At 35.7% G+C, this 119502-nt stretch overlaps 1 protein-coding gene across 2 annotated transcripts; it reads right to left on the bottom strand.

The window, feature by feature from the left end:
• Positions 1-28368: 28368 nt before the first annotated feature.
• LOC149779472 (transcriptional repressor NF-X1-like) lies at positions 28369-118824 on the bottom strand. Of its 2 annotated transcripts, none has more exons than XM_089940161.1 (22): positions 118704-118824; positions 108808-110041; positions 107523-107684; positions 106244-106321; positions 101283-101385; positions 95724-95795; positions 95091-95230; positions 90230-90320; positions 86684-86892; positions 85872-86003; positions 84961-85043; positions 80062-80170; positions 78831-79030; positions 74189-74293; positions 71274-71402; positions 69800-69888; positions 63626-63727; positions 60673-60807; positions 51193-51259; positions 45806-45951; positions 39428-39535; positions 28369-34402 (listed from the first exon to the last, which is right to left on the bottom strand). In XM_089940161.1, the coding sequence occupies exons 2-22, from the start codon at positions 110024-110026 to the stop codon at positions 34141-34143; spliced, it is 3741 nt and encodes a 1246-aa protein (XP_089796287.1). In that variant the 5' UTR covers positions 110027-110041; positions 118704-118824; the 3' UTR covers positions 28369-34140. The 2 variants fall into 2 exon arrangements, with proteins under 2 accessions (XP_089796287.1, XP_089796286.1); XM_089940160.1 differs by lacking the exon at positions 118704-118824 and adding an exon at positions 118414-118550.
• Positions 118825-119502: the final 678 nt, after the last annotated feature.

The raw sequence follows: 119502 nt of genomic DNA, 5'->3' as shown, positions 1-119502 counted from the left end.
TTTTGGGAGTTTGTAATACCCAGTGTTTTGGGATTGTAAAGATATTTGGTATATATGTCCCTTTGTTTATATCATTTGACTATTTGAGTAAAATACCTCGTTTTTTCACTAGTTGAGTGAATACATTTTACTATATGAGTAAAGTACACATCTTTTACTATTTCAGTAAAACACATCATTCTTTTCATCGTGTGAAATCACTGTGAATCGTTCACCTTTGTCTTTGTACTGTGTAAGGCTGTTTATTTGTACTTTCATTTGTTGCATTATTAAGTTCGTGCGGATTATGCTAATTTGTCCAATATTTGGATCTTATACACGCACATATTAATCATAATTCTTTCCCCATTCAAGTCTCATTCATCCTTAAACATTGTTTTTGTATCACCATCACAAGTGTTCTGTTGTAAATCCGAAATCCAACCCGGTTATCTTGTTACAATATCTCAATCGAGGAAATTATACAATGAGAAAACAATCAGCCAAGAAGTACTTGCGAGGATGCAAAAAAATAAATAAAACGAAATTGAGATGATATTCCATCTTACGTACGTAGAGACTGTGACGTGATAGAGATTTCCCTCAAAAAGGGTTTAAAATATGGGTGTAAATATTGAACCGTGGCCATCAAGGATTGACACATTTGTGCAAAACAGAAAGGTACACATAGGGATGCAAGTGAATGTGTTTGTTGTGAGCGCTTTGGCTGAGCAAAAGCCTGACCCGTGACTCAGAAGAGCGTTAGTAAGGCATGCAAGGCTGTCAACATCAGATTACGGAACAGTTATTGTTGAGCATTGTACAATTACGTAGCAGCTGACTTCGTCAATTGATGTTAACCATGTTCTAAAAAGTATTTTAGCATTTAGTAATTTTAACTATGAACCAAAATTACAATCAACTTAATCATACAATTAATGATCCTTCCCATGATCTAAGGCAGAAAAAAGATCTTCGTGTGCAAATATAAACTTTGGGAATCTGGTACAATGATGGACAAATTGGAGGCAAATCTAAAGCAGTGGTTCTCTTTTTTGTGTACCACTTGAACATTGCTGAAGGTCTCAACGGACCACTTAATGATCTTTCCTATCGTTGATTTTACCGTTAGCAAACTTTCGTAAACCTTTCGCGGATCACCTGAATAGATCTCGCGGACCAGCAGTCTGAGAATCTCTAGTCTAAAAAAGGAAATAATAATTGGTATGGGTTTTATCTGGTACTGCTAAACATAATGGATATACGTGAGTAGAAAGTCCGAACTTTCCTATAGGACATCCATCATCGATACGACGTGCGAAATATCTCGATCGACATGGCACATATGCTGACGTCCCAATCCAAGGCACTCCAAACACGTGGTATTCATTGATCATTGCCTAGTTCGCATTGTATAAGGACAGAGACTGTAACGGCACAAAATCCTTTCATTAAACAGAGCCGATACCGTGTGGTACAGGATTAATTACATTCAGCCTTCAAGAGACGTTTTCTCTACGATTTTATGACGAAAGAAAAGAAAGGGAGTGAATTGGAGACAATCAGACACAGTAAAATGACTCCTGGTGGGCATGTTTACATCTATGACTGGGAGATAGAGGAGCCAGCTGGATTGTCGAGAATAACGGAGCAGAAAAAGGTACAATGGAACACTGGGCAATCGTTTGATCAACACGCCAGTTTGTAGTTTTATGGGTTTGGCAGCATTTTATTATTCAGTGCATGATACATGGCGGTCAGTATATTTGGTGAAGGAAGAACCCGGGAAAATCCCAAGGAAGAACCGTCAACCCACGAGTAGCTGCTGACAAGCTTTATCCAATACCACTAGGCCGAGCCCGGGCTCGAGCCCATGCGGACTTGTCAGGGATCTGTAAAGGCAACATCTTAGGTTACCAGACAACCCTGGACCCCCAATACGCCGCAGGGGATATGGATCAAGCTAATTTAACCAGTTACATACCGGATTGGAAAGAGGGTTAATGGCACTATAATGTAACTAATTGTTTGCTTAACAATTTGATTGTTTTTCTTTTGTTATGTTGGAAGATCGAAGGACTTAAAATATATATGTGAAGTTTTCTGTTATATATGCGTTTCGACGCGAAACATAATGCAAGTCGGAAGATTATTTCAGAATTACTTTGAGGAATATAGTACTATTTTCGATTTGTGCATGAAAAGAAAATTATTGGTAGAAACTTAGGATGTGTAACAGTATTTGTCAAGACATATAGTAAAGAAGGTATGGTATCAAGAATATGCAGTGATATGCAAACGTATACATTTCTTCCTGAACAAGTGCTGAGGTTTGTTGATTTTAATTTTTTCTGTTTTTAAGTTCAGTACTAGTGCAGCAACTTCAGAAGAAACAAGGGTAAGGCATAGCCATGCAACCTTCGTACATTCTGTGTTGATAACCTTTCTTCGTGCTACAACAGGTGCTTGTTGTTCCTTTAGCATCTTATTTCTGATCAGATTTCCATCAAATGTGGACACGTGCTTCTATCAAAATCTCAAGCAAATCTGATTGTTGGTAATTTCTCCACATATAAGTGAGGTCATGTACCATCTGATTGGATGTTACATCTTAGAAATTGAACTTCCGAACTGATTTCGATAAAACGTTGGCACACCAGATTACTTAAACTGTCAATGACAGTGGGTAAACCAACAACATAAGAACCCGTCAGTATAATCTAGGGTAAATCTGCAACAACAGCCCGGTACAGAAATGACCACGTATTTAAGAGAATATCCAGAATTAACATTGGTTGCTACAGATGCGACATTGTGAGGTAAAATCAGAATCATTTCATTCTGGTCAAACTAAATATTTAAAAAAATGTTTCTATGGAAACCAAAAGTAAATAAAACACAACCATCCATGCAGGAGGAGTAGCCATAACAAGATGTCCAAGGTGGCCAATGAGGTGGCTTTTTTCTTTGCAAGGTCTGGTCGGCAACATTTTCATTTTGGACCATTTAAAGACTCCAGGCTGATGTGGCCATCACGACACTCATTTCCTAATAGTATGTAAGAACATCTCTTTTTTATATTAAAAAAACAATTTTGTTGGTAACTGCTTTGACATTATTACACAAAATCAACAATACAGTGCAGACCAGAAATACTACAGTACATGCACAAAAAGATGAGAAAAATGAAATAAAATGCATACATTCAAGTGAGGAAGAAGTTGATACTATCTTATCTTTTTTCCAATTCTGTTGTTCTTTTTGTGGGGAATAAAAGATACATGAAAAATATATGCCAATATTTTTATGGTAACAGATGCGTTGGAATAATAACTTTTTTCTTCCTACGTGACTTGATCCTGATCAACGGCATCGATAAAAGACCCTCCAATGATATTAGCATATAGAGAGATAGTGAATATACCTATTATATTTCCAAATTTCTATTAATCTTTGATAATCAATAAAATATAAAGATACCATAAAGTGAACGACCTGCTCTATAATTGAAACCTATACAGGGTACTGCAAAAAAAGATAGTGCAAATGTGTATTGCTGAATGGTGAGCTAAATATGCCCTAGCCTCCAGAGTACCACTCCTACCCCATAATGGAGAGGAGTCATGAGTTATGAAATACACAAAACTCTTCTGATAACATTGCAATATAATGTTTTATGAAAATGCATGGCAATGGCTATATTATGTGCAAAGTAATCATGGTAATCCTCTAAAAATTGCACGAGTGGTCACATTCACAAAATTTTGTCATACACTGTATCCAGCTGCAAGTGAAAACGGGCAATAATTCTTAGAAAAATGAAGGAAGCACAAATTTTTTTCTTCTCAATGTGAACATCACCATGTGGTGACCATAACGTTTTAAAATTTTCACTGAAGTCTATCAACAAGATTACAATGAATGGAACATTATGTGCCGACAAGGTGTGTTATAATTCCCCATGAAGGCACTTAAAACACGAAATGTTATGTACACAAACGACAACTTTAACATAACCATGACATCTGACCTTTAGACCACACAATCAATAGATTTTTTTAGTAATCTTTATATCAGACATCCACAATGCTTAGTCACGAGACTTTCTATAGAACAAAAGTTATTTTGTATAAACTAATTTTTTCTTGGGTTCAATAACTATGACTTGTGACCCCAAATTCAATAGGCGTCTTTTGTACCTTAAGTGCAAGCCCTCCACACGCGAACATCAGTTGGGTTATGTGGTCTAGAATTAATTTATCCTGCAATAGCCATTTTTCTTCTTTCAGTCACAGTGACTTTGTCATTTGACCTTTTGACATCCATATTAATATGATTCTTCTCTACTCCAAGTGCAAGACATCCACACATGTTGGTCCTGTGTGAAGGGGCAAATTTCTGGCGATCTATGAAGAACACATTAGTTTGAGACCAGAGAACAATTAATTATATTCACGAGGACAGACGCGTATCAAATCGCCATACTGCCATGACCGGTAATGTCTGTTCGAGGGGAGAATTTCATTCTTAATTAAACATTCCTTTATTTAGTCAACAGAAGTCTGGTGGAGACAAAAGCTAACTTCGATTCCATAGTGTAAATGTCAAAATTGAAAGATCGCAGAAACACTGTTACTCAAACTACAAGGTCAAGTTGACCACGACTTTAGCGCCTCTGGAAAAAGGTGGCAGATATATTTGATTCTGATTGGTTACGCTAAATAAGGAGCCTGTTTCCCACACTAAATTTCCTAGTTTTAATATCGCCACATCGAAAATTTAATCAGTCTAAGCTTTTCTGCAAGAGAAAACAAGCGTACGGGAGTAATTAGGGAGAAATTCTCTCGTAAAACTGTGGTCCACGAGGACTGTTGTCTAGGAAAACGGACGAACAAATTTGACGATAGAAGCGAGGAACTTTTTAAAAGCTCAAAGGTATTTGTGACAATTCCATGTAATTTGTTGATGCCATATATAATGCTTTGATGAATTTATTAACTTATATTTGCATGAATTTATTTGCTACATTCGTATATCAATTTGCTTTATGAAGTATAACTAACCCTAACCCTAACCCAGACAACCATCAAAATAGCTATAAACAAGTGTAAAGGTGTCTTCAAACCCAAAATCATACCCACCACACCAAGGGGCAAAGTAATCCTTGAACTAAGAGAAAAGATACCTCTACTAAAAAAACAGGTAACAAACAATACAGACCAGAACAAATCACCATGGTTACAAAAACCACCAAGGATTAACATTGAAGCTACCAAATTAGGCAATAAAGAAGGACAAGAAAACTTACTAAAACCTGTACTGGTAAACGAAATCAACCAAAAATACCCGGACTATGTTAAAATATATACCGATGGATCAAAAACAAACAACCCACAAGAACAGCAGCAGCAATAGTCATCCCTGAAATCAATATACAACAGGGATCCAGATTACCTGACTATATCACTACAATGGATCAAAGACAACCAAATACCTAAAGTAGTCATTATAAGCGATTCCCTAAGCGTTATCAAATCGATCCAAAATCGCAATACACACTCTAGGGAACAATTCCTCGACAGAGCATGCCAATAAATCGACGATATCACCACAGCACATCAATTAGTCGAGCTCATGTGGATACCGTCGCAAATTGGAATCTCTGGCAACGAAACAGCTGACAAAGTTGCACAAACCAAACTAGGAGATCAAAACTCTATCTAGCTTTACTATAACTCTACAGAAGCACTAAGCTTCGCACAAACATATATAGACCAAAAATGGCAAGATTTTTGGAACTCCTCCACGAAAAGTAAAAAGCACCATGAAACCCCAAAAACCGTAGATAGGAACATACAGCTACCTAAGGGTACCTATTTAGAACAGAAAACCATAAACAGGATAATAACTGGAAAAACTAAACTAGCAAGCAGTTTTGGAAGGTTTATAGGACCCAAACCAGCAACTATTAACTGCTTTAACTGCCACACCACCGAAGATCTACACCACGTATTCAATATACATGTATGCCCAAAATATCAACCCGCTAGGAAAATATTTATCAAAAACCAAAAAGAGATTGGATCACCACACACATACCCAGCGTTATGGACTCTAATAAAAATAAATAATCAGCATATAAAAATATAAATAAATTCATAGACTCATCAGGACTTAGGAACAAAATATAATTACTATCCGCACAAAACCAAAAGACTCAGTAACTAGCTAAATAAATTTAGAAGCCACCACATAAAAACCCATAACATGTCATTCAATTTTATAAAAATATTAATAAATAATTAACTTACGAGGCACCTATCAAAAACTAAGGAAACCGCAAAATCGGATGTCCTAGATGTCCTTAACGAACCGAATAATCAGCTAGGACTCCGGTCCTAGATGTCCTTAACGACCCGTCTAATCGGCTAGGACTCCGGTCTCTTGCTAAATAAAGCATAAATAACATTCAATCTCTAAATATTAATAAATAAATAACTTAAAGAGGCAATATCTAAAAACTTATAAATAACATAACGTAGGAAGCACACCCTAAACACCTCGACTAGTAATACCATAATAACCTTGAAAATCTCTCTTCATACATGATTTCTACTAACAACCTCTATAAACAGCCTAAAACACCCCCCTTAGAACATTTTGACAGCAACAAATAAACAACAACAAAAAAAAAACAAAAAAAAAAAAAAACAAGAAACACCAGGCAAATGCAACAAGAAACCAGCGATGTGAAACAACCAGGACCATTCCCGAGCTCTCCTTCCCACTAGCGACAGCCAACTATTCAACTGTAAGGGCCCTTTATGGACCCACAGATTGAGGCCAAACTATCAGGGTTCCTTGAACCCATAAAAGCCTGGGGGAGGTGGCACCATTCCCTTCCCCAGGAACAACTAGCAGGCTGCGGTGCAGTCAGAAAAAAGTGGCACATGCACAATTGTGAGCACGCCACTATAATTAAACTCAACAACAACAACAAAGTTTAACTTTGTTGAGTTTATGCATAGCAAGTCGGGAGCCCCGAGTGGTCTAAAGCGCTCACCGTTACGGATCACTGCCATCTCACCTCTGTCTGCGTGAGTTCGAGTCTCAGGCTCAGCTAACGTTGGTACGTGAGAAAGCCTGCCAGTAACTTCTCGTGGGTCGGTGGTTCTTCCCGGGGTTTTCCAAGGGTTCTTCCTCCACTAATTATACTGGCCGCCATGTATAGCCTATCTTGTGCTGAAAAATGGCGTTAAACCCTACAACAACAACAACAACATAGGAAGTCGTACATTAATCTTTAGATAAGTTTGACGAATTGTTTGAATTTGTCGTCTTGTTTGCATAAGAATTAGGTTCTAAGAATTTCATGCATTACATTAGTTAATATGAGTTACGAGAATCCGTGTGAATCCACCGAATTTTGAAGATTTCACGTATGATTAAGGTTGAGTGTATATTGACTGAAATGACGTAGTAAGGCATGTAATGTATTTCATTTATTCACTTGTGTAAATTGAGGCTGGCTCGGTGTTAATGTGTGGTGTTAATGCGTAATGAATTAGCCATTCGACTAACTAGGGTCATTATAGGACATGTGGAGCCGACTGATGGCCTTATGATCTGTTTAGCACTGATAGTAAGATCTGATAACGAGAGGGGGATAATGCAAGCCCCTGTTATCCTAAACAACATAAAATTTAGGTTGTCTCTATTTATATTTTCTTAAAGGGAGAAAATAGCTCCTGCGACGTATTATCTCTGAGACGTATTTGGAGACGTATCCTGTGACGTATTAATTTTGAGACGTATCCTGTGACGTATCTGCGAATCTACTTGATACACATAGAGTTGAGGAGCGAAAGGGGCAAAACAGAGGGAAGTCGAAGGAACAGCTACAGTGGAATTGGAGTGAACAGAGAAGCAGATTATGCAATTGTACAGGGCATTGACTTCGATTGTTCACTTGATCCAATGATGAACTAAATCTATCAGGAAAACAGATCGGCTACTTTATATAAATATATTTGTGTTCTTTGTAATTCGGTGAAAGTTTTATTTCTAAAAGCAGAATACATTCCTGATGTAATAAATTCTCACAATTGTTTTATGTAATTGATTAAATTGTTGTTTACATATACGGGGGGTGGGGTGGGTCGTGTTGGTCTGTTCTTTATCTCTGCTCAGATCTCTATCTATTCCACCTGTAAGTTTCACCACTTATATTTGTATTCACTCGAACCGGGCAATAACATCGAGGGTGGTCAACCTATAGATAACAAGAACCAAATTAAGTGGACACCTTGAAAGAAGGTACAATCCACCAACCCACAAACCTCTTGCAAGAAGAGGGTACTTTGTGTAAGGTTTCTACAAAGTGGACCGGTGTGTACGCTTACATCCTGGTTTGTAACGTGGAACCAGTGTTATTGTGTGGAAACCATTTGTTTCTTCTTTCAGTCAGTGTCCTTGACATCAAACAATTTGACTGCAAGTTCAAAAGGCTTCTTCCTTATCTCAAGTACAAGCCAGCCACAAAGTTTGGTCAAGGTATTTAATATAGAACTAAGTTTATTGGGCGGAAATGATTCCTCTTCTGTCAGTTACACTGACCTTGACATTCAACTTGTTCATTCCATAAAATATTAGGTTCTTCCTAATCCTAACCGTAGGCCATTCACAGTATTCATAGTGAAGATGGTAGCAAAACCAAGTTTAGTTTAAACCATATTTATTTGAGAAACTTTGTCAAATACAAACATATGATTTGGGGAATTCAGTAGAAAGCATAAGCTTATTAACACTGTCTCCCCAACTGTAACAAGAAAATATAACATCAAGGATCACGATGCCTGAACCAATGGGTTTACATAAAATATGCATACACTTACATACAGTGAAAAAGACCTAATTAATTGTGATTCAGGTTACTGGGAATACAACCATATTTCTTTCAGTCTTGTGCCTTTTTGAGATTTGGACATCAAAAGAAACTGGGTTCTTCCTTATTCAAGTGCAAGCCATCCACATAACTTGGTCTGGGTCTGTGGTGTAGAACTAATGTTACTGTGCTGAAACCATTTGTCTCCTTTGAGTCATAGGGACCAGATGGACGGATGGATGAACATTGTAACATGGCATGCTCTGTCTTATGGGAGGCTTACAAAAAGTGTGGACTCAAACAAGTTGCACTAATGAGACTGTGGCACACACAGCATTATGATATAAAAAAACTGGCAATAACTGAAACAAAAATTGTGAGATCACAGCAATTTATCAATATGCAAATGTTCAAAAAATGCAGATTGTTGTATCAATGAGACTGTGTCCAGTTATAACACCATATAAAGTTTGAAAGAAAATTATATTTTGTTACCATAAATAAATTGTTTGAAACCATCTTGAAACTCCAATTATGATAAAGATTCTCCCAAATCTGCAAATGAGCCAAGTCACACAGACTGGCTTAGGATTTTATTGAATTTGTAATACTACTCTGGGTCTGGAGACTGAACCATATGCAAAATAAGGTTATCAAGTGGAAATCTACTATGTAATAAATCTGATAGCAAGCACTTGTGAAACACGTGTTGTTACTAACCGCTTTGTTTGGGGTACTACATGATCCAGAGTTGTGGAGCATAGAAGTTGTTTTTATTGTTACACAGTGACAATACCTTGAGTCAATCCACATGATATTTAGGGTAATTAAAGCAGTTTGAGTTGGATGTTTGTCTATTCAATCAACTATTTTTGAGTAAAGATGAAATAGTCCTTAGATTATATTCCATCCATTCCTTATTTTTGTCAGCTTTAAATCTGGAAATTTAAAATAGTATTTTATGTATACTTGAGAATTATCACAATGTCTGAAACAATAGTCTCCAGAAAAATCATGGGTCTGAATATTTATTCGTTAGACTGTCTTATTGGCATGTATAAAATAAATTCAGACAAAAATGATCTTGACAGGCATATTGGTGCCTACCAAGAACTCGCGAACTAAATGCAAAACCTTACCTAAGCCAGCAAAAGAATAGGGTCATAGTGGGCATCTTTTGTTGTAAAGAGTGATACTAGAACAGTGCACATTCCTGCTAAATGCAATGAATCTATCCATAACTAGATATATGATTATAAAACACATATGCACTCACTGCAGACAAAAAAGTCCAAGTCCAAAACAAGAGTCCCTAGAAGGGACTGTTGATATACTATTTTAACTGAATGTCCAGGAATTCATGAAAAGAATATGTGAATACTGGATGTCTATTGGGCATCATTTTAGGACCAACTTGACACCATAAAAAGTCTATTAGCAAAAACCCTATGTTGATCAATTCTTCTAGAGTAGCAATAACACAACTTTCCTGATGCCCATCATGATGGTCATGGTGTAGATCAATTTAGGACCAAACAGACTTTATATGAAGCCTTCTGGTGAAAACCATTGTCTACATGATTTTCCACTAAGTGGTATTAAAAAGATTTTTAAGATGGCTGGCTTGGTGTCCATATTTGCGGTAAGATTTACACAAATTTTATTTAGGACCATTGAGATATCTTCTGGTGAAAATTCCATGTGAACATTTATGGGGGGGGGGTTGTAATAGTAATACAATTTTCAAGATGGCTGCCATAATGGCCATACTGGACTTCAGATTAGTACCATTTTCATGTAGGACCAAGCAGACATCATAAGAAATCTTCTGGTGAAAACCCAATGTCAACATGACTTTTCATCTAGGTGGGATAGCAAACAACAAGATTTTCAAGATGACCAGAGTGTTGGCTATACTGGACGTTAGAATGGCATAATTGTCCTGACCAACTAAAAACCATAATAAGTCTTCTGGTGAAAACCTAATGTTGATCTTTCTATTCTAGTTGTGTAATAAAAAATTTTTTTTTAAGATGGCTTTCATTCAGGGCAGCACCATTTTCATGAAGGACCATCCAGACATCATAAGAAATCTTCTGGTGAAAATCCCATGCTGATACAACCTTCCACTGAATGAGAATAACATGATTTTTAAGATGGCTGCCATATTTGACATCAGATCAGCACCATTTTCATTTATGGCCCAATAGTTATCATAAAAAGTATTTCGGTGAAAACCCCATTTCAGTGACTTTCCATTCAGAGCTAGCAGCAATAATAATATTATTAAACTGTTTGCCATGGTGGATATATTGGAATCATGGTGGCACCATTTTCATTTAGGGTCAACTACAAGAAGTGTTTCAGTGAAAACCCATATTGATAAGACCATTCATTCAGGAAGAGTAGTGACAACAAGATTTTCAATATGGGCACTGTGGAGGCCATACTGAATGTCTAAATGTTTATGTAGCTTGAGAAGGGGTAGCAATAATAAAGAGTGTGCAAATAGATGGATGGATGATGGACAAAATGCAATCCTATAAGCTCTTCTGGTTCATGGCCTGCATGGCTAAAGTTGAAAAACTAGAAAAATGTGAAAAACTGATTTAATGGCCTGAAATTCTAATTAGGTCATCATTTATCAACCTCACAAGTTCTGATAAATTGTGCTTACCAAATGTTTTCTTAAAAAGGGAAAATGGTCAAAAGTGTTTATAAAAAAAATGACTGTTGTTGCCTGAAAATCTAAGTACATATATACCAAGAGGTCAAAACATGAATATAAATATGCCTCACAAATTTCACATGTACCGCAAGTCACTTTTGCTTCACCTTATAAATGTACCTCACATAAGCACTTTTGGACACCTCTACGGCATTCCAGTATTTGTTTTCAAAGAAAACTGAGACAAATTTACTGTAATAACCCGATGATCTAATCATCTCATCTTCATGTGAATATAACTAAGGCTGCCAAATTTAATTTGTCCATATCAAGTTGTTTCCACTTAATTTTGATAAGGTTATGTGAAAATAGTCTAAATACAGGTGGGAAAAAAATATATACCAAAATACAAAAAGTACTGTAATAGCATGAAAATCTAATCAGGTCTTCTGCTCATGACCATAGTAAATAATACATAAAGTAAAAACCTTGATGGCTCTAAATCCAGTAGCTGTTTGTGATTTTATGCTAAAATGAAATTCAGAATGAATGCATTAAGGGACAACAGCAAGCGATACACCACTCTGTTATCACATAGGGAGCATAAAAAACAGGAAAAGGATGTACAAGCAATTTACTGAGGATAATAATGTCCTGTAGTCTACATATCAGCTGAATAAAACCTGTAACCTACATACATATCAGATGAATAAAACCTGTAACGTACATACATATCAGCTGAATAAAACCTGTAACCTAAATACATATCAGCTGAATAAAACCTGTAACCTACATACATATCAGATGAATAAAACCTGTAACGTACATACATATCAGCTGAATAAAACCTGTAACCTAAATACATATCAGCTGAATAAAACCTGTAACGTACATACATATCAGCTGAATAAAACCTGTAACCTAAATACATATCAGCTGAATAAAACCTGTAACCTACATACATATCAGATGAATAAAACCTTTAACCTAAATACACCTTAGCTGAATAAAACATGTAACCTACATATCAGCTCAAGATAACCTGTAACCAGCACATCAGCTCAATAAAACATGTCACCTACATATCAGCTCAATAAAACCTGTAACCTACATATCAGCTCAATAAAACCTGTAACCTACATATCAGCTCAATGAAACCTGTAACCTACATATCAGCTCAAGCAGCAGAGAGGGTGGGTAGTCTCTAAATGATTCACTCTCCGTTTCGCAAAATAAGCCTTCCTGGAAAATCGCAAAAAAAAAAAAAAAATTGTCCCAGTACCCGGTATGAGACAATGTCAACGAATTGACTTACCCAGCATATCACTGATAAGTTTTTCTGCGAGTGAAAAATCGCAAGGAAAATATGCGATCACGTCGGTGCCAAGTTTGAGACTGTCCACCCTCTCTACTGCTATTAATTAAATCATTATTATATCAATAATGGCTAACCTCGGTGAAGCATATTCTACTAGATTAGTACGAGAGCGACTAGAAGCAATCAAAAAATTTATTCCTGTTCGTGATTCTGTAAGACAAAAACTTCAAGAACGTCAAGAAGCACAAGTTGAATTTGCTACGGGTACAGAACAATTATTTAAACCCATTACAGCGGTTACTGAAAAAGCTATATGGGGATATATTAAGGATGAGGAGGAGAGGAAGAAGGGTATTTTTCCAGTATTAAAACAAACCGCTCCGCAGACTGAAAAAATAGCAGAAAGAACTTAAAAAAAATGATTTTACGGGATCTTCCAACTGAAATAGCTGCAGCTGAGCCTCCTCCCGTCGGTGAAGCAATACTTGAAGGTATCAGCAAAATTCGTACTGAAGTCGCCGACGTGTAAAAGGAACTTGCGCCTAAACCCAAACCAGTACAAGAAAATATTGAACTAATTGCAAAATTTAAGGAAGGTGTTATTAAGCAACTTAAAGAAATAAAAGAAGAGGATTTACCCACTGCAATATTAGCAAGTATAAAGACACAACCAGAATATGCTGCCGTGAATAATGATAATTTCATCAGGTGGATATATCGTGTATACTACAACAAAAAACAAGCCAGAAATAGTGATCCAATATTTGCGAGTTTTGTAAGGGAAATACAAAGACTTGATAAAGAATACAGATCACAACCTCAACAGCCACCACCTCCCTATTCGCCACCTGAGCAAGAGTCTTATCAACTTCCTCCTCCTCTGCAACAAACAGAACGATCACAATCTGCGATTCGAACTTCAGTAATGTTTACCGACGAAGCTCCTAATACTTTTACTGACCGAGATGAATTAATATTGCTGTGCATCGTTATGATTCTAGAGAAAAATATCTGAAACCTGAATATGTTAAAAAAGTAAAACCTAAAAATTGGCTTCCTGTATTAGATTTTGCTTCTAAAAATTTAAGTGTTGATATGAAAAATCCAGGGTATCACAAATTTAGACAAGATGTAATCAAAGCGATGCAACAACAAACTATTCGACTACAATCTCCAGAAAAAGAATTTTACGATGCTCATGGCGCTACTGGCAGTGGTTTGGGAAGTGGTCTTATTGCCTGTCCTAACAATATCCTCGATGACGTGCAACGACTAGAAATTTTGATTGGGGGTAAACGAGCTGGAAATAATTCTTCGGAAATAACCAATGAAGCAGCTATTTGTCAACGATTATTTCAAGGCGGTATCATGGACGTTAATGTTTATCGGAAATTCATTGATGAAATCGTTGATGACTATCATAGTGACTAATTGTTTTACGATTAGAAACAACAATAACAAATAAGATGATTATACATAATGCTCATCGTGGACCCGTAGCGGTTAGGGTGATAAACTCGCGATTACCAACCTATAAAGCAACTTACGGAGATGCACTCGGTGATGTTGTTCAGGGTTTATTCAGAAGGCTAGCCCCCAAAGCAATACCGATCGCAAAACAATTATCAATGAAAGTTATTGACGCTGTTCGTGATAAAGCTCCTGGTGCTATTGGTAATGTTGCCAGTAAAGCGTTCTTGGCAATCAAGGGCAGACTAGCACGATTAATACGCAGACCGAAAGCGGTCCAACCACAACCAGTGAAATTACCAAGCACTGAAGTGATGCCTGCAAATGTCAGTAAAGTAATAAATCTAGCCGCAAATCAAAAACTAGCAGCCTTGATAAATCACGGGGCTGAACAAATAAATACAAGTCTGATATCAGAAAGTGGTTTTCGTGTTAGACGATAACAAAATATAATAAAATGTTTAAGCGTATATCCGACCCAGGGTTTGACATGGATGCACCAGTACTCAAGGATGAGTCTGTGCGTGATTATCAATATTATTCTTATGAAGCACGACAGCCAAATCAGCGTGGACGAATTGAATTACAAGTTCAGGATACAAGTATATATTTCTTGCCCGCTAAAGCATTTATTGAAGTCACAGGTGAACTTGTAACAGACGTTGTCGCTAATACAGAATACGGAGCTGATGTCAGAGTTGGCTTTGTTAATAATGGCATCATGGCGTTATTCAAAAGTGCTACATATATCATCGATGGAAAAGAAATTGAGACAATCCAAGATAATGTTGACGTTGCTACAACGATTATGGGTCTAGCAAGATATTCAGATGATTATACATGATCAGCTGGTCCGACTATGATGTTCGCCAAGGATAATGCTGACTATCCCGATGGGAGACCGTATGATATAAAACGACCAAGAAACTTTGCCGGTAACGCTGACGCCGATGTGAAGCCGGTGGTTCATGGTGCTAATCCAAATTACAATTCAGGTTTTGGAATACATCAGTCAATGCTGAAAACTAATCGTAAAAGATTTTCATGTGCAATTCCATTGTCCCACATCTTTGGATTTTGCAGAAATGTCAGAAAGGTTATTTTTGGAGCTAAACATACAATTGTTCTTCATCGAAAAGAAGATAATGATGCTATCTGGCGAGAAGGTGGTGCTGCTGGTAAAGTAATATTATTTAAACTTTCGTTGTGGATGCCGGTAATGACTCCATCACTTGCTGAAGAACAGCGGCTACTTTCTTTTATGGATCAAGGCGGTAAATCGATATTATCATGGTTAACAACAACTACCGATAGTGCTCAAAGTTCCATCACGGGTTTATTTACATGGCATATAGCATCACAGCACGGTGTTTCTGCACCAAGGCATATCTTTGTTGCTCTTCAAGATGTTGCACGATTAAACAATCAAGAAAGAAATGCAATGGTATTTGACAAACTTGATGTCACTTAAGTATCTTTAAGAATAAACGGACATCAAGAACCATCTGAAGATATATTATTGAATTTCGATAATAATGTAGCACGTGTATATCATCGTTTGATGACATTTATGGGACGTGAGCAAAATAGTGATACTTGTTTGCAAATATTGCAGTTAGATTTTACATCGTTGTATCCGATTTATTACTTTTCGCTGGAACATGTTGATTTAGTTAAGCAATCTGTCGTTGATATACATTTTCGAGCTCGCGTATGTGTATTACCTAAAACTGCAGATGATCCACCAATTGAATATGGTGATTACAGAGCAATTGCTGTTATACTCAGCGACAAATCAATGTTACTTGAAGGTGTTGGTGGACGAATGAGAGTTATTGATGCCCCAGTGGAAAATATGTAGACAATTAGACCAACCGTGTTATTATAAAAAATGTCATATAGTCACGTTATTGTCACGTTGCCTCCCGGTCAGGGAAAAAAAATACAATCAAAAAACGCGAGCGCATGCGGAGTTAAAATAACATTAAAGCTAGATCAAACTGCTAATGGTGGTCCAAATAAGTTACCGTTGACTAAAACTCAACTAAAACATTTCAATAAAGCGCAGCAAGCAACAACCGGAGTTCAACTTGATTTCGCTCCAATTGCCATCAAAGACATGATTAAAACCGGTGGTATATTTCCACTTCACGCTGCAATACCAGCATTAATTGCTGCTGCTGCACCAGCTGTCGCAAAAGCAGCAGCGTTAGGGGCTGTTGGAACCGCTGCTGGAATGGCATTAAAGAAAGCAACTAGGAAGGGACTTTTACACAAGGAAAGCTTAAAAAAAAGATCATCACGGATACACACAAAACCAAGTCAAATATGCCTCAGCCGGGTCGTCTAAGATTACCAGTGGAACAATACGGAGCGGGTCTAAGACTTCCAGGAACTCCACCATCATGGTACCCAAAACGGTTTTAACGACAGACGCAACGCGTCTCGCACCGATGTCAAATTTTGATTTACTCGATGTAGCTAAACAATTAAATATAAAAAATTTCAGATGTGTTTTTATGCGAGATCAGTTACCGAGCCAACCTAGCACCAACGAAACTGGAATTAATAATCTTGATAACAGCGATGGTCCAGGAACTCATTGGGTTGCTTACGCGATTGATCCAAGTGGAATTGTTTATTTCGATTCGTATGGGTTAGCACCGCCAGTTGAATTTCTAAAATGCGTACAAAGTACTCCATTTCAAATTCCAGTTTGGTACTCAACGCTACCAACACAAACATTAACCGATCCACCAATATGTGGCCGTGAAGTAATTAATGTACTTGACGCGTCATCAAAATCAACCAAACCACCTCACAAGTCGTGCACGAGTATACCGCAGCAAGATTTAACATTTTAAACAATCCCTAGGATAATGGTTGATATTTACAGAAGATCTCTCAGCACAAGTAAAAGTGAAAAACGCGACGACGTAAATTTATCAAAATATGCGACCAAAGATGAAATTGATCATCTTTTAACCCTCTCCGGAATAGACCCAGATGAGGTTGTTGTTTTTCAGGACCGATATGGCAAACTAAAAACCAGCAATATCAAATGGAATGACATAGTTCGCAGGGTTCTTGGCGCTACCCCGGATAACATCCTTGTGTTTATTGACAGCGGAAAAATCAGAGACTAAAGTATATCGTTTACAACCATCAGAGATGAAATCACAAAAAGTGTTGCTAATCGCTTAAAAAATACCGGTGACACAATGACAGGTGAACTCAACATGAACGGAATAAGATAGTGGTGTTAAGAGATCCAACACCCAACATCCGACGAAGATGTCGCAACAAAAAAATATGTTAACGTTAACTACAGCACCATTGATGGTAAATTATCCACGTTGCGGGCCGAGTATGATGTTCACGTGAACGCGTTTACGAATCTCCGTAGAAACTTTAGAAAAATTAATGAAACCGCAGAGGAATTCTTTGTACTCCGCCCACCGCTGACGCAAAACTCTGTTAAAAAAAACATTGGATACGATTAAAAAAACACTCGAAGATGTCGTAAATGGGATTCCTGAGATTGTTAACAAAATTAGCCTGATTAAACCCCCCGGCGGGGTTACTCCCGGGCATATTACTAACATAGTATACACAGTATCATCTAGATTCGCAACATAGTCAGCGCAGAATAAACTCAAATATACCGCAACAGTCACTGGTGTGTACAGGTTGTCTGTGTTCAGTGCTGCAAAATTTGAGATATTTACAAAGTATCCCTGGCGGCATTCAACCGAGAAGTTTTCTGGGGTTTTGTTTATCATATTAAATAGCGGAACCGTAGAAACATTTATACTGGAAGCAGCTGATAAAAAAATAACCGCAACATCTTACTGTGTCTGGAATTTGTTGCTGAACACCTCAATTGGTTACTGCGTAAAATAATAATGTCAGCGTCAATGACAGCGTCAACAACATTAGATGCACAACAATATAGATACGATCAAATACGTGAATGGCAGTCAGAGTTAAAAACCATCATTGACCAGTATACGCTGAAAGTAAACAAAATACAAGCGACGAGTAATCGCGTTGGATGCTATAGTTTATTCGGTATCTGCGGTAGTCGCGTCCACCGGGGTAGTATTATCAGCGTCAGCCAGGAACACTGACTGGTACTGACAGACCATATTACTCGAGAGCGTATCCTGTGACCGCGACTGTTTATGGAATTTATCAGCTAAATGACAAACCTGACATTAATGATCTTGCACCAATGAGATTTTCAAAGTTGAATTGTGTAGCCGAGCGAGGAATGGAACATTTTACAAATGCGAAACGTGGAAATGGTCTGACTGATCAGCGACGTGAAAAAATAGCGAAGTGGGCTGAATCGGTTAAAGATACGGTGGCGTCAATAAATTTATGTTGCCGACTTATCAGGTAAATTAAAATTTCCAATGATACTAAAAACGTTAACCGGAGAGATTTTATATGAATCAGCAAATAAATCGAGAGGAGCTCCTATTGAAATTATTGATCATAACGCGCACGCGTGGACTAACGCAGTAACAGTATTTCCACGGGACCGAACTGTAAGATTTTACCAGTCGGAAAATATGTTTGATTCTATCCACGCGTTAAGTAAAAACGATCCTGTGTCAGTGTGGTTATTTTCAAGTTCTGATGAAGGATATGATCAATTTATACGACCTAACGGCGATTTATATCGTCGAGAATCTCTTCATGGCGCGATGAGAAAACTCGCAGAAAGATTCTCAATGGAAAACATTAACCCGTTACTGAGTAATTATTTTACAGTTCCGTCAGTCGCGGCTCATTTTGCCAGAGAGAAAAATTCGTGGGAACCAACACGAACTCAATTTCTCGAGGATGTTCAAGCTAGTTGTGTCGAATACGGGCATGGCGGTTTGTGGAATACCAAGTATAACCGCAACGACATGATATCCGTGGATATGATTGCGTGTTATCCCGGGAGTTTTCTAGGGATGGGAGAGTGTTCTGGATATTTTAAAAGATTTGGACATCCTACGCACGAGATGACAAGAGTGGCAATTAATGGACCACTACCCGATTTTGATCTGACAGGATTCGCTCGTGTGTTGTCTTTCGAATTCGCTAATGATCTTCATCCGGTTTGTTATGTTTGGCTTGGTAGACACTTCTCGGAAAAATGCTGGGCGCCAATAGTGTTATTACGATATATGCTTCACAGTAAAATATTAATATCGCTGACGGTCAGCGAGGCAATTATATCGTATCGGACGCAGACTGAAGTTTGGTTACCAACGCCGGAGCGTATCAGTGTACATGCGGTCATCGAAGAATACAAGCGTGAATGTCCAAATATTCCTACTGATATCATCGTTGATGATGCTCCTAATATTCTCAAGATTAAACTCAGCAACAGTGAAAAAACAGCAAAGGATCTCGGCAGAAAAATAATCGGTAAATTTACTCAGGGTGGTGCATATGATCATAAACGGCATTGTGCAAGACTGAATATGGATCCCGCCGAATATGAATTCGTGGTCGCTGATGCAGCAGCGAAAAATATATTTTGTAATCGGGAAGACGCTTACTTGTCTGACGGAACACGGTTGGGTACAATTGTTAGTTACATTGATGGAGAATCTCCTCAGTATACTCACTTAAGATCTTCAATGCTCGCTTATGTGTCTATAAATTTATTATCGATGATAAATAGATTTCCTTGCACCACAGTCAGAGTTGCCACGGACTCATTTTACATCGATAAAAAATATTCAGAATTACTGGCTCGGTTTATTGATCATAATGAATTATGGGGTTCGTGGAGAATAAAAAAGAAACGTTACGTGATTATTGCAAATCCGCGGATGTTATGATTAAAGATAATTATTATCGCGATCAGATATCAGAATTATCGTTGAAACCATCCGTGTATGATCCAGCATCCAGATATAAGACGGTTTATCTAAACGGATCGGGAGGTTGTGGTAAGACAACTCGGGTGATCGAGTTATTTAAATGGAACCGCGATGACATGATTGTACTAACACCAACACATAGACTTGGACGAGAAATGAAACAACGAGGAGTCAATTCTTGTACTTATCATAGCTTTTTCGGATATAAATGTGACGCATGGATTCCTGATCGAATGGGAGAGAAATATATTCCTGGTATCATTATTTGGGATGAGATATGCACAGTGTCGTTGGATACATTAAAAACATTTCTCTGTTGGCTGTTATTGAAAAATGTAGCTGTGATAATGTGCAGCGATCACGGTCAACCACCACCGTTTGTTGGACCATATCCACATCATTGGCTAAAGGATTTTGTAGATTACTATGAAGAAATAACCGATGATCATAGATCACTTGATGCAAAATTAAGAGAATTTAAAAAATCAGATTACAACCGGATAAAATTCAGTGTGAAATAGCGTGTAAAATAATCTCAGAAACTTCTATGAACGACTTTTGGGAAACGTGGAGACTAAACGATTTGATAGTGGCAAGTAGAAAAATAGTCAGGGACACACTTCAACGGAAGTTATTTCAGTTACATAAGAAAAGTATTCAGCGTTACCAACACCGTTGTGCTATCGACCATCTAATACACGACTGCAAAATATCGACGTTGACATACCAAGAGAAACTGAGAAACAAAATCTCGTATTAAATGATGTTGTCGCAGTTGATGTCAGTGTTGTCAAGAATGCATTATTGTTGGATAAATCTCCGTGGACGCTAGGATACGCAATGACGATACATTCATCTCAAGGATTAACCATTTCTGATACTCGAGTTTGGATTGTTGATGATCGTATCGAATAGTCAAATTTAATTTATTTGGCAGTGTCTCGAGTCAGAAGATTTTCTCAGCTGCGAAGGATTGTCATGGACGCGCCAGTGATCAATGATGTTATTGACAGCCATATAATAGAAAAAAAATTAGCCGGTTAAAAACAAAGTGACAAAAAAAATTAACGCGATTTTGACCTTGATGTTGAATTTATCATCGCGCTAAAACAACAGCAGAATAATCAATGTGAGAGTTGTAATTGTTTAATGTTATGGCGGTATCTGAAAAATGATCCAAGACAATTTACCGTAGACAGAAAAGATAACAGTCGCTGTCATACACGAGAAAATGTGATGCTGACCTGTCTTGAATGTAATCGTAGTAGGGGTGCTGGCACCCTTGGTGCTAGTTAAGTGATCGCGGTGGTAATTGAGTGTCTTCGGGAATTACTTGTAATTGTTCGCGTGTAAATCCACGTTGAGGAGCAGTTGAATCCAGTCTGTAGATTGCGGGTCTACCAGTGGATCTTGTTATGTTAGATATATTGTGTGTTGTAATACTCCAAATAGATCAGTTGCTCTTTTTTTTTTTACCACCTTCAAGTTCCCGTGTTCATATAAATATCTTACAGTCACATTGCCCAGCACCGGTTGTTGAAAATCACGTCCTTCTATTGTTATACGCGCGCTTTTGATTGCATTAATTGGTTTCAACGCAGTTGTTCAAGTTACTTCATTATTTAGCGCGGCTATCACACTTGGTAATCTTGCAACCCATTCGCGTGATCTCTTGTCTTGAATGAATTCCTTCGCGTACTGATATCCAAATAACCGCTCAGCGAGTCTTCGATTAAATCGTTCAACAATTGCTTGATCACGATGAATTGCAGTATGTCCTCGTCTGATGGTGACGTTATGTTGCTTCATTAGCGATGATACTGCACCCTGAAATTCTTTGCCAGGATCAACTTTAACAGCTGTGGCCATTGCAAGAGTCGACGTTGATAAATTCGTTTAAACGCAGAAGCAACTTCAGTTGCTGTCTTTGTTGATAGCGGCTCTGCATCTTTATATCTACTTGCAACATCAACGACAGTTAACACGTATTTGTTATTTGACGTCTTCGAATTTTAATGGCATCGTTTGGTAGAAATAAAATATCCGCCCGATGAACTTCATTAGGAACACTAACATCAAAATGTGCAAAGTGAATTTGTTTACGCGGCGGTGATAAATTTGCCATATTGCCTGTTTGGATAACCATTTTTTGGCAGTGGCACGTGTAACCTTTGCTGCTTCAGCGAGTTTACTAATCGCTGCGTTACCCTTCCAGTATCCTCTTGGGGAATAATAAATCGATTCCATTTATAATTAATTACCAGCACCTAGCGCTAAGCTAATTTACCTTTCATCGCGGATCTTACTAACCAATTAGCCAATGATTCCTTGAAAGATTTATTCGTAATGGAATTTAGCGCATGAATTAATTTTACATCTGCTATATGTCTATGCTGTAGATCTTTATTTTTATAAGCGACATCATGAGCATGACATGCTTTATCAATAGCGTTTATTGGATACTCACCTGGTTTTGGTTGGTCTTGGTTGTCAAGTCTAATATCAAGTCGTGTTCCAGGGCCACAGTAATTATATCCTGGGAGATGTTTTTCTCCCGGATATTTAGCCCACGGAGTTCCTGGTAACTTTGTTAATTTTGCTGCAATATCACCTCCTCCTTTTTTATAAATATTATTTGGCTTTGGTGCTGGTTTTGACTTCGGCGCTGGCTTTGGCTTTGTTTTATCACCTGACTGTGAGGGAATAAATTTAATTTTTTTTTGGTACCACATCGTTCATACTTGCCTGTAACTGCTGATCTATTTTTGTTGTAATAGATGTTAGATCACCTGTTGGGGTACGCGTCCTGCATTTCACACAATATAGATCCATAATTTATTTATATAACATGAATGTAATTGATTTTTCTGCAACAAGAAAACAAGAACCGGTCAAGCATCATGCAGCGCTACCAAATTCTATCCGTATGGTTATCGTAGGTCCATCTGGAAGTGGTAAGACGCAACTGTTACTTAATTTGGTAATGAGATGGTTAAAATGGGATAAGTTGTATTTGGTAGCACTATCAGTTGATGATCAACGATGTTATGATGTACTCAAGGATTGTAATGAAAATGCAAAATCGTTAAATGAAAATGGAGACGATGTTATTGAATTTATAACCGATATTGATGAAGCACCAAGAGTTGATGATTTAGACAGATTTATTAATAATTTGGTCGTTTACGATGATGTAATGCTTGATAAACAATCAAATCGAGCTAGGATATTTTCTCGAGGTTGACATAGAAACACTGATGTGATTTATGTAACCCAGTGGTACACACAAATTCCTAAAGTAATCAGGAATAATTGTAATATTCTTGCTGTGTTTAACGGAGTTGATACTCACACGTTACGAAATATTCATCAGACCTGGTTTGCAGTGATATGGACATAAATAAATTTAGAAATTTATTTAGTCAGGCTCAGTTATCCCCGCATGGATTTAGAACAATACATTTACATGATCCTCGAGCACGATACCGAGTCGGTCTTGATATAATTTTTGGATAATAGCAGCAACTACAGCTCTGTCTCCAACTTGACACCGACGCGATCGCGTATTTTCCTGAGATTTTTCGCGATCAGCGATATGCTGGGTAAGTCAATTCGTTGACAGGGTTGTCTCATACCGGGTACTGAGCCATTTTTTTTAAATTTATTTTTTTGCGATTTTCCAGGAAGGCTTATTTTGTGAAACGAAGAGTGAACCATTTAGGGACTGCCCACCCTCTCTGCTGCTGCTCAATAAAACCTGTCACCTACATATAAGTTCAATAAAACCTGTAACCAATATATCAGCTCAATAAAGCCTGTAATCTATATATCAGCTCAATGATTATCATTTAGGCATTTGATTTCTAGTTAGCCTCCAAAATAAATGCCTACTAAGTGATATTTTTCTCTAAGCAACAATACACTGTAACTGATTATCTGGTTATTAACAACATTTAATGAACAACAATTTGTGAGGTTGAACAATGGCATAAATCTAGTTGTTAATAGTTGGGCAAAATAACTCTGCTATGATACACTACTGTGCAAATCATATGTACCAGTGTCATAAAACACAATTGCTGCTGTTGTGCAGATAATCATGAAAAACAACTTTTTTCAAACACAGAGATACTGTACTCATATATAAATGGCTCTCCTTAAAAACTAGAAATCTCCACCTCATGAAAAGGCGAGAGGGGGAATTTCACCTGTGTCCAAGCCTTAGAGAAATCATGAACACGTATGCATACCATCATCAATTTCAAGATTCAAGGACAAACATGGTCTACGAAATGAAAAGCTAACAAAAACTGCAACCCAAGTCAGTAAAGCATCAAATTTGGGCCATACTGACCTCCTTGTAATGCGGATAATCATCAAGATCACTATGTCACCAAGTTTCATGATGTCTGACGTATGGTCATGAAGCTAAACACAAAACTTAACCTAAGCCAGTAAAATAATAAATTTAAGCATAGTGACCTTCTTTTGTATTGGTATAGTATTAAATGTGATGCAAACAATTATCAAGTTTGATAATTCTGACATAAACAGTGCTCAAGAATTAAATTCAAAACATAAAATTTAATCAGCACAATTGAGACAAAATATGGATCACACTGACTTACTTTTGCAATGAGCTGATAGTTCTCATTAGTATTCATCACCATTCCAGGTTTTATGATTCTTGTTACATATATAATAGTAAACAATATGTATACAAGTTACAAAGAAACCCAAGTGGTCCTGAAATGAACACTTACATTTAACCAACTTGAGCCATCAAGAGATATCCTCACCCCTTCAAAACAACTCACTTAAAGACTCATTTCTGAAAGTAACAGGTAACCCAAGTTGAGCACTGTTTTTGTACCACTTATTATACTCTAGTATAGTATTCTCAATTGATATTCTACTTATTATAGCACCCTATGGTACAGTACTCTCAATTGACATGCTACTTATTATAGCACCCTATGGTACAGTACCCTCAATTGACATGCTACTTATTATAGCACCCTATGGTACAGTACTCTCAACTCATATACTACTTATTATAGCATCCTGTGGTACAGTACTCTCAAATGATATACTACTTATTATAGCACCCTATGGTACAATACTCTCAACTGATATACTACTTATTATAGCACCCTATGGTACAATACTCTCAACTGACATACTACTTATCGTAGCAGGGGCCCCTAGTGGCCGAGTGGTCTAAAGCACTCTCTGTTACGGATCACTGCCATCTCACCTCTGTCTGCGTGGGTTCGAGTCTCGGATTTGGACAATGTGGGTATGTGAGAAAGCTTGCCAGTAGCTTCTCATGGGTTGGTGGTTCTTTCCGGGGATTTCCTGGGTTCTTCCTCCACCATTAATACTGGCCGCCATGTATAGCCTATCATGTGCTGAAAAATGGCATTAAACTCTACAACAACTTATTAAAGCACCCTATGGTACAGTACTCTCAATTTATATGTTACTTATTATAGAACCCTATGGTGCAGTGCTCTTAATTGATATAATACTTAATATAGCATCCTATGGTACAGTAATCTCAATTTATGTTACTTATTATAGAACCATATGGTACAGTACTTTAAATTGATATATTACTTATTAAAGCACCCTATGGTGCAGTACTCTCAACTGATATACTACTTATCATAGCACCTTATAGTGCAGTACTCTCAATTGATATATTACTAATTATAGTATCCTATGGTTCAGTACTCTCAATCAATATACAACTTATAGTACTCTATGGTGCAGTACTCTCAACTGACATACTATTTATTAAAGCACCATATGGTGCAGTACTCTCAATCGATATACATGTACTACTTATTACAGAACCCTATGGTGCAGTACTCTCAATTGATATACTTATTATAGTATCCTTTGGTGCAGTACTCTCAACTGATTTGTTACTTGTTAGAGCACCCAATGGTTAAGTACTCTTAATTGATATACTACTTAATATAGCACCCTATGGTGCAGTACTCTCAATTGATATACTACCTATTATAGAACCCTATGGCACAGTACTTTAAATTGATATATTACTTATTACAGCACCCAATGGCTAAGTACTCTCAATTGATATACTACTTAATATAGCACCCTATAGTGCAGTACTCTCTATTAATATACTACTTATTATAGAACCCTTTGGTGCAGTACTCTCAATTGATATACTACTGAATATAGCACCCTATGATGCAGTAGTCTCAATTGATATACAACTTATTATAGCACCCTATGGCGCAGTACTCTATTGATCTACTTATTACAGAATCCTATGGTACAGTGCTCTCTATTGATCTACTGCTTATTACAGAACCCTATGGTGCAGTAATCTCAATTGATATACTACTTATTATAGAACCCTTTGGTGCAATACTCTCAATTGATATACTACTGAATATAGCACCCTATGGTGCAGTACTCTCAATTGATATACTACTTATTATAGCACCCTATGGTGCAGTACTCTCAATTGATACACTACTTATTATAGCACCCTATGGTGCAGTACTCTCTATTGATCTACTACTTATTATAGAACCCTATGGTACAGTACTCTCTATTGATCTACTACTTATTACAGAACCCTATGGTGCAGTACTCTATTGATATACTACATATTATAGAACTCTTTGGTGCAGTACTCTCAATTGATATACTACTTATTATAGCACCCTATAGTGCAGTGCTCTCAACTGATATACTACTTATTATAGAACCCTTTGGTGCAGTACTCTCAATTGATATACTACTTAATATAGCTGTGTGGGTTCGAGTCTCAGATTCGGCTAATGTGGGTATGTGAGAAAGCTTGCCAATAGCTTCTTGTGGGTTGGTGGTTCTTTCCGGGGTTTTCCCGGGTTCTTCCTCCACCATTAATACTGGTCGTCATGTATAGCCTGAAAAATAGCGTTAAACTCTACAACAACAACAATTTAATATAGCACTCTATGGTGCAGTACTCTCTATTGATATACTACTTATTACAGAACCCTATGGTGTTTTGTTGTTGTTGTAGGGTTTAAGGCCATTTTTCAGCACACAATAGGCTATACATGGCGGCCAGTATTAAAGGTGAAGGAAGAACCCGGGAAATCCCCGGAAAGATCCACCGACCCACAAGAAGCAAATGGCAAGCTTTCTCACATACCCACATTGGCCGAATCCGAGACTCGAACCCATGCAGACAGAGGTGAGACAACACTGATCCGAAACGGAGAGCACTTTAGACCACTTGGTCACTCGGCGCCCCCCATATGGTGCAGTACTCTCTATTGATATACTACTCATTATAGAACTCTTTGGTGCAGTACTCTCTATTGATATACTACTTATTACAGAACCCTATGGTGCAGTACTCTCTATTGATCTAATACTTATTATAGAACCCTATATTGCAGCTCATGGGCATTTTGTTCATTGTTTAATAAAAAATGAAACATTGTTCTTTTGCTTATTTTATTTACTTTCAATTGCTTTTTCATCTGTTTCTTTGACCAGCAGACATGCTAAACCCCTAGTGAAATACGAGCATGATTATTACTAGGTGGCTGAAAAGAAAAATACAAGTATGAGAATAAAAAGTGTAATCTATAAATTATATGCCATAGTTACAAAACACTGAAAAATGTATTTATTAACCCATGTGGATTAGTACCAGAATACAAACATCAAACATATTGACAAATTATTATATACAACACTCACTTTAACTAGTCTACATCTAACTTCCGCTGAATGATTATAAAATCCACAAAGTTCTGCAATGAGCATGATGATGTGGTAAATCTGAATGCTGTATTACATTACTCTCATATTCTTTTATCTTAAAATTTGTAAAGCGTTACTCATTTGTCATTTTTTTATCACATATCTTTGAAGTTTAAAAAGATCTCTCTCCTCAAACATTTCTCAGTCATATAAAATCCACGAGTCCAATCAATAAAGCCTGTTCACATGCATCAGGCACCATTTTTTTAATGCACAGACTGGCTGCTATCAAAATATATTTAAGAAAAAAATATAAATATATGAGAAAAGCTATTCTTATGCAGCAGTCTTCTCATTTAGATTATTTTCAAATTTATATGATGTGTGGCATTAAGGGGATGATAAAAAAAATGACAAATACAACTTTTTATTGGTTTATTCATTATAATGTACCAGAAAAAAACATAATCCATATTCAAACAAGCACAATATGTAATTAGGGGAAAAAAAGCATAAGGATTATGCCAAAGGTGTGATGGTTGATATATATTGACTAGGCAGGCAGTCCAGATATTTTTCTTTTCAATTTTGCGTTTCCTTGCCTAGTAATTTTACCCAACCACTCTTATTTTCTATTTTGAGTGTTGTGTGAGTGGAGTTTTGTATTTGTTAACTGCTAAATGCATCCAACAAAATCACTGTTGCAAACATGCCAAAACCTAGGGAGGTGTAAGTGTAATCATTACTACTCTATGTGGCAAAAAAGTGTAATCAGAGCATAAAACGTGTAAACTGTATATTATATATTCTCCGATGTTTATAGTGAGGGATTAAAGAGATGATAATTAAAACGACAATCACATTGGATTGTTTTATTTTTATGTTTTTAATTAAAAAAACATAATCAATACACAGGCAAGCAAATAAAGTACTAAGGGAAGAACATTGTGATGATTAATTCAAAATCATAATGGTTGGTATGTATCATTTTGCATCAACTCTTAATACAGTGTATATCTTAATAATTTACAGAAAGTTACGTCATAAATATTTGGAAAAGGCTCTTAATCCTAAGAGTCTGAATGACAATTGAATAGGTACAAAAAAAATTAAAACAGTTCATGTGCAGTTCATGTACCAAGTCCTGATCACACCATAATGGTTTTGTTTCTAGATTCTAGTTAGGGGCCACTGGCCCTAACGTTGAATTTGACTATTTTTGTGGAATATTTTCCCTCTGGATATTTATCTGCCTTTTGCCAATTTCATTTAATTTATTTATCCAATTTTTTCAATTATTTGTGTTGACAAATTTTGTATAACAGCTTGTGTGCATTTTTATTGGTGTTATTGTTGTTATAGGTTCAATGCCATTTTTCAGCACAAGATAGGCTATACATGGTGGCCAGTATTAATAGAGGAAGAACCCGGGAAAACCCAGAAAGAACCACCAACCCACGAGAAACTACCGGCAAGCTTTCTCACATACCCACATTGACTGAGCCTGAGACCTGAACCCATGCAGACAGCAGTGAGATGGCAGTGATCCATAACAGTGAGTGCTTGAGACTGGTGGCAAACTCCATACTCAGGTGGACAGAACATGGGATACACAAAGGCTGGGCATTTCTCAGTTTACCAGAAAATGGAGATGACCCAAAATGAGGATGGAGACTGTTTCTACCTTCATGACAATAGAACTTACCATATGTTTCTGGAGGTTTTCATCCAAATAAAGTCAGCTCAAGACTGATGTCAATTTCATTCCTTCCTATGGCAAGTCAATCAATTGTGCTGTCTCAAATTCAGTGGAACCATGCATTGACTGAGTCCATAATTAGCCTGAGCTTGCACTTCTGCACAACAGATAGACCTTGGAGATTACAGTTTCAAATAATCTCCACTGTCTGCTTGTTGATTAATGACCGATGATTTCATCCTTCTCAGGGTCTGATGGTACTTTCATCATGAGCAGAGAAGACAAAAGAGGAAGTGGTTGGATAAATGTAACCCAAAGCCTCTCACAAACAATGCTGACCACTCATTTTGTGGAAACAAAGCAATTCAAAGATGGCTGAAATGCGTAATATGGCAACCACAACTAAGATGTTTGCGGGCAGTTGAGGTGGCAAGTCAAAGACAGGAGTTGGGAGTCTTGAGGAAAGAGAAATCCCATTTCTTGCCCTCTCTATTAGCCTGCCTTCTAAGCTGAGTGGGTTGTTTTCTCCTTACATCTTAACAGGTTTGAGACTGATTGAGTGATTGGCATTAAATGACCTTATCTCTTTGTCCATGATTGTCGCTTCAATGAGATCACAACTGACTGCACTCAAATGACTGCTGACAAACTCAGTCTTAAAAGTGTCCAAATGAGTCTTTTACTGGTAAGACGAAAAAGTTGCTGGTAATTGGCTTGCTGAAAAGGAAGTCTTACATATCCTAATGTCTAGGCAGCTGGTCTGCAATTTCTTTAGTTTTCATACATGCCAACCCTGAGAGAGGGGTAAGAGTAATTTTAGCTGAAATGTGTCAAAATAGCATAATCTGAGCATAAAAAAGTGTAATCTATATAATATAGCTTAAATACAGTATGAAAAATGTAAATTATTTTTACTACTAACCAGGATATGCTTTCAAAATTCTTGGCAAAAATTGGCAAAATCCATGTGGATTAGAACCAGAAAACAAACACACACAAAACATACTAACAAATTACTTATATTCAACATTCACCTACTCTACAGTCTAACAATTAACTGAATCATCATGAAAATTGGGTAATGATTATGCCAAAAATGCAAGGGTTGGCATGTATGAATTTTTGGAAGACTGGAAGATGTAAGGAATGACTCTCCACCTCCTTGTCTAAGTCTACTGAAGCTTTGACTTTATAGGATTATGAGGCAGTAGGCATTCCAAAACCAGCAACACCAGTAAATTTCTTGTACCACAACCTTAAAGCTGTACTTAGTCCTCGCTACATAATTAGTTAAATATTCAGGATTGTCCTCAATGTGTGGCTTATCCTGAACCAGCTCTATTTCCATGTCCAAGTAAACCTGGATGGTGACAGAAGCAGAATATCTGTCATAACTGTATGTGTCACAGTACTGCCACAATGGTCAAGCTATTAACATATGGCTAACTGAATCCATAGGACAAATTAGCTATACAGGTATGGATGGCTGATATAATGGTCAGTATGGGGATGGTTCAGACAGCTCCAATACCAGCTGTGTTGCTGTCAAGTGAAACACATGGATCTATCAGTAAGATTCCCATAATTTTACGCATTCAATGGCCCCACTGGGCATGAGCTTTGGATGAATGAATAGCTGGATGGGCAGCTGGAATGGCAATGTACAGTATTCTTCATTATGATTAATGGATAACTAAGATCCAGTAAAAACTTCAGATACCCAGACTTACATGTCTAAAGGCCATTCTTGGATATGCAGGGGTACTTATGCCCACTGTTAGCCTAAAAATGGGGTTCAAAATTATCTAATGACCTGCCAATCCTAACAGGACCTCAGTAAGGCAGCTGATCTTTTGCCTTATGTTTTAACTGTTTTCAGTAGAGTGTAACAAAATAGCATGCACTGCTACTGTAAAATTGGAAAACATGTATTTAAAAGGTTCGGTATTCAAAACTGATGCAGCGATGGTAAAACATTGTTCAACAAAAAATCTATACACGTAGACTTTATTTACCTCTAGTACAGTTGCACAAACTCAGTTCCAAACTCTATGTAGCTCAATGGCTTGTAGCTATGTCTTAACTTGATGTAATTCCTTGAATTCACTTTTCATTTCAAATGACAGCAGCAATCATATCTCCCTCCATGAGACATACTCAAATCAACATGTCTGGTAAATGTAACTGTTGCCCTTCCTGCTTTTATTCACAAGTATCTGAATATTCCTTTTTATTCTTCAGTACAGACTATTAACACTTTACAAGAGGCTTATTTTCCCTTTCATCTTAAACATTTATCATTTATTGTGGATGCCATTTTTAAAAAATCTATGATCAACAGTTTGATCATGCAAATGTTTTTCATGAAAAAATATGTGCATTGTCTGAGGTAATACTGTAAAGTTAGTCTGGTTTTCTGACAAACTACGCTATATCAATATGAAACCTGGATCCAAATCACATATGGATGAGCCAGTTATCCAGATTTTAAAGCAACATATTTCTGTAGCTTTTGCTATTATTTCTTAAGTCCATACTTTAAGGTGTCATTTTCATAAGACTTGTGGCAAAATCATTATGGCTGACAGGTCTGTAATGAAGTGTGAGATGGATGTATGGGCAGAACATAAATTTAAAAATTGTGTTGTTACCTCCTGCACCAGGCAATACATCTGTAGTTCCAACAATGCCACATAAGACTGCAATGATGGCAAAAATGTAGCACCTTGCTACTCCAATTCTGCTGATGCAATGGTGGCAGATGGTGTCATACTGAGGGGGGTGGCTGGGGCCCATGGGGCAAAAAGAACTCCCTCTCTCACTAAATTCACAAATGATTATGTCTTAGAGTGGATACTCAAAATGTCTCGATTGTTCAGTGTGACATTTTACTTGAATTGTTTTTAATGTCATCCTGCAGGACATCTTACCAAATATTCTCTGACCAGACTGTGTAATCTGTGCTGATGAGGGATGTCATGAGTGTCCTCATTATCCTTAATCTTTTCACATTTGGGACATATCATCACTCTTATACTGAAATAACAAACACAATGAAAAGTGTATAAATTAACAACTTCAACATGCTGACGAGTTGCAAAACCAATACTTATTAAGAACCATGAGAGGAAATGTTGGAGCAGAGATGGATAGAATAAATGAAGTCAATGAATCTAACAAATTCGCAGAAAAATTTGTTAGAATCAAATAAAGTACACCACCTGTAGTCGATTCCTTACTACACACTAAAAACCCAAATTCTAGGATGGCTGACTGAAAACAAGAGATAACACAGGATTTTTTAGAGGTCTACAGTACGATGTCGCTAGTACTGTAGAGAAAGCTTCAAACTAGTGACTCCTGGCAGCCTCTATGGGAGATAATGTGAAGGAGTTACTGCCCTTGATCTATATAAATACAGACTAAAATGAAGATTTGTCTTTTGTGATGAATGGATTCATTTGGTAGCAAGCTTATTTTCTTAATGTTGATGTAATCAGGGAATTATCTGAAGAAGGCTTTCAAGGGTCCAACTATTTTGGTAAATTATGTGTGTGTATGACCTTATTCCACATTTTGTGGGGCAGGTAAAATTGTAAAAATAATATACATTCATGTACTAAGTAAGTTAGCACCCTCCACAAATGGTTATCCAGGAGTAAAGAAGAATGAATGGTTGAGATACAAGAATACTGTACATACATATATGACAGGCATGTGTAGCTTCCTCCTCGGCACTGTCAGGATAGCACTATCTTTAAATGTACCCGTAAGTTAAAACATTAGGTTGCTGGTTGGATAAAACCTGCAGGATGTACATTACACATGCCTGGGATAATATTTTGTAAGTGATGTTATTAATTCCCATGGTAATACAAAAGCTCTCTACTTCACTAAGGCAAAACTCTAAAGATATCATTTTTATGAGAATCAAGAGGGTAAACATTCTCATTCTAAACAGCAAACATGAAGCACTGACACCAAATTATATTAGAACACCAATATCTGTAACCAGTGTATGATAACATAAATGAACTTGATAACCCCTAAAGTGCTGGTTTAGCATCTGAAAAGATTTCTAGATATGTAACATGTGCATGGACAGTTTACAGCCTTTTTCAAGCCTTTGTTTTGCAAGGATAATGTCTATCCCATCCATAAACAATGTCAAAAATTTCCAGCCTTCTCTCAAGGACTGAATGGAAAATATCCTGCCTTCTTCCATGAACAGGATGGAAAGTGTCCTGCCTTCTTCCATGGACAGGATGGAAGATGTTATACCTATGATGACACAAGCATTATCCAGCCCATCATTTCCTGGAAGTTTCTGTGGAAAAAAGCAAAGAAATTGTCCAAATACTCCAGAAATTTATCCATGGGCAGCATTTACATGAGAAAATTCCTGGAATCTATATGGATATTGTAGAGCCAGTTCACTAGAAAAAAATGAGACATGCACACAGGTAACGTGAAGTAGGCACAAATTGAGAAGTTTCAGTTTGAGGTGAAATCAAAATAATCCACAACTTTCTCAGATTTTGAAGCATTTCTGCTGTCCAGACTTAGATTGGAGTAGCTGGTCTCAGCATCAGGTTTTGTGGAGGGAGAGCTCTTGTTGGAGAAGTCAAAGTAATCAATAGCACTGGAAGCCGAGTGAGCCCTTTCTGAGGGTTTCCGTGACTTCTTGCCTACCATCTTCCAGCCCTCTCCCTCTCCCAACACCTTGGTAGACAATTTAGCAGCCTGGGCAGTTTGCCTGGGAATAGAAACAAAAACAGTAAGTGCTGTATGTAATAATTCTACAGTACAACCTCTTGATTAAGACCATTAAATGAATTGAGTAAAGGTGATCTGAACTGGGAAATAGTTTGATTTCTGAGGATAAATTTAGTCCATTTACAAAACCAGTGAGAATAGCCTAACATCATTGTAACTGAAGAGTGGTCTTGCACCAGGGGTGATTGCATGCAGATCATTAATCAAATTTTTCAGACAATTCTTGCTACTAAGATTTGTGTGCAAAAAAACAGATTATTTTTCCTGCGCATTTTGTCTAGAAGATTACATCTTGCTTGTGTCTGGTGGAGGCATCCAACTTATTTAATTCTGGTTGGAAGTAGGTCAGGTAAACTAAGTTATATTATATCCTTGCCCGATATTGTTTTGCTGTCTACTTTACAAATAAAGAATACTGACTGAAATTGTGTTCATGGATATAATGCTGTTGGAGATAAGTGTGAAGAAAGGTCTAGCTGTGTTGAATACACGTTTCCAACAGTGTTATTTTTTCACTAAAAGCAACATCCCTCATTTTACGTATGCACCCACTGCAATGGCAATGGTGAAAACAAAATGATGGACCTCAAGGAAGCAAAATTTGATTCTTAATGCAGTATGTTTGTATGGAAAGCACAATTATTTTGACCTAATCAATGCTAGTTCATAACTAGAAACTTTACACAAGGCAAGAGAGTAGCAAGAATACAGATCTCTGGGAGAAATAAATATTAGCAGATTCTGGTTATCTGCTGGTCTCTGGCCCAACCAGAAGAAATACAAAACAGGGAAGCCAGAACCTGCAAGTCAAGCCCACAATCAAGCACTGCCTGAAAAACTTCAGCCCAAACTTACCATATATACTCATTTATAAATCAATGATGTTTTACTGACAGAGTAGGGGTCTTACAAGCACAACACCAAAATTTTTATCAATCTAGGGGTAATATTGGAATCTTGAGATGTTTGTCGTATTTACAAATACAGTCAATTCAAATATTTTTCATGCCATGCATTGTGTTTATCAGTTTCATGACAGTATTCATTACACAATACTTGTATCTGCAGTTATTGGATTGTAATAATTTGAAAATATTACTGGTAAATTAAATATTATGCACTGCTAAGTGAAGTGTCCATCGATATTGTTTAACATGGGTGTTTACTAGCAAGTATATTGCTTCCATTTTTGTACAACCTGTATATATTTTGTGTTTTGCTGTATAAACACACTGTGTTTGATGCAATCAAAGTTTTGATTTAATTCATGTTTTCATGTTCCATAGCTGAATCTAAAACCCAAGCGATATTTCCCAAGTTATCTGCCACTGCAAGTGGGCTGATAAGCCCTAGGTTTATAAAGGCAGCAATGACGTTTTCAAGATGACATTCCTTTTGATCTAGCTGCAAATTGGATACTTAGTCAGTGCCAACAAGTGTCCAGCAATTCCCTGTGCACATTTGACACTAATCTCTTTGCACCCTCCAGGTTTTCCATGTGACAACCATTTGATTGAGATGCCACGCATTTGATACTTGTTCACTGCCAAGTAACGGAATGTGATTATTTGAATTAGATGTGACCTTGCTGCACAAATAACATGTGTTCAGTTGCATCCTTTAATACATTTCACAGACTATATTACTGATAAGTCACTGAGAGAACCCAAGCTTAGTCCCCACATATGACAATAAAGACAAGGAATCAGAGTTGGATGATTTTTTTTAACCACAAGATGCTGATGGAGCATTTAAAAATTTCATTTAATACCGGTATGCGACTATAATAGAATTCATGGACTTATCATATAAACTGATTTAAAATGTCATACATTAATGATTTCTATTTATTTTATTAAACAAAAGATAGACAAAATTTAAATTGTCAATTTAATTGTGATATATTCTACTCAATAATATAATTGTATTTTACACTGGCTTTGTCTTTATTTTTCCTATCTATCCATCCACTCTGGCTTGTTTATTTTTCCAAAGTGCAACTCTGACTCACTGAGGACAAGTTACCAATTTAAACATATCTGACTTGCAAAATACACTCGGAGTTATAGGAGGATCAAAGAGATAGGAGCTTTTTGCAGCCTAAAAGGGTGGTGCTTACTTATGATCGAGTATATATGGTAACAATTTTGAAGATGATGCCATCTAAAAAGTCACTGATGTATCTCACTTTAAAACTAACACAAGCCTGACAAAAAAAGCAGGAAGGGCATACAGACATCTGATCAGCACCATTTTAAGACTGGACCAATATGACATTAAGAAGTTTTCTGCTGAAAGCCAATGCTGATATCCATTCTGAGTAACAATAATAAAATCTCCACAATGGCTATAATTGTGGCTATGTAAGATATCAGATAGCACCATTTCCGTTTAGGACCAACTAAACTGCATAAGAAGTCTTTTAAAACACAGTCTTGATATGACCGTGTATCTTAAGTACTCATAACAAGATTGTCAGAATGGCCATTGTGGTGTCCATATTCGAGATCAGATCGGCACCATTTTCATTTACTACCAACATCATAATGTGTCTTTCAGCAAAAACCCAATTATATACACCATGTGACTACCCATTGAGAAGTATCAATAATTCTCAAGATGGTCACTGTGGAGGTCATATTCTATGCAAAAAGTGGCACAGATTTCATTTAGGACCAGCTAGAAGTCGTAAGAAATCTATGGTGAAAACCCTATGTCAATATGACTTTTCATCCAAGAAGAATAGCAAGAGCAAGATTTTAAAGATGGCTGCTGTGGTAGCCAGACATTTCATTTAGGACTAAACAACAGAAGCCTATAAAAAAAAACCTATGTTGATATAAAGGTACATTCAGGAGGAGTAGCTATAACAAGTATTTCAAGATGGCTGCTGTGGTTGCCAGACAGGATGTGCAAGTGGCATTTTATTTGGGACTAACTAGACATCATAAAAAGTCTTTTGTTGAAAACCTGATGATATGACCATCCATTCAGGAGGAGGCAAGATTTTAAAGATGGTCACTGTGGTGACTATTTTGAATGTCCAGGCAGCACAACGTTCATTTAGGACCAACCAGACCATGGGATGAATGCATGCGTAAAGTTTCGTGGCAATCTTCTCAGCAATTTAGGAGACATAGACCGATATAGTGATAGCTATATCCCCTCATATTATAAACATTAAAAATATATAAACTGAAGAATCATGAATAGCGTGTGGCACATCTGGGCTATGATGTGTGCTACGTTTCAAACAAACATCTAAAACGAATTTTGAGTTCTGTCCTGGAAAGAAAACTGTGGATCATGAATAGATATATGGCAAGAAAAAATGAAAGAAAAAACAGACCACAAAAAAACAGATTTGTGTTTGTACAAAATGTATGGCTCACTGAAGACCAAAATATTGTAGCCCTGAAAGTTCAAAAAAAATTGAACTTGTTAGAAAAATTGCTATTATGACATTAAAATCTAATACGATTGTGTACTTATGCAAAAAAAAATTGTCAAACTTACTTCTTCATACACATCTCCCTTGTTAAGTTGCTCCCTGATAACTCGCAAACCCATTTATAACATGGGGTCAGGGATGGCTCCCATTTTTTAAACCAGAAAATACCCTAAAAACTGAGGCCTATTTGTTGAACTCGATCAAACTGGGTAACGGAAACTGATGTATTGCTCGTTTTATTGTCAAAAACGGTAGATAGGACCTGGAAATTTTAATCAACACTTTGAAATATCAAATTTAAAAATAAGTCATACAATTTGTTTATATTTTCTTTCCAAATGACATTCCTAGTACACCGCAATTAATGATATGTTAGGAAATTTCAATCAATGAAAATGTCACTTACACTGAGTGGAGGCAGCACTTTAATAAATAAATACAAATTAAATAATTTTTTTATCAATTGAAATTTGTGTTCTAGTTCTATATTTTAGTTCCTTTTAAGTGTAATTGTCATAAATGCAATGTGTCCTCTTGTAATTAAACGGAAAATGCATCAATCTATTGTAATAGATATGTCCATGAACATTTCTCTGAGAACCTAATTAAGTGCCGACCGTGTTTTGATAACTGACTTCCGAAGTATTTGTTGTATTGTTGCACTGAATTAAAATGTGGCCTCCTTTTGTATTACCATGTTAGTTATGTCTTTTGAATCAAATAAAGGAGGTGGAATAAAAGAAAAGTTAAAATGCACGAAAATCCTACAAACTTCAACTCTAGCAGCCCTTGCATGTCGCGTGAACTCACTTCATATTTGATCAGTTGAACACTTATAAATGTTATTGTTTATGTAACATAAACTACCTTAAATTAACAGACTCTTTCATAACTGTGATTAAAGATAACAAGGCAGCCAAGCAAAATAATGAGCTTGATTTCACAATACAGATCATTGTGGGCTGGCGAGTTTCAGAGAATTCTTGAACTGGCACTTAGAGATATTCTCAAGGATGATAAGAAGTTTCATTATTACTTCCAATGAAATCATGACATCAATATTGTACTAACTGAACAATACAAAGATTGAGTTTCGATGTAGATGATTGTCTCATGAAATAAATGTCGCTTGTTTTTGAAAAAAGGAATCTTGTTTGGTGGTGTATCAACAGTTAGTCTAGTTCCCTGCTGTGCAGTCTCCGTTTGTGGAACCCGTTGTGCGAAAGTTATCGAGGGAGGTGTACTTGATATCCTTTAGCCATTAACTTACTTCTTAAGACTTGATATCCTTAAGTATAAATATCCATTATTTCTTTTGACTCATTCATGTGCAAATAAAGTGTGATTACCTTTCTGTATAGCTTAAGGGATAGAATAATATCTTTTGTTTGGTATTTGATCGCTTGGGCTTGGACCTTTTTTTCTTCAGACACTTAAACAAATATTTTTGAACATTTTTCAACATCCAGAAAGTGCAGAAAATATGGTAACCTTATAATACACCCCTCAGCACTCACAGAAAACCTGAAGAAGTCAAACTGTGAAAATATTTACCTTAGCACATCTTCCTTGTGTACATGGGGTATGGGAACAGGTGCCCGGCCATGGATCTCCCGCTGAATGTATGCTGTCAGTGTGATTGATGGTAACCAACATCTCTCTCTGGAAGTGGAATTCATTCCTCATTATTGAATATCAGAACAAAGTCATGGCTGGACAAATTTAATTACTTCCGCTGGACAAGTAAAACGAAATTTTATTTGCCCAGCAAAAATATGAAAACTTTTCCAGAAAATAAATCTTTTTGTTCAGCATAACTAGTGTATCATGCAAAAAAAACCCCATAATTATCTTTATACTGCAGATTTTCAAAGCCTATTTCAAATTTGAGAATGACTATATTATGTATATCAATATTCTGTGCAACCTTTGGTGCATGAATTTATCTATATTGTGTGTATTTTTGTTCATAACTGTAACTTGTAGTGATCATCTATAAGTAAGATATTACCTAGTAATTTTTTTGTCCATGGGTGTAGATTCTAATTTAAGCTACAATGAGCTACAAATATGTGTCTACAAGTTAAATTCAACTTATCTACCGAACCTGTTGACAAGTTTGGAGTCATTTCTCTAGTGAGGTTAGGTAGGTTCTTTATGACATGGGGAATTGTGAAATGTCAGCGAATAGGAATAAATTGCATTTTAGGGCTATTTGGGTCTATACAAGCAGGTAGAGCTAGAAAATTATTTCATTTTCATTTCCCATGCTCTTGTTTTAATATCAGTCTGCAGATGTGATTAATATTGCGCTTAGACATAGTTTAAGAGGAAATATTTGCTTGGTTCATTCATTGGAATTACAATGTGCTCACAGGACTAAAATATTATTCTGGGAAAATTGTGAAATTATTCAAAGGGGTTTTGAAAAATATTAGGATAGATTAGGAATGTTGGCAGACCAGTACATTCAATGTTTGTAAAGACTATATATCCGCATTTATTCTGTTTGGACCTTCACTCATAAGTCTGAACTGCACTGGTAGGTCTGTGTTGGTAAGCACGGTCAAATGGAAATGTCAGTTGGGCAAGTGCATTTGACTTTTCATGCCAAGTAAGAATATTCAAAATTATATGGGGTCTCAATAGTTTTCAAGCTGAGACCCAAGGGTTAATTCCCTTGGGGGAGTTAAGATGCTTCTAGTGCCAATGTCATTTGCATTTATACATTTTATCTCTATGCCCAGTATGTGTATATATGGTTATACAGTGGGGATCTCAATAATTACAGCTAAGAGCAAAGAGCTAAGAACCTGAGGGTAGGAACTGATGCTGGGTTCAATGATTATTGCATAAATAAATGTGTCTATTCATGCTTAATAAGTGTACATATCAGGTGGGTCAACAGTTTCAATGGTTATGACCGGAAGACTAAGTCCCTAGGGATAAGGATGGATACTGGGAACTATGACTCTTACATAAATAACTTTTGTTTTTTTCAAGCCCAGTTAGTGTTTACTGTAGTATCATTTATTTTCACTGGGCTCAATTTTCATGGTTTTGTAAAAAAAAAGGGCATTTTTGTGGGTATATAAATTCGTGGTTTTGCCTCTCAAAGTTTGCATATTAGTAGGTATTTAATTTCATGGTTTAACCTCTACAAATACCCAAAATAAAGAATACAAAAGAATAAAACTATGCCGACACAAATGTCAGTCACTTTAATGTTTACAGCAACATGTATGAGCACAAATCAAAGACCTGGCAAGTTCAATACTGAGACCGTGTTTTCGACCAAGTGAATAACATCAGTTGAAGCCGACGCAGCCAAGTACACTAAAACAATAGTTCCATCTCTATGAGCACAAATAAAACACCTGTCAAGATTAATCACTTTCGCCATGTTTTTGTTTGAGTCCTCAACATCAAAGGAAGCCAATGCAACCAACAACCCTAGGTCAATCGGTTATTAAAGAAGAATTAAAGTCACACTTCCACGAGTGGTATGTTAAACAGGTCATGGATGCCATTACGGAAAAAGATGTTACTGGTGACGATCAGTGTATAGTATTAGTAAACCTTGCAACCTCATTAATCAAGCCAGTTCATGCTGAATGGATAATTGCAGCTCACACAACAATGAGTGAGAGACCAGACCTAATTATTAGTGGTTTTGAGAAAGCTGGACTTGTTTAATTCAGCAATTTGGGGATTATTTACCCGAGAAGCATTTGTGAGTACCATGAGACTTGACTGACATGATGTCGATATAGTGGCTTTGTCCAAAAATCTGTGAAGTGTGAGCTTTAATACATAGTGTTTCATTACTGATAGTGTTTCAAGAAATAGTTATAGTATTTTACAGGATTGTTGTTCTTTTGGATTAAAAATGCATGGATAAAATAAAATGTGCTTTCAGAAGGATTTAAATGTTTAAACAACAGTTGTACTCGAATGAAGGATCGATTTGAATAAGTATTAAATTTAATTTTCATATGCTGTTATTTTGTATTATTTTTTCTTTCATTTTCAGTATTACTATTGTTTGAATACCTTATGCTTTGTCTCTATTTTCTCTCTATCTTTACTTACCTCACATATTGATTTAAGGCAGTGAGTGTAAAATTACAGCTATCGTACCTTATCGAATGTGTGCATTGAAACAATACAAAATAATTTATAATTCTTGTTTCAAAAGGTTAGAATAAAAAATAAAACAAACACATGTAAAAGCTAATATTTAAAGGTCACCAGCCATACTCCAACATTTTCCTATTTATATCAGATTTGCGTTACATGATTAAAAATAGTTATACTCGCACAAAAAGAACAAAAAAATTATCAACTGTAAAGAAGAAATAATAATTTAATTACTCTAAATAGAAGTATACAACGCTGTTACTTCCCCTTAGTTACGATTTCCCACCTATAGAGGACGCAACCGGAAATTACGTACATTTATCCCTACAAGACGAAGTACATGCTTCTTGTTGTCGAAAAATAAAACACTACAAACTATGGATAGGGAATATTTAGATGAAACTAATGAAAACTAATTTACTTTTTAGCCTTATATTGGTATGCGTCCACGAAGCACGAGATTTTGTCGCTTTCAAAACTGTTCCATTGTTTCAATTTATTTTCAAAATTCCCGTTAATACAGGTAAAAAGAATCAACGCTGGCTTCCCTGCGTCGGCAGACTTTGTAATAAAAAAAAGATGAAAGAAATCGGCACAATTAAAGAATCCAAAGTAACCAAACTTGACTTCCTTTTGTTGGCCAACTTCACAAGAAAAAATTGGCACACTAAAAAGATACCAAAGTCAAGATTCCGGGGTTGGTTTGCATTGTAATAAAATAACCTATGTATTTGCTATCCTGTCGGTAAGTTTAAACAATGAGTTTACTGCTCCCTGCTAGTTATGGTTATCACCCGGGCTTCTATTTGTTTGCCACATGTAATCATAATTGATGTTTGCAGGGCAAATAGTATACACAATAACTTCCTTTAATAATAATTTTGCAACCCATGCTAGCAAAAAAATTATCATTTGCACTCACAATGAATGTATTTTAAAATAATGATTTTTTTATTTGCGAGATACCGACTTAAGTTAACCTAGATACAATACAATCTGGGTCAGTTTGCAATAAGTAACTTATAATACGTAAATGGCAGGTGCCTTCAAGCAATCGGGTGATACTTTTGTCTCATTTGCTATTTTGTTATTTGACATAAGCGATACACACTTCACTAAGGATGCATATGCAAGCCGGCATCCACTACATATACGAAGTTCCTGGATATATATTTTTTTAAAAATAATTTTCGCATGATGAAAAAAGAAGGAATATATGATAACAGTGCAAGGTTAATTTCTTTCATTTTATTTTCAAACAAGTGTATGTTTAGCATTTTAATTTGTACCGTGGGGGGGGGGCACAAATTAAACACAAACTTATTTCCTTTCTAATTTGTACGGAATAATCGAGAAAATATGACTGACGATATTGACCAGTAATGACAAGCTTTCAATGTACGCACGCAAACACTAAGACAACTTGAAAAATAAAAACAAACAATAAAATTAACTGGTAAGAGCTTCATATTGCAGCAACTAAATACTGACAAAATGCTCATCATTATTCTCTCTCTCTCTCTCATGTGTAATCTAGTATGTATTGTATACAGCTGTGTTACAACGTGAAGCCTAAAATTAAGTATATTTGTTATAATATCTCATGTACACTACCCATAGCAAAATTTAAACGTATTATGCAAAATATTATCTGTTATGTATTTTTGTTTTATAAATGATTATTGATAGTTTGACCGGAAGACGTAAACTGAGAATGTCGTTGTGCAGATGCATATATTTTTTAGCATAAAAATGTATGTAAATATTTTAATTAGAACAAGAAAGATATGTCAGTTTGTGTTTTATCTCATAAATATGTACGTTACAAAGTATGTTTATTTTCTTTCAAAGAATATCAAAATAGTTTGTTTGAATTTATTTTGTTCCCCCTAAAACCTATCTTACATAGCATCTACTTTTTTGTTGGAGAAAAAGAACGCACAAACTATTCTTAAGTTTGGCCGAATTGTATCTCGAGTTGGGCCGAATTGTCTTTGGGCCAAATTCACTATAATCCGGCATAAATGATACAACTTTCTCATCTCTCCCCTATTCAATCCCACAGATTAAATGCACTATTTTCTGGTAAACATGGTTTTTCGGAAAAAGAAAGAACGCTTTATTCCATCATCACTTTTTTGGTTACATCTGAATGCAACACATTGCACCATATTTGCTCTACAAAAGCACGATCGTACGCTATATCACATAGACATTTACGTGGGGAAATTAAGCACTTGAATGGCTAGGTTGAATAGAAGGGATAAATGTACGTCATATCCGGTTTTGGTATGTGGAAACTACCGATTGTTTACGGAGATTGCCGAATATTTTTTTCATTTTATAAAGCGGAGTTTTAAGTCTAATTAAACATTTTTATGGTGTGCATGCATAACCAATGGGTTTTGTTTATAACTATAATAATATCACACGTCTGTACAATATAGGTGGTAGGTGACCTTTAATTACCAGAATATAGTATTGACCTTGATTGATCAAATATTAGTAGCTGTGTTAATCTCTAGGAATGAAACACTAATAAAACGGTGTGTGTGTGTGTGTGTGTGTGGCATCATCCTATGTGGCTTGCTTTTCATTGGGAATTTAAATTCGTCGTTCAGGGCAACAACGAAAACCATGAAAATTGGTCCCCCATGAAAATTGATACTCAGTATATTAATCGTGGGTTGGGATCTCAATGTTTTATATGTTACGACCCATAGGGAGTGGTCATAGGGGTATGACGAGACCCTTGGGTATAACTCATGGGTCCCAGTTTGGTATGTGTCAATGATAATGTGCTAATGCTCAGATATGCTAGACATACAAATCTGGAGTAATCTGAAATTTATGAAAAACCATAACTACCCATCCCCCTCCTTGGAGCTGGATCAAAAGTCCAAAAGATCTGGCAATCTACACAACACAGGACTGTCATTAACCCAAGTTACCCCAAGTTACTTATGTCTAGCCTTAACAGAGTAGAAGTTCAAGGTCATTATGCTCATGTGTATGGACAGACTGTATCAAAAAAGTTCTTTCAAAGTAAACGGATAATAAGTGACTTATCTAGGTGTTAACATACTTCACTGTATACAGGTAAACATTACAAGAATACGTATGTCAGTTATATCGACTGTGTATCACGAAACATTGATTGAAAGGACACAAAGCTCAGGGTCTACATGTCAAGTCCATGATCAAACCATTGCTGTAAAGTGGGGGATCTTTATCCCATGGTCAAATGTTTGAGTATGTCACAGAATGAACTGTCTTCACTTCACACTGATTTATCCAAAGTATGAAGAAAACCATCACAGGGTTCAGACAACAAATTTAAAAACTGTAACCAAAACTTTAATGCAAATTTTCTATGACTGTTAAGGTCAAAGGGCAAATGGGCATGTCATGAACAAAATTGTTTTAGCTTCATGATTTGTCTAAGGTATGAAGAAAATCTATCCAGGGATTCAGGAAATATAAGCAAATGAAGAAACTTTCACCAAAACTTCAGTGCAAACTTTTTTACTTTGACCTTGACCACTAGATAAAATGGGTGAATTAGTAGGCGATAGAATGAATTGTCTTATCTTCCTACTTATTCAAGCCAAGTGTATTGAGAATCTATTGTAGGTTTTAGGAAAACATTAAAGAAAAGCTTTAACCAAAACTGTGGATGATAACAATGCCACCAGAAAAGTGACTGTTAAGTTGAGCTTCAAAAACTAAATGTGTGCTCAGGGAAAAGGGTGATAACTCTGTATGGCAACTTCTAGTGAGACTGGAACTCACCTGTGTGCTGTGACAACAACATTTCTGTTTGGTTCGAAGTCATAACTTTTGGTTTCACATCCATATAACTCAGCCAGCTCATGGATGAGTCGACGCTGATCTCTGTTGCCAGAAGGGAAGGAATGGCTTCGGTTAGGATGCTTGGACTGAAATTTAATATTTATTCCATTAATAAAATATGTACATTTATTCCATTGTGTATATTTAAACTAGTGTACCTGTGACTGATATAGGTCCACACAGGTAAAGTAATGTAAATGTTTTTTAAACAGACTCACAAGTATATTTCATGATGCAACCAGGTGCACTGTGCACCTTCAGATTTAAATAGAAACTGTATTTGAAATGATACAGGCATCCCATGAACTACCCATGGTCAAAAATTGAGGGAAGAGTTATGGCCCATTTACAAATAATTATTATTAATTTATCAGCTTCAACTTATTCTTTTATAGTTCTAAAAGTCTGATCCTTAATTAAATATTCACATTTTTATTTTACAAATGGTAACTATATGTGATGCATGATATACAAGCTGTCTTGAGTTCATTGTTCAAATTGTGTGACATACAACAATCAAGTCCCTGTCAAATGCAACACAGTCTTGTGAGTCCCTGTCAAATGCAACACACTGTGTTGTGTGATCTAAACTTCTGATACAGATGCCACAGCAATATTTATATCGTCACACATTTTAAGTTTTGAACCAAGACAAATATGGAGTAAACAGCAAACTTTACCTTGGAATAGCAGGGTTGAAAGTTGGATTCAGGGATATGAAACCAATGGCCCTTTGCGATTTCCTGAACAAGTCGGGGCAGATTTTGATGGGTTCATACTTTGTCTTCTATTTATATTTAGGAAAAATATGGTTTTTGTTCTTTAGAATCTTCACACTATGTAATTCATAATAGCGAACATTAGTGTCTTCATGCATTATAATATTGACCATAAATAAATCAACATTTAAATTTGTTTTCATTTTTTTGGAGTTAATTCTATGTGCTGATATATATTTGTACTCCTCCCCTGGGGCCCCAGGATGCAGAAAAGTCTAAGGTTTGCCTTTACAGATCACTGACATCTCATCTCTAAGTGTGTTTGAGCCTCAGCCAACATAGGTATGTGAGAAAGCTTGCCAGTAGCCTCTTTTGGGCAGGTGGTTCATTCATCAACCATACCACTTTAGTTACAGTCTTAGATTACAAACTTATGCAATAATTAACATGAATAGAGTAAATTCATCAACCATCCCACTTTAGTTACAGTCTTAGATTACAAACTTATGCAATAATTAACATGAATAGAGTAAATTCATCAACCATCCCACTTTAGTTACAGTCTTAGATTACAAACTTATGCAATAATTAACATGAATAGAGTAAATTCATCAACCATCCCACTTTAGTTAGTCTTAGATTACAAACTTATACAACAATTAACATTAATACAGTAAATTCATAAACCATGTCCCACTTTAGTTAGTCTTAGATTACAAACTTATACAATAATTAACATAAATACAGTAAATTCATAAACCATGTCCCACTTTAGTTAGTCTTAGATTACAAACTTATACAACAATTAACATGAATACAGTAAATTCATAAACCATGTCCCACTTTAGTTAGTCTTAGATTACAAACTTATACAACAATTAACATGAATACAGTAAATTCATAAACCATGTCCCACTTTAGTTAGTCTTAGATTACAAACTTATACAACAATTAACATTAATACAGTAAATTCATAAACCATGTCCCACTTTAGTTAGTCTTAGATTACAAACTTATACAACAATTAACATTAATACAGTAAATTCATAAACCATGTCCCACTTTTGTTAGTCTTAGATTAAAAACTTATACAACAATCAACATTAATACAGTAAATTCATAAACCATCCCACTTTAGTTACAGTCTTAGATTACAAACTTATACAACAATTAACATTAATACAGTAAATTCATCAATCATCCCACTTTAGTTACAGTCTTAGATTACAAACTTATACAACAATTAACATTAATACAGTAAATTCATCAACCATCCCACTTTAGTTAGTCTTAGATTACAAACTTATACAACAATTAACATGAATACAGTAAATTCATAAACCATGTCCCACTTTAGTTTTAGATTACAAACTTATACAACAATTAACATGAATACAGTAAATTCATCAACCATCCCACTTTAGTTAGTCTTAGATTACAAACTTATACAACAATTAACATGAAGACAGTAAATTCATAAACCATGTCCCACTTTAGTTAGTCTTAGATTACAAACTTATACAATAATTAACATGAATACAGTAAATTCATCAACCATCTCACTTTAGTTAGTCTTAGATTACAAACTTATACAACAATTAACATGAATACAGTAAATTCATCAACCATCTCACTTTAGTTAGTCTTAGATTACAAACTTGTACAACAATTAACATTAACACAGTAAATTCATAAACCATGTCCCACTTTAGTTAGTCTTAGATTACAAACTTATACAATAATTAACATGAATACAGTAAATTCATCAACCATCCCACTTTAGTTAGTCTTAGATTACAAACTTATACAACAATTAACATGAATACAGTAAATTCATAAACCATGTCCCACTTTAGTTAGTCTTAGATTACAAACTTATACAATAATTAAAATTAATACAGTAAATTCATCAACCATCCCACTTTAGTTAGTCTTAGATTACAAACTTATACAACAATTAACATTAATACAGTAAATTCATAAACCATGTCCCACTTTAGTTAGTCTTAGATTACAAACTTATACAATAATTAACATGAATACAGTAAATTCATCAACCATCCCACTTTAGTTAGTCTTAGATTACAAACTTATACAACAATTAACATTAATACAGTAAATTCATAAACCATGTTCCACTTTAGTTAGTCTTAGATTACAAACTTATACAATAATTAACATGAATACAGTAAATTCATCAACCATCCCACTTTAGTTACAGTCTTAGATTACAAACTTATACAACAATTAACATGAATACAGTAAATTCATCAACCATCCCACTTTAGTTAGTCTTAGATTACAAACTTATACAACAATTAACATTAATACAGTAAATTCATAAACCATGTCCCACTTTAGTTAGTCTTAGATTACAAACTTATACAATAATTAACATGAATACAGTAAATTCATCAACCATTTGGTGCTGGCTATTAAATTTATGGTGGGGTGGGGGCTGCCATTTTCTTCTATTTCAAGATAATAAAAAAATTTCTTCAAATATTATAATGGATATAATATGGTGATATTTTGCAATAAATCAAAGGAAAATATTTGTTACGCTAAAGACAGTTGGAAATTTTATGGTATGTTCAGAAATACCATGGTATACTGAAGCACAATAGTTTTCATGGTTAGCGTGTGTGTGTGAGTGATTTGGATTTTTAACATAGCTTAAAAAAAAAATCAGTCATATCGCTATGATGTCTGCAGTGTAGCAGTTTATAGTGATGTCTAGCACTGGGGCATCATGCCGCAGACATGTAGCATAATGTCCCACCCAGTCACATTATCCTGACACCAGGTCAACCAGTCCTAACACTAACCTCTTTATGCTGAGTGCAAGCAAGGCAGCTGTTAGTACCATTTTTGTAAGTCTTTGGTATGACTCGGCTGGGGATTGAACCCACGACTTCCCACATCCAAAGCAGACGTTCTTACTGCTAGGCCACTGGAGTGGTTGTTGTTGTTGTGGGGTTTAACGCCAAAATTCAGCACATGATAGGCTATGCATGGCGGCCAGTGTTAATGGTGGAGGAAGAACCGGGAAAACAACGGGTACAACCACCGACCCACGAGAAGCTACTGGCAAGCTTTCTCACATAGCCACATTGGCCGAATCCTAGACTCAAACCCACGCAGACAGAGGTGAGATGGCAGTGATCCGTATCGGAGAGCGGTTTAGACCACTCAGACACTTGGGGCCCTGCCGATGGAGCGGTGTTTCACGGTTAGCAGCTAGACTTATAAGAGAGATGGAAGTGAAGGATTAAGATTTTATTTGCACAATGGCAATTTTGCTAATCAATGAAGTATACTTCAGTTCTAAGTGAATGTGACTCATTCACTTACTACACCTAAAGGTCACTTATAAGTGACATTTGGGTGAATGATTAGGATTTTATATATGAATTAGGCATGTCTGTTATTAATGAAGTATACTTCACTTATATATGAAATGTAGGTTATTTACTTACTACACTTTCACATGATACAAATGCAAATTCCTCCTAAACTGCTAAATTAAATGAACTTGCATTTTAAAATAAACCCACCCCCGTCTTGTGTCTTTATAGAAATACAAATCCTCTATTTGATAAAATATAAACATCTAAAAAGCTCATACACTTCTATTTAAATGACAATCTGTAAAATGATTTCAACACATAAGCCTGCTGTCTTGAATTATCACATTTGAAACAGCTTTCTCAAGATCAAATTTTAGCTCATAATAAAGCAAGAAAAAAGTGACAACCATGAAAATTTTTATTTCCGAAACAAAAATAAAATTTTCCTTTCCAACAGAATCCATCATTAAGTGTGTCGACTACAAATGAATCTGAAAGCAGGTTCCAATGCAATGGTGACAGTAATTGTCCTTGAGAATCTGATGGCCATTCAAAATCAGCTGGTAAATGAATGCTGTCCCAAATTCAACTGTTGGCATTTTACACTTATTTTGTAATTATACTTGTACACACTAACAGAGGGGCCCCGAGCAGCCAAGTGGTCTAAAAGTGCTCTCCATTATGGATCACTGCCATCTCACCTCTGTCTGCGTGGGTTAGAGTCTAGGATTCGGTTAACGTGAGTATGTGAGAAAGCTTGTCAGTAGCTTCTTGTTGGTCAGTGGTTCTTCCCGGGTTCTTCCTCCACCATTAATACTGGCCGCCATGCATAGCCTATCGTGTGCTGAAATATGGCGTTAAACCCCACAACAACAACAACACACTAACAGACAAATCATCTACAAGTCCCCTAAAATGATCTACAAGTCCCCTCAAATCATCTGCAGGTCCCCTAAAAGTCAAGCATGTCATCACTTACAAGCCAAACCAATGTGATTTCACATTACTAAGAAACAAATTGTTCTGTTTTCATGCAATATCAGGACACAACCTTGTTATAACATACCTCACTATAAGGCTCCCTCACTTATAATGACAGTCATTTTCAAGACTCTCATAAAGTTTTATAAAGAGGGAACAATGTCAAATAGAATTTAGGAAGAACCATGAACCCATGACCATAAGATGAGCTCACACAGCAATTAAAAAGGTCATTGCATATTTTAATTTCATTAGAAATGTTAAACCATTTGCCTACCTGCTTTGCTGACTGGATTAGTTCTGATAAGGCTTTCTCCACAGATGCAACATAATGTTGATTTTGTCTGAAACAGATAGGAAAACACTACAATAACTTTAAAAAAAGGTACAAGTTTTAGTTTCTAGATCAAGAGAGATAACAAGCTCTGAAATCAAATGCAAGTGATCTCATTAGTATGTGCAGATCTCACTTATTAATGAACCAGTCCAAAACAAATATTATATAACCTTCTGATCTCACTTATTAAAGAACCAGTCCAAGACAATGATTATATAAGCTTCTGATATCACTTATTAAAGAATCAGTCCAAAACAAAGATTATAGAAACTTCTGACCCCACTTATTAAAGAACCAGTCTAAAACAATAATTATGTAAACTTAAGGTTGAGCAAAAATCCAACTGGTGGTGTAAATATCTCTTTCACTATTTGAGCTGAATTGGCTTCGTGGTTAGTGTGCTGACTAGAGACTGAAAAGGTGCTGGTTCAGATCCTACCTTCAGACCAGCCATGGGTCAGCTACTATGGTGTGTCATTGGGCAAGGCACTTTATTTTAACTGCCCTGGCACTAAATAGCCTACTTGTGCAGTTGTGCTGTAAAGCACCAAATCCAAACCAAAACAAATCTTACAATATTTGGTAAAATCAGAGTTGTAAAATGTTTAGAAATATCTCAAAAAAACCATTTCCTTTTATCCTTACTCTCACCATGAAAGAAAATCCTCATTTAAATGAATGGTACATTACACACCTGCTGAGTTTTTTTACACAGTCCCATGTAAAACAGCAGGAGGTAAAAACTTGGTTTTTATAAGAATTGGTTTGAACATGGAATTAGGTCTTTGCAAATGCTAGTGGATAATCATTTAGTAAGAATCAGTTTAGTATTTTTTTTTTCAATTCAAATAGTCTACAGTTCATTCCACACAGTATCACAAATGATATCTGTGTCTGTAACTCAATGAATTTTCCGGTTAGCATCATTAAATGTAGCTAAAAGTACCTAATTTGTTTCATGCAGAGTGGTCTCTTTCATCAAATTTTTTGTATGCCATCATGACCTGTGGAAAAATCTATTTGCTTATAAAGCAATGATCAGCTTTCTGATTCAGCTCTGTTTGGCCATAATGTAGTTGTCTCCCTTAGATTTCTTTCTAGTATCAAAATCAGACTCTGCCAGAACTCATGACAAACATGGCAGATTACATGTACACAGACCAGTCTTTTAAAGCATCTATCTAATGAATGGCATTGCAATGTATGCCAATATGAATTGTGTTTAAATAATTTGTGCATAAAACAAATTCAATAACCGTAGCTACATTTTGAGATCCTCACATGAAAATTGATTAAGAAACATACTCTAGATCATTCGTAATGCTGTGTGGAATGAACTATAGAATATCATTGTTTAATAATAACAATACAAAACAAAACCAACAATAACATATCAAACAAAAGTCAGTATTAGACTTTAAAACACAAGTTGCAAATCCATTTATCTGTTCTAAAATATATGACACTATAGTGGACAAGAAGGGTTGCAAAAGCATGTACAAGAAGCTGATAAACAAATAGAGAAATTCCCATCTCATGAAACAAATGGCACAGTGAATTTATCAAATAAAAGATGATATTACGCAAAAAATGTTTCTGTATGCATACAATTTTACAAAGTGATCAGAAATAAGGTGGTTTCAGATGAAGATTCTAGACAGAATTATCACCACAAATATATTTTATTTATTTACTGTGAATTATTTTTGAGGGCAGACTTTGTGCATCAATTAATAAGAAATGTTCTTTTAGATGAAACTTACTGATAAAGAAAAGTGTTGCTTGGTATATAAAATAGGCAAGAGTCAGGTGACATATTTACTTGTATTTTAATGCAAGCAAAGTATTACATTTATGAGTGCAAGTTCTGTAAATTCCCATTCTCATATAATGTATTTTAAACAAGCATTCAGAAGAATAATAAATTCTAATAGAAAATCCTTTTTGCAGTAATGGACACCTTACATAAATGTCTCTTGAAGGAGCAACTTGTTTCTAGAGAAAGTTAAGATCAGTATTTCATGTAATGATAATGACCTTGCACCAGAAAATAATGTATACCTTATTTCTTTCTTCCTTCCATCTTTATTTACTCTGTTAAATTCCTGCAATTGTGATCTTTATCAGGAATGAAATATGCTAATGATTAGACCATTTTTGTTTAAACAGAAATACAAATATAATAGCAAATACTCTCACTCACTCTCTCTATTACTCTTGAAGTATTTACTTATATAATGAAACACTGGTGCAAATTTTGTAACGAGGTGAACCCTGTCATCTCCATAATATCTGGACAATTAAAACAAACACAAATCCCCACTTTATTAATATACATGCATCTTATCTAACTTGTCCAGGTTCTTGATGATAAAAGCATACATTACAAGTTTAATGAAAATCAGATCAGAATAGGGCCCCCAAAGTGGTAACGGGTTCAGCCAAGATCACCCATTAGTATACATGGTACTAACTCATTATCACATGATGATATATGCATATTTTCTAAGTTTGATCACAGTCAAATCATAAATCCGACCCATCGAGTGGCAAAAAGGTCATCCAATCTAATGAAAGATATATGTGGATCTAACTCATTTTCACATTTATTCAAGATCATGATGATATATGCATATTTTCTAAGTTTGATCAAAGTCAAATCATAAATCCAACCCATCAAGTGGCTAAAAGGTCATCCAATCTAATGCGAGATATATGTGGAGGGATCTTGCTCATTATCAAACCAATTCAAGATTATGATGATATCAGCTTATATTCCAAGCTTGATCAAAATAAGATCTGAAATACTGCCTAAAGAGTGGCAGCATGCTTAGTCAATCAGATTCCAAAATATTGCCTCAAGTGTCAGCAAGCTTAGCCAATCAGACCCAAAATACTGCCTCCAGAGTGTAGCAGGCTAAGCCAATCAGACCCAAAATACTGCCTCCAATGTTAGCATGTTTAGCCAGTCAGATCCAAAATACTGCCTCCAGTGTCAGCATGCTTATCCAATCAGATCCAAAATACTGCTTCCAGTGTCAGCAAGCTTATCCAATCAGATCCAAAATGCTGCTTCCAGTGTCAGCAAGCTTAGCCAGTCAGATCCAAAATACTGGATCTAGAGTGGCAGCAAGCTTATCCAATCAGACCCAAAATACTGCCTCCAGAGTATAGCAGGCTTAACCAATCAGACCCAATATACTGGATCCAGAGTGGCAGCAAGCTTATCCAATCAGACCCAAACTACTGCCTCCAGAGTATAGCAGGCTTAACCAATCAAATCCAAAATACTGCCTCCAGAGTGTAACAGATTAACCAATCAAATCCAAAATACTGCCTCCAGAGTATAGCAGGCTTAAGCAATCAAAATCAAAATACTGCCTCTAGAGTGTAGCAGGCTTAAGCAATCAAAATCAAAATACTGCCTCCAGAGTATAGCAGGCTTAACCAATCAAATCGCGCTCTCCGTTACGGATCACTGCCATCTCACCTCTGTCTGCATGGGTTCGAGTCTCGGATTCGGCCAATGTGGATATGTGAGAAAGCTTGCCAGTAGCTTCTCGAGGGTCGGTGGTTCTTTCCGGGGATTTCCCGGGTTCTTCCTCCACCATTAATACTGGCCGCCAGGTATAGCCTATCGTGTGCTGAAAAATGGCGTTAAACCCTACAACAACAACAACAACAACAACCAATCAAATCAATACTGCCTCCAGAGTGTAGCAGGCTTAAGCAATCAAAATCAAAATATTGCCTCCAGAGTATAGCAGGCTTAACCAATCAAAATCAAAACACTGCCTCCAGACTATAGCAGGCTTAACCAATCAAAATCAAAACACTGCCTCCAGACTATAGCAGGCTTAACCAATCAAAATCAAAATACTGCCTCCAGAGTGTAGCAGGCTTAAATCAAAATACTGCCACCCGGAGTATAGCAGGCTTGACCAATCAAATCCAAAATAATGCCTGCAGAGTAAAGCAGGCTTGACCAATCAAATCCAAAATACTGCCTTCAGAGTAAAGCAGGCTTAACCAATCAAAACCAAAATAATGCCTCCAGAGTAAAGCAGGCTTAACCAATCAAAACCAAAATATTGCCTCCAGAGTATAGCAGGCTTAACCAATCAAAACCAAAATACTGCCTCCAGAGTGTAGCAGCAAGCTTAGCATGTGGATCTCATTCATACTGAACTCATCTGAGTTTGTAATAATATAAACATATATTCCATGTCTGATTAAAATTGGATGGGAAATATGACCACCAGAGTGGTAACACGTTTAGCCAATCAGATTTAGGATCAATTCATTAATATGTATGCTTGTGTTCAATATCAAACTCATCTGAGATTCTGGCATAAAATTCTTTTTCAAGTCTGATTAAAATCAGATCAGAAATATGGGTTTGTGGTAACAAGCAGTTGTTGATGGATGGACAGTAGACAACAGATGACACGTCAGAGTTTCAGGTCCATAACAAAAACTCGCATGGCCTTACAGCCAGGTGAGGTGAAAACTGCAAAAAATGTTACATTCACAAGATTCTGTGTTGCACTGCATTAAGCTGCATGACAAAAAGTGCAATAATTTTATTTTTTAAAATTGAAAGGGCCCAGTGTTTTTTTTATATGTGCATCTTCAGATAAAGGACATAACATGTACAAAGTTTCACAGCAATCCAATGAAAACTGAGCGACTAGCTGTGTTCACAAGATTCTGTCACGCACGAAATCCAGCCCCCAACTGAAATTAGCAACAACAAAAATCTCAACAGTGATTTGTCAAAATGCACACATTCAGATGATGTCGTTAATATGTACTAAGTATCATAGTAATCCACCAAAAAATGGCATGACTAGTTGTATAGACAATAATCTGTCAAAATTGTATCCATTTGCAAGATAAAATGAATAACTTGGTGATATACATGTCTTCAAGTGAAGACCGTAACATTCAGCTCCAAATCACAAGGGCAATAACTCCAACAAAAGTCACAGAAGTACTGTGATATGTCACAAAAGCATATCTTCCACTGATGACCTTGATATTTACCATGATTCATCCAAGTTGTATTCACAAGTCTTTCATATAATGCAATTCAGCTACAAGACAAAAAAAGGGACATAACTCAAAAACGTAAACCGGAGGAGGACAAAATTTCTCTATATTCATACCTTCATGTGATCACAATATTTACAAAAAGTTTCATGGTGATCCACTGAAAATTGTCAGACTACTTGTGTTCATAAGATTCTGCCTTGCGTTACAGTCAGCTTTAAGTAAAAATAAGGGGCAAGAACTCTAACAAATATTATGGGAAGCCATCGATTTGTCAATATGTGCCTCTTCAAATTATAACGATATTATCTACCATATTTCATGGTAATCCACAAAACAACATTGGACTAGTTACATGAACAAGACTGTATGCCAAACAGAAGCATAGACACATATGAACCTGAGGATTTTTAAATAAAACCTCTTCTAGAGTGGGGGTATACGAAACTGAATACTGTGTGTGCATTAAAATCTGGCTTACCAGCCATAATGAAAAGGAAAATTAAATATAATTCTTCTTTCATCTGCAGAATTATATTTACATTCAAACTACAGCCTCCCAAACACTAAATTCTGCAGGTTATGACTATCTGATGTGAAGAGAAATCTGTTTACAAAAGTCATGGGCTAGATACTAATCCTCCAGTATCTGAAGACAGTGATTAGCACTGAACTCGTCATGATGTGAAGCATCCATCTTAAAATAACTTCTACTAAATGTAAAACATAATACCCCCACCTGCCTCAAAGTTGGAAATGTCAATGCCAGATACAATCTTATTATGCCATGCAAAAGCCTTACATAACTATAAACACAACCCTGTATCACCACCAGACCTGCCAACCCTGATGAGTCTGTCTCAGTAAGGCAGTAGATTTTTTCCCGTAAGATTGACCAGTTTTCAGTAAGGTGTAACAAAATATAAATAACTGTTATTGTAAAGCGGGAAAACATAATTTAAAGTTTAATGCATCGACGATAAACATTATGTTCAACTGAAAGGTTTGTAAAGTAGGCGTAGACTTTATTTACCACTATTACAGTTGTACAAACTCTAGTTCCTAACCCTATGCAGCTTAATGGCTTGTTGCTACCTCTCAACTTGACATAATTCTTGGAAATTCTTTTCCATTTCACATGATGACGGCAATCATATCTCCCATGAGACATATTCAAATTGGCAGGTGATGTCCAATAAACATAATTGTGTCCTTTCCACCTTTCATTCACAAGAATCTTAATACTCCTTTTTCATTCTTGTGTGTTGATTATTAACACTGTTCTAGAAGCTTATTTACCCTTCAGTCTTAACATGCATCGCCTTCTGGATGCCATTTTTAAAAATCTATAATCAACAGTTTGATCGTGCAGACAATTTTCATGAACAAATAGGTACAGTCTGAGGCATCTGGGGTGCTGCTGTGAAGTTAGTTTGGTTCCTTGACTAATTTTACTAATTCTAAGATGAAACCCGGATCCAAATAAAACACGGATGCATGAATTACCCGGATTTTTTGGAAAGAATTATTAGTATGCCATAAGTTCGTATTTTGAGGGTAATTTTTGTAAGACTTACGGCAAAATCGTAAGAGTTGGCAGGTCTGCACCACTCTTGTAATTAGAATGGCTTTTCCTCATAATCTTAATAATAATAATAACAATAATGACCTTATTTAAAGACGGTAACACAATTAGCTAAAAACTAATCTACCTTGAGGCCCTCATACAAAGGAATTTATTTATTTTAGCTGCATCTCTGAAGCCACTGAATATATTGGGTTTGGAAGAAGGAAATAGAGTGGGCATTTCTAATCTCAACTGGAATACTATTCCAGAGTATTGGAAACTTATTTTTAGTAACTCCTTATTTTGGTTTGGGAACTTTTTACTGATGTTTGATATGTTCAGTCCATGATAGGTTATTATCTACCAGAACACCAAGTAGTCTATCATGACAGACCATTTGTAAATTTTTATCCTTCCATGTCAGACATAGTTCATCACTATCAAAATTTGTCCTTCTTTGCCGTGTTGAGATAAGTAATATTTTAGTTTTACCAGTATTTACCACCATGCCATTGCATGTGCACCAGTTTTCCAGTTTGTTTAGGGCATTCTGTAAAGAAATTTTGAGTTCATACTTTGTGTTTTGGATGTCTGACAATGTTGTGTCATCTGCATAGAGATCTGTTGATGATATTGAGTCTCTTAGTAAATGTGGTAGGTCATTAATAAATAAAATGAATAGTAATGGACCTAGAATTGAGCCTTGTGGTACTCCATATCTAATTGTTTCAGGTTCAGACAGAACATTATTTATGTAAACATGTCGTGTTCTCTCACTTAAGTAAGAAGTAAACCATCTAATTGTTCTTTCATCACACTGGTAGATTTTCAGTTTCTTCAAAATGATTTCATGATCCACCATGTCAAAAGCTTTCCTGAAATCTATAAATACAGATCCTATTATTCTACCTTGGTCAAGTGCTTGAAACCATTTATCAGTTAGGGAGATCAAGGCAGTTTCACATGAATGTGTCTGTCTAAAGCCTGATTAATTAGGATGTAACAGCAAGTGTTTGGTTAAATATGCCATGAATGAGTTATGGACATGTTTTTCAATTAATTTTGACAAGTTTGGTAGTATTGAGATTGGTCGGTAGTTATCAGCATCATCCTTAGAACCAGATTTGTGAATAGGAGTTACTTTTGCAGTTTTCCATATTTTGGGGACAGATGAAGTTGCAATACTTAAATTAATTATGAATGTTATGCTATCTACAATAGCATAGGCAGAAGATTTAATGAGTCGTGGACCAATCTGATCAAGTCCTGTAGCTTTCTTGGTATCAAGTTCACTGAGACATTTTTTTAACAAAGTTCTTTGATACTGGTGGAATAGAGAAACATACCTCCTTAGAGATTTTGCTGCTGCAGAACTTTTTCAGTTCATTAAAGTTGTTTTCTATCACTGGTTCTTTTAACTTTGTGGTAATGTTGGTGAAAAAATCATTGAAAACATTTGCAATGTCAGTGTCATCAGTGACTATGGCGTCATTTACCAGAAGTGAGCAAATTTTATTTGTCTGTTTTTTGTGCGTTCCTCCAGTGAGTTCATTGAAGACTTTCCAAATGGAGTTTGTGTTGCTCTTTTTGTTTTCAAGCAATGATTGATAATAAGTTTTTTTTTAGCTTTTTTAATCATACTTGTTATTTTATTTCTCCATACTTTATATTGTGCATGATTTCCCATAGCCTTGAATTGGTCTCGTGTTTTCATAACATCTAGGATTTCAGTAGTAAGCTAATTAAGAATTGAATTTCAGTCTTTACTCGATGTACTTTCAGTGATGCATGCTTAGATACTACATCCATGAATAAGTCAGTCTATACTCTCATGGCTTCATCTATGTCATCCAAATTTTGGATCCTATTCCATGGAACTTTATATAGGTCATTGAGAAATTGGTCTTCATAAAAAATTTTGAACGATCTGTAAGTGATTGTTTTGTGTGTATTTTTTTATTTTTCTTGCATTTAACCTTTCTTGTCAAAAAAGTACAATAGTGGTCACTAAGACAGTATCTGAAGTGCAAGGATTATGCCAGTGGATGTTTATTTTGTCTTAGCATATGGACTTAATCTATTTTATACATGGTTTGGAAAATTGTATCAATGTGTAAGGCAGGGGTCTCAAACACAGGGCCTGTGCCTGCCAAACTGTATCATGTGGCCCACAAAATGATTGGCATCAAAAGGTTTCAAGAGAGATAACAAAGGTAGTGTGGCCTTTGGGCTATTGAAAATGCCCTCCTGTGGTCCTCATGATGGTTTGAGTTTGAGACCTCTCATGTAAGGGGTGGGGAAAATAGGGGCATTCATGGCAATGGAACTGAACATTTGTTATTTGAATTCACAATTGATAACCTATGAAAATTGTTATACCATCAATATAATTAATTCATAGTAAGACTACATATTTTTTTTGTTACTGAATTACCATATATACTCACTGATAAGTCCAACTGCAAACTGTAAAGATCCAGATCTACTATTGCATAATGTTAGTTAGTTATTGCATAATGTTTGTTAGAAGTAACTGGTAGACCCAAACAAACTAAACTCTGATCCACCAGTGCATTATGCAATGTCTTATCTGGGTCTATGTTATTTGCAGTTGATCTTGACTTGTACACAAGTATATACTAGACTTTAATGACAGTGTTTCATCATGGTCTAAGAAATGGCACAACCATCCTGAATTCTATACTTGATGAAGACTTGGGAAGTATAGTAAAAGTTAGATGGGTCATTCCATAAATGAAACATATTCCGCCCCTGCAGATATGTACATACATATGACTTACCTAGCATAGTCCTTAAGGAAGTCAGAGTATGGTGGATTGCCCAGTTTTGCACTTAGATCTGCATTTGGGATATCTAGCGCTGAAGCCACTCGCCGATTGCGTTCCACCAGGGCACACTCTTCATTACATTCCAGCCTGTTCATAAACATTTTTACCAGGAATGAGTATATAATTATTAAAATTTAAGATAATCAGGCTTTCAAGATGTTTATATTCCCAATTTATAGGAAGTTATTTGCATTATTGATAAGAACTTCTGACATTGTTCTTGCCCAGGAATAAGAAGCAGATCATTGTGTTATTGTTGCTATCTTAACCGATTTAAGAACACTGATGTACTTCATAAAACACTGATCAGACAGAAGTTCTGTCATGATATGAATAAGTCATACTTCATTTTTGCGAACAAGAAAAAGATGGTTAGGACCCCTTTTCTCTTTCAAGCTAGACAAAATAAGTGATATATCATACATGTGAACCTCCCAGCTGGGAGGGTTTGCCTCCCAAGAATTGGGGTGTCTCCCACCGCTCACTTTAATCTCCAGCACACATAAAATTACTGAAATATTATTTTTTTTAAAGTTTTTTTTTTAAAACTTGCTTCCAATATAGTATATTTATAGTAATACTGTCTGTGATCACGTTGAACTTACCTAAGCAAAGCAAAACAATTTAGTTGTTAATTTCAAGCAGCATAAAACAATTAATATCCCTTTGATTCTGTTGGCAAAGTCCTTTTGGTTTCAGTGTTTTAAGTTTCGACATGGGTTATACAAGATTTCTGCAGACTGAACAAAAAAAATGCTATGACTTTCCAAAAACTTTTCCAAGGCCATTTCACAAAATTCCAGGACCACAATATCCATGAAACAAAACCATTCATCAATCGTAATTGTTTCATGTTTGAAACATGTTTTTTTTTTAATCAGTGCTCAGTGCTCTATGAAATAAGCAGTTATCAAATTTGTTAACTCCAATGTCAGAAACTGGATGACTTTTATAAAACTCTGCAAAGTTTTTGATAAATTCCATGGCTTTTCAAGGCCCATGAATGCTGTTTATACTATGTGTTATCAGAATTCCAAAAGGATTAAAGACATTAACCAATTATAGTTGAATTAATAAAGAGTTCAATCTGCATAAAACAATTAACATTAATCTGATTATCTCTGCAGGGTTGGTTCTGCCTCAGTGCTTAAAGTTGTTGGGATGGATTAGAATCTATACCATTAGTGCGATTAAAAGTAATTTAGACTGGATTCAGATGGTGGCTTGTTATGATCGGATTACTAAGAGCTCAAGTGGCATAAAACAGGTTGACTTCAGTTTTAAAGTTTGTTGAGATGACTAAGCATGCTAAAATCTAAGCAACCAAAATATCACATGAATTCAATGATGGATTGAAATTTGATTAAAGTTCAAAGGGACGATACATTGTATTATATCCTTCCTGTAAATCTGATTTTAAAATCTGTTATGGTGGCAACAATGACATGACATGTCATGTAGAAACTTCATCTCACATAGGCACATTAACCATGACAACATTTACACCATCAATGAAATCCATGATAGCGTAATCTGCATCAAATGTGGATCAATTTATATGCCAACTTTACTGTTCATAAGAAAAAATAATCACAATCGTATAATAATAATAATAATAACAATTTTATAATAGGGATAGTTATAATAGCAACAATTCTGATGGTGATAGTGATGATAATGAAGACAACTGTCTGCAAATCACAGAGGGTGTGATGGTATAAATGTATGCATCAGTACTTTATATGAAGACTAACTAACATTCAAACAACATAAGATGCTAGGGATGTGCATATATTTAAAAAAAATGAAGTTTGAACAATTGTTTTAATTTTTTTCCCCATTCGCAGGCTAAAACTGAGTCAATGAAAATCCTTATTTCTTTTCAAGTCAAAACTGATCACATTTTGAAAATATCCTGATGTATCCTAAGCTGACGTCTCTATTCTGTCACATGGATGGCACATCATACCTGTTTTGTCACATGGTTGGCATATCATACATCTTTGTTCTGTCACATGGATGGCATATCATACATCTCTGTTCTGTCTCATGTATGGCATATCATACCTTTCCGTTTTGTTACATGTAAGGCACATCATACCTCTCTGTTTTGTCACATGTATGCCACATCATACATCTGTCACATGGATGGCACTTCATACCTCTCTGTTCTGTCACAAGTATGGCACATCATACCTCTCAGTTCTGTCACATATATGGCATATGGCATATCATACATCTGTTCTGTCACATGTATGGCATATCATACATCTCTGTTCTGTCACATGTATTGCATATCATACCTCTCTGTTCTGTCACAAGTATGGCATATCATACATCTCGGTTCTGTCATATCATACCTCTCAGTTCTGTCACATATATGGCATATCATACATCTCTGTTCTGTCACATGTACTGCATATCATACCTCTCAGTTCTGTCACATGTATGGCATATCATACATCTCTATTCTGTCACATGTATGCTGTATCATACCTCTCTGTTCTGTCACACGAATGGCATATCATACCTCTCTGTTCTGTCACATGAATGGATGTAGAGTTTCACTTCAACAAAGATTTTACATCTATTTCTTAACTGTTGTAATTATCTTGCTAAGTAATAGATTCCAAATATAGAATATTTCTAAATTAAATGATGGCTATATTTCATACGTTTATTAAAAAAATGTGCGCTATTCAAATCTGTTGTGAAGGAAGTGACACATCAAATGCATATAATACAGTAATTCTTATGTATTACCATCTTCTTAATACTTGCTAGTCAAGACTTTTCCTAAATTTCTCCTGCTTTTATTTGTTTTACATATGTTATACCAGTTTTATTGCAGTGGTATGTCCTTCACATAGCACAATAATGTTGTAAGAAAAGTGAAAAAACTCACTGCCTGGATGTTCCTTTCTTGCACCCTGAGAATTGGTTGAGATCAATGGACATACAGCCAAATTTTCCCTGTAGTGAATTGGCAATACTCTGCATTGTGACTCTGGAATGAGTTTTTGAGTAAATTTAGTTTACATACACAGAATGGAAGACAGGCATTTACAAATGTTGACAGATACATACACAGAATGGAAGACAGGCATTTACAAATGTTGACAGACTACACAGGAACCATATTTTCTCTAAGATTTGAGACCCCATTTGTTGTCAGACATCAACAATTATTTTCCAAATGTTTAAAAAAAAATTCTTGTAATTTAGGACAATGTTTTACAATAGTTCTTTTTCCTGAACTTAAGTTTTCAGACACAATGTAAAGAGACCTGGTGTCTCATTTTTAAGTAAGAGTCCCACTGTGGTTGCTAACAATTAAACATAGATGGAGTTCACATCATTCAAACACAGATAAGTATATAATTACTGAAGAAAAAAGTTTGCTTTCTCAGCAAAAAATATTTAACATAATCATGAATTTGCAGATAACTAAAACCATTTTACATGTCAGTCTCCAAGTCTGAAAGAGAGATTTGGCAATAGGATCAATTAAAAATTTTGATAGTGAATACACAACTATGTCATGTTGAATTTTATTTAGTTAATGTATTGTTTTTTATCAGAGTTTATTGGAATATTTTTTATCATTGTTTTGTTTCTCATGGCTTGATTCAGTTAACAAAAATATAGCTGGCTGTCACATTTCTATCTGCATTGTAACCAGCAGCACAAATCCACAATTTTATTTCACTAAATAATGCATAAATGAGAACGAATGGATTAGTAAATTTAAAGAAATATTGAAACAAAACAAAAGATTATCCTTGTTGGCAGTTATTTTGCAGCTGTGTTGTCACAGCAGAAACAGAGTTTTGTGCCAATATTTCTGAAATTCCATTTAGAAGCAGCGATAACAAGATTTTACCCCCATTCAGGATAAGCTGCCATAAAAGGATTTTCAAGATTGCCACTTTTGGTGGCCATATTAGCCATTAAATCAGTACCTTTTTCATTTAGAACCAACTAGACATCATAAGAAAACTCCATGGCAATATGACTTTCTATTCAGGAGAAGAAGTGAAAAGATTTTCAAGATGGCAAATGTGGAGAGCAGGGATACAGTAATTTTGTGTGGAACATTACTTTGGGAGAGAACATGTATGATTTTACTTAACAATGCAATATTAAATCTAAATCTGTTGATAATCTAATAATAATAATAATAAAAATAATAATAGTATATGGTGCATAGTTTTTGTTCAAAAGCCAAGTCTGAAAGCTGAACCTGCACACAGAGGTCAAAGGCCATTTTCACCTTTTTCCATGAGCTGCTGACATATTTGTACATTGCTTCCATTTTGGTGCCAGTCTGAACAACCCATATTTGTACTATATTTTGTGTTTGCTGTAAACACCATTTGTGTTAAATGCAGTAAAAGTTTTGATTTGAGCCTCTTCTGTTTGACAGGTAATATGTGCTGAGTCATCTGCCAGTGCACACTGGAACTAAAGCCCTAGCATGTTTAGCACCTGTGTTGATTTCACAGTAGACAACTCCTTTGACTTATATGTATATATGTGCATCTGCCAGCCTTCTAGACAGTGTTAGGATGTTTTCGAAACTCATAGTGTGTGTTCAGAGTCAGATGCTCTAACCACTTTGGCCACTGGAGCAATACAAGTCCAATGAGAAAAAGTTTTAACAAAATATTCTGAACTTTAAAAATATACTATACTACACAAAATATGAACTTATTCCAGCCTTTTGTCTATTTTTATATATTGTTCTCTCCACAATTAAAGGTAAACTCCCAATAGGCTGTCCAGACAAGAGCCTAGTATAGGCAGGGGTGTAACACCTGTGACAGTGGCTGTTTGATAAGATTCAGCATGGCCTGAATACACATGGCAGATCTATCACAAGATCAAGTAGACTGGAGACCCAGGACTTGTCCCATCTGAGGGGCTATCCAATCATTTTGCCTTTCTGACCCTGCAACTTCTGGATTATTTTCTGTACCAAACCCTTGGGAGAGCAGATGAAGGCCCACAACACATCCTAACTGATTGACAGCATGTCCATAGACCAAGCTTCTGGGTACAGAACAGGTGAGACAAGGTGATTCCACCTTGTTGCAAAATGCCCCCAAAGAGCACAAATCTTAAGAAGAACTGATTGATGTATGAATGATTTGACCCATTCTGGACAGAGTGTCGGCCAGGACACTGTGTCTACTGGGAATGCAACTGATTTATACACTGATATGGAGTTGCTCACAGCAATGCATAAACATCCAAATCAGAATACACTTTGGGTGATTTGATGTTTAAGCAGGTATGTCAGACATAATTATGACTGTTTTCCTTGAGACTCGAGACTTGATAATGGCTTTCAAGAAGGTTTAAGTGGAGAAACTGATCCCCTGGGGCCCAAATGCCACTAACAATAGCAAAGTCCGGCAACAGGTGGGCACCCCAACTGTACGTACAGATATCAGCACATAATGTCATTTCTGCTAGGGGCTTCTCCATTGGAATCCCTGTTGTCAGCCAACCTGCATTGTGTTCCCGATGCAGGAATGATTGCATTTCATGTGTGATCATGACTTTTGGATCAGGGAGACTTGAAAAGAGGTGCCATTGGGCCAGCAAGGTTATCTATATGGGGCACATAAAAAGACACCTGAGTGGGATCAAGTCCACTGTCGCACACTGAATAATCCAAGGAGTTGCAAGAACTCTCTCTCTGTGAAATGCAAGTCCTGTTAGGATTACACTTGACAAGTTCAACAATCCAGACTACATAAACATGAGGGAGCTGTTCCAGATTGAGGTTGGTGGGAAACTCCATTCCCAGATGAACAAAATACTGAAATGGATGAAGCTCAGACCTTTCTCCAGTTCACTAGAAAACCTAGATGTTCAAAAGTAAGAGATCATTTCTCCCCTTGAGGAGAATAGAACTTAATATATTTTTTTGGTGGATGTCATCTAAGGACACTGCCATAACTGTATATGAAGTCGACCAGAATAGGGTGATGATGCAATACATGATTCTGGTTAAAGCTCAGGGGCTAATGTTTAGGCCAACAAGAAAGACTTAAAACTGATAAATAGTGTTGTGGTAAGCAAAACAGAGAAATTTCCATGATGTAATATAGTTCTTGCCATCTCCATCTTGAATTTTTGTGGCATAATATATTAGCTGATGTGACTCAGTTTGATGATTGGCCTCAACTTGCCATTTGCCTTCTGGAAAAGAAAAAAAAAACCTGGAATAAAACCCTGGAGATTGTGGCTTTTGCATGATCTCCACTGCCAGTTTGTCGATAAGTGACCATGTCTTCTGTTGTACAAAGGGATCAAACTCCTGCTCTGATGATACATCCATGAAAAGGATAGAGAGAAGGAATGAGAAGGAGGTTAGATAAATGAAGTCTGAAGTCCCTCCGAAATGAACAGAAACACCCATTCATTCTAAGGAAATGGAGTGCACCAAAAAGGTCTAATTTCTCAGATGTTAACATCGATGTCTGAGGAAAATGAATTAATTGAACTGTGCCCAAACAAAGGCCTAATAATTTATCAACAGAAATAGTTCCAGTGAGTATGCACCCATATGATACTCTTGATTCTGTTTTGTATGTTAAATAAAACCAAAGATAGTAGGTTACAGTGGCCCAGATTTTGTCAACAACACTTTTTTATCCAAAGAATAGAACTTCAGTAGTTTAGTGGCAACAATTAGTTGATTGATTTGTTTTCAACTTATTAACCCTGCATGCCATGTTTATGTGTCATGAAGTTGTACACTACATTCTGAGTTCTGGACCATCAACATTGTCTATGATACACCACATTCTGAGTTCTGGACCATCACCATTGTCAATGATACACCACATTCTGAGTTCTGGACCATCACCACTGTCTATGATACACTACATTCTGAGTTCTGAACCATCACCACTGTCTATGATACACCACATTCTGAGTTCTGGACCATCACCACTGTCTATGATACACTACATTCTGAGGTCTGGACCATCAACATTGTCTATGATACACCACATTCCGAGTTCTGGACCATCAACATTGTCTATGATACACCAGATTCTGAGTTCCGGACCATCACCACTGTCTACAATACACCACATTCTGAGTTCTGGACCATCAACATTGTCTACGATACACTACATTCCGAGTTCTGGACCATCAACATTGTCTACAATACACCACATTCCAATTTCTGGACCATCACCACTGTCTACAATACACCACATTCCGAGTTCTGGACCATCAACATTGTCTACGATACACCACATCTGGTGGTATTACAGAGAAGGAGAAAGATGTAGTTCTGCATGATAGCAAATAATAATGACTTTCTACTGGTCTTAAAATATACAGTGGAAGAAACTTAATTTTCAAGACCAAATTTGTTTCACCTTGAAATCTGCCAGCTTTGGAACAGAAGCCTGTGTCCAGATTTTAGAATGATAACCAGTCCAAACTACACAATGAGAGATGAACCTTTTCAAAAGGTTGTATAAGTTTGAGATCTGAAGTAAAAAGGGGCCAGGACACAACAATTGTGGGTACAATGTGAACAAAAGAAAACAAAAAAGTCCAATTTTCACCATTGTGCAAATGCATGGGGGAAATAGCCAATAAAAATCAGCATCTTTTAGGCCCCTAAGCATCTGGCTAAATAAAAATCTCTTGGAAACAGGTGTGTTCGTATGCATTCAGAAGTAACACCCAAAATGCATTTCCAACAGCCATTTCAAGCAAAAATAAAAAGAACTGCCAAGGGTCAATGAGTTAACATTAATTTCTACACATTATTGACTATAGAGACCTGTCACCTTGAGTGGAATGAAAATCAGGATGCCAGAGGGAAAATACCATGATATGGAGAGAGAACAAAATCAGGACCAGTGTCTGAGACCATATATTTACAAAAACTTTACAAAGATATCATCATCTCTGTTGTCTTATGCTATTTAATTCACATAAAATTGTATGCTACAGTCATATAAAGAATATCTATCATTTTCTCATTTTCATTTTTTATGTTGATATTTAGTGTTAATTCAATTAACACACTAAATATCAACATAAAAGATGAAAATGGTAAAATGATAGGTTTTCACAGCAAGACTGTAGTGTATTCCTAGCAGAATTTCTGCATCACTTTTGCTCGCTTTGCATTTTTTAAATTCGGGATTTAGGGCAAAAAATCAGGAAACCGTGATTTTTGGATTTTTAAACAAAAATGTGGGATGCTTCTGAGTTAATCGGGATAAGTGGCATGTCTGACTATATCCTGCTGGGGGAATAGTAGCTAAGTGCCTTTCCTAAAAACACAATGAGGCAGGTACTGAATCTACAGCCCCTGGATTATGAGTCTGAAGCTCAACCAAATGAGTTACCATGACTCCATTAGGTGAAAAGATTTTGAGAGCCCAAATAAAATTTTTAAAGAAATACTACATAATCTACGGAAATGTAGATCAAGGCAAACTTTTGTGAAGTGTGACATTCATCCAAGATGAACCCACAGTGCAATTTTTTATGTCCATAGCAGTAAAGTTATATCTAAAAGTTACATAACAGAATAGACAAACACATGAATCCCATATGCTGCCTGCATGAATCGCATAGGATGCCTGCTTTTCAAAGCACTGGTATACTTCATCAAATTCTGCTTCTTGGGCAGTAACTGGAGAAGCATTTATCACTTTTAGATTTAAGAGAAGGATAAAACAGAATTGATTTTAAATTCCACCTTTGTTTTGAAACTTGATTAAGTTGTAAGACTCAATAATATCGGATGAAAATGATTAATAATCAGCCTTACTAACACACCAACCTGAGCTGTGGTGCAGAATGTACAAAATAAACAAGTGATCTTATAATTAATTCATGAGAAATGTTAATGGAACCTATTTCCTACAGGCTTTGCTTACTGGACTGTTCATAACAGACAGAGAACTTTAGTGTGCAACAGAACTGATAGCTCATCATAGTAATTCATGTCCATCATTTATTTTTGTTCTTTTATAGCCCCCACCCCACCCCCCGCCAAATTAAAATGTTTTGTGTTATGGGAAAACCTTACCTCTGATAGTCAGATATATCTGCTTCACTACCTTCCAATGAGCAAAGTACTTTGGCTTCTCTATGCTCACATGGGCATTTGATTGTTATCTGAAAAAAATATGTAAATTGAGTGCAAAGTTTCATGGCTTTTCAATGCTCATAAATGGGCATTTGAGTATCATCTAAAAAAATATGTAAATTGAGTGCAAAGTTTCATGGCTTTTCAATGCTCATAAATGGGCATTTGATTATTATCTGAAAAAATGTGTATATTGAGTGCAAAGTTTCATGGCTTTTCAATGCTCACATGGGCATTTGATTATTATCTGAAAAAATATGTAAATTGAGTGCAAAGTTTCATGACTTTTCTATACTCAAATGGACATTTGATTATTAGCTGAAAAAATATGTAAATTGAGTGCAAAGTTTCAAGGCTTTTCTATGCACATAAATGGGCATTTGATTATTAGCTGAAACAATATGTAAATTGAGCACAAAGTTTCATGACTTTTCTATGCTCATTAATGGGCATTTGATAATTAGCTGAAAAAATATGTAAATTGAGTGCAAAGTTTCATGGCTTTCCTATGCTCATAAATGGGCATTTGATTGTTATCTGAAAAATTATGTAAACTGAGTGCAAAGTTTCAGGGCTTTTCAATGCTCACATGGGCATTTGATTGCTATCTGAAAAAATATGTAAACTGAGTGCAAAGTTTCATTTCAGGGCTTTTCAATGCTCACATGGGCATTTGATTGTTATTGGAAACAAATATGTAAACTGAGTGCAAAGTTTCAGGGCTTTTCAATGTTCATAAATGGGCATTTGATTGTTATCTGAAAAAATATGTAAACTGAGTGCAAAGTTTCATGGCTTTTCAATGCTCACAAGGGCATTGATTGTTATCTGAAAAAATATGTAAATTGAGTGCAAAGCTTCATTTCAGGGCTTTTCAATGCTCACATGGGCATTTGATTGTTATCTGAAAAAATATATAAATTGAGTGCAAAGTTTCATGGCTTCCAAGCAGCTTAGTTGGAGTGGCAAACTTATCCTGACATACAGATGGACATCAGATGACTGACAACAGTCCATCCTGAAAGTTGTTTAACAAAAGAAAGGGTTTCAATATGTTTAAATGCATAGAATAAGAAAGAAACTGAAGATTTTGAATTTGAAATTAAACTTGTCAGTATGGGATTTTATAAAGCAAATAAAATGTGCTCAATGACCCTATGTGGTAAACGGTGATCCCTGAAACCATTGACTATGGATGGATGGTAGCTAATCCTTGTACTCAGTTAATCAAGTAGTCAAGTATTGTGTTATATATCAATCTAATTTGCCAAATGTATACGTTTTACATAAATCTATTCATTTCAAATATAAAACTCTGAAATAAAACAACAAACCCACTGAAAGTTTAAAGATATCCTCTTTCTCTCTCTCACTCACAACAGACAACTTTGTACGAAGGACATGTCAATTTTACCTCAGTTTTACAGGAGGTGCGTGGACATGGATCATTATTGTGACAAGGAGCTTGACAAGGGTGGCCACAGACTGCTCTCTTCTGCTGACAAGGCTGAACACATTTCTCCCCAGGACCAAGGCATTCATCCTGAAAACAAAAACAAAATAGGTATGGTAGTCATGCGTACTCCAGACTGATCAGCTGAACTGCATTAGCATTTAAACAACTGTAAGGATGTCCCTTGTCAAATATGAAAATCAGTTGAGAAGCTTTGGAAAAAATTGTTTAAAAAATTTAATTTTACGTACAGGTCCTAGATCATAAACAAGGATACTGTTTGTAGTGTGCTTGTTTTCAAAATTTTACAAACTGTATGAAAAATATTGTATGTGTGCATGTGTGGAGTGGGAAACAAAAAAGCAGATCATGCCTCTTTATAATATCTGAGGTTTGTCTTGTTTAAATTACTTGTACAAAAATTGTGTTGAACCTATTGAGGTAAAATATATTATATCTGCATCATTCTGGATGTTATGTCTGCATCATTCTGGATACAATATCTGCATCATTCTGGATATTATGTCTGCATCATTCTGGATACAATATCTGCATCATTCTGGATATCATGTCTGCATCATTCTGGTTATTATATCTGCATCATTCTGGATATTATGTCTGCATCATTCTGGATATTATGTCTGCATCTTTCTGGATACAATATCTGCATCATTCTGGATATCATGTCTGCATCATTCTGGATATTATATCTGCATCATTCTGGATATTATATCTGCATCATTCTGGATAAAATATCTGCATCATTCTGGAAATTATGTCTGCATCTTTCTGGATATTATGTCTGCATCATTCTGGATACAATATCTGCATCATTCTGGATATTATGTCTGCATCTTTCTGGATATTATGTCTGCATCATTCTGGATACAATATCTGCATCATTCTGGATACAATATCTGTATCATTCTGGATATCATGTCTGCATCTTTCTGGATATTATGTCTGCATCATTCTGGATACAATATCTGCATCATTCTGGATATCATGTCTGCATCATTCTGGATATTATATCTGCATCATTCTGGATGTTATGTCTACATCATTCTGGATATCATGTCTGCATCATTCTGGATGTTGTCTGCATCATTCTGGATATCATGTCTGCATCATTCTGGATATAATGTCTGCATCATTCTGGATATTATGTCTGCATCATTCTGGATAAAATATCTGCATCATTCTGGATATTATGTCTGCATCATTCTGGATATTATGTCTGCATCATTCTGGATATTATGTCTGCATCTTTCTGGATACAATATCTGCATCATTCTGGATATCATGTCTGCATCATTCTGGATATTATATCTGCATCATTCTGGATAAAATATCTGCATCATTCTGGATATTATGTCTGCATCTTTCTGGATATTATGTCTGCATCATTCTGGATACAATATCTGCATCATTCCAGATATTATGTCTGCATCTTTCTGGATATTATGTCTGCATCATTCTGGATACAATATCTACATCATTCTGGATACAATATCTGTATCATTCTGGATATCATGTTTGCATCTTTCTGGATATTATGTCTGCATCATTCTGGATACAATATCTGCATCATTCTGGATATCATGTCTGCATCATTCTGGATATTATATCTGCATCATTCTGGATGTTATGTCTACATCATTCTGGATATCATGTCTGCATCATTCTGGATGTTGTCTGCATCATTCTGGATATCATGTCTGCATCATTCTGGATATTATGTCTGCATCATTCTGGATATCATGTCTGCATCATTCTGGATATAATGTCTGCATCATTCTGGATATTATGTCTGCATCATTCTGGATATCATGTCTGCATCATTCTGGATATAATGTCTGCATCATTCTGGATATAATGTCTGCATCATTCTGGATATTATGTCTGCATCATTCTGGATATAATGTCTGCATCATTCTGGATATTATCTCTGCATCATTCTGGATATTATGTCTGCATCATTCTGGATACATGTCCGCATCATTCTGGATATTATGTCTGCAACTTTTTGGATGTTATGTCTGCATCACTCTGGATATTATGTCTGCATCATTCTGGATGTTATCTCTGCATCATTCTGGATATTATGTCTGCAACATTTTGGATGTTATGTCTGCATCACTCTGGATATTATGTCTGCATCATTCTGGATATTATCTCTGCATCATTCTGGATATTATGTCTGCATCATTCTTGATATATCTGCATCATTCTGGATATTATGTCTGCATCATTCTTGATATTATATCTGCATCATTCTGGATATTATGTCCGCATCATTCTGGATATTATGTCTGCATCATTCTTGATATTATATCTGCATAATTCTGGATATTATGTCCGCATCATTCTTTATATTAGGTCTGCATCATGCTGGATGTTATGTCTGCATCATTCTGGATATAATGTCTGCATCATTCTGGATATTATGTCCACATCATTCTGGATACAATATCTGCATCATTCTAGATATTATGTCTGCATCATTCTGGATATTATGTCTGCATCATTCTGGATATCATGTCTGCATCATTCTGGATATTATCTCCACATCATTTTGGATATTATATCTGCATGAGTTTCCATCAAAATATTTCAACAACTAAAAATGTATGGAATGCAGAAAAAGACCATCAAAATTTCAACCTGAATTTTCCTTCTGGATATGGAAAATGGTCTATATGGTATTTCAGTGAAACTCCTGATCTTCTCATGACTTTAGTTGTATGGCCAATGTCTGCCTGCGAAATATTGAATGTATGGACATGGCTACCCTGTATCAAAAGAGCCTGAAAATTTTGATCGCCAAAAACAGATAGAAAATTATAACACTTACTGACTAAGGCCAACAAACCTACCTTATGACAAGGTTTCTGACACTTGTGCTGACCACAGGAAAGAATCCTCCCGCATGGCAATCCACATGACACATCCTCACGGTAGCATGGAATGTTCTTCCTAAGCTGAAGAATCAGATACAGAACCCCATTAAGGATTTACATTCGTAACTTGTAATCTGAACTTATAATAAACTTAACATTACTTGACTACATATAGAAATACAACCCTATTGCCAAAATCAACTAATGTTATAGTCATATAAAGTATCAGCAGTGTGGCCCACATTATTATCACAGGATTAGTACTTCCAGAAATGCTGCTTTTCATTGGCGCATGGGTGACCAATAATGCACCAACTTTTGTGCTGATGATAATGTGCTCAGAGAAATTAAATTCTCTGAGTGAATGACAACTTTCATATCAAAAAGCAAATAATTTCTTAAAACCAGAGTTTAAATGTAAACTTTATTTCAAAAGTATGAGAGAAAGTAGAGTTTGTGTAATTCATATTAATTTAACAATTAAATCTAACCAAAGGTTATTTACAATCCTTTTGTTTAAGTACACAAACACATACACCTCTACTTTTGTATATGGATATTTCTCTAAACTTCTTTTACTTTCCTTTGAATTTTTTAATATATATATATATATATATATATATATATATATATATATATATATATATATATATATATATATATATATATATATGAATACTTTTCTTCTAATAAAAAATATAATATTTCTTCAAATACAGAATATCACATATGGGCAAGAATTCAGCTGACTGCCTCTTGGTTGTTTTTGGTTTCCAAATTTTAAACATTAACTTTATAAAGATTATGTGCTATGTATCATTCCATAATTAATGCAAAATGATGTATAATTTCATGCTTGTAAAATTCTCTGTTGTTTCAGTACTATCCTGTTACAGTAAACTAAAAGAAATATTTAAACATAATCCAGGAATGACATGAATGAATTTCTATTTACTGGTTAAATTCATAACAGCTGATTAAAATAATTAAATATTGGAATGGTATTACTTTTCATGGTACATGGTGGCATTAGAAAATACAAATGGACATGAACTGAAGATGGTGTGTTCATACACAATTGAAAATCGGGAGGACAATGGTGAACTTAACAATAGAAAATATATAAATCTTACAGTTAATGCCAAAAATTAAAATTTATTTTGATTTTCTATACCTTTTACTTTTTGATAGCTAATGTCATGTATCTAGTTCGACCCATTCACTAAATACACACCTTCTGAATGTCTAGTTCCTCCCATATGCTAAATACATGCCTTCTGAATGTCTAATTCCACCCATTCACTAAATACACACCTTCTGAATGTCTAGTTCCATCCATACGCTAAATACATGACTTCTGAATGTCTAGTTCCAACCATATGCTAAATACATGCCTTCTGAATGTCTAGTTCCACCCATTCACTACATACATGCCTTCTGAATGTCTACTTTCACCCATACGCTAAATACATGCCTTCTGAATGTCTAGTTCCATCCATATGCTAAATACATGCCTTCTGAAGGTCTAGTTTCACTCATACGCTAAATACATGCCTTCTGAATGTCTAGTTCCATCCATATGCTAAATACATGCCTTCTGAATGGTTAGTTCCACTGATAGGTTTTACATGCATTTTGCATGTCTAGTTCCACCGATAGATTTTACATGTATTCTGAATGTCTAGTTCCACTAATAGGCTAAACTTGTGCATTTTGAATATGAAGTTCCCCCCATAGGCTTTGCATGCATTTTGAATCTCTAGTTCCACCACAAGCCCAGGACTTTATAGTAATTTTGAATGTCTAGTTCACCCCATAGGTTTTACATTAATTCTGAATGTCAAGTTCCTCCCATAAGCTAAACACATGCATTCTGAATGTCTAGTTCCAGCCGATTGGCTAAACACACACAAGGGGCCCCCGAATGGCCAAGTGGTCTAAAGCGCTCTCCGTTACAGATCACTGCCATCTCACCTCTGTCTGCATAGGTTTGAGTCTCAAATTCGGCCTCTGTGGGTATGTGAGAAAGCTTGCCAGTAGCTTCTCGAGGGTCCGTGGTTCTTTCCAGGGATTTCCCGGGTACTTCCTCCACTATTAATACTGGCCACCATGTATAGCTATCATGTGCTGAAAAATGGCATTAAACCCTACAACAGCAACAACAATAGCAACTTAACACACACACAAACACACACATTCCTGACATGTATATAATTCCACCCATAAGCTAAACACACACATTCTGAATGTCTAGTTTCATTCAAGGCTAAAAATACACATTCTGAATGTCTAATTTCACTCAAAGGCTAGACACATTTTGAATGTCAAGATACACTCAAAGGCTAAATACACACATCTTGAATGTCTAGTTTCACTCAAAGGCTAAACATCACATTTTTAATGTCTAGTTTCACTCAAAGGCTAAACACACATTCTGAACGTCTCATTTCACTCAAAGGCTGAACATATTTTGAACGTCAAATTTCACTCAAAGGCTAAACACACACACACACACACATATATATATATACATATATATAATTCTGCAGCTTGGCTAAACATACAAAGTTTGAATATCTAGTTTCACTCAGATGCTAAACACATTCTGAATGTCAAGTTTCACTCAAAGGCTAAACACACATTCCTGGTGTGTGTGTGTGTGTGTATATATATATATATATATATATATATATATATATATATATATATATATATATATATATATATATATATATATATATTATTATTATTATTATTATTATTATAATTCTGCAACTTGGCTAAACATACAAATTTTGAATATCTAGTTCACTAACAGGTTACATATTTTGAATATCAAGTTACACCCATAAACTAAACACATATATAATTTGGTCTAGGGGTAGAAGTAATATCCATGATAAGTGTACGATGTTCTTTCCAAAAATTGAAGTAAATTGTCTGTGTAAATATAAGAATAATATCTTTAACTACAAGCTTTGACCAAACTGTCACCATTATTCTTGACCATGCTGTTCCTCCCAGGGGCATAAATGGTACTGAGTAAAGGAGAGTATGTGATGACAATATATTCCAATATGAAAATCATCAGATAATTGGGAACAAAAATGACAAATGATGAAAAGTATTTTAACCAAACTCTTTAATCAAAATATGTCCCCATTAAAAGGCTTCAGTCCTTATTTACACCCAAAGGTAGAACAATGGGACATGAATATTAGTGAGGAAAAGGAACTATTAAATAAAATGATAATGTCTTAAGAAAATATAAGAGATTTAACTTTAGCCAAACATTTTAAGCTATAAGCTATATATTATCATTCTTGACCACATGGCCATCCATTCAGGACAAGTAGTGATAACAAGATTTTCAAGATGGCAGCCACTGTGGCCATAGTGGATTTCAGATCAGCACCATTTTTGTTTAGGATCAACTAGACATTACAAGAAAGTCTTTGACTGAAAACCCCATACTGATGTGCGGAAAAGCAATATAAAAAAAATCAAGATGGCCACTAAGGTGGCCATTTTCGAGTAAAAACAGCACCAGTCTCGTCTTGGACCAACTAGACCATACAATGAATGTGTCCATGGCAATCCTCCAAATAGTTTAGGAGAAGTAGTGATAACCAACTTGTGCTAACAGATGCATACTTTATTTTAACTTGATGCTTACTGACTTTCCAAATCTGCATTATATTTTGGGAAATCAAAATAGTCTAAGTTTTGTTTCTGTCTACATTATGGCCACTCAGAGACAAAAAAGCATGAGTAGGTGACAACAAACATTTTATGAATCTGTTAAAAACTGCTGTATGTTTGTTGATAAAAGTACAGCTAGATACCTATATCCTATATATACCTATTACCTATGTAACTGAGGTAATTGAATTGCCAGGTGTTTTTCGTAAACAAAACTACTGAGCAAATTCTTGCCCATGTCAAAAGCTGATATAACGATAGAAATCAAGTATAGCAATCATGCTTATAAACCAGAGCATTATTTTCAAATTTTAATAGAATACAATCTGTATAAAACTCGAAATTTTACTGTGTGTATCTTTTGTCAATGGTTATTAGAGAAAATTAATTATTCTACAGTTACGGCTGACTTCCTACAAAACATTTGCTTCATACAAAAGTAGAGCCTTTTTGAGGCAATGGAGCACAGAACTCATATAACTCGTGCTACAGAAGGTTCATATAACTCATGCTACAGAAGGTTCATATAACTCGTGCTACAGAAGGTTCATATAACTCATGCTACAGAAGGTTCATATAACTCGTGCTACAGAAGGTTCATATAACTCATGCTACAGAAGGTTCATATAACTCGTGCTACAGAAGGTTCATATAACTCATGCTACAGAAGGTTCATATAACTCGTGCTAAAGAAGGTTCATATAACTCATGCTACAGAAGGTTCATATAACTCATGCTACAGAAGGTTCATATAACTCGTGCTACAGAAGGTTCATATAACTCATGCTACAGAAGGTTCATATAATTCGTGCTACAGAAGGTTCATATAACTCATGCTACAGAAGGTTCATATAACTCATGCTATAGAAGGTTCATATAACTCGTGCTACAGAAGGTTCATATAACTCGTGCTAACCTCATGACCACCCATACACATCTTCTCAACCAGCTCTGTACATGGTGTACAGTGTTCATCGCTATGGCAGTTATGTCGCACAGGATGTCTACATGGATGCTCCCTGGTACACTGTTTGTGGCACTCTGGGGGCTTGGTGCCACATTGGATGGGTGGCATTAAAACCTCAGACCCACAATAGCAAGCTAACTCCTCAAAACCTGAAGTCAAAATGAAAGCAACCTTATAATAATAATAATAATAATAGTAATACTATAATAATAATAATAATGAAATTCAATGAATATTTCGTACTAATCAAACTTGCTTTGAAACTGTAAATATTCACTGTGCGAAAAAATGTGAAACTGACCCGACACAAACTACTCTGTATATCTTTTGACATAATGGAAAGATAGATGAAAGTGCATACTTTTCAAATGTCCAAGATTTGATTGTTATTTCCTAACATTAATACGTTTGAGTAATGTATTCAGTGGAGAAACCAAATGTCCATTTATCATTACAAACTTCAGGTCTATACAACTTCTAAAATTTATAACGTAAAATGCACAAACGTTTCAACCATTAGCCTTAAGTGACATTTAAGCCAACAACATTTATATTTCTATAAACAAGGTAGTGAACAACAGCAGATGGTCTTAGAACATACTTGCTATCAAACAAGGTAGTGAACAACAGCAGGTGGTCTTATAACATACCTGCCATCAAACAAGTTGGTGAACAGCTGATGGTCTTAGAACATACCTGCTATCAAACAAGGTAGTGAACAACAGCAGGTGGTCGTATAACATACTTGCTATCAAACAAGGTAGTGAACAACAGTAGGTGGTCTTAGAACATACTTGCTATCAAACAAGGTAGTGAACAACAGCAGGTGGTCTTAGAACATACTTGCTAACAAATAAGGTAGTGAACAACAGCAGGTGGTCTTAGAACATACTTGCTATCAAACAAGGTAGTGAACAACAGCAGGTGGTCTTAAAACATACCTGCCATCAAACAAGGTAGTGAACAGTAGATGGTCTTAGAACATACCTGCTATCAAACAAGGTAGTGAACAACAGCAGGTGGTCGTATAACATACTTGCTATCAAACAAGTTAGTGAACAACAGCAGGTGGTCTTAGAACATACTTGCTATCAAACAAGACAGTGAACAGCAGGTGGTCTTAGAATATACTTGCTATCAAACAAGGTAGTGAACAACAGCAGGTGGTCTTAAAACATACTTGCTATCAAACAAGGAGGGCAGTTCCCTCGGTGGCAACTTTCATCACACTTATGCAGACCACACTTCAACTTTCGGCCACAGATTTGATCACAAATGTGTTCCACATTCTAAAAAAGAAAAAGAATAATGTCGAGTTGATAGAGAGTAATATTGGGCAGTTTTGTTACTACCATTGCTGAAATAAGAATCAGGTGAGTTGTCAAGTTCAGAATGTTATGTGTGTGTGTGTGTGTGTGTGCGGTTTAATAGCATGTCAGCAAAACACTGACTATATAGTGCCAATTAAAAGTTACTTTTACAACTCCCAGAATAAAAAATTGCATAAGACGATAAACCCTACCAAGCATAAATAAAAGATAGGTAAAGAGGATAACATTGTCTAAAAGCTATATAAAATAAACAAAACATTTAAAAAGTACCAAATCTTTAAGATGTCAGGTCAAAATCTGTTATATAAACTGCAAGCTTATAAAAAGTCCATAATTTCCTCAGGTGGTTCATTATCAGAAAGCTTGTTTACAAGTTCATCTTTATATAAGGAATAAAATTCTGTTACAGAAGGTGGAAGATGATACACTCTATAAGAATGTGTTCCACTGTCAGTGAACAATAGTAAGGTACTTAGCACCATGACCAATGCTGTGAATAACATTACCTAATTGCAATGAGAGTAAAGTTACTAGTGAATAATGTTTCCCAAAAAATACTTACATTAACAGTACAAAATAAGTGCCACTACTGCCTAATCCTGCCCTCAATGCAAGACAGAAAAACATCTTACCAACTATAATTATTATCAAGATGAAAGAAAGTAACTCTTAGAGATTAAATCTGACTGGATCTTGCAAGTCGCCACCCGTGTCATGGACGTTTACACAGATAAACTTGAGCAAAACCTACAACAGGATGCTAGCATTTGCAGGGAAGAGTAGGAAGGATTGATACTAAAAATATTAGAAAGTATCCTCACAGAAACATAATTTATTAAAATATTTAATTTCTCTATTGAATATATTATCCAATCACTTTAACATTGGGAATAAGTAAGACCTCTACCCACATCACCTTATAGGAATATATGACTGCTCTACTGATAGGATAAACTTCTAGTGTTTAAGTATCACCAAATATTGTGTTTATACTTGTGTGAAGGCGATCTGTGTATGGCACCACACCTATCTTATTGTCTTACGTGCATAAGTTTCCTGGGTGAATGAAGTGAAAGCTATGAGGCCATGCCCTGAACCAAAGTTCTGATATCATGCATATTTCTTAAACTAAGATCTTTATCAGTTGGACCTGATCCTGCAAGAGTATGCTGATCTAATAACCCACTTTAGTCAATAGGTCAGCACTTATCAGGTTATTTCTTCCTTTTCATTCCCTAATCAACAGAACGAACCTCTGACAGATGTTAGATACTCTCCACGTGCCATAGATAGCATCTGAGAGTACATGCCTGCTTCACCTGTCTTGATGAGATGATCTGAGTAGAATGAGCAAATAGTTATTTTCTTATTATTGCCTGAAGACTGTAAGCTGTTTATTGAGACAAAACCAAGTTGCATCATTACTACAACAGATATCAAAACAAATCCTCATATAGTACAGATTCATGGACAATGAATGCAGCTCATTCACCCAGCATGCTAAAGCTGGTGCAATCAGGAAGCAAGTCTTGAAGGAAAACAGCTTCAGCAAGGTAAAAGATGGGATCTAATGTGGGTGAGTTGAGCTATGAGAGGTTCCATTTGGGGAAGAAGGTGAGCAAGTGGGGCCTGGATAGGTCAAAATCAGAGAAGTTGGAAAAATCATCTCTACTACTGAAGAAAGATCGAAGTGTGAAGGAGGAGTTTCTCACAGATGGAATACCAATGACCTAGATTGCTTGAGGAGCATAAGGGTCATTACATCTTGAGTACATCTGTCATAAGATCACATAGGTAGTTGATCCAGGATCTGTCACATCAGAGATGGGCTATCAGAGCTATTTTGCAAGCCTTACCCTCATCTTCTGGATTAATTTTGATTACAACCATTGAACTGCAGGCAAGAAAATGTAGGCACACATTCCCTCCCAGCTGACTGATGCACTTTGCCAGTCCAGGAATGGAACAATGAAAGTGAGGAGTCTGTTGTTCCACCTTGACACAAATAGGTCTCTCACTGGTTGGCTCCACAGAGCACAAATCTGATGAATGCAGGACAAATGTAGAGTCTATTTTGCATAAAGCAGTTAGCCTCTCCTTGATAGTGAACTGGACAGAACATTAAGCCCCTCTATGATATTTTGGACATGTGGGCATATATAGTATTAGGCACACCAACAGTGGAAAATGACAGTGTTGAGACAAACCACTGACAAAAATTTTGTGAAATCTTGGGCCATTTGAAAGTGGTGTCATAGAATGATATTTTACAGAAAAGTTATAAATAAAGGTAGTTTTGAGAAGATTATTCTGACTTTGATGGGAGTGTTAAAATTTTGGTGGTTAGAGAAAGTAATCCTGGCTAAGCTACAACAAGGTTGTTTTTTTTGTCCCAGATGGAATTCAAGGTTTTAAATAAATCTCATGAAATTAGTCTGTGTTTCTGAGGCAAGAAAGATTTTAGCTCTGGGAAATAAGTATTTCTCATTAGATTGTCCAAGGGATGTGTGTTGGAATGCTGAGGACGTGAAAGCAAGAGATTCAGCTGCATAGCAAGAGTGAGACTCAATAAAGCACAAGGGTACTCTATTCTGTACAGAATGTACATTGTTGTAAGTTTTTAATTATTTGCTTAATTATTTGATTTAAATTCATGTTTTCATTTTCCTTGAGTTCAGAATTTTATTGTTTGCATGTATTTAGTCTCAAATGTTATATGACTCATGTATTATATGAATTAGTTTGGATTTAGGGGCTTGTATGTAATACAAATTATGTATTTTAGGAGTTTCATGCATTACTCTGATACAAATTGAGATAATTATCTGTCTTAAGTGATCTGTCATGTATGCTGAGAATAGATTTATCTGTCTGAAACTGTATGTCAATGAATTGCTAATTAGAAACGTAACATAGTTAGGATAAAGAGTATTGTCCATTAATTAATTTGTGTAATTAAGTTGTGAATTCTTTTCAACAGGGATCTGATGGTGTTAGCATTAAGAACATGTGTCAACTAAGAGTTCAGCTCATAATTTACAGCCTACAGTGGGCTGTAATGGTTATCAAAGAAGTTTAATTATGTCATATTCGAGTTAGGAATGAGAGCAGCAGCTAGAAAAGACAAATTTATGTTAATAGGCTGTTTGTGTATATTAGGTTGAGAACTGACCATAGTTAGGTTGGGTATTATATTTTATTTAAAGGGAAAAATTAACTCCATACCTGTAATGCACAGTGGAAAAGAGCACAGTCTACAACCAAGATGGTTCATGGCCTGAAGAGGATAGAGGGAGAGAGAGAGAGAGAAGGAAAAGAAATACAGCAATACTAACGTATCACCAAAAGTGATTTGGAGAAGACCAGAAGCAACCAGGTGATGCTGACATGCTGGCGATTTGAATTTGATCAGTCACTTGATTATATAATGAATTTTTTTTAATCAGTGTAACAGAATGGCTAGCTTACTTTTGCATAAATTTTGTAACTCTATTTCTAAGAGAAAGTGAATCATTCAAATGTCATATTCAATTTCATTTTGTTTACGTAACTGATTAATCTGTTGTTTTGGGGGAGTTTTCGTGTTGTTCTATATCTCTGTTATCCCATCCATTAATTGCATATTTTATTTTATTGTTTACTCATTTCGTGCAATAGGACTGGTCAATCATCTCTTAGATAACGATAAACAAACACCATAAGGAATGGGGGATTCCAACATCAACCCACCTCGTGACAATTACATTCAAGTCTAAAGCAATTGCATTCTTACAATTAAATGACCTCTCTAAAATGATATAGAGAAAAAACAAGTGCAAACAACAAATATACAAATTATATAGTAGTTGACTCACATTACTGAGAAGACCTATAAAATTATCCATAATATGACAACACAAATTAAAATTACAAAACTTAAAACATCATGTGAATCTTACCAACTGACATCACAATGACAGAAGTGAATGTCAGAAATATGAATAAAATTGCTGAAAACAATGGGGCTCCTGGTGTCAAAGTGGTCTAAAGCACTCAACTTTACTAATCACTGCCATCTCATATATGTTCACATGGGTTCATGTCTCAGACTCAGTCAATGTGGGTTGTGAGAAACCTGCCAGTAGCTTCTCATGGGTTGTTGAGTCTTATCGGTATTTAGCTGGGTTCTTCCTCCACCAGTTATACTGGCTACCATATATGCAATGAGAAATGGGGTTAAACCCCCAAACTACTGAAAATGACGATACCACAGACACCAGGTTTATCAACCTTTAAACTTTCTAAACCAATGAATCATTTTAATGGATAGTATACATAGATCAGTAAATTTTACAGGATCTCACAAACAATGTTAACAGTCTTCCAATGAAAGTTTAAAGTGCTAAACATTCAGGATAGGAGTAGCCATCCTATGGGAGGAAATCCGTATGGCTCATCCCTTCATCTATATGATTATGATATACAGAAGGAAAGAGGTTTTTTGTCTTTCGGAGAGGGCTGGATTCAGAGGCAGCCGAGATAATTTCTTAATTTTAATGTGATTAGGTAATGCATTCACAGATAAATCAGTGTATTACACTTGAGTAAAAAAATTAATCTATTATCAGATATGGAAGAGAATGGACCAATCTTTACTGGATTAAGAACAATGCATCAACATTAAACAAGAAACTCCAGTAACAGTGTACTGATGGTAATTACATCATGATTGTAGGAACTGCATTAGGTTGGATTCTGAGGGGACTTACCACACAGCATACTTGTCCACATTTATGATTCCCACAGTTCTTCTTCTTGTTGCATCTCTTATCACACAGGAATGGATTATTTGCTGAAATATACCAATTAAGACTGATTAACTATGAGATGGCATTCACATGAATATTCAAGAGTGATCTTTCTCACTGGTCCTGAATATTAAAAATTGTCATACGTTATTACAGTACCTATTTAGAATATATTCAATATCACAGCTGCATGTAAATTACTATGATAAAGAATAGATGCTGAACTTCATATTTAATAACAGGGCCCCTGCAGACATAATAAAAACTAATTCCATGACTTTTCCAAGGCTATTTCACAAAATTCATGGACTACAATACCTTGCACAGTCAAGTAAATAAATATCGTTTGTTGATCGTAACTGTGCTGTGTTCAAAAGAAGCTTTTTTGTAATCAATAATCTGTGCTTTATGAAATTAGCAGTTATCAAATATTTCAACTCCATTGTCAGACTTTTCCAAGGCCCTTTAAATTTATTTTCTAAATTGCAAAAATCTGTCATCACATAATTCATATTATTCATGTGTTTCCTATAGCAGGTTTACAAATGATAAAAAAAATCTGATACAGATTTCACAAGTCCATCCCTCTACAGAATTTAGTTTTTATAATTCTCCATGGCAACTGGCCTGTATCTGCTTTTGTATATGCTACAGCCAAATTGACAACCAATATTACAATACAAAAGTGGGGAAAAGTATGCTACCTCTTGCAGGTGCCAATTATGTAAAGTGATATATGGACAGTAGCAGAACTTCTTGTCGAATAAAGTATCTTACATAGTGAATACTAAGTGCTCTGGTAAGCCTGACTACTCCTTGTTCATAATTTAATACCTTTTTTTGGATATCACACGTGTAGTATCAATGATTACCTGTAAATCTGGAGACTTCAAAACAGTCAAAGACCTTTTCCACAGCACCACATCTGCACTTTAGTGTCGTCTGCCCCTGACAGTCCCCACAGGGCCCCACATGACATGGGTAATTGCACTTATGTTTACTGCCTGCAAGAGAATGCTTATAGGATTATGTTTAACGAGAAATATGCTCATGAAACATATATGCTAGGCCACAGTGACCTAAAATCAAAATGAATGAACCTACCCATGGACAAAGATAACACTATGCCACTTCCACATTCATGGCAGGGTAAAAACATTCTTTACCTTTTATCTTACAGTTTTGAAGAGTTCATCTTCCATAGATTTTGTGCAATTCTTTTTCCTTTACATATTTTTAACTAAACTTTTAATTAGCAGAAACAAACAGTATTGTAATGGTGTGCATACATACACACATACATACGTACATGCATGCATACATACATACATATGCAGAGATGAAAAAAAAACTTTAATTCTGAATCTCAGCTAAACAGCCAATCATGTATTTGATAGGTTACTTTACAGTACTCTTTTCTAGTGTATGAGAAAAGACAGATTAGGTGTCTGTCAGTATCATAGGAGAAAAAGCAATAATAATCATAATGTACTCAACTTGATACCAGTACCAATATCATGCAGCATGGTACAAGTGGCAATGCTAAGATATGGCAGACATATGTATTTAATTGTAATAGTTTTTTTTTAAAAAACTGTATCCAAATTTACTGCTCAGTAAATATTTAACAAATCTACATGTATTTAATTTTCCATAAGTGTGTGTGTGTGTGTGACATGATTACCTTCAGGGCCACAGGCAAGTGTCTTGTTACACATGTTGGTGCAGGTGGGTATAGGGTCCAAACAGGATGTCCTGGGCATGGGGTTGAGCTCCTCCAGGAGACTATTGCCACATGGACAGTGGGTGACCAGAGCCGGTAGTAATGGACATTGGTTACACTCACCATCATGGCATACTGCTTCACAACGGTGATTACCACATCCTAGAGGCCTTGAATAAAATGGACACTTAGTTGTAAAATAAATGTCAGTGAGGTAGTGCTGATATAGTACTCCAAAAGGCATCAAGTGTAAATACATATGTCAGAAAATGGGAGACAACTCAACAAGTACTAATACGACAAAGCTGAATATTATATCTGTAAATTGGACACAAACTCATGTCATGATACAAATGGATCAGTGTTTCCCTTTACCCTCATTTGCGCTTCAGGGACCCCCAAATTTTTAATTTGACCCCCAGTTTTGATACCAAAGTTTGATTTTTACTCAGACTGACTCCCAGTTTTGACACCAAGGAGATTTTTGACTCTCAGTCTTGCACCCCTAGGGGACACACTGGATACAAAGTTTTGGAGATATTAACCAGACAAAAGTGTCAAAGACAGACATAATTTGTAATAACAAGAGGCCCAAGTGTACCTATGACTGATAGGCTTAATAGCCAACATCCAGCAGCTGTTCAAAAACTGTGGGTCAGTAGGATGCTTTAGTAAAAACCCCATGTTCATCTAACCTTCCATCAAGGACACTGAAATAACAAGATTTTTAAGATGACCATATTCAATGTCCAATTGGAACCATTTCATTTAGGACCAACTAGACATCATAATAAATATTCTGGTGAAAATCCCATGTTAAAATATGACTTTCCATTCAGGAGTAGCAAAAAAAGCAAGATTTCAAGATGGCTGATCTGGTGGCCATATTGGCATCATTTTCATTAGGGTCACCAGGACTTCATAGAGAGTCTTGCCATAGACCAGTAATGCTTCACTGTTTACCAAATTTTCTAAGCCTGTACACAGCATATACAACAACCAAAACTCAACACGACCCAGCCACCTAACAGAAGAATCAGGATGTTAGGCCGTTTTAGTGGCTTGGTCTGAGTGAAAGCCTTTAACTTCATCTTATAAGATCACATAGCATATGGTTATCCATAAACAGAAAGCAGCAAAACCCAAACCTTGCCTGTCCCTTTGCAAGCAAACTTGTAGTTATTAATTTATTTTGAACTAAAAGAAATAAAAACTTGGATTAATATCACTGAAACAGAAAAATGGGTGCTTTGGTTTTTATTGCTTCACGTATTAGCAATTAGTCACACACAACAGCACTGGAAGGAGAGTTGGCTCATCTCTTAGATGGCATTTACTTTGATAGCAACTACACTTGACCAAAAAAGACTTCTAGGCTCCCTCACTTGCTAAGCTGCAGCAGCAATCCAATACTATGTGTCAGTAACTTGGTAACTATCAGAACTCCAGCCCTAATTGTACACTGTATATTTTAACAGACTAGGAAGGCAGAAATATACACTATGCATATACCATTATGAAACCTGAATCCATCAAAGACATAAAGCAACTCTTCTTCTGGTGCTGTATTGCTGTTGTCAATCACTGATCAAAGTAACTGAGGATATAGGACTATAAATGCATTAAAAGAATAAATTTGCTTTTGACAGACTGTGATGTTGAGATGGTTAACTTTTGAGACTTAGAACAAATTTTATAGTTTTCTGGTACAAGAATACCAAATTCTCATTTTTCTGGTACAAGGACAAATTTTACAAGTAAAAACAAGCATATATCAGAGTAATGGAATCTCAGAATATGTGTTTAAAAAAATATGAGGGGCCCCGAGTGGCTGAGTGGTCTAAAGCGCTCTCCATTAAGGATTACTGCCATCTCACCACTGTCTGCGTGGGTTCGAGTCTAGGATTCAGCCAATGTGGGTATGTGAGAAAGCTTGCCAGTAGCTTCTCGTTGGTCGGTGGTTATTCTGGGGATTTTCCCGGGGTTTTCCTCCACCATTAATACTGGCCGCCATGCATAGCCTATTGTGTGCTGAAAAATGGCGTTAAACCCCACAACAACAACAACCTGTGATCTGCAAGTTACATTGATCACCTAAGCTCCACCCAAAGCTAATATGATCGGTTGATAGCTAAAAATATTTGTGGCATTTTTATTATCAAAAAAAAAAAGAAGAGGTAATGAGTTACTGGAAATTGGAACAATTTGAGTCAGATCTGGTCAAATTCTGTTGAGTTCTGTTTGAGGCATTTTCCACTATTACTAATAGTGGCCACATTTGATGGCAAATTGAAATCATTTTTAAGAAACTGAAAGCAAGTCATGCCAGTATGCTTTCTGTCAGAATTATTCAAATTATGTTAACTGGTTTTTGAAAGTCATTTTAAATAAGCTTCTATTTTTAGTATTTTGAGTTTTCTACCTGTTGAGACATTTCTGAGAAGCTGATTAAGGGATTCTCTTCTTTAGCATAAAGAGCCATATCTGAAGGCAAATCAGCACTATTTGTACAAAACTGAAACCCCTTCATACCAGAGCACTGACCAATTCTGGTTGAATTCTTAAGAGCAGCTTTTAGGAGTTATTTCAAAATTTCCATTTTTGATAATGACCATATATCATAATGAATTGGTATTATTTGTATAAAACTTGAAGGCCTCTATGCAAGGATGCTTCCTTTTAAATATCATAAAATTCTGTTGTGCAGTTTTTGAGAAGTTTTTTTCAATTTTTAGTAGTGTGGTCATATTCAATAGTGAATCAACATCATTTTGTATATAACAGCACTAAATGCCAGGATGCTTTCTGTCAAATCTTGACAAATTCTGCTCAGCAGGTTTTAAGACAAGTCATTTAAATGACTTTTTATTTTTAGAAATGGTGGCCATATGTGAAGGTTGATCGGTATCATTTGTAAAAAAAAAGTGAAAGCCCTTCATTCCAGGGTGCTCTCTGATACATTTAGCTGAAATTGGAGGAAGAACCTGGGAAAGTCCCAAGAAGAATCACCAACCCATGGGAAACTACTGGCAAGCTTTCTCACATAACCTAGAGGCCTAGTCAAGACTCAGCCTCATGCAGACTGAGGTAGGATGTGAGCGCTCTGTAAAGGCAAGAGCTTAAGTCTACTAATTTAAAAAACATATGTACTGAAGGTACTAAATGCTCAAAACCTCTCTACAACAGTGAGTTTGAAATGTGTGCCAAAGAGTAATGTCCCTTAAACATACATGTATATTAAATGCTCAAAACCTCTCTACAACAGCGAGTTTAAAATGTCTAGCAAAGAGTAGTGTCACTTTATAAATACATGTATATTAAATGCTCAAAACCACTCTACAACAGCGAGTTTAAAACGTCTAGCAAAGATTACCATCCCGTTTTACATACATGTATATTTATATAATATTTATAAAACATACATGTATATTTATATAGTATTTGTAAAACATCTAAGCCCAAACTGCTGTGGAATCATCTCAAAGATGCCAGGAAAACTTTGCTTACCTGTCACATATATCCCCACAGCTGTATGATGAAAGGAATGACTCCGCTGATCCACAGAGAACCTCTCGACTGGATTGTGAACAGAAACACACTGAAAATACACAATAATGCCACATCTGACACTCACTCTGAGAAATGTGAAGAGAAACACTGAAAATAAACAATGACACACCTGACACTCTGTACATTATTGTTATATTTCAAGCTGCTTTCACACATGTTTGGATGACAAAGATTTCTATCACAAGTGATGTGACTATGCAGTTAACAGCAAGTCTTTCAGATCTACATAAACCTCTCCCTCACTAATTCGCGCACACTGGGATCCAAAAACACAGACTGTACTATAAGCAAGTGTGCAAGTTACTAAGGGACCTCCCAAAAATCTGCTAGACATCCAGAGAACTGCTGGGATGGGGAAATGGGCTGTTTTATGACTGAATCCTTGCTTTATAATCGCATCACGAATAATTGTTAATAAAGTGCTTTTTCTGATGAAGTTGTTCGTTATTCTTTAAAAATTACATTTACTTTCAAAATGTCCAACATCTGAAAGATCGATAACATGATTCCAACTGGTTTCAACAACCAACAAGGTATGCGAAACCATTCGTGTATTACATCATGAATTTTTGTTTTGTTGACTAGTCTGTTTCCTGGTGTTATTTGTAATATTATTTTGTGAAACAAGTAGTCTACGAAGCAGGGAACCAGACTAACTATTGATGCACCACCAAACAAGATTCCTTTTTATCAAAAACACACAACATTTATTTCGTGAGACAGTCATCTCCGTCAAACTCAAGTTTTATATTGTTCAATTAGTAAAACAGTGATGATGTAATTTCATTGCAAGTAATAGTGAAACTTCTTATCATCCTTGAGGATATATCTCTGTGCGAATTCAGGAATTCTCTGAAACTCATTTTCCAGACAATTGTCCATATATGAAATGAAGCTATCCATTTTACGAAATACTCATTTTGCTTGGTTGCCTTGCTATCTATAATTACAGTTATGACTGAGTAGGTTAAGTGAAGGTAGTTTATTAGATTGCGTACACAATAACATCTGTAACAGTGTTTGAATGATCAACTGAAATGAGTTACCCGACATGACTGGGGCTGCTGGTTCTTAAACATGTAGGATTTATATGCCTTTAACTTTTTTGTTTATTCCACCCCCTTTATTTGATTCAAAACACATAAATTAACATGACAATAGAAAAGGGGGCCCACTTTTTATTTAGTTCACAACAAATTCTTCCGCTAGTCCAATATAAAAAACAGTGGGCACTAATTAGGTTTTCAGAGAAACACTCACACAGCTGTTACAGTAGATTGCCATATTTTACGTTTAATTATAAGAGGACACATTGCATTTATCATGATTACACTCAAAAGGAACTGAAAGATAGACCTAGAACACAGATTTTAACTGATAATTTTTTTATTTAATTGGTATTTATTTATTAAAGTACTGCCTCCACTAGATGTAAGTGACATTTTCATTGATCAAAATTTCCTTGAATATTGTTAATTGTGGTGTACTAAGAATGTTGTTTCAAAAGTAAATATAACAAATTATATGACTTCTTATTAAAAGTTGATATTTAAAATTACCAGGTCCTATCTACCATTGTCAACAAGAACACAAGCGATATATCAAAGTTTCCCTTACCAAATTTGATTGGGATTTTCTTCAAGTTCAACAAATAGGGTTCAATTTTTCTGGTACTTTTGGATTAAAAAATGGGATCCATGCCTGACCCCACATTATAAGCATGTTCGAAAGTTATCAGGCTATGAGTTATTGATGGAGTGGTGTACTGACTACACTGACAATATGCAACAGATGCTGGCTTTCAGACCTCCATTCTGACTACACAGACAATATGCAATAGATGCTGGCTTTCAGACCTCCATACTGACTACACAGACAATATGCAATAGATGTTGGATTTCAAACCTCCATACTGACTACACAGACAATATGCAATAGATGCTGGCTTTCAGACCTCCATACTGACTACACAGACAATATGCAATAGATGCTGGCTTTCAGATCTCCATACTGACTACACTGACAATATGCAATAGATGCTGGCTTTCAGACCTCCATACTGACTCCACAGACAATATGCAATAGATGCTGGCTTTCAGACCTCCATACTGACTACACTGACAATATGCAATAGATGCTGGATTTCAGACCTCCATACTGACTACACAGACAATATGCAATAGATGCTGGCTTTCATATCTACATACTGACTACACAGACAATATGCAATAGATGCTGGCTTTCAAACCTCCATACTGACTACACAGACAATATGCAATAGATGCTGGCTTTCAGACCTCCATACTGACTACACTGACAATATGCAATACATGATGACTTTCAGACCTCCATACTGACTACACAGACGATATGCAATAGATGCTGGCTTTCAGATCTCCATACTGACTACACTGACAATATGCAATAGATGCTGGCTTTCAGACCTCCATACTGATTCCACAGACAATATGCAATAGATGCTGGCTTTCAGACCTCCATACTGACTACACTGACAATATGCAATAGATGCTGGATTTCAGACCTCCATACTGACTACACAGACAATATGCAATAGATGCTGGCTTTCATATCTACATACTAACTACACAGACAATATGCAACAGATGCTGGCTTTCAAACCTCCATACTGACTACACAGACAATATGCAATAGATACTGGCTTTCAGACCTCCATACTGACTACACTGACAATATGCAATAGATGATGGCTTTCAGACCTCCATACTGACTACACAGACAATATGCAATAGATGCTGGCTTTCAGATCTCCATACTGACTACACTGACAATATGCAATAGATGCTGGCTTTCAGATCTCCATACTGACTACACAGACAATATGCAATAGATGCTGGCTTTCAGATCTCCATACTGACTGCACAGACAATATGCAATAGAGTCTGGCTTTCAGATCTCCAAACTGACTACACTGACAATATGCAACAGGAGCTAACTGTTCAATAAAAACATGCTAAGGATTTGGAATGCAACTGTCTGAAACATAATGTGCAGTAAGATTAAAAACTTTTCTGCCTATGCCTTGTGTAAATGTGTGCTTTGGATTTTAACAAAGCTTTAACAATTTCCCGTCATATCGCTATGATGTCTGCAGTGGGGCAGTTTATAGTGATGTCTAGCACTCAGGAATCATGATGCAGACATGTAGCATCACATCCCACCCAGTCACATTATCCTAACACCAGTCCTAACCCTAACCTTTTAATGCTGAGTGCCTTGTGTGGCAGCTGCTAATACCATTTTTATGTCTCTGGTATGACTCGGCCGGGGGTCAAACCCACAACCTCCCACATCTGAGGCAGATGCTTTAACCACACTGGACACCGGAGTGGTCTCCTATGCCTTGTAAAGTATATGGAGATACTCCAGGAAACATATTATTCAATTCGATACTACAAATACTGTTATTTATCCAACCCCTTCTTTTACTACTAAAATATTTCAAGTGTTCTTGGAAAAATGAACCATGGAAGTAATACTATAATAATACCTTAGTACATTAGGAATACATGTACTACAATAGTACTATAAGAATAGGATAATAATACAATAGTACATTAAGAATATCATAATAATACAATAGTACTCTAGGAATAATACAATAATACAACAGTACATTAAGAATACTACAATAATACAATAGTACATTACGAATACTATACAGGGCTTCCATTAAATTGAAATTTTAATATGTCCAAAGGACCCCCACATTTGAATTTTATAGGGTCCTTACAAGATGTTAAAGGGTCCCACTTTATAGTTCTTTAACAAAACAGCATAATCCATATACTGGAGAACATAAAATGTAATTGGTTGAAAAAGGTGATATGATTACAACAAAAGCACAATGCGTTTAACCCCCTAAATACTTATCCATATTTGCAAACGGCATTTTTATGTATCCAAATTTACCAACGGCATTTTGACCAAGTCTGGACGTGAAAGCAACAAATGTTAGCAATATGTATTATCATAGGGTTTATCTTCTAATCTAATTTGAACCCTTAGTGCATCGTCCTTTTGAGATCACATGCACTATGCTTATTTGGCTACACTCAGAAATGTATACAATGCATAATTAATGAGCATGACCTCAACAGATGGTGTAGAAAATCCTTTGAGACCTCTGTTTCAAGAAACCTCAACCTTTTCTGCAAGCTGGAAATCGATTTGGTTAAGAATCTGTATAGTATCCTACGGGACACTTACGCTGGGGTTTTAATGCATAATTTTTAATTTTATTTATCAGGGATGCACTTTTATGTGTTATCAGAAACCCTGACTAAAAATACTAAAATAATATAATAGTAAATTAATACTTCAAAAAAAATTATAACCAATTTCAACATCCTACATCATGGAATACTTTGATCTTTTCAACTGTAAATTTATATCTGCCAACAAAGAAAACCAGCTGAGGTAAAACAGTTACAGTTCTACTTCAGTCTTTTCTGCATTATTTCATTTTTTCAAACATTCCTAAAAAATAAAATTACAGGCAAAAATTAAATGCATTCATTATGAAAAATGCCTTTGACTGGAGGCATGATTTTTGCCTCTAATTTTACAACAAAGTGGTGTGAAAATGGTATTGTGTACTGAAGACACTAAATGAAGTAGGTATTTATCTCAGGTTGTTTTCTTGCTTTAAAGGATCTGTCAATTTTTAAACACTTCAATAAATTGTTTCCATAAGCTGATATTTAAAAAATAAAGCAGAAATGCCTAAACTGATCCACATGATATCGACAGTACTGACCTTGTTTGATGACTTCCTCACATTTATCACAAGGGCCTGAGTGACAGGTGGCTTTACACTGGTGTTTCCCACAGTTCTGGGTTTTCTGACACATACTGCCACACTTCAACACTATACTCTGACCACACTTCACCTTTTGGCTACAAATTTGAGAACAAATTACTGACTCTGTTACATGTCTATAAATATCAGAACATGAGGAAGTTTTACGCTGTCAAAATGAACAAAACTCCAAAAACAGCCTCCAAGATTTTTAAAAAAATCTAATATGGTAGATACAACATAGCTTCTGAGATGAGTCAAAGTTGAAAATGGAGAATCTAACTGATGAAGGACTTAATTAGTTGACTGTAATTCATCAATCACAGTAAATATCTTAATATGGAATAAGCGCACTCTACATAAGTAATCTATGATATTTCCATGCAATCATAATAAAGGAATGTATGTACAAGGATTAAATTAATCTTCACTCTGGGAAATCGTTAATATCTACTGTGAACAATTCACCTAAACACAAAGTATATTTAAGGTTACATACACAGACATTTTCAAAAACTAGTTATTTTCTAATCATATAAAGATCTGGCTTAAAGACTTTCTCAGTATTTTGTAAATTAGAATCTGACTTACGTGGTTTTGCCACAGTCACATGACTTGGAGACCATGATACTGCAGGGAGGACATGGCCCAGGATGACATAAGCTACAAGAAATCAAATTGCAAATAAGCAGCTGAATACAATTACTTTTAGATAGTCATTTTTTATTATGGTGCCAGTTGGGATGGGACAAAATTTATATCTTTTTTTTTTATATACAACCACTAAAACTTGTCCCACAGACTGAAAAGTCTCCACAATATATGTCCCCCAGGCATGAAATGGAATGTGTGTATTCAATGTAGTTGAATATTACTGAATGAAATAACATTCAAAGTAATTGCAAAAAGTGTTTTCAAGTTTATCCAATTGTAATCTGTGATTTTCCTGTAATGGTCACAACTTGTCTTGTTTGTAACTTACTGAGATTATCCTATCTTTTTGACAATCACTATTTTACCATATCAGTTCTATGACATGACAGAAATTACATTGTCAGCACAAAGACTAAACTGTACATTTGTTTTTAATTAAGAATGGAGTGGGGTTGGATTAGAATCAATTAGAAAAGTCAGAAATTGGTCATTCAAAAAGAGTCATCATAAGAACAGACAATGTTACAATCATCACAGCATATTAATTAACAGTTACATTAATTTCAACATTAAATCCAAAGATAAAACCTTGCAAACATCTTCAATATCATAAAAGAAACAAAAACCCAAGTCAAACTTTCAATTTATTTTATTTGGGCAGTAATCAAGACACTAACTTATCTTGCCAAAAAACAAAAACTTTTGTTTCTTGTTTCGTGTCTGGGTTGTGATTTAAAGCTGCATCTGGTGGGAGAAGGGGCTTATTAGCTTTTTAGTGTGAAGGTAGGTCTTATTAAAAACAGCACACACTGCCATTATCCCTTTGAACTCTCTAATCCATCAAGTATTTGGGCTCTGTGACCCATATGCAACTTCAGGTGAGTTCTCCCATTGTTACAGCAGACAATGAGATCGTCATTCACCATAGTTCATTCACACTGACTGGTTTGCTGATGACACATAAACTATGCTTTGGCATGTCGAAGGAAAATCAAATAGTCTAGACAAACAAGCGATAATATGGAGGTATCCGAAGAAACATGATATGGTCATTAACATTAAGTAACAAGTCAATATTAATGAAATTCAAGGGCTTATAAAGCTGGCAATGCAAATTTAAGAGTATTTTATTATTATTTTTGTAGACTATCTAATTTTCAAGTTTTTTTTAAAATACAAGACACAATTCAAGGGTTTTTAAGACATATACAAACCAAGCGTGTGTGTGTTTGTGCTTAAGTGATTTGGATTTTTAACATAGCTTTAACAATTTTTCAGTCATATCACTATGATGTATGCAGTGTGACAGTTTATAGTGACGTCTAGCACTGAGGCATCATGCCGCGGACATGTAGCATGATGTCCCAACCAGTCACATTATCCTGACACCAGGCCGACCAGTCCTAACACTAACCTCTTAATGCTGAGCACCAAGCAAGGCAGCTGCTAGTACCATTTTTATAAGTCACAAACCATGCTGAATGCTCCCTGTAAAATGTGGTTCCTAATAAAGAAATGTTTAACAAGTAAAAACCAATCTTTCCTGGTAACATATGTTTTTTCAAGAATACTTACCAAATCGAAATGCTTTAGGAGAACTACTACTACCTCCCAATTCCAGACCTTCCAGATACTACTTGTAGCTAAAGGGAGCTAAAAGTTGTCTGTCGACATAATGTCGGTCAATCTGAGTTATCTCCCCTCAGGTATAAGACTTGGCAGCAGAGCCTAAGAATCTATCAGTTACTATTTGAGTGGAAGGCATGCTCTCTATGGATGTAACTGTGGAGAGGCCAGGAGGGTGTATTGTAATATGATTAAGAATTCTCAAAGAAACATTTTACTAGGATACATTGGTTTCTTCTTCAAATACGTTACCCAATCATAAAACCTTAGAAGACTAGGTAAGAGGTAGAGGGAGGTACATCCTTTTACTCCAGGGATACCATCTCCGATCCCCTAAGGTATTTGAGACAGCTTCTAGGTAACCCAACTGGAGCAGACTCCATCAGCTGAGGCACAGCTTCAAAAGGGAAAAATTTTCCCCTGCAAATCCAACGGAAGCTGTAAAGCTGAGTCTTAAGAAGCTGTCAATCAATCTTGAAGGGTGGCCTATTGAGCTGCTGATATAAATCCTACCAGACTGAACTGGGCCCTCTAGGATTATAGATCTTGGACATAATGGCTAGTGAATGTGGATGATGCTGGTTAGTGATGAGTTCTGGTCTGATGCTAGGTTGGTGGCAACTGCTCAAACCTCATGAGCTGAAGTGCGAAATAAGTTCAGTTAAATCAAGCCCTGCAAGGCAAAAATGCTGTTGTCCTTGCCCCAGTCACTGAAAACATGCAACTTACCCTCAAACACCTTTAAAGTGGAGGACCTTCAAGCTCATGTGATCCTCACCACAAACAAAGGCCTAAATGCCATTCTGTGCAAGGCTCTCCTTACAAGAACCAGATGTAAAGGAAAAGCCTGTCTGGGCAAAGATGACAAACCTGCAATCTGGCTTGTTTAGCAGTTTAGCATCAACACAATTTTTCTGTTGATATCTATTGCTAGAATGATTTTTTGTACCATCCACAAGGGGTTATCATTCTCTGTATCAGAACAAATGGAAGAAGGTTTAGCCCCCCCCCACTCATCCCAAATGACTGACCTAACCTATGCGGCCATCAGGAATATCTTATATCTGGACCCTTATCTTGTACTGGAGCACCAATGCAGGAAGTCTGAGACCAGAACAAAGAGGTGTTGCAATCTTTTCCCCACCCACATTTTTGGAGGCTGTTCACCTTCACCAAGTTGTCAGACATTACAAGGATTATCTTTCACAGAGTGAATTTTTAGGCATGAAATGCACTGTATATGGCCTTCAGTTTAAGAAATGTTACAGGTCCTCTCCTTTAGTCTTCAGTTGCTGCTGACCACAATAAACTGGAACAAAAGGTGGCATCCCTGCCATATGAACTTGTGCCCATACAGACAGAAATCTCTAATACAGGTTTCTCCAGAGGAATCCAGACACAAGCCATTTTCTGATCTGCCTCTGATGCAGGATATATCTTGGTCAAGATCATAACTCAATGATTTAGACATGATAGAAATGGGTACCACTGGGCCATAACTCAATGATTTAGACATGATAGAAATGGGTACCACTGGGCCATAACTCAATGATTTAGACATGATAGAAATGGGTACCACTGGGCCATAACTCAATGATTTAGACATGATAGAAATGGGTGCCACTGGGCCATAACTCAATGATTTAGACATGATAGAAATGGGTGCCACTGGGCCATAACTCATTGATTTAGACATGATAGAAATGGGTGCCACTGGGCCATAACTCATTGATTTAGACATGATAGAAATGGGTGCCACTGGGCCAGCAGTGCATGATGAGGAGGCCAAGGTAGGTCTGCTGAATGCTGATGTAAACTGTAGATGCAAAACCTCCTTCACAAAAATCAACTCTTTACTGGAGACTAAGTCTCTGAGTTTCATAACCCATGCAATATACATGGAAGGGAAGTGAACAAGGTTAAGGTGAGTCAAACATTCCATAACAAGATGGACAAAATGCTGGGACAGAGCTCAATCTGACTTCTAGTTCACCAAAAATCCCAGCCTGGTGAAAAGGGAGAGAATATTATTCAAGTCCTGCAAAAGAAATTAAACTTACCTTGTGTTTCTGATGAATGTTGTTTATACACACTACAGCTACTGTAGATCAAGCTAAGCCAAACAGGGTTAGGATGCAGTCAATAAGCACCAAGTGACACAATCTGAGACCAAATGGAAGTGCACAAAATTAGTATATTGTTTCTTGAAATGCAAACTGAAGACATGGATACAAAATTATGCATTGGTCTGATCAACACTATTCACAAATTCAAGCTTTTACTAAAAGCATTATCAACCATGATGTCTTGATTCTGAACTTTGTCTGGTTATATACTTCTTGGTCCAGCTCATATCTATAATTGTTCAGAGTATTCTATTCTCTTTAGGAACAAGAAAAAAGTCAGGAATAAAACCCAAGTGAGTTTCATTACTAAACTTTCTCCACTGCTGGCATGGTAAGTAAAGAGCAGATCTCCTTCTGTAGAATATTTGCCTTCTCTGAATAAATAGGAACCTTATTCAATGACGGGGATGACAACAGGTCAGGTCCATCTGAAACAAGTTGGATCAACCATTTGCTTTGTAGAACAGGTTAATCCACGCTGCCTAAAGTGAAAGTCAGGGCCAACAGGCAGATTGTCAGCAGGTGGATACAAGTGACTGGTGGTTGTTGGGAAACTTGGGGAAGGAGAAATTTGCCTATATATTCCATTTGATTGATTTTGAAATTTAGAATTCTTTTGCCACATTAACTTTGACTGGGCAAACACGATGCTGTTGAGTAGGATTTGGAATTCTTTCGTTTTGCGTATGACCATCCCACCATTGGGGCTGAGACTGAAATGAGCGAAAAACTGGAGATGGGGCAATTAGAGTTGGAGAGGCAGCTGCCTGCTTCTGCACATCTTCAATATGACCACCAAACTGTTGTGACAAGCCAAATAGTGCAATGTTCAGTGAATAATGTGACTTCAGCAAGGATAAGTAGCGAATGACATTTCATCTCACCACTGTCCATGAAGTGTTCTGCAGTCCTGTTAATCGCCTTTGCAATGTGATGAGTTAATTTCTAAGCGTGTTCATCACCCATTTGTTCAGCCAATCCAGAAAAATCTATAGATGCCAAATCAAGCATCAATGAAATGACAAATGTAATCTGCACAGGTCAGAGGTGGTGATCAACCCTGATAAACTGTGAAGTATGTGAAGTATTACTGTAACAGTAGATTTGCCAGTGTTCAGCCTCATTACAAGCAATATTTTCCCCCCCCCCTCCAAATTTGGGGATGCACAATAATTTAAAAGAACAAAATAAATAGTTGTATATTATATACTACTAGTTTTGTCACATTAACTTTCATGCTCACTCATTATCTATCAGCATTTAAATACCCATGTTTCTTTAATTAACTTTCTTTTCAAATTAAATTATGCAGTTGCATAAATTGTGTCTCCATTATTATTAATTCAATCTCAAAATAAATGAAATCTCCTTGCTGTAGGTATGACTTTAACCTCAACAATATGTTACACTAATGACTGACAAAGACTTTACATATTTGGATGAACATCCATCCACTAAAGAAATGTTGCAGGCTTTTTATAAATATTTTTCCCAATGAAAATGCATTCATGGAAGTGCACAAGGTCATAATTTGGGGAACTTAGGATAAATAATTGTGGGAAACCTGCAATCTTGTGCTCAATGTGCAACATTGAGACATGCCTTTTCATTACATGTAGGATGCATTCAGATCATATAATAAGCCCCTCTTTTCTCAAATCTACAAAATTATTTTTGGCAATCACACAACAACTTGGCCAGCCATCATTAGAGGTGATGCAAGAAAATTATAAATTATATTTACATAGTACACTTGTGTGGACAATCCCTGCCCCTGCTTTTGTTGCAGACTTCCCCACAGCAATGGGGAGTGTCCATCATATTCACATCAGGATCTCTTACTTTACCTGCAACAAAAATCAAAGAAAAATATTCTACTGCTTCTACACAGTATTTTTAAAAAAAATAAACGAGGTGATTTTTTTTTAATTTCAGGCTCTAAAAGTCTAATACAGTAGTTCAAGTTTAAAATGAGGTAAAATGAAGTCCCATGAACTTGTGGCCTGAGGTCAAAATTGCAGAGTTGATCTTGAGCATAAAAAGAGAACCATTTATTTTCAAAATAAAACACTTTAATGATGATCAATAAGTGTTATATAGATTGAATGACATATCCAACATCATTTAAATTATAAGTGTTATATAGATTGAATGACATGTCCAACATTATTTAAATTATAAGTGTTATCTAGATTGAGTGACATGCCCAACATTACTTAATGATGATCAATAAGTGTTATCTAGCTTGAGTGACATGTCCAATACTATTTAATGATCAATATGTATTATCTAGCTTGAGTGACATGTCCAATAATATTTAATGATCAATATGTATTATCTAGCTTGAGTGACATGTCCAATACTATCTAATGATCAATTAGTGTTATTTAGCTTGAGTGACATGTCCAATACTATTTAATGATCAATAAGTGTTATCTAGCTTGAGTGACATGTCCAATACTATCTAATGATCAATTAGTGTTATTTAGCTTGAGTGACATTTCCAACATTGTAGAATGATCATCAATAAGTATTATCTAACTTCAGTGATATGTCTAAGACTGTTTAATAATGATTGACATTATCTGAGTGAAATGTCCAACATTCTTAAATGATGATCAATATGCATTATCTAGTTTGAGTGTCATGTCCAACATTGTTTAATAATGACCAATAAGAATTATTTAGCTTGAGTGCCATGTCCAACATTGTTTAATAATGATCAACATGTATTATCTAGTTTGTATGACATGTCTAACATTATTTATTGATCATTAAGTGTTATTTGAGTGAAACATTCAAGACTGTGTATTGATAATCTAACTTGAGTGGCATGTCCAACATTATTTAATAATCAATAAGTGTTATTTAGCTTGAGTGACATGTCCAAGATTGTTTAATAATGACCAATAAGTATTATTTAGCTTGAATGACATGTCTAACATTGATTAATGATGATCATTATGTATTATCTAGCCGAATGTCCAAAACTGTTTCAGAGTCAAAACAATGATACGAAAACAAGAGAATCCATCTGTCCAATGACCTTTTGAAAACTGATTAAGTTCTGCATATACTCACATAGAAGTCAGATATAATGGCAAACTACATATATCCAGATCTGCCATTGCACAATGTGCCAACAGATCTGGGTTTATGTGGTTTGTCAGAATTTACAAGCAGAACAAACAACACAGACCCTTATCTGCTGGCAGATCAGGGTCAGTATGTTGTTTGCAGCTGTTCTATACTTACAGATGAGTATTCTCTAAAAGAAACACTAATGGTGACAAATGGTCCCTAGTTTGTAAATATGGATGAGATAAACTTGTGGATCACTATAAAATTCCATGAATAAAATGAAAAGCAAATTACAAACAACTGAAGCATTATATTCAATCAAAGTGTTAATAATATTCTCAATATTGTTTTATTTAGACAAGGTTTAAAATCAATAACTGAGACAATCTAAGAGAAACAGCCACTGACCATTAAAGCATGCCAATTTAAATTTGATTTTCAATCTTTAAGAAATAACACCAACAATAATAAGCAAACAAATCATATTGGATTGAGACAACCTGCTGCTCTAAGGCTTCACCTCTAATAAGGAACCATTTTTCAAAATTATTACGGTATTATGATATTATACATATAGCAAGTAAACAAAATATTTTCATTTGCAATGTTAATACTGTAATCATTGTAAGTCTTGGGACACAATTATTTTTAAAAGTAATTTGTTATGATCTATAAATGTTGGAACAGGAAAATGTAGCATTTTTTTTACAATAAGTTTTGGGTCACATTCAATATTTTTTTATACTAATCAATCAATATTATTTTATCCATCGTAACTTAATTTCTAAAATAAATTACTTTGTGGTTTTTAAGGGTCCATCATCATGAATTATTACAAGGAAAGGTTGTAAATTAATATAATCTGTTTGAAAAGTCAATAAATGTATTTAATTTTCCTCAGTTTTCTTATTATTTCTACTAATCTGAATGTATATAATTTGATTAGATGATGACAAGAATTTAGCATTAGCAGGTTGTTGAACTCATTTGTAACAGTAATCTATCCTTTTTTTTATCTGTTCTATACATTATTGTGTCTGAATTTTGTATCAATGCACTAGTAATTAAATTTTCATTTTGCCTTAAAGACGCAAATACCTAACTCATTAAAATGTGATCCCAGTATGACAACAAACAATAGTGTTTGGTCACATTAGTGAGCATATTTATATAATGGCATCATCACATTTACACTGACAATTTTAACTTATGATCAATGAAGTACATTGCTTGGATTCAAATTATAGGTACCACTAAACTTACATATATACAAAATACACACAGCTACAGTAATCGTGCCATTATAAACAGGAATATGAGGCAATTACAAATCAAAGTACTGGAATAGCCACTGGACAAATTTTCTTCTTTACCCAAGCCAGTTTTAGGGTCTAAATGATTAACTGAATAAGATATGTCAGAAAACCAATGATAAATCCATTATAAATAAAGAAGACACCAAAAGAACAAGTTGCCAATGAGTAGAAAATTATGATTTTGTTAAGTTTAACATTTTTTGTACTCAATGTTAAGACTGGAAGCTGTTTTAGTATAATGCTATATTCTTGTCATGAGAGCAGTAGCAATGCCAAAATTATAATACTTTACATGCTCATAGCATTCTTAAGTTTGGAATTTATACAGGAAACACTTCAAATTTTTTAATTTTTCCACAGTAAAGTAGCCATGGTTCATATAAAAAACTCAGAACCAAAGTTAAAGACCTTTCAAAGGCTTGTTAATATTTTTCAAGGACTTGCTCAAATTAATTTGCCAACTTCTAAAGTCAAATTCTGAAAACTTTTACTTTGTCTCAAGTCCATTTCCAAATTATAAAATAAAGTTTGTCTTGAAAAATAAACAACATACAATAATGGAACTGTCATCAAAAGTTACGTACATAATTAATATTTCAGATGCATGTGCACTTTGTCAGGTGATATATTTCTATCTTTCAAGTTATGTCAAATCTATACAGTTTATTTCTTCAACCATTCGTCCATATTCAATTTGGGGGCCCCGGGTGGCCGAGTGGTCTAAAGCGCTCTCTGTTACAGATCACTGCCATCTCACCTCTGTCTGCGTGGGTTCGAGTCCAGGATTCGGCAAATGTAGATATGTGAGAAAGCATGCCAGTAGCTTCTCGTGGGTCAGTGGTTCTTCCCGGGGTTTTCCCAGGTTCTTCCTCCACCATTAATACTGGCCGCCATGCATAGCCTATCATGTGCTGAAAAATGGCGTTAAACCCCACAACAACAACATATTCAATTTGTGTACCAAATTATTAAATTCCTGTTTCATTTATCTTTCCTAAGTTAGTTTAACTGAATGGTATATATTAGCTGCCCAATGTCATCTGTCTCCACAATGTTGCTGTCAGCTTGAACTGTGAATGCTTGTGAGGAATTATGTCCCAAATATGGGTCTTAAGTCACGAGCTGTATTGGGTTTGTAGATGACTCATTATTTTTCTCCAAGTCCATCTTCAAAAAAGTAAGTCATCAATGATTGTTGAGAAGATTCCAAAGTGTCATGGATTCATCCCATCTTAACTCTTTAATCTATACTATCGATACTATATGGGATTTGTGATCCATTTGCAACTGAACACACATTTCCACATCATTATAGCAGATGACTAAGGTGACATTCACCAAGTATCAGTTTTACTGATAGTGACACCTAAACCATGCTCTGGGAAGTAAAAATGTGTCACAATATGGCCATGAGACAAGGGATAATGATGAATACATCCAAATAAATATATGTGATAAAATGGACGATTAGAACAACCATTAATGCTTAGTGTTTGTCCAAAATAATTAAATAGGTAAAAATAAAAACAATTAATAATAGTAACTCAAATTCCAACCGCTCAGGTGGCTTAAGTAGTTAGAGAGTCTGCCTCTGATGTGGGAGGTCTCGAGTCTGAACCCTGGCTGAGCCATACCAAAGACTTGTAAAATTGGTACAAGCAGCTGCCTCGCAAGGTGCTCAGCATTAAGAGGTTAGTGTTAGGACTGGTCAGAGTTGTGTCAGGATAATGTGACTGGGTTAGACATAATGCTACACATCTGCAGCATGATGCCCCAGTGCTAGATATCACTATAAACTGCCATACTGCAGATATCACTGTGAGATGACTGAAATATTTTTAAAGCTACATTAAAAAATTCAAATATAAATAACTCAAATTCAAGGGCTTTTAAAGGACTGTCAATGCAGTCTTAAGAACTTTTCAAAGTTTTTCCCCCCATTCTTTTTAATTTTTCAAGGGTTTTTCAAGACAGAACACTGGATTCAAGAGTTTTTCAAGATCTATGCAGACCCTGAGTAGTCTAAAATTCAAATTCTTAAATTCTGAGTACAAGTTCAAATTTTGTATTAAAGTTGTTATTACAGGACCTGGTCATAATCAACTGTTGTTATACTGACAGGAAAATCATTTTCTACATACACACACATAAAGCCCCAAGACTGGGATGCTCCAATTGAAATTTAATCAAAAGCTGGTCAAAGACAATTCTTTTTGTATCTGTATAAGTAAAAGCCACACAGGACGTATCACTCGCATAAGGGCATTATGATTTCTGGCTAAATAGGATGTAAGTCTATTTTACTTACCACAAAAACATCTGTACTCATTAGGGAATTTGAAAGTGATGTTTTGACAGGCAGGGCATCTCCAGCTGGTATCAGAACCTGTTGGTGTAAGCAAACTCATCTCAATGCATTTTATACATAATACTGTAAGAATAACATCTAAGTATTTTTGAAAGAAATCTTTTTGCCCTTAAAGAAATCTTAAACATTTTAGTCCACATTTTCCTAAATGTAAATGGAGCAAAAATATGTGTATCCCTTTGGAAGACAATCAACACATTAAATTACTTCTGCTTAATAGATACAATACATCCATCATGAGAATGAACAGTCCTCTCTCAAAATCACACCCTTTGCTTTTTTTGATCTGAGAAACAAATACATCCACCATGAAAGCAAACAGTCCTCTCCCAAGATTACATCCACTGTTATACTGATCTACAGACCTTCTGCAAAAATATCTTTTCTCAGGGTAATTAATAATCCTTTCATTTTTTGAAAAACAAAACAACATATAAATACTTCCATATAACTAGGGTCCAACAAGAAACTGCACAGACTGCAAATTGCTGTTACATAATGTACCATCATATCTGGGTCTATGTAGCTTGCTACAGTAATCAGTAGAACAAGCAACAGACTCTGATCTGCCAGCCCATTATGCATTGGTAGCTTGGGGTCTATGCTGGTAGTATATATGGTACAGGTAGTAAAGGTGTTTCTATTACCTGCAGAATTAGTATTTTATAAGTCAGCGATATTACTCATTTCCCCAAAATATTCCCACAGTTATGTTTAGTTTTATCTCATACAAAGATATTCTCTCTGATCCTAAAGTTGTACCCTTTGGATTCAGAAACGAAATGTCTAAAATGACCAATCTTAAGGAAGTTACGACATCATGCACGCATACACAGATGGGCATTCTCACATAATCCTGACCTTTTTAGAGGCTTTAGATGGTAAAATGGTCTAAGATGCTTTTGTAAGAAAGATTGCCAATAGCTTCCCATGAGTCAGTGGTTCTTCCCTTGGTCTTCATGTGTTCTTTCTCCACCAAAACTACTAGCTACTATGTACCGCCTGTCATGTGCTGAAAGATGGCTTTAAAACTGAGCCAAAACCTCACATTTTTATATTCAAACAATGCAGGGATAATTAAGAGGATACCTTTATTCAATGCACGCTGATCAATATCATATATCTGTGGTTTCTTTATCAAGAGGCTTCAAACAAATTATTGTAAGCCAGAAGAAAGAAAGTGGTGCCTGCTGAATTGTAACTTGGTCACTAGCCATACCCTCCATTATGGTGGTGGACGAACGTGCCCATGCCTTGATGCAGCGAAGATGAAAACAATGATAGCAGTTGGTGCAGCTCCAGACAGCATTTCTGACTCGGACTGTCTCGCAACAAACCATACACTCATATGTTCCACAGCTCAGCTGCTCTATCAGAACACCTGAAATATGTAACGTAAATACACTGACACAGTAAAATAATTATTTTTAAATGGATGGTATATATACAGGAACATAACCTGTATACCACAACAGGAACCAGTAAGCTGGATCACTGGCATTTAGCAGCTTTTCATTTTTTTAAATTTATGTTTTGGGACCAAAGCTGAAACTTAAAAACATAAGCAGAAATCTTTTGAATGTGTAGACTGTATTTGTGCACATCATGGTTTGTTTAAAGCAATGGATAATTTTTATTAACACTTGCTCCATTAAGAACTCTGAAAGAATTTTTGTTTACTCCTTCAAAGCTTCTGTCAGAAAACAACAAACAAGCAGAGGTTTTTTTTATTATTTTTTCAGAAGGGGGCTTTTGGGCCAAAGAATTGTGAATTTAAGTGTGTATTGGAAAACAAATTTGTATATACTTTTAATTTATAAAAACAATCACAAAGAAAGTATTTTGCATGTGGAAACATTTCAACAGCCTTGGGAACTGTGATTTTGATTCCCTTGCTACACTCATTGTTGTAATTTAATATACAAATTGCAATGCATGTTGTTTAAAAAGATGATTCTGAATTATTTTTGCATGTGCTAAAGGATGCTTTAATAATTCATCGATTCTGGATATAAATTTTTGTAAATTCGCTTGTAAAACATACCTTTTCACCTGTCTCAAAAGAAACCATAAACAAAACGAAATCAAATATGATCTCATACAATGACAATGGTAATTATAAAAAAAATGAAATTATGAGAGAGAGAGAGAGAGAGAGAGAGAGAGAGAATGAAAGTTTATTCTCACACCCAACAGTTCTCAAGTGAATGGAGCTGTGACAAATTGTAACATGTTATCTGATCCCCGACATAATGTAGTCCTGCTGATCAATGGTGACTTATCAAATGATAAACCTTAATCATTAAATGGCACAGTTGTGAATAAAATCCACATCAGCTGAGTTTACCTTGATTTAAGTCCTTTGACACTTGTAGGAAACAAGATCACACACAAAATGACCATCCATCACACCTATGTCTGTCTGTCTGGATGTACATACACACGTATGTATGTATGTATGCATATATGTATGTGCTAATTCAGTGATTATGTGATATACATACTCCTCTGATTTTCATCATCCTTGTTAAACTTCTGCCTGCTGCTGAAGTTCTTGCCATTACTCCCTCGTTGACCTTGTAGCCTCCTTTTCCTTATTTCCCCTATGTACTTGTTCATATCACCCCCTTCCTCTTCACCTCCTCCTCCCCACTTATCATTATCTTGATCTAACTGCAACTTTGTAATGCTCTTTTCCTTCTGATTAGTGCCATCCTCTCTAATATGACCTCCAGCAACTCTGATATGCTCACTGTTTGAATTATCCTTGTGTAAATGACCAAGTCGTCTTTCATTAACAGAATATCTCCGTTCTTCCTGAACTTGATCCTGCCTAGATGAACCACTTCTGGATGAACCATATTGCCTTCTCTCCTGAATTTGAGCACTTTCATTTTTACTGTACCTGATATCTGCCGACCTTCTGTCTCGCTTGCTTTTACTAGAATCGGTATTTTCTGATTTATCAATCTGTCTTTGATGTGGTGCTTTGTTACTTTGGTGACTTTGTTGGTTCCACCTTTGACTGTGTGACTGTAGCTGTTCATTCTTTGAATAAAAACTATCAGGATCCTGAAATGTATGGCTACTGGACTGATTGAAATTCCTGCCACTACTGGATCTACTATTCTTTCCTCTGAAAGCTGCTGAGCGGGTAAATGTCCGGCTTGTTGAATTATTCTGTCCAGTCTGACCCTGCTCTCTACCTGAGAAATCAGAGTACCTGTCTGACTTCTCTTTTAAACCTGGGGAGATTTTTTCTTTTTCACCTTTGTCATCGCTTTGCGTGTAGAGTTGACTGTTCCTGTCATCTACAATTTCTTGTGGGGACAAATCCTCATGCCAGTCATTAGCACCTGGAACCTGTCCAGTTGGCCCTGCTTTGGACTGATCCCAAAAACCAGCTTCAGTATGCTTGTTTGTTCTATAATCTCCCCTAATGGGTCTTTCTGGGTTGTAGTAATGCTTCCCTCTGCTTCTACCAGTGTTGTATCTGCCACGCGGACTGCGGTTTCTTTGTGAGTGTGCATAATCTTGTAAGTATGACATGTCTGGTATCTGTGGTTGATTAAAGTGCATTGGGTACTGGAATGCTGGTGGAGGTTGGTAGGGGGGATAATGTTGCTGTGGATCTAAATAGTGTAAGTATTGATCTGCATGCAGTGGCCGAGAGGGTGAACCATCAAAAGCTTGAATGCTCTGATACTCATCTGTTTCTTGCATTTTCCTCTCTTAAACCTACAATGAAAAAGATGACCTAATTATATTACATTTGATCAAATTCCATTGCATCACTTTTATATCTCTTATTCAAGCCACAGTGATAACTTCAAAAAATATCAGACCTATCCCTCACCTGATATTTGCCCAGTGACCAAATTCAAGCGCACTTGGCCAGGAGATCTTGGTCAGAAGGATACTTTCTCTTGAAATTTCTTCCAATAACTGTTGATTGTGTATATAATGAAAATGATTTAAGATTACTCTAGGTTTGTTTTTTTTATCTTCATCCAAATTCAATCACACATGTGCATAATATTTCCAGTATTAAAAGGCCTCCATGCCAGTCACTTTCTGTCAAATTTGGTCAAATTCTGTTTGGAAGTTATTATAAGAAGTTATTAAAGGCTTTATAGTTTTCAGTTGTTGTTGTTGTTGTAGGGTTTAACGCCATTTTTCAGCACACGATAGGCTATACATGGCAGCCAGTATTAATGGTGGAGGAAGAACCCGGGAAAACCCCAGAAAGAACCACTGACACATGAGAAGCTACTGGCAAGCTTTCTCACATACCCACAATGGCTGAATCCGAGACTTGAATCCACGTAGACAGAGGTGAGATGGCAGCGATCCGTAACAGAAAGCGCTTTAGACCACTCGGCCACTCAGGACCCCTATAGTTTCAGTAAGAGTTGTCATATTAAACGGCAGATATGATATGCATAATTTGTACACAAAATAAAATCCCATAATGCCATAATCCTTACTGTCAAAAACAGTTAAACTCTTTTGGATGCTTGGTCAGAAAACAATGTTTCAAGAAGTAAAGGTGGCTATATCCCTGGTGAATTAAAATAATTCATAAAAAGTATAAAAAGCTCTTAATACTATAATGCTTTCTGTTAAATTCTGATAAATCAGCATTTTCGAGAAGTTATTTAAAGTGTCTTTTTCAAACTTTAGTAATGGTGGCCTTAATTTATATCAGCCTGGTGTGATTTGCAAAACTCTGCATGCCTTTTATGCCAGGATGCTTCTGTTAAAATCTCATCAAATTCGGTTGAGCAATCAAGTTGTTTCAAGTCTATTTTTAGTAACAGTGGCTTCTTCCTATAATTGTTGATTGCAGATTGTTCTATTTTTAATAATGGAAGCCTATTTTATGGTGGATGGGCTTCATTTATACAAAAAAGCCCCCACCACCCCCGTTTCTCTGTCCCAGTGGTGTCATACTTGACATGATGGGCCATTCATGCCCCTGAATGCTTGAATCTACCTATCTTCATTTCATGTTCTAATATATATTACAGTAAGTTATCATTAATAACTTTGACATGAGTGTACGCTCTATAACCATTTGAATGCATACATTAGGCTAAGTGATTGAATTATCAGCCAATCAAAATAATTCAAAACAAAACATACATCAGGCATGATTAATTAACAGTGTTTTGATTGACTGATATATTGTGTTAACGCAACCCTGATACTCGCTAGCAGATCACTATTTGATTTCAATCCAGTGAGTCTGTGAAAGTAAATATTCACACAAATGCAAAGGGATGAAATGTAAGGCTGAGGTAACTATTCCTCCAAAAAGACACACACTAGGATGATGCAGCAAAAAATTCTTGATTCATCGACTATAAAGGAAAGATATTTTGCAGTTCTTGCAAACACTATTGCAAACTGGCACAGGTTGGAAATTCAGCTGGAATATTTGTCAATGGATCTTACAAATTCAGGATTTCAAAACGACTCACGATTCTTGTGGACCTGATAAGGCCTGTGCAGCACAGTATATGCATGACATTAACCAGCATGGGCAGAAAATTCATTATGAGTTGCTAACACTCCAAAAGACCATTTTAAAACTAAACAAATGTTAAATGAAAAATGAAATGACAATTATCTTTAACACAGCCCAATAAATAAAAGTATGGTGGCCATATGGTTTTATACTGGACCATCACACTTTCCACTGGTCTGTCTCCTTGGTCACTTTTACATCTGTGCATGGGAATGTCCAGTATTCTTGAGTTCTGACAGTGGCCACCCAATACTGAGTATATAATACTGTACATGTATTTCATGGAAGATTGTGCTATTTTCAATGTCAAATGAATTATGGATTGTGGTATTTTCATGGTGGATTGTGGTAAAGCATGATGCCAATACTATACGGTCTAAAAACCATGAAAATATTATAAACAGTGGGTTTTAAACCGGATCCTACTAAATACTGCTATGCCTGACAAAGCAATGAAAAACCTGACAAAGCCCAACTAAGCCATGGAAAGTCAAATAAAAAATGTGTATTTATATTGTTAATTATATTGATGAATAAATTAACCAAGCCAAAAGACTAGTTTTCAACATATTTATACAGAATTAAATGACCGAAAATTGGGCAACAGAGTACAAATTCGAACTTGAATAATGACAAAGTAATAACAAAGTCTGGCAAAATCATATGCAAACTGTTTATTTACTTTATAAATTGTTCATCGAACCTATTATCATAAGAAAATACAATTTTTTCAAAATATAATAATCACACAAAGCCAGACAAACTCGTACAAAGCCTAACAAATCCTGACAGTCATAAAAGTCATATTAGACAAGTGTATTTGTACTGACAAATAAATTAACCAAACTGAAGGATTAGGTTTCAACATAATTATGCCAAATTAAATAACCAATAAAATTTGGTGGCAAAATTTGAATTCGAATAATAAGAAAATCGTATGCAAAATGTTTATTATTTGATAAACTGTTCATCTGAATGATTAACGAAAGAAAATGCAATATTTCAATATGTCCTAATTATACGATGCCTGAGAAAGTCATACAAAGCTCAACAAAGCCACACAAAGCTTGAGAGAGTCGTGCAAAGTCATATTAGAAAAATGACAAATAAATTAACCAAACAGAAGGACTAGTTTTCAACATAATTATAAATAATGATAAAGTCCTGATAAAGTCTGAGAAAAAAATATTTGAAATGTTTGTTATTTTATAAACTGTTCATCTGACTGATTATCGAAACATAGGTTGACAAACTCAACAAACCTTTAATGTTTTATTAAAAACGGCATACAAAGCCTGGCAAAATCAAACAAAGTGATAACAAAACTGTGTACTATTTTTGAATGGTGTTTTTGTCGCAAAAATTACAAAATAAAAATGTTGGATTTATTATGCACACCGTAATGAATGACTGGGAATTGGGAGACAAATTCCAAATTCACTGCATCTAGTAAAAGGCAAACAGAGCCTGACAAAGTCTTAACTGGAATGTTTACTATTTTAAAATCTATGTATACGATAAACTATCAACATAAATGGTTATTTTTCACATAGGCACAAAATGTCATAAAATAGCATAATAAAAATGTGTTACTTGAGTTAAAGGTAGCACGGTCCTACTCACTACTTGTGATTGTAACAGGTGATGATGCATGTTAATGGAATACAATAACACCACAATACCATATGCCGTACATTTTTATCTCAACAGTAAATAATTTCCGGTATTGTAAGTTTAAAAATGTTTCTATCGTTGTACTGAGTTAAAAAGATAATTAAAAAAATAATCATAGACAAAGCAAACATTTTCTAATCCTGTTATATTTATAGATATAAATTTTGCATCAACACTATACATTTTTGAATATTGTAAGTAACTTAACGTAATTAAATATTTTTATAAACTGACACAAGGATGTTTCACTGTCAAATAAAAGGAGAAAGAGTAGAATTAATAAATAAGAAAATTCAACCTCCATTTGGTAAGATATTTGTATAAACTTACTTTAACCATAATTAAATATTTTTAGAATTGAACAATATTGTACAAATAATGATAAGAAGAAAATGTTTGAGAAAATGCATGATTTAATATTTAACGTAATTCACAATAGTTATAATATGTCTATGGGCATCTTTGCTGTGTTACCAATTTATGATAAGTGAGTTTCTGTCATGTCGATACGGACAAACACTGTTTGATAATCAACATATTAATAATTATAATAACTGTATTTGGACTGTACATCGAGCTTTCATAGTTGTACGCTCCATTGTCAGCTGTACGAATGCACACATGACACTCATAAGGGTATTGTCCAGAAATAGCTTTTAAATCATCAGATGTCAACCCATCACACTTTGCATGCGTCAAACACTTGCACTTATCACAAATAAAGAAACCAACAGCACAATTAAGTCAACATACAGCACAAGGCTAGTTCATAGGTGTCAGCACCTTGAGATGAAAACCTGTACGCCAGACCAATAAAAACCTTACAAAGACCAAAAAAACTTACATGAAAAATGTATTCATATATTATATAAGATCAACAGTTTTAAAACAACAAATGCTATACACAAAGTATTTTTACATATATTTACATAATTTTTTAAATTCTGAAACTTTATTTCATTCTTTTTACTTATAACACTATCATCTTCCTGCTTTGGCTAAGCAAAGAAGCTTTTGATGGATGCTACCTTCTTCATTTAAAAATTTCTTTCACACAGTTTTGACCTGAAGTGTTCCTCCATGTCATATATGCCTGATGCCACCACTTTCATGTCTATGCCGCATATTTTACAAAAAGCATGTGAAGATCCAAACTTGGATACATCTACAATACCAGGGAAGACTTTAATCCAATTAGCCTGAAACTTGCCATTTCCTTGGTCAGTGTCTTCAAGCTTCCATTTCTTTGAGTTTGGCTCAGACATTGAACTAGATGAAAGAAATAACAATACAATTTTTTTTATAAATTTGACATGTGATACAGAAAGATCTCCCAATTACAAATTTGTTATGAATTTATATTTTTTCCCATAAACCCAAAGATATTACGCCAGGAGCTATTAAAAAATTGAAATCTAAAAATTAAACTGTTGATTTCTATTAAAACTGCATATCTGGTGCTGTTGTTGTTGTCGCCATAGGATTTAACGCAATTTTTCAGCACATGATAGGCTATACATGGCGGCCAGTATTAATGGCGGAGGAAGAACCAGGGAAAACCCCCGGAAAGAACCACCGATCCACGAGAAGCTACTGGCAAGCTTTCTCACATACCCACATTGGCTGAATCCGAGACTCGAACCCACGCAGACAGAGAGAGGTGAGATGGTAGTAATCCATAACGGAAAGCGCTTTAGACCACTCGGGGCCCCCATATCTGGTGCTTGAAAAGTTATTAATTTTCTATATGTTGTACTGATTTTGGTAAAACGTGTTGTGTGATGTGATGTGATTTGGATTTTTAACGTAGCTTTAACAATTTTTCAGTCATATCGCTATGATGTCTGCAGTGTGGCAGTTTATAGTGATGTCTAGCACTGAGGCATCATGCCACAGACATATAGCATGATGTCCCACCCAGTCACATTATCCTGACACCAGGCCAACCAGTCCTAACACTAACCACTTAATGCTGAGCGAAATGCGAGGCAGCTGTTAGTACCATTTTTGTAAGTCTTTGGTATGACTCGGCCGGGGATCGAATCCCACAACCTCCCACTTCTGAGGTGGTTGCTCTAACCACTAGGCCACCGGAGCAGTGATTTTGGTCAAAAACTTGATATAAATTGACAATGGCACATATTTTCAAGCCACGAGAATGATGTCCCTCAGTATCTGTACTACTTCTGTCATTATGGCAATACAACTTCCTGTTTGCATTATGTATAAGACAAACTTAATTAAAAACTACAACAGCATGATAAAATGCCAGTGCTAAACTCAGCAAACTATTTATTTTTAATTAGTATATTGTTAAAGATTTTAATAAATCAACTTTATCGCCACAGAGAAAAACTGAATTATGGTTACACCAACCACAGGGGCTTGTATCATTGCTTACAATTTACCTGGCATACATGTACTATATAATAACTATAATAATAATAGTTATTATATAGTACATGTATGACGTAAATTGTAAGCAAAGATATGACACCAACATGACTGCCACACTATGTTAAATATGAAAATTGACGTAAACTTCATGCATTTGATAGTAATAAGTATAAATAATAAAATAATAATGTGTAAAATAAGAAAACATACTTACTACACAGGTAGGTAGTCAATATTACAAATCCAAGTGAGCGTCAAATTTCAGAGTGATAAACGACAAGATCTTCATACACAGGAGTTGAACCATGAAATGAAACTCATTTCATTATCAAAGGAAAACCACAGTTTTGAGTATTATTTAATTGTTGTTTTTTTTCGGGCCACCCTGATCTCGTTGAATTCTCATTTAAAAATGTATGTCTAGTGTCCCGGATGCATAAAAAAGGGGGAAAAAAGTTAAATAAACCGTACAAAACGGTTGTATGGCCATACACTGACAAAAATGGAAATAACCGTACAAATTACATGGAACCATACAAGTTGACACCTACACCAGTTCATTTTTGACTTTTTCCAGTAGAAGCACTAGATATTTTGGAATTTAAACTTAAATAAGATGTTTGTTAAAATAAATATAAACAAGAAATATAATTTAGAGAGATGTAAAATATATCTGATGAAGTTAATACCGAGTAACTGTATTTTTATTGATACACCTATATTTACGTGTCCCCTAATATAAATAGGCATCATTTGGCATTTTTCATACTTTTAATTGTTAAGCTATTCAAAGATATACAGGTGTTACATTTTGCGGGTTTACTTTTCAAGTTAGAAATGATAACTACTTTCTGTAATGATTTGGAAGATTTTGTCTGCCATTTTATGCCTGTGTGAAAAATAGCAATTTCTGTCGATAATCTATGGAATATATATATATATATATATATATATATATATATATATATATATATATATATATAATTATTAAAGAAAACGTTTTGGTTATGATTTTGTCAGGATTTGCATGCCTTTGTTATGCTTTGTCAAACACTGATACACTTGCTGAGTTTGTCAACATGTTTGATAACTCAATAAGGTGTACCTAAAGATATGGCATTTTATTTCCATAGTTCATCCAATTAACTCATACAAATACAGAACATTTGAAATATGATTTTGTCTGACACTGTTATTATCCAAACTAATGAATCTTGCAATTCGCAGTCTATTAATGGGGTACGCGTATAACCGTAGTCTTTCGGTTTTCTTGATTTAGTCATCAATCTGATATTGCAACATAAATACACTAATATGACTTTTCTGGCTTTGTGTACCTGTTATGTTGTGTCAAAGATAGACAAAAGTAGAGATAAAAATTGATAACCTGTTATAACATATATTAGAATATTGCATTTTCTGTCCATAATCAGTCAAAAGAACAATTTATAATAACAAACATTTCAAATATGATTATGTCAAGACTTTATCAATACTAAATCATTGTTCGAATTTGAACTTTTGTGGCCTAGTTTTGGGTTATTATTTTGGCATAATTATGTTGAAAACTAGTCTTCCAGTTTGGTTAATGTATTCATCGATGTAATTAAAATATAAATACACATTTTTAATTTGACTTTGCATGGCTTTGTGAAGATTTGTGTGACTTTGTCATGCTTTGTTGGACTTTGTCAGGCTTAGCAGTATTTTGTTTCAAACCCTCTGATTCATACATGACAACTGTCTTATTATATTTGCATCAAAAAGATCCTGTATAAAATGGATCTTAAGCCCAATTAAGTATCCAGTACTATAATGTAAGACATTGTATGTTATATATGTTTTGGTGCTACTAATTACTATTAAGTATCAAGTTCTAGTCTGGTACATGTGATTCTACGTGATGTGATGTGATTTGGATTTTTAACATAGCTTCAATAAATTTTCAGTCATATCGCTACGATGTCTGCAGTGTGGCAGTTTATAGTAATGTCTAGCACTGGGGCATCATGCTGCCAACATGTAGCATGATGTCCCACCCAGTTATATTATCCTGACACCAGGCCAACCAATCCTAACACTAACCTCTTAATGCTGAACGCCAAACGAGGAAGCTGTTAGTACCATTTTTGTAAGTCTTTGGTATGACTCGGCCGGGGATCGAACCCACGACCTCGATTCTATGTGAAATATAGCAATAATATTATCATACCGTTATGTTGACATGTAGCATAAAAATTTGAAAATTGCATAAGGTAGCATTAAACTGGTTTGGGTCTAAGTCCTCCACAGAATTCCCTCAACATTTCAACATGTACACTCCCCGCTCCCATTTTACATGGATGTTTCCAAGTTCGCCACAAGTCATGTCAGAAAGAAAAACAAAAGGCGGAGAGCTTTTTGGTCCAGATTTCTGAGACACCGCAAAGAAAGAAACTGACTACATGTTTTTGTTTTAAAAAACTGAATATACCCCACTCCAAAACATGGCAGCTCTACTAAACCTTACCAGCATGAAGTTAATATTGCACAAGAGGACGAAAGTCGGTCCAAGTTTTGACGTTCAGGCAATTAAAACCTTCCATTCCACTCATTAAAATCGGAATGAGATCGAATCTTTACGCCAATTGTCGGATTTAGGTAGCAAAGAAATGGAGGTATTCCGATTACCTCACCTTGATCACTCAGCACCTTATTTTTTTTGTTGCGAAATTCTGATTATCTGTGAACAGCAATCCCTCAAATGACACAATACTGGGTACCAAAGATTACTAAAACAACTATTGAATTAAATCAGACCTGACTGTCTTGGAGCGAATTGTACTGGGATGCTGCCCAAATATGTTATTAAATGTTCTCTCTTACTAGTGCATGTGCTAGCCCTAACAACTTTTAGAGTTGACTTCCAATCGGAACATGGCTCAGGGTGTTCCGATTAGTTGATCTTGGAACCAATCGGAAAGTCCTGAGCCTTTCCATCGCATGTTAGGGCAAACAATATAAGTTCCGGTTATTTAGGTGGCGCTCACCAGATAATATGTACTTTTGAGAGAGTGACATATGTAAGGTGAAGTAGTTCGCATTTAAAACATGCACAGTGGAGAGAATGTTTCCATACCTCTATGCTACATTAATGTAATGTGGATGATATTTCTTTTGGATATTGTACTTTTGGAAATTTTACATGATTTAAGCACACTGCTAACTAAAATGACTGCTCCCTTGTGTTAAAAAATCAGTCTGAATTAGTCTAAAGTACACTATACATAGTAGCTATTAAAATAGGGAAAATGAATTTTGCCAGACTAGACAATACCAGCTTCTGAAAGTGCAATGAATGAATTACCAAATATATAAAATGTAAAAAAAGTTATCGGCTCTTTTTTATACAATTTACCTCTGACGTTCAGGAAGTGAAAATGACCAAGTAGAGCTAGCACTTTTTTGAAAGATGCACATTTGAAGTAAGGCCAAGCTGTATACTCTATAACCCATAGTACACCCATCAATCATACACCAAAATAAAGGGAATTAAAGGTTCTTTGCATTATATCTAAGATATACAAGGTCTTTTTTAAATAGCCAGTATAACCAGTGA

This window comes from Sinohyriopsis cumingii, chromosome 17, assembly GCF_028554795.1.
Source record: "Sinohyriopsis cumingii isolate HCF-2022 chromosome 17, ASM2855479v2, whole genome shotgun sequence".
Classification (NCBI taxonomy): domain Eukaryota; kingdom Metazoa; phylum Mollusca; class Bivalvia; order Unionida; family Unionidae; genus Sinohyriopsis; species Sinohyriopsis cumingii.
This window is presented reverse-complemented; position numbering and strand designations above follow the sequence as displayed.

Bases quoted from the DNA above. Each gene is read 5' to 3' on its own strand.
- LOC149779472 (XM_089940161.1), bottom strand. From the start codon at position 110,026: ATGCAAGAAACAGATGAGTATCAGAGCATTCAAGCTTTTGATGGTTCA. The intron at 95,796-101,282 runs GTAAATATAATT...GATTTCTTGTAG, and splicing joins TGTCCACACAAGTGTACTAT to CTTATGTCATCCTGGGCCAT. The intron at 71,403-74,188 runs GTAGGTTTGTTG...TTTTGTTTTCAG, and splicing joins GTCAGAAACCTTGTCATAAG to GATGAATGCCTTGGTCCTGG.